The following is a 144179-nucleotide window of genomic DNA, read 5'->3' on the forward strand; positions in this document are numbered from 1 at the left end:
CAATGGGGGACTAGCCACCAAATCTATATCCTGACCTCTCCCCTCAGGTTCATAGTGTTTCCATTTAGTTGTGGGTGATTGGTAATGGGTGAATGGGTAATTTATAAAGATACCACCAATATTCTTTTATTTTAATGTCATGAGACAATTAAATACAATATCAACGTGACAAATCTGTGGATTTCTAATTTGAGGCTAGATTTTTAGAAAGTCGTTGCTTTAAACAGAATGGCAACCAAATATTTATAGAGCAGCATGGCTTCCCGTGAGAAACCAGCTGATGTTTGTTTGTTTGTTTGTTTGTTTAGGAAAGCACTCTAGCCTTTTAGTCGCCTGGCAGCTCTATACACAATCTACCTGTACACTCTTTCTGGAAAACTGTGCCTACCTGACATTTCCTCACACCAAAATCTACAGGACAGACACATCCTGAGAACCTGGCCATTTCATCTTTGGAAATTTTTTTAGCCAGAGGCCAGTGCTAGATGTTCATTAGTGACCCATACAGTCTTCTGTTATATCTATTCCAACAGATTCACAAATATTTTGTATAGATATCCATTTGTCCTGAGACTAAAAAATCCATTAGGGAAAAATCAAATGTCACTCATGGGTGACACTTGGTCCCTCGAGGCCTCATTGCAGAGGCTTTGAAAATCAATGTTTGGAGCTAGGCATGTAGCACACACTGTGAGCCCATGACTTAGAAAGGAGAGGCAGGCGATCTCTGTGAGTTCAAAGTCATTCTCATATATACAGCATGTTCCAGAGAGGCCCAGACTATACAGAAAAAGTGTGGCTCAAAAACAAATGTGTAAATAACAACAACCCTATCAAAAATATGTGGAATGGGTGAATGAATGAGAAGATAAGTGGATGGAGAGCTGCTATGTAGGCTTTCATTTAGAAATAAATCTAGAGTACTATAAAATGTTTCTATCAAATATTTTGTAGTAAATTGGGTTAATTTTTGTTTGTATCAGGAACACATATGCAAAAGAATAGTATGGAAAGAAGAAGAAAGTTTGGGTCTAAATCAGTTTCTGCCACTGACAAGTATGGTGACTTTCAGTAAGTAGCTTAATTAACGCTTATTTCCTCAGTTTTCTAATTGTACAGAAGAAATAATGAAAATAACAACTCAATTCTTTAGGTCTGTGGAGTATAACATGGGCATCCTATATTTTATGGTTAATATCCACTCACAAGTAAGTATATAACATGCATGTTCTTTTGGGACTGTATTACCTCACTCAGGATGATATTCTCAAGTTCCATCCATTTTCCCTCAAAGTTCATGATTCTTTGTTTTTAATGGCTGAATAGTACTCCAGTGTGTAGATTACCACATTTTCTTTATCCATTCTTCAGTTGAGGGACATTTAAGTTGTTTCCAGTCTTTGGCATTAAAAAAAGCTGCTATGAGGTTCCCTATATGTGGAATATTTTCTTCTTGCTGGCTGCCTTGTCTGGCCTCAATGGCAGAAACTTGAAGTACCTGGGTTGGGGGACACTTGGCAGGACTCCCATCTGAGCAGAGGGAAAGGGGAGGGGAATAGGGGAAGGACTGTGGGAGGGGTGAGCTGGAGGGGGACAGGGAGAGGGATGTAAAATGAGTAAGTAAAAATAAACAAAGCTTAATAATTGTTATCTGTTAGAAAGAAAGAAAGGAAGGAAGGAGGAAGGAAGGAAGGAAAGAAAGAAAGAAAGAAAGAAGAAAGAAAGAAAGAAAGAAAGAAAGAAAGAAAGAAAGAAAGAAAAAAAGAAAGAAAAAACAACTCACTCTGTTTCTGAGAAAGTTGTCCTATATGCGAAACTGCTTTCTAGGCTAGGGCTACGACTTAGTGGTCTAATACTCACCTAGCATGCACAATGCTGTGTGTTTAATCCCCAATACTACTAATAAAACAGCAACGACAAACTAATTGCCTTAGCACCTGACATGGAAAGACCACAAGCAAGTTTTTACTCATTGTGTTTATTATTAACGTAAATTCTGTTTTCATTTTCAGTTTGGTACAATATAGTACAATACTTTACTCAGTCTTCTCTCTGGAAGCGTCTGCCATTGACCCACACTCCACACATTTCTTTATATACTGTGATCTCTTCTGGTCCCCTTCCTTCACTGACAATGAGGGCCAGTAATTATTTTTTCTGTTACCATATCAGCTACTATATTTTCTCACCTATGCATTTAAATATTTTTCAGGAGTTTCCTCAGTAGCTTCACTCATATATTATATCTCTCTACATTCTCCACACAGATTCTGGTGCCCCTGTCACCTAATAGAAAAGGCAATGAGAAGTGTCATCTGTGGCCTTGGAACATGTCTGTCTAGGTCCTCCCATCTCCAGTACCTGCCTCTTTGTCATTCAATCACTATTGTCTCTTTACTTCTAAAGCCTTCCTTACCTAGATCATCCTGAAATATCCTCTTCATTACTGGAATCCTCTTACTATATGCAAACTTCCTAGTTCTCCCGTCTTCAAACAGACAAACATGTAAAGAAAAATCATCTGTGCTTTGGCACTTGGCTACTCCTGAATGAGCCCTCAGCCTGTCTTCTCAGTCTGCTTTCCTGTTTTGCTTTCATAATGCTACTCTCCTTTTAACCAAGCTTTATCCTAGATTCTTACTCAATGTTTTACTCTCTCTGTCCTTTGACCACCGTCTCCATACTTGTGGAGTTTGGCAGACCCTGAGACATCTCCTCCAATTCAACACACAAACCATGGAAATGTCTGGCCATCACAGTTACTGCTATGGTCTTGCTGGAGATTTTAGAAGTGCTTTATCTCTTACTGACTTCTGCTCATTTCCTAAAGCTTTCCCTCCTCTGCATTTCCATAGCCTCCTGCTTTCTTTCACATTGCCACCACACCAGCCGCTTCTGCTGACCATCTGATACTGGTCATTACATCACGTTTCTCACATGGCCATTGTTTTCCTTACTGCACACAAGTCCAAGACAATCTCACTTGCCCTCAAGATGTGAGCTTAGTGCCTGGCTCCAAACTGGGTTTTACTACTTTTCTAACCTTAAGCATGTGGCATGTAGCCTTTTCTCTTATCATCTGCCTCAATTGTAACATAGAGACACATATCCTGTAAGAGCTAAAACCAACCACATGCATATCAGAAATATAATAATGTCTGTCAAATCCATCCACAAAGCAACCTTCTTCCGTGCAACCAAGGGCTTTTGTTTGTTCCATCCTTCTGAAATATAAACATCACTTCCCAAAGTGTACACTCTGTCCTTCACTCAGGAAGGATAAATGTTTGTGGGTCTCTATTTGTGTGCTCTCTTGTCTTTACCTCAAAATTTTGTACTCCTGTGCTCTTGCTGAATCTCAAGTCTTACACCAGATATTCAGTAAGCTTCAGGTGATTATATTAAATTAAATGGAACTAATTCTGTCCACAGGTATTAAGTGTATATATTATTAGGGCTTCGTGTGATATTCTTTCCATGCATACAGCAATAACCAGTCAGATATGACATCTCTTTTATCTGCCCTCCTTACTTTCCCTAATCACTTAGTAGCTAATGACACTTTGAAAATTATATAGGAAGAAGATTTTTAAAGTGTACATATACTTGGATTGTGTTTCTCTCAGAATAGCAATTGAGTTTACTGAAAAGAGATCTACACAATTGATTCAGCCAACCTCAGAAATTCCTGCAGGTTCTATCCCCAAAGCCTTGAGGAGTTTGTCAGATCCCGAGATAGCTCCTTCCATTCAACACACAAACCATGGAAATCTCTGAGTGATCAGTTCACCGCTGAGTGCACTTTATTTTATGGAAAGGTAGGTTTGAGTTGCCCTCCAAATTTTCTTGAGGAAAGCTGAAAAAATGGAAACTTCTTAAGTAATTGATTTAGCTTCCCTGAAGGTCCCGGTTCTTGGCAAGACTGAGTAAGAGCAGAAACTGCAATAATATTCTTTTTTTTCTGTTGTGTTTTCAACATTTGTTTCTTAATCCATATAAAAGTACAGTTGCTATGAGGAAATGTTGTTGGGGTCACTCAGAACACAGGAAAGGAATCGAATTATTACACATAACCACACCCTGTAAAAGGAGAGCAGGTCTAATTCAGCTTCTATTTCTCTTCCTAGGAAAGACTTAAAATTAAGAGAAGCAGGACAGGAGCTGTGAGCTGACTTGAGAAGCAGGCAGTGCCCTCAGCAGGGCTAGGTAGAAGTTGAGGGTGCCCATCTTTTTTCCTCCTCCAGTATGTCTTAGAGGGCTCCCACAAGACTGTGTTGAGACCTGCTGTTGATGCTCCCACTGTGCCTACCTTTCCCATATTCTCTTTACCTCACTGAACCTGAGAAGTTAACTCCCTAAAACAGCATTTGGCTAAAAGCCCACAGGAGGATGCTATCTGTCAAAGCTCATTCTATGTTTGAAATTATATGAGGAAAACCGATGATGCACTGAATAGACTAATAGTTATATTTTACTTGCTGTGCACCTTTCTCTGGTAAATACAGGTTTCAGAGGAGAAATAGGTTTCACCAATACCGAGGGATCACCTTTTCATGTGACTGCCTTATAAACCCTGTCTGAACCCCCTGTAAGCTGGGCCTATGTGTAAAAGGAGAAAACATTAATCAAAGGAGGCCAAACCTCTGTCTCTCAGATTGTACTTCATAGTTTCCATATGAGCAAACATTGCTTTTTTCCCCTTCTGTTTATTATTAGAGATGTGACTCTTTTGTGAGAATAAGATCAAGATAGGAAAAAAGGAAAGTCCAAGATAGTGTTGAGTGTGTGTGTGTGTGTGTGTGTGTGTGTGTGTGTGTGTGTGCGCTGTGAGTGTGTACATATGCATGAATATGTGTGCACATGTATTTCAAGTTGAGATGAGAGAATAAGGGGTTTTGGGTGGGTAGGATCAATTTATAACACAAAGATTTCTTGGAAGGTGAGTTCATAGTGGTGACAACAGGGAATATATGTGAAAGAAAGAGGATTTGGAAGGAGTCTTGAGGAAGATAAATCCCTTTTCTGCTTTTTATTGTTGCCTCAGGTAAGCCTACTAGGCCTCAAGAATATGATGAAAGTTGGCCTGTAATCCTTGAGGCAATCTCTATAGTATTTGCAGAGCACTCTTGCCATTTCCCCCCTCATTTTGTTAGTTTTGCCATTATGTCTGGACTTTAAGCACCCTTGAACCTTCCACCATTTTCTTCCAGTGTGACAATATTTTCTTAGCTCCTATTTCTTGTTGATTATATGTATTTTTCAGGGAAGAGGAACTGCTTCATTATCTAGTCTCACGCTCATATTTTGGACTAGAAGAGGTGCTTCATTTGGAATTCTGTGTTTGTGCTCTGGAATTTTCAATTTTCTCTCAATTTTCTGCCACTAAGTTGAAGTGGACAGGAAACTACCTTCCCTAACATCCTGTATCTTCATCCTGTTGATGTGCTGTCTTTGATCTGCTCCTCTTAGCTTCTTGATTTTGAGGATGTAAATATGGAATAACTTACTACCTAGAACATCTCTTTAACAAAGCAATTGGCTGGGACTTGGTATTTCTGGGAAAAGAGGAAGAGGGGACCATGTAGGTCAGTTGACCTTATTTATAAGGGGTGGGTAGCATTCTCAGGTACCTATTAACTACCATCCCCTTAAACTAGAGGAATGTTCTGGTTTTATTTTCTGACTGCTTATAGGCAATTCAGAGTTTAAAGTATTTAGTTTATTTTGGGGGCTTGAATAACTTTCAATATTTATATTCTTTAAAATGCAAAAATCTTTAAATAGTTATACTGACATCCAGAGATAACAACTGAAAGTCTCATGCTTCCTAATTTTACTTACCATAAAGCTAATAAAATAGTGTGATACTCAAATAAAGACAGATAAGTAGACCAGTTAAGTGTAATAGAAAATACAGAAATAAACTCTTACATATATGATTAAATAATTTTAAGCAAAGGCACAAAGGTCATTTATTGAGGAATGATTCTGGGAAAACTAGATATCCACATATTAAAAACAGAAGCTGAGGGGCTGGGGATTTAGCTCAGTGGTAGAGCGCTTACCTAAAGCGCAAGGCCCTGGCTGGGTTCGGTCCCCAGCTCCGAAAAAAATGAACCAAAAAAAAAAAAAAACAAAAAAAAAAAAAAAAAAACAGAAGCTGAACCATTAACATGCATAATTATATATTTTAAGTCAAAATATATAAAAGGCCTCAATGTAAGAGCTAAATCTGTAAAACTCTTAGAAGAAAACATGGGAGGTATCTTAGTTAAGATTTTATTGCCATGGAGAGACATCCTGTCTAATGGAACTCTTATAAAGGAAAACATTTATTTGGGGCTTACTTACAGTTTCAGAGGTTTACTCCATTATCATCACAGCAGGAAACATAGGGGCATGCAGGCAGTCATGGTACTAGAGAAGGTGTTGAAAGTTCAAGATCTTAATCTGCAGGCAGCAGAAGGAGAGGGCCACACTAGGCTTAGCTTGAACAAATAAAACCTCAAGGCTCAAGTCAATAGTGACGCACTTTCTCCAAGAAGGCCACAGCTTCTAATAGTGTCACTCATGCTGGGCCAAGCATTTAAATACGAGTCCATGGGGACCATTCTAACTTAAGCTGCTATTGGAAATCTGAATGACATTGGACTCGGCAGTGATTTCTTATATATAGTATCAAAATTTCAGAAGACTATGGAAAATTATTTAAATGGGCTGCATATTAACCACATCAGAAATAATCTGATTGAATAATAGACCAAAATCTGTACTGTTTCACCAAAGAATATATGAGTTCACTACTCGGCATATGATACATACTTAATAGTATGGATTTGAAAAGATATGAGGCATGCACTAAAGGTTCCTAAGTTGAATATTTGGTCTTTAGTACAATAATGTTGAGAATTTGAGCTTTAGGAAGTAATTGGATCATAAGATCTCTAACTCCTCTGTGGTTTGGTCAACTGATAGATTTATAATTTGATAGATAATGAAATTTATGAGAAAACTAGTTGAAGGGAAAGATCGTTTGTCTCCCTCAGTGAGGACTGCTTCTGAAGGCTATATTTTGGTCTTGTTCATGATCTCTCTCTCTCTCTCTCTCTCTCTCTCTCTCTCTCTCTCTCTCTCTCTCTCTCTCTCCCTCTCTCTCTCTCTCTGTCTTTCTGTTTTTCGTTCTGTCTCTCTCTGTGTCTCTGTCTCTCTCTGTCTCTCTCTGTCTCTCTCTGTGTCTCTGTCTCTCTCTCAAACACACACACACACACACACACACACACACACACACACACACACACTTTCCTTCTAGTCTGTCAGGAGGTGGACAACATGGTTATCATCCATTTTCTCCACTATAACGTTCTGCCTTATAAGACCACAAATCCTTAAAATGGAGCCAAAGAACCATTGGCAGAAGTCTGTAAAACTGTGAGCCAAAATAAATCCTTCCTTGCTTAAAACCGTCCAGGCATTTTGTCACAGTAATGAGGCACAAACTAGCACGATACCAAAATCTAGAGAAATGCAAGCCCAAACCACACTCCTTATTATAATGGATACTGTAATTTAAGAAAAAAGAAAAAGAATAAAGGAAGAAGCAAAGAAGAAACAGGAAGTGTTGGTGACAATATGTTGATGCCAATAATAACATCATATGGTAAGACAATACCATACTTTTTAAAAACATTAAAATCCAAAGCAGCATATTGTGCATGTTCACAGAACTCAGCTTCAGGAACACTGAAATTACATGCTCAAAAATTTATCTTCATACTCATATTTGTGGCACCATTATTCATAATGGTTATAACATGGACTAAGATGTAGTATCTTTCCATCAATAGATAAACAAAATAAAAACCATGATATATGCACAGAATTGGAACAGTATCAGGCGTTTGAATGGTGAGATTTCTCACCTATACTATCATGTCAATGACCTTAAGTCATGAGGCTACATGAAATAAGCCAAAGAAAAAATAGTACTATATGATTCCACTTATAAGAATTATCTGGATTAAACATATTCATATAAAGTAAACTAATTTTTAGGGAATGGGTAAAAGAAAGTGAGCATTTCATATTTTTCATTTTTCAAGATTAAAATGTTCCTGCTCAACAATATGAGTATACTTTTAATGCTTCCTATTGGTCGACTTAGTAGTGCTTCTCATTGGCCTTGGGAGGTGGCTTAGCCACTGTAGTTCTTATCTGGCAAATATGAAGACCTAAATTTGATGTCTAGATCCAATGTTAAAGCCAGGTATGACTGAATATGCTTATAATCCTACAGTTTATAAAAACAGAGACACAAGGACCCCCAGGGGTTCCTGGCCAGCTGCCTGGCCTTCTCTATGAACTCCAGCATAATGAGACACCCTGCATCAAAACATAAGATGTAACAAATAGCATTCAGTGGTCCAGAGAAACCACACCACACTCATGTTTATCCTTTTCCTTCACACGTAAACATGTGTATGTGCATGTATGAACACATATACGCACAGACATATATATGTTTGTTCTTATAAGCATAGTTGTAATGGTCTATTGTCATGTGTATTTTATCACAGGAAGATAAATGGCCCAGATCTTCTGATGATAGTGAGAACTACATTCTGTTCTTTCTCAAACAAACCTGTTTTCTAATCCTGCTTTTATCACTAGCATTAAATAAATCTCTCTCCTTTGATAAAGGCCACATTTATTCATTATTCATTAGTTAATGTAGCCCTATTTATGTATTTGTTGTGGGGATTAAATCAAAAGCAACATTATTTTTATGTACCTTGTACAAAATTTAGTTCATAAAACACTCAACAAATTTTGGTTTCGTTTATTTACATATTCATGAACACACACTAGATTATAACAGAAATATGGTTTATGTGGAGACTTTCTTGCCTAAAATCAACCACGCATGCCCTGTGGTTTCTTCCTTACCATTTAAAAGGTCAGTATGAAGATGACCTGAGATTTGACTGGCCAGTGACATTCTGTAGCCACTTTTATTTCCTTGAACATCTCCTAGTGAACTTCGAATCTGTGTTAGCAAAAGAAGCAAAAACAAAAAAAACAAACAAACAAAAGCCCCATCTTTTTTTCCTACACAGGGTTTTCTGACAATATCAATCTTTTTATTTTCATTATGGGTAGGAAGTAGGTTAGATTTATTTACATGTACTGCTAATACACTGCCATTTCTTTCTATTTGCTATTTTTTTTGATTCATTTCTAAAGCTTCCACTATGCTGTCTTTTGCTGGAAAATGGGTCATTATCAGAAAAACCTGATCTCTTTCTCAGTCCTCACCCAGCACTCTCAGGATGCTCAAGCTGCAGACCTGGGAGTTGACTCCAAAGTTGGCACACTGTGCGACCTATTACCATGGTGACATCTCATCTATGCTTATGCCTACTGTATTAGTATCAGACACAGCACACAGTGTGACTGTGTGCTATTCAGTGAAGGCAAATCAGAGGAGGAAAGAAGAAAAGGGGATAAAAATGAAAGTGGATTTCTGTGATATCTGTCGGCCAACTGAGAGGCAGAAGCCTTGTATAAAGCAACATAAAAGCGTTGGCTTATTAGCCACAGAAAGCAACATGATTCCAAAATCATCTTCAAGTTCTCCTGAGTACTTCCCTCTTTGTGACTCAGGTGCTGAGCCAGTTTCTACCATTCAACTTCTGGAGTATATGAACTAGTATGCTGTAAGTTGGGATGATGGAAACTTTTCTATGGGTGAGTTTATAAGTTCTATGTCGGTAATTGCTAGAGGATCTCAAAAGGAACAGGCAAAGACTCAGAATCGTATGTCAAGTGATACAGCAGAGAAAGGCAGTGTGGCCCTGTGCTCAAGCTTCACAAGGCCAGCAGCATCGCACGAGGACACAGAGCTCAGGTCCTCCTTGGACTCTCAGAGATTGTTGTACGATGGAAAAGGAGTAGAAGCTTTTCCTAAGCCCTAATCTGCATTACTCTCATGCATCCTCATGAAGTAAGTGTGCTTTCTTACCCCAACCCATGTTCTTCATACTGTGTTCTTTTAGCTCTATTAGTGTGTACTAAGTATAAATTGTGGAGTGTTTCATTAGGGCATTTCTGTTTATGAATACCATACTCTCTGGTCGCATTAATCATTTATCATCACCCTTAATGCACTCTGCATCCTTTCCTCTTTGACCTTTATTTCATTAGGTTCTCAACATTCACATTAGTTAATTAATTAATTAATTAATTCACTTTACATTCCAATTATAGCCCTTCTCCTCCCAATCCCATATCCTCCCTTCAGATGGCCCCCCTCTACCTTCTCTGAGAAAGGGGAGCTCTCCATCCCTGAGTATCACCCCAGGCTAGCATATTAAGTCACTGCAGACTAGGTGTATCCTCTCCCATTGAGGCCAGACAAAGCAGCCCAGTTAGGAAAACAGCATCCACAGGCAGGCAACAGAGTCAGGACAGGAACCTACACCAGTTGTTGGGGGAGCTGCATGAAGATAAAGCTGCACGTCTGCTAAATTTGTGCAGAGGGGCCGAGTCCAGCCCATGCATTCTCTTAGGTTGGCGGTTCAGTCGTTGGAAACCCTCAAAAATCCAGGTTAGTTGACTCTGTTGGTCTTCTTATGAAGTCTGTTTCCCTTCCAGGTCCCCAAATCCTTCTCTCACCTCTTCCACAAGACTCCCTCTGTTTTGGTCTCAGAGGTTCTTATTTTCTATCAGTTGATATGACAACTATTTGAGCTTGGTGATATTATTTATACTAATTTGCAAATGATAAGAAGAAAGATTAGAGAAATCCCATAAATATTTCTAGAGGATTAATGGTGCTTTATTTCTCAGAACCAAGAAGCCTTGCTGACTACTTTTCCTACAAGAGGTGGAAGGACAAAAAAAAAAAAAAAAACCACACTGAAGAAATGGTTCAGCATTTCCTTCTAGGCCCGAATACACTTGATGAATGACTCCTGAGTGCCATACTCTTTGTTTCCTAATTATGTCACATAAGGTCCCAAAGAATGACAACATATGCAATCTACCTGTGTGACATTTGTTCCTATTGTCAGCATATCTGATTCAGAAAGGACTCAGCTGATGGTCATGACTCCCTTTTTATACTCATGACCTCTAAGTATATTCTCAGTCTTTATAAAGAAGACAATCTCCTCTCTTAGTTTCCAGGTACTGATTTATGCTACTCTCATCATCAAGTTCCTCATACCAAAATCTACAAGCACACATATATTTTATTTTGTTGCTGGGAAACAGTCAGGAGGGCTGTAGATATCAAACAAGTGAAGAAGCTTGAGGGAAGTAAGCCACTCAGGTGATGGTCTCACTTCCTCCTCTGAAACCTTTTCCACTTGTCTTTTACTTACTCCATTGGCCCCATCTTTTCTTTACTAATCACTGTGAATTTGTTGAAAACTTCCTCGATGGGAATTTTTATTTTCTTAAAGTGCCAGATGTTTCCTTAATGGCTACAAGGTCAAAAGGTGTAAGGAAAACTCAGAGACTCTCTTATTGCTTTAGAGAGCTATCTGCCTCAGGAGCCTCCCCTCTGCCTGCAGGTGGCACTGACCATCTGTATTATGTCCCTGCACCATAACCTTCGATGCATACCTCAGTGCTACATTATTGTCATTGCTTGCCCCTACTCCCTCCTATTTCCTGGCCAGTCACTAAGGAGTTAGGGATGTCTGTCTGCCTCCTGCCATCCACTTTGGAGTGGATGGATAGATATTAAATAGAAGAAAGTTCTGGTCAATGAAAGACAAGGTTGTCAATATTATCTCCCAGTTTCCCTTTGAAAATAATGGATCTGAAGGTGGTGAAGAGGAGAGATTTGTATTGAAGATTAATTTGCTGAGCCTTTTTATTTCTATGACTGATCTTGCAATGGTTTTTATAGGAAAGTCAGGGTCTGGGGAAAATGTTTTTGTGAACTTTCTAGTGATATGAGAATGGTCCAGTACATAGGCATGGATCATTAGGAAATGGTATTCTGAAACGTAGAAGGCAACGTGGCTTTTGGAGTCAAGGCTTGGATTTCATGTGTCAGTTGAGTCTCAATGATTGTCCTCAGCCTTCTGAATGGGAGAGGGAGCTTTAACATAATAACAGAGAGCCATGGGCCCAGGGAGTGACTCACTTCCTCCTGCTAGCTCCTTGTGTGGTTGGGCTGAGGCAGGATTTGGAATGTATTTGGAGTGACCCCTGATGTGTTCTCACCCCCCACAAAGTAACTTTAAAAATATCTTTGTGTCTAACCGGACATGAGTTAAAGTCAAAATGACTTTGTCCTAGCCAATAACATAGGTCACACTGTGTGTAGGGGCAGGGATGCAGCTGGAGAATGATGTTTGTATTGCCTCACTTACCAAAAGTGCCTCTTGGGAAGAAGAGAAATGTCAAAGAGGCCATCCCAGGAGGGACAAGCTTAGCCTTGGACCAGAGTTTCTTAGCACAGCTACTGAATGAAGTCATGCCATTCCAGTGATTGCTAGTGGGGCCCATGGGAAATGTGGAACCATGTGTTGAAGGGGAGCTACACACACACACACACACACATACACACACACACACACACCAGAGAAAGAGCTGGAGGAGGGGCACACACATGAACACCCCAAGTGTATGCAAAGGTAGAGAGATTCCTTTCCTCTCACCACCTGACAAGTGCTAGAGCTGCAGATTAGTGGGGCCAGCATGGCTGCGGAAATTTCTGTGGATGAAGGGGACTGGATGGAAAAGCACCTGCTCCATAATTTCTGTGCTGACAACAGGCCTTGGTGACAATGCACAGGCTTCAGTCAGTTGCTGAGTGTGTCTGTGGAATAAGCACTGAGAGTATCCTGGAGAAAAAGAAGCCAGAGGAAGAGAGAGCCAGCTCTGTTTTGCTAAAAGAGAGATTAAATTTCAACCCCTGGAGGACAACAAAGAGTGAAAATGAAAAATGAAAAAGAGAAAAAAAAAAACTAAGCCCGGAGCTCATTTCTGGTGCTTTTCAATACCATTTTCAATGTATACCTGTCCTTCAAAAAGTTAAAGAATGACAGATGTGTGTGTTTCAACACCAACTGTCTTGGATGATGCCAGGGGCAGCTGGGCATCTCCCTGACCTTTCTTTCTGGATAGAGTTGTGATGGGGAAAGAAAGCATCACCCTCCACCTTCTGTCTGATCCAGCACAGCTGTGTTTGCTCATTCCTGAGAACCGGATGAGTTTCCTTAGCCCTTGGTTGATATACCGTACCATCTTCAGTGCAGCTGTAATTTTAACAAGGGGGAAGCCGACTTGAACCTTTCTAATCCTTACTGCAGACACCTTGAGCTCCTGATTCTGCCGTATGTATGCACGTGTGTTTAAGGGCTTCTACTAGCTGTTGTTCTGAAAATGTGGCTCATTCCAAAGATAAAGAAGGAAAGAAAGGAAAGAAGGAAGAAAGGAAGGAAGGAAGGAAGGAAGGGAGGGAGGAAGGAAGGGAGGGAGGGAGGAAGGAAGGAAGGAAGGGAGGAAGGAAGGGCGAGCTTCAAAAACACATCTGCCTTATTCTAACCAAGAGATTTGTTACTTTAACATTTAGAAAACAAAGTCAGTGTTGTTATCCTATGTTTACTATACCATTTCTGTTTCCTTTTTTGGGGTCAAGTGGTGGATGCTATTTCCCCTCTTCTCCTTGAACCATAGAGAAACTAATCCAAAATTAAAACTATGAGAGGCGTGGGGGTGAAGGCTTGAAAATCAATTGCAGATAGTCTCAGAATTGCACAACCAACTTGAGGGTTTTTTTTTAAGACTTGTATGTTGGGAGGGAACTGTTTTATGAATGGACATAAGCCTGATACTCAGAATGCGTGGGATTGGTCTGAGAGCCTTGTCTGGGTCAACTGTCACATCTGGCTCTTATGAATCTGGCACAATGTGACTCATGGATACACAAATAGTAATCCTTGATAGTGACCACTTGTGACTTGACAAACAATGTCAAATGCCAGAGAACTGTTGTGGCTACTTGGCTGGGTTAATCATGCTCTCATGTTAGGTGGGCAGTTAGGAAAGGTCTTTTCTCTTGTCAGGAAGTGACCAAGTTCTAGGTATTCTCTCTTCACTCTAGGACCTCAAGTAGCCCTGTCTGACATTTTTCAGCTCTAGAATCTCCCTGCACTGTCCCCTTAGAAGTGCCAGTAGAGGGCATGAGGCTATATTGGCAGCAAGGCTGCGTTTTAACCCCATCCTGATGACATACTCCATAATGTGGTGAGTTATTTAACTTCCCTGTGTGTCTATCCCCTCATCTCATGAAAAGGAAGTATAATTTAATGAAATTAAAATATACCAAGCATGTATTAAAAACTTTCTAAGTGTTTGGCCCTCTCCTAACCAGGATATTAGAACAGTTTCTGTTAAATTTTTAACAATATGACTTGGATAGTTTCTTTGCCTGTCAGGAAATCGACACACAGCACATTGGTAGTAAGGTCTGGAATCAGGAGTTCTCAATCCCTTTCTCCAGAGCATCAGTTGCCAGCTAAGTGCACTGCTGTTTCTAAAGAGACACCCATTGCTGCTTTCTCACGTAGGTAAGAGAACAGTGCTACTAGTCTTTCAGAGGCTGAGGACAAAGGTGTTGATTCACACTACAGAACAAGACCATCCCACAGATTGTAATTACTCAGCTCCAGATATCCACAGTGCTAAAGCAGAGAAAGGGCAGCTCAGAGACTCTTCTGACTACAGAACTAACCAGACAACAGCACCAAAGATGAGGGTAGAGAACATAAAATTTAGTGACTCATGGATGGGCCAAAGAACAATGCAAAGCAGAGCAGATGTACGAGGCCAGGAGAATCAGTTTGCTATTGTTCCTATCAGTTTCTCCCCTCCGTCTCACTTGTCTCTTTTTAGTAGTGTTTTAAGGGTTTCACACACTTTTCTCAGAAAGGCTTCTGAGCATGGTGGGAAAAGGTGCCTCCTCCCAGCTAGTTGTCCTGTACACCATCAGTGTTTGTTTTCCTGTGTGAGTTCTATGGCTCAGATCTGCATTGGGGTCTATCCCTAGCGGCCTCCTGAGCTGCAGCGCAGTTGTGTGTTGGGAAGATAGCTTTCTTTTTCTGTGTACCACCTGAAGATGTTTGGGTAGGCGGGGCTTGATTAGCAGCACTCCCAGGTCCAAAAGACAGAAGAATGAGAATGGTTTGTGCCCGTTGTCCAAAGGTTAGAAAATGGATCTCATAAATGAGCAGTTTAAGGAGGTTATGCCATCTGTTATAGACCTTATTTTTGTGGGATCCTAAAATATCTCAAAAATTATCCTCTTCTCTAGCAATTGAATGGGCAAGAGGCCATACAAACAGTAAAACTTTGAAGGCGGGACAAGCAGATACTAAAAGCTAAAGGGAAACTGGAGAGATCAGGGTCTGGTTTTGCTCTCTTCTGTCATTCTTCTCAGTTGTAAGAGCAGCCTTGAGACTTGAGTATATTTGTAATTTCGCAGAACTGCCCAGGGGCCAGGTTGTGTTCTGTGGGCGAAGGCAACTGCTAGGCCAGCCTCACAGATTCCAGGTTCCTCGGGGCCACTGGATCTTGTGGGAGTGTGGGAAGCTGTTACTTACGAAAGCAGGCACTAACAAGCCAGCCACATACTCACCATGCATTTTTGATCGTTAACTGTGCTTGGCACTGTTCCATCTACATTACACATATTAATTATCATAATAACCAGTCTGGAGAAGTACCATTTCATTCCCATTTTGGATATGGGGAAACACATAGTAGTAGATGTCAAGCCCTGTAAGTGAACTCAGAAGTGTAATCCAGAGGCTGTATTGACCACTGTGATGATCTACCTCCGTGTATAGAAGGTCACAGGTCACATGAAATAAAAGTTCTGATGTTTATCAAATCAAGAACAAGAAATGGTGGCAGTAAGTGGGACACTGACCTAAGGCTCCTGGGTTTGTTGTGAACTTTGTTGGTGTCTAGATTCAAACCATGGATGAAGGGATTTATGTCCACCTGACAAGAACTAACAAGCCACTCTGACATTAAATAAAACATGGGGATTTATAAATGTTTGAAGGATTAATCAATGCCTGAGAACTAGCAAACAATTCTAGTTCGGCATTTGCAGGCAACGCTTTCCACAGACTGCCCATTGTAACATTTCAGTACTATGAGAATGAGAGGCACAAATTTAGGCACATTGGGGCAGAAATACCATAGTTTCTAAAGGAAAAACTTATTGTACATTCCTTCAAAGCATGAGTGAATTCTTCATACAAATGTCTTCAAACCACGAGTGACTGTCTAATTCTGTGACTGGTTAAAATTGTTTCATTTACTTAAACAGTTCATGGACTGGATTTGGGCTCAGAAACTGAGAATTTACTCTATGATGAATCCATCACACACAGGTAAAGCCCCAGGGACCATCTCTGACACTCCTAATAGAGTTTTTATACTTACTAAACTCTAATTAACACATATGCAGCCACCAATTTGTATCTCTGCCAGATGGAAATGTTGATCAGCCAAGTGGTCAAGAAGGAGTAGTGAAGAGACTACACACACATGCGTATCTGACCATTAAGTGTAAAAGTGCATCAAACTATCCTTGGTGTTTGATAATCCTTAAAATCCTTCATTTCACACACTGAAATGGATCCCAAGGGTTTTTTTTTTTCCTTTTCTTGGGACACACATTTGGGGGCTAAGTACTTTTTGTCTGACTCGATGAAGCTAGAGACTGTGCCATGACTGTGTTCCTCTGCACACTTGCTAGAACAATGCACACATTTGTGGTAATTCAACCTTGGCTGCTGCACTAATTTTATTCATAATAATGTCCCTATTATTGTAAAACAATACCACAAGAGTCACATATCACACAACTTCTGCTGGAAGCCCTCCAGTAAGTCTCAAGACTTGTCATTTTTAATTTGCCAGCCATGTCACTGAGGAGGTCTCTGGAAAGTCCTCCTACTTTGTCTTGCACCTTTCCAGACACTTGCACTGTCTGCCATGGCTCTGCACTGGCTTCTAAGTCTGTGTACCTTGACTACACAGCTTTGCTTTTATCTGCTTCACTGCCTGGTCAGCCTGCTGCATTCTGTATGCATCTTGATACATTCTAGCAGTGCTACCTCCTCTCAAATTCAGATTTGTCTATTTACCTAATTGTTAGCTGGACATAGACATCTGGGATTCGCAGACAGACCTCACAGTTAATATGTTCCTAACTTAGTCCACTGTGTTCGTACTTCATAGGGAGTTGAGCAGATATGAGGGAGTAACTTGACAGTGAAAACTCTCCATATCTCCTTAAATCCAGTATACAACTGAGTCTTACAAAACTATGTTTGAAAATGTCTAGACCCTGTTATCGTCCTCATCATGGTCTCATATAGGTTGCTGTCTCTCACCCTCACCAGACTGCAGTCCTTTTTGCTGCCTCATCTTGTCACTGTCTTCTCTACTGTGACCTTCCTTATACCGCTCAGTCTCATATGAAACACATATAATCTTTAGGCCAAAGACCATTTGTCCAAGATTTCCTAAAGTTTTATACTATTTACATGACACAGTAAGCCTGAATGACTTAGTGTAGATGCCTTTGTGTCTATTGTGTGTTGTTCTGTAGGCATGCGTGTAAGGCAGACACACATGACTTCAACTATATGGGATTTATGGTGTTGATTTGCAAGTTTTGAAAGCATGTATTTGGGAGTGGGGAGTATACTCTACAGTAGAAATTGAGGAAATCAGACAGGCAGTTACATGGAAATTAAATTAAAATTAAATTACATTAAATTAAAATGTAAGCTCCTTTAAGTCAGCTGCTCACAGTCTCTTTTTATGCCTCACAAGACTGTACAAAGTTCCTCGTTTCATTCATGTGATTGAGTTCAGTCCCAGGAAAGACGGAGCTTGCATTAATCAAAAGCAGATGGCAGTAACTGAGGCTTTACAGGTTCACTTCTATGCCAGTCTTTGAGGAGAAATGGAGTGGATTTCAGAAGCAAAATATTTGTATTTGATGAGTTGTAGTTGGGGAAGGTTTTATTTTTGAATGGAAAAAAAGCCCCAAAGAGCCAAGAAGACACTAATGGATAAAATGCTTTGCACATATGGGATGGAAAATTGTTGTCTCTTAAGTCAAAATGCAGCTTCTGGAGATCACAGTGGCTTCGACTCACAGGTGCCTGACCCACAGGCCACAGCCCTGCCCCATGTGTTTGGCCTCAAGCCTCTCCTCCAGCCGGCCATGGGAGAAGATCAGGTTCAGTAATGGAGAAACTTCTAGAACTGCTTGAAAATACTACTCATGCCAAAGAAGATTCCCCTCCTTTTCCTTCTCACCCTTTTATCCACACACAGGAGCACTAAACAACTAAATAGCGCTCTTCCCAGCTTCCTCCTGGCTTGGGTTTTTGGCTCCTGCTCCTCAGAGCAGCAGCTGGTTTTCAGCTGATGTGGGGTTCACACACTCCATGCTAAGTCACTCAGATTCTTCATAAAGAAAAGATGTCCTTTGATTTGTTTGTTTTCATTACTTTTAGATGTTGTTCCTACAGCGCTGCCTTGCTTTATACAAGCTTAACCCTTTTTCCAGAACACACCATTTATACATGCAGAGTAAATCAGGATTGGGATGCACCTGGAAGGAAGAATATAAGGGGAAGATCTGAGGAAATTTAATTTTTAAAACACATTTTTCTTTCGTTTTGCATGGAATCTTATGATAATACAAATGATTGCTTCCCCTCATTCTTTCTCCCAAAGGTTCTACTTCTTCTTCACTAGCTTATTTTGATTGATAGGCATAGAAGAGTCTCAATATGGGACTCATACTAGGTCCCAGGCAGCAGTTTCTACCAAGCAGTAGCCCTAGTGTTGTGTGTCTCTCATCTGCTTTATGCAGTGTGCATCACCAACATATTATTAAACAAAGGTGTTAAAGTTGGTATGTTCAAATCAACACCAGGTCTCGTAAGTCATACTGTTGGGACAACTTAGAACATTCTGCATATGTGCTCTGGATGCTGAATTGTTTGAGAATGGTGCTGGGATAACCTGGGAAACTCGTGATGGCAGCACGGCTAGTTTGTGGACAGCCACGGTCCTGTGACATGTTTGGAGCCTTGTTAGCAGATAACTTTCTCTTTAGCATCTTCAGGCCTCAGTTGGTCGCCCTTAATTTCACAGTGTCACCCTCTTTCCTCGGCTTCTTGTCTCCATATCTCCTATATTTTAGTAGCACTGGCAATTACATTTCAACAATGCCATTATAAGCCACTCAGGTCTCTCACTCCTTTGAAGATGCCCAGCTCACTTTGTGTGTCTGGTCCTCAGTTTCATTTGATAGAAAAGCACGAGGAGGTGCTGGCCATGCAGTGGCAGAACTGCATGTGGAGGCTTAACCTTTATTCACATCATACAGTGTAGACTGAGGGAGGAAATAATGCCTGATTTCTCACATGACCTTGCTTTATGAAATATCTTGGCATCTATAGATATTCTTTCAACAGTAGCTGCTCACATTTAGTTGTGCTTAGTGGATCTGAATGATGTTTTACTCCAGCCTTCTAGTCCTCCTTACACTATTTTTAACTAACACCATTTGTGAGGATAGGTTAGGTTCATAACTCATACAAGATCATGGACTCTAGTTGGTGAGGAAGGAGTTTGATCACAAATGTCTACATCATGGTGTAGATAATCATGCTAAACAGAAAATAAAAAAATGATTTGTTCTTCATGAAATCAGTTTCAGGATGATGAGATGAAGAAGAAATTTTTAAGAACAGGGGTAAAAGTTGGTGAGATTTTTACTATATGAATGTGAGCCATTTTACTGGATCTACTTCCTACCCCAACACACACATACATGTACCAGAGCACATAGAAGTCTATGTATATAGACTATAAAAATGCTGCTTAAGGAGTTGGGGGAGGGGGGCATTGAGGGCTCCAAAGAAGATAGGAACTCCATAGTAAGACCAACAGAGTCAAATAACCTGGAGACTTGGGGGCTCTCAGAGACTGCGCCACCAACCAAAGAGCATACACAGGCTGGATATAGGTCTGCTGCACATATGTACCAGATGTGTAGCTCAGTCTTCATGTGGGTCCTGAACAACTGGAACAGGGGCAATCCCTAAAGCTGTTGACTGAATGTGGGATGTGTTCTTCTAGCTGGGCTGCCTTGCCTGGCCTTAGTGGGAGAGTCTCTCGGAGACTTAATGCACCAGGATGAGGGATATCCAGAGGGACCCTCCACCCTCTCAGAAAAGAGGAGGATGGGTGAGGGGAAGGAACTTAGTAGGGCGGACTGAGCAGACAGCAGTTGGGAAGTAAAATGAAGGAATAAATAAATAAATAAATAAATAAATAAATAATGCTGCTTCAGATAACAAGATGTATTTTTAATTAAGTGCCATAATCCAAGAGTGAAAGTTAAAGAAACTGAACAAGTGCTACAATTCCCCCTGCCCCAAATAAATGTTCTTTAAAACACTTCCACACAGATGTATTTTGCTAACATTGCTATTCAGAAACCACTCAAATCAACCTCCTATGGTCTTTTCCTAGAATTTTCTGTATAGATTTATGTCTTACAGACTTTCCAAAGCTTTTCATACCTTGTAAGAACACACTCCCAATTTCTTAGTTTGTCACATGTACCATCTTGTTCTTTTTTTTTTTTCTTTTTTTTTTTTTTTGGTTCTTTTTTTCGGAGCTGGGGACCGAACCCAGGGCCTTGCGCTTCCTAGGCAAGCGCTCTACCACGGAGCTAAATCCCCAACCCCACCATCTTGTTCTTGATGTCTCCCTTTGCTCACACCAGGCACTCAGCACTCATGATGATTCAGATGTAGAAAAAAAGAAACCCTTGGATCCTCTACCCTGTATTCTGGCTATTCCTCTGGCTTCCATCATCTCTGGGGATATTATGCTCCTGTTCTTTTAGGCAGGGCTTGGCTTGTAAGTGCAGAACTACAAGGACTTCCCCAATCTTTCATTTAGACTATCATGTGCAGACCCTTTAAAGTAGAGAGTTACACAGCAATAAGCATGGCATATTTTACATTGTCTGTCACATAGCTTTCTTTTTTTCATTTTTGACCTATCAACTTTCTTAGTTAAAGTTTCTGATGCTGTAATAAAACACCACAACTGAAAGCAATCTAGGGGAGAAAGGGTTCATTTGTCTTACAACTCTCAGCTCACTGAGCAGGAACATGGAGGCAGGAACTGAAGTAGAAGCCATGGAGGAATGCTACTTCTTGGCTGACATTTTATGGTTTGCTCAGCCTGCCTTTCTGTATGACTCAAGAGTACTTACCCAAAGGTAGAATCCTCTGCTACCTCCCCTCCTCCCCCTCCAAAAAAACCCACCACAGGCTTGGCCTGATCAAAAAAAAAAAAAGTACCTTGCATACTCACCTGCAGGCAATCTGAGGGAGGCATTATTTCAATTGAGGTTTGTCTTCCAAATAATTGTAGCTCGAGTCAAGTTGACAAAACAGTGGCCAAAGCTTCAATGTTTTCAGTTCTATCAATGACCCTATCTTTATTCTTCAGATAAAGAAGCTGACACAGACAAGAAGTGGAACATGTTCAAGACTATGAACTTGGTAATGGGCAGAGCCCAGACTGCAGGAATGCTGAGCTGTCCCTCCGGCCCCCTTCTTTTCCTAAATGTCCACTCAACAGAGAGGAGGTCATGGAGTGTTCCAGGTTGCCTTGCAATGCCTCATAACTTGACTTGCTATATATTCATGACTCGAGAAAGCTGAACTGATGTTTAGCATAAATTTATTAAATAATTGAGTTACTTTTTTTTTTTTTGGTTCTTTTTTTTTTTTTTTTTCCGGAGCTGGGGACCGAACCCAGGGCCTTGTGCTTCCTAGGTAAGCGCTCTACCACTGAGCTAAATCCCCAGCCCCTTATTAAATAATTGAAGAAAGATCTTTCCGGTTTCTCCTGCCCTGGTCGGTAAAGTAAAACAAAACAAAACTGGAGTTTCTGTATGGCATTTACCTTAAATGAAAGACATTTCTAGGTATATAGGAATCTATATTAGATATACCATTAGAATGTATCTAAGCGTTATTGTGGTCAAACTAGGGCTGATGCAAATATTAATATTTCTCTCTCTCCCTCCCTCCCTCCCTTTGTCCCTCCTTCCCTCCCCATCCCGTCTCTTCTCTACTATCTTTGAGGTAAAGTTCAGCTATGTTAACCAGGCTTCCTTCAAACTCCTTTCTAGCCCAGGCTGCCCTGGAATTACAATCCTCTATCACAACCATTCCAAGTGCTAGGGTAACTCCTATGTGTTCCAATATTCAGCTCAGACATTGCTCTTTAATTTCAGTTTTGACTTCTCAAAGCTCCATAGGACCCAAGCGTGCTGTTAATTTTTCTCACACACATGATGCTCATCTTTGCAATTATAGCGGGCCCGAGTCATAGTCCAGGCTGTAGGAGTCACCTGAGCTTTCTTGGGAGGCGTGGACTAACCTGGACTGCATAGGAGCACAGTGTGCAGGACTGAGGTGACAGTGGGAAAAGAGAATCCATCAGGCTTCATTTTATTACACAGGCATAATCAAGTCAGAATATTAATGTGGTAATTGCTTCCTCCTTTGCATTTACAGAGAGAGAGAGAAAAACAGCTGGGGTGGTTGACATCTGAAACAGGAGCCACTGATCAATCGTTACTTGCACAGCAGATGGGCTTGGTTTATGAATAAGCAACAAATGTGAAAAAGAGATTGATGGGTTGAGCCAGGCTTGCTTCATGCAGGGACATTTAACCTTTCCTGATTGCCACTGGCCCAAGGTTCATACAGCGCGATTGCTTTTATTACGGTCAGAGAACTATAGTCACTGAATGTGGTAAAGAACAGAACAAAACTCTGCTGAGAAAATACACAAGCAGAACTGAAGGATGTCTAATGATTCTTAGAGCAAAGCATGATCCTGACTGTATTGTGATCCATGACAGTGGAGTCCCCCTACCTGTGTTCGTACTCTTAGCAGGTACAGAAATCAATTTCTCAGAAAAGTAATTCCTTATGAGGAATAGGGACACCATATGAGGGGATCCTGGACACATGTAGTTTGAAAGCTGTTCATAAACAAAAACCATGTATCCTCAGTATCTTTGGAACACACCCTCCGTTATTGCTTACAGCTGTGTATTTAGGAGTGCATTTCTTCAAGTCACATAACCGACGGAAGCGCATTAAAACACAGTGTCCCAGAGAGGGGTGACCTGTTGCCTGCTGAAATATTAGTTTGTAGGATTCTTTCTAGACTTCAGTTTCCAAACTAGCAGAAAACAAAAACAACTCTCAGAGATTTTGACCAAATGATAGAGGAGAGTTTAAGGTGTGGAGAGCTGTGGGCAAGCTTAGGCCACAGGCTCTGTCTTTCCTTGGCTCTGCTCTATATGGTCTTGAGAATCTTGGCCTTGCAGCATGCCATCTTGTCTGGGTGGTAGGGTCTCAGTTATTTGAAAGATGCCTTTCGGGAAAAATCATGTAATAGTTTGTCACTATTGCCATGGTTGGTGGTAGTGTTTTTTGTGAAGTTTTTGTTTTTTGTTTTGAACTCCAGATTATTGGCTTTTTATTTTAGTTTCTTTTTGTCAGAGGAAAAATGAATTAACATCCATCTCACAGGCTTGCTCGGCTGTTTAGTTCCAAAGTCCTGTTCAGTTTTTGTTTCTTGTCTTGCTTCTGTTTTGGCTTGATTTCTTCATGATAATGCTGGACGTGGAGCTGAGAATCATTTACTCCAAGCAAGCGCTGTAACTGAAGCCCGAGCCCAGCCCTCCGTACCACCACAGACTTCTGAAGCTGGGAAAGCTTTAGAAGCTGGGAGTTTTCTGATTCTCTCATCATTATGTTTCTCCTCAGTCTTTAGATAGAGGTAAGTGTGGGTTTGGAGAAAAGCAAAGGAAAGCATGTAATGGACAACTATTCTGAATTATGCAAAGTAGCTCTTACTCAGGGTCAACTAAATTATATCAACTTGCCCTTTAGTTTACCCTTATTTTGCAAAAGGAGAAAAAAGAAGGAAAACTAAATAGGACTGTGTGATTTGGGAAGCCAAATTGATAATCTGATATAAAAGTTGCTCTGCTAAATATAAATTATTAAGTGTAGATTTTTTCCCTAGGATATTGTATTCATTTTTTGATATTACCTAGAATGATGTATTGGATAAAAATCAATTTTGTAAGTATATAAATATGTCATAAATAAATACTTTGACTTATTTCTCACAAAAAAGAAAGAAAAATGCCAAAGCAATATCAGGTATAGTGATGAGTTTATAGGTTATAGACAGGTACGTGAATTCAACACAACAAAGATTATGGAAGCATTTTAACAATTTTAAGACAATAACAAGCATAAGGTAGCAGTGATATCATGATGTCAGGTGGAGAAATGGAGAACCAAAGTAGTTCTTTGATTGCAGTGGGAGGCATGTAACTTTCAAAACGTTCGCGAAGTAATTACTGAAGAGAGAGGAAGTAGGAATGGGAGTCTCTGTATAGGTAAGGAATCCAGAGCTTCACTATAAGAGACATAGACCAAGCAACCCTGGCTTGTTATAGAGGGGAGTCCTATCAATGTTACAAAGGAAAGTCCATCAAATTTGTATTGCTGCATAATATTCTGGAGTATTTTGACTTCATCCTAGGGCCAGCATTTGCTGTGTTCCACGGCTACTGCAGGTAGAGAATGTTAAAAAGCCTGCCAGAGTTCAAATGGAACAAAACACAAGAGGGAAAGCTGAAGAAAAATGGAAAGTCGTGCTAAGTCCCAGAATAGACAGTATTTCTAGGTGGGCAGAAGAGGAGCCAACCTCTTCAAAACTCACATTGTAATTTGATTGTCATTATGGTAATCCCTGCGGGCGGGGCCATTAAGGGCGATTGTGCCATTTATTTAGAAGGGTCCATGTGTTTTAGGAGTATGTTCTCCCCTTTCATGTGAGATAGATTGTTTATAAATCAAAGCTGTTGCTCATAATACACTTTTACATCTTCTTACCTGCCTTTCTGCTTCCTGCTGTGAGGTGAAGCAGTGTGAGGACTCTCTCTCTAGAAGTGAAGAAATATTGAAGCCATGGTCGTGGCTTTCATAGCATCCCAAGCCATGGTCTAGCCAAAACCTCTGTACTTCATTGGTCATAGTCTTGGGTATTCTGTTAACACCAATAGAAATGGGTCTAAGACAAGATTTCAAATTCCTTACTTAATGTCACCTTAGAATTAACGTCTGATTTCTATGAATGCCTAAGCTGGATTTTTCTCTTCTATTTATTTTTCCTTCTTTCCATCTTTACTTTTGGCATTTTCTTTTTTATCACAGTACATATCTTTGTGTTTCTTCTTTTGCTTGCCAATATAGTGCCAAAAATCCTTTCAATCAAGCCTTTATATTATCCCAGGGTGTTCATGTAACCTATAGCCAAGGCTTACTAGCCTCTATTCACCTAGTATCATCCCTCTCTTGTTGCGGCCACTCTAGTGTCACTGCTGTCCTTAGTGATGATGTGTCACAAGAGCCAATTTTACTTCTAAGTACTAGAAGCTTTGGAGTTCTAGATATGTAGCAAGAATTAGATATCTGGAAGGGGTTAATAATAGTCTTCTCATCTTATTTGTGAACTAAAGTAAAATGATCGAGGCCAATGGCACACATTTGGTTATTTAAATTACTTAGCAAAGCCTGCATTGGAAAGTGCCTCTTCAGAATATAACAAAGCTTGATTCCTGGAAAGCCAGCCCTATAGTCCCCAAATGAAACTACGATACTCAGAAGTCCCTACCTCATGAAGCAAAAGGGTCACAACATGTGGTTATACTAGCAGCCCAAGGATGTTTTGGGAAACCAAGAGAGTTCTCCAAGAGTCAAATAATAGGAAGACTGAAGCAAAGATTTGATTAACAAAAATAATCTTTACTAGATAGTAACTAACTCAGCTATCACATTTTTCTTTGAAAAGTTTAAATTGAGATACCTAATCTCAGGCTCCAGAAATAGAGAGGGGATACAATATCACAATTGTAAGGTACTCTATATACTCCTGCCATCCCCCAAATCAGAAGAATCAGGTGTTCCAGGACAGACTGTTTCTACAAACACACAAACAAATCAATGAACTAGACCTTTGAGCAGAGATAATCAAATCCTTGACTTGGGGAATGTCAAGTCTAAGTCACCAAGCTCTGGTTTTTCACATGTACAGTGATGTTTCAACTCTGGTATAATAATACTCTCTTTACTTTGTATATTTAAAGCAACCACACCAAATAAGGCCTGTAAAGTACCACCTGGGTCTTGTCATTTGAGAAACCCTGACTTTAGTTAGATTCCAGTATCAGTGGAAGAGAGTGGCTCACCTTCGCCCTCATGAATGAACGGCAAGATTAGGAGGTTGGCAAATAGGTTGTCCTAGAAACGAGTCCCTTGTTTCCTTTTTGATATTTGGAAATAAGGTTCACAGAGGAAAGTAACTACTTCTGCTGGACTGAATGCAAAGTAAGAGCTGGCTAAATGCTGCCCTAGCTGCAGTATGGAGACAAAACTCACACCAGTACAAGGAAAACAGAAAGATTCCCTGAGAATTCTGGGAAAGGGATGGCTAAAGAATTTTTCCTTAGCTGAGGATGCCAAAGTCTTTGCATATCTACCCAGGTGAAGTGAACAGTAGGCCCAGGGCTACCTAAGATACAAACTCTGAACCGTCTCTTGTTGGGAACGCCTTGACAAGCAGCCAGAAAGCATCCCTTCTGTGCCCCTCCTCATCCCCACAAAGGACAAAGTACAGGCTGTTGCTTCAGGTGAGTACTGTTCTGGGAAAACAAGGAAAGCAAACAAATACTGCTGTGTGGTTGACTGGTTCCCAGGCTCCATTTCAAAGGCAGTCCCCTATGGCATTGTTTGCTCCTGTTTTTCCCAGCATAGGTGTTTGGTATCGACCAGACCTATTCTGAGACCTCCAAGTAAAGAAGCATTTTTTACAACGTGAAGCAGAGAATGTCCTTTTTTTTTTTTTAAGTTCTACCACATGTAAGAGTCCCCAGTTGTGCTAGTATCAAGACACTGAGGGTGAGAAAAATTCACATTTTAATGGCTTTTCTGAGGTAACTTAGGGGCAATTTTGTCCTTGATTTGAGCATAGCAGCCTTTATGGGGCAACAGTTCTCTTTCCACAGTGAGAATATGGAAGGAAAAGGCCAGATTATTAGGGAATTGCTTATTAGGGTAGACTTAAGAAAATAAAATGAATTTTAGAGCAAATAAATATTACACTATTATACTGTCTGGCATCATTAACAGGCATGCTGGAAGTCTCAAAACTTCTCCTCACTTTTTCTCGATCATGAGCATGGTCAGTTGGTCAGAAGGGCCTCTCTTCCAGCTTGGGTGACTGGCAAATTAAGTGAGCTTACTCCATTGTGAAGGAAAGAAGAAAATATGCCTTTAACTGTGAGGTAGAAAACGAAGATAGAAAATTTGAACATGGGTAAAAAACACATTAAGAAATAAAATTCAAAGGATACCTTCCAAGATGGGAAAGAGCATGGAAGGAATCATGTTCTGAGATTTGGCCCAGACTGGATTGGGCATCATAAGCTCAGTCTTGGTGTTCATGAAAGAGAACTTCTCCTGCCTTGCCTCCATTGTTGTAACTATTACTTCACATTAGGAAGCATAGCTCAGAAATCATAGCCAGAAAGATTAGAGCAAGATACAGAGCACAATACACATCTCCACCACCCAGAGGTATTTGAATTTTAACAGAACAAACACTGGTATAACCTGAGATCTTAAACAGGCCCCATAGGAAAAGTCAACTCCATAAGCATTGGTACCTGTCTGATGATTAGCTAACCATAGATGTGCAACCCATGGATTCTGCAATGGCATCACTAGAAAAAGTTCCTATTTAAAAAATATAATCCATGTAAATATAGTAAAATTCTTTCTTCTGTTTAATAGTTCCTTCTCTTAAGTAACCCAACATGCTGTATAAGACCTAAGCAATAGTACACAAGTTAGCCTCAGAAATGTATCAGCAGCTTAGCAGAGCAGAACAGTATTTGATATATGACTAGGAAGAACCACTAGGACAAGACTTCTCTTTATATGAACAGGATTTGTATTTTACCTGTGCATTCAGCATGGAAATTCTTCATCTTCTGTTGCTAGCAACAGATTCCCAACCACAAAGGAATATGTCGGTAATTTTATGGCCAGCCATAGAGTAGCTTGGATGGAAGCCTCTGACCTGGGTGAATTCTGATAATTTTTTCCTGGAATGAATTGCAACCTAGGAAGAAGAAGGCAATCATCTGGATCATGGGTGCAGTCATAGTGTTTGTAACATGTGTCTTCTATACCTGTGGCCCACAGGGGACTCTGGATTTAAAGAATTCAAGGAAAATCAACAGAGCATATGTCTAGAGTGTTTGTGATATGCTGGGCTCTGTCTCAAGAGACTTCTGAGGATGTTTTTTATAATAGCATCTTTCAGGCATCAAACCAAAGGTTAGGAAGTATTTCTGATGTTTTCACATCTACATGTAATGGCTGGATACCCTACAGGTTACTTCCTACCATGCCAAGTACCATAAGAGAGGTAAAATGAAAAGAATGGATTTTTGTTGTTGTTGTTGTTGTTGTTTTTGCAAAGTCACATACTTTAATTTTCCCCCTACAAGTTTGCTAAGAAAAGTTGTCAAAAGGCCCATGGAAAAAAAGGAATAACCTATCCTTTCTCCTTCACATAGCTAAGAGTACAAATGAAACATTCTAAATCCCATATACAATTATGGCAGGTGGTGGTCCTGTTCCAAAATATATCTAAAAATGTCCTCTGAATGTATGTGCTAATTTAGATACTACATGTGAATTTAAAGGTGCAGATACATATAAGTTAGTATAATTTGTTTAAAGAAAAGTGGAATAATAACAACTAATATATTTATATGTATTCAATGTATTGTTTGAAGATTTCAAAAGCCTTGGCAATTTTAGCTGTTCTATCAATAGCCAAAGGTTCAAATGGCTAGCTACAAGCTTGCCTTCCACTTTTCTTTGACTCTTCATTAACACACACACACACACACACACACACTCACACTCACACACACACACTCTCAAAGAAAAATTAATTCCTAAAATAGCAAAGAGAACTTATAATTCTATTGCCTATTTTTAAAAATAATTCTTAAAATTTATAATTTTAAATTTCATCAGAAAATATTTCTGTGATTTTTAAAATAAAAACTGATTCATAATTATTTATTCATATATATGAAGTCTTTGTCAGCAGAGAGTTATGCATACCACATGAGTACTGTGTCTGCGGAACCCAGAAGAGGGAGCTGAAATTTTTGGAGATGCAGTTACAAATAGTTGTCAGCTGTTTTGTGGGTGTAGAAAATCAAACCAGGTCCTTTGCAAGAACAGCCAATGTTCTTAGTCATAGAGTTATCTTTCTAGTCCCTCACTGGTTAATTGATATACCAGTGTTAAATCATTTGTATTTTTGCTGTTAAATACATATTAAGATTTTTAATAATAAGTCTTTGCTGTTTGCATGTGTAATTTTGTCCATTTAGAACAAACTTTAGAACTATTTCCCCAAATTCCTATAACAAAAGAAAAGTGGTCATGTCAGAATTTAAGCATGTATCAAAGCATCAAATCTATAAAGTTTCTACTTAACTGCTTATTGAGTTTTGTGGCTTACATTAATTAGAATTCCTGAAATGTTCCATCACCAAATACAACCGCTGACAAAGATGCTTCTGATTGCGTTAAGAAAGCAGCCATCTATTTTTGCTTAGGTCTCTGTGTTGGAGTCTGTCCAGTGCATTTTCAACATCCATTGAGATAATTGTATGGTTTTCTCATTATTTTCTTATGTGATCTCTCACTCCAGTTAAATTAAACTGTTTGCTCATTTCAAAAATTTATGCCTTGTATAAATCACTCTCTTTTTACTGCATAGCATCCTGCATCAGGCAGGATTTCTGTGGGAAAATGAAAGAAATACCAAAGTGCAACCTCTGAAACAAGAGGAAAAACCACAGTCCATTTTATTGAGAAACTTAGCAGCATCAGTCCAGGTCTCCAGTGGCTATCACGGGAAACAGTCTGCTCTCCTTCCTTCTGAAAACTTGCCATTTGTCTCTATAGAAGACATTCTCCCTGATCATCTCTGACATCCTGCTGGCACCAGACTTCATCCAGGGTCAACTTCTATGTGGTCAGCATATGCTAGCACACATGATCTCTGCATCTCTGTTAGAGTTGCTCTTGTAGACCACAGCACGTGTTTCTCAGAAGATCAGGGTTCAGCTGTTGATCCTAGCATGCACGTGAGGACAATAGGGTCAGGTGGAAGTTACAATGCTTCCAGGTCTTCTGATGTCACGGACAGTGTAGCTCCTGACTGTTTATGGAGCACTGGTTTTCTATCATAGATAATTGGGTGCAGCCCTCCTTTTCTTTCTGAGCCTTGACAATCCCCCAGAGAACTCCTTTCTTCTGCCACTATTTCTCCACCTCCACCATTTCTCATGGTGGTCCCTCTTTCTTAATCAAATTCCAAACACTTAGTAAGTTGAGAGTGAAGAGCCTTACAGCTCAAAGCAATATTATATGAATTGATAGGATTCTCTGTCTGAGACATGCTCTTTAAAGTGTAACCATCCTGGAAGGAGTGACAATAGTCTAAGGAGACATAGAGCTTCCCCTTTACTATTGGACTATTAAAGCAACAGTATCTAGGAAAGTAAAGATTCCCCAGGAACCCACCATGGCTCCACCCAGAGCTGGAACTTGTTTCCCATTTCACATAGTTTTACTTGTTAAAACAAACTGAAGACCAAAAATATTTTTAAAATAATTTAAATTAAAAAAATAAAATAAGGAGAGAGAGAGAGAGAGAGAGAGAGAGAGAGAGAGAGAGAGAGAGAGAGAGAGAATATAAAAGCTGGACCATTTCTTGACAGAAATGCAGACTCCTTGCCTTCTATTAATGTAAACATCTATTATGATCACTCCCCCCCAATAGGTTTGGGTAGTCACTGGGCCTCTTTGTTCATCTTTCCAGTGTGACCACATTACATACACATGTTTTCTGTACTTTTCACTTTTCTGTGTTTCTTTAGTTTGTCTATTAGGATAGGTGGCCAAGCTGAGGCATTTTAGAGGGCCACTCCAATATTAATTTCATAGAGTCATGGCCAGCAGAGATCCATCTTTGTATGTCTGCCACAGAGAAGTTGGTTGAGCCTGGATGAAGCCTGGTGCCATGTGTCTGTTGGAATCATTTCATTCTCTGGGCTTTTTCTTACCTTTCCCATTTCAGCCCCCATCAGCTGTTTTGTTTTTTTTTTTTTTTTTTTTTCCCCTGTCTGGTGAAGCAGATAAAGGAGCATTTGGATTTGGTTTGGACTCTCACAAAATTTCTTGTTCATCATTTGTGAAGGTTAAGGTAGGGGGCCCATGTCCATTTCGCCACAGGGCTCCAGCTCAGGGAGACAGGACGAGGGAAGTTTGATTGTGCTGTCTGACAGGTGTCTGGCTGTGGGAAGCCACAGGACACTACTCCCGAGGTGGAGAAGCACAGTCTGAGGTACAGGACACAGCCAGAGCTGGCTCAGGGGTCCCCGAGCCTGCGAGGAGGTTGGGGGTGACAGATTCTCAGGTTCTTGGGCGTCCAGGTGCGGCTGAGATGCTGCAAAAGAGCTGAGAATGGAGTGGGGCTGGTGGGGCTGGATCTAGCCTGGCACCAATGGGGAAAGGAGGTGAGGGTGCTCCTGCTGTTCCCATGGGGATAGTTTTTGGCTGGGTGGCAGGGTGGGCTTAAGCTTGGTGGTTGGGAGCACAGGGCCTTCTTCTGTAGTTGAAGGCCTTCTCTCTGGCTCCCCACGGCAGATCCTGATAAAAGAGGCAGTCCATGGGTTTCAAGGTGTTTATTGTCATGGTGGAAAGTGGATGAGTAAAGCCATACCCAACTTCTCAGATGAGCTTGAGATTAACTTTGGCAGTGAGGGGTGTCTGGGAAGGAAAGTTCCATTGGCTAAGCCTCCAGGCCTTTAGGTACCTCATTATAATCGAGATCTGTTTTGAGCCTACATGACCTGTGGTCACATGCTCTACCTGTGAAGGGGCTTGGGGCATTGCCCTTACGTGTCTGATGGTCACAAATCTATGGAGGGCTATGGGCTAGTGACTGGCCTGGTTCCCTAGGAGTCAGGTGAAGTGCCTACCATCCCTCAGCAGGGATTCAAATCTCCTCAGCCGGGAGCCAGGGTCTTGCCCTGTCCCACACATTTGTCTACCTTAGGCTTTACAGTTCTTTTGGTTTAGAGGCTTCTTTGAGTTTTAGAATTCTTTTTGAAGCATTTCAGCAACTGTCATTCAGTGAGCAGCTTTGTTTAAGAATCTTCAGAGCCCTTTTGGTTCTGCTAAGCTGTGCTGATGATCTCAGCAGGCATTTTAGGTTGAGAAGCTCTTTGTAGCAAATCTAATCCTGTTGAACTGTTTGGCCACTCACCATGTGTCAGAGAAGAGTGTAATGTGTTGGTCTTTTAGGATTCTGTGGAAGCTGTCAGGGTTCTATGGGATTATGGGTTGTTGATATCACTATTGTGATTGCGTAGACATTAAAATATTAAGTCTGTCTATAATGGTGCCCTCTAGGGGGAACTGCACTGAGGAGACCTTTTGTTAACTTATATTCTTCAAAGTAGCACAGGAGGACAGTGATCCTCCATGATGATGGCTAGAAAGCTAGTGCAAACCTCTGGCCACTTCCTTGTTTTATTGTGCTTTTGAACTTATTGATCTTTGACACTCCTATTCTTGGCATGAAGAACTGACAGTGTGTGTTAATGTGTGAGTGTGTCTGGGTGGGGGGGGAGTAACTTTAAGACTCCATTAATATACAAGAGGTATTGTTTCTGTGTCTTTTTTGCTCTAAAGAAAAAAGCAGTTAAGAGAAAATATAGGGCTGGGGATTTAGCTCAGTGGTAGAGCGCTTACCTAGGAAGCACAAGGCCCTGGGTTCGGTCCCCAGCTCCGAAAAAAAGAACCAAAAAAAAAAAAAAGAGAGAAAATATAGGGATGTTATGGTTAATAGTAACAATTGAGACTGAAAAAAACAAAGTCATGCAGGCTTACCTGAACCTTACCAGACCTGACTGCTGAGCTTCCTTTCAGGACAAATGTTTTCGCTCTGGAACTTACAAATATTAATTCTGTAAACTAGGCTTTAAAGAAAGAAAAGAAAAAAGAAGGAAAATAAAACAACAAAAGCTTGTTAAATGATTTAGGAGTGATACTTGATCATCTAAATCAAGTATTTTAAAGGACAAGCATCTTAAAGACTGACCTGAAAGTACAGTTTATTAAACAACATTCATTGTAGACATAAGACAAAAGTTTTCCTAAATTACAAAGTTTTGAGTTTCCTATAAATTTTGACCATTTTCAACCAAAATAAGTTTGAGAAAATTTTAAATTATATTTATCTTTAGTCGTCAACTATAACAGAAAATGAAGACCCAAATGTGATTTTGTTAATGCTCAAAAATTTCTAAACTAGGAGTGGCAAGATGGCTCAGTGAGTATGGATGCCACCAAGGCCAGAACCTGAATTCAATCCCAAGGGTCCCCCTGATGTAAATATTAGTCAAATCCTTAACACCGCACTCAAAGCAATATCTCAGACTATAAAAACATACTTAATATTTCTCATCTAAACAGTATATCCATAAATAAATACTTAACTATTTTCTTTAATGATTTGCTATTGTTGGTATTATTGTATACAACTTCATAAGTGTTGTCTGTTAACATTATGTAGACTCATCACTTCTGACATAAGAACTAGAGTCAAAACATTATGGACAAATGGCTCTCAGACATGGTTCTTGACAAAGGTTGTCATTTACCCTTAGCTTCTACTTACATTTAGGTTATGACATTTGCATCAAAACAAAGAGTGTGACAATGGAAGCATGCTGGGAGGAATGAAAATATTTTAAGAGACACTTGTGCCCCCTCTCCGAGGCTATTCAGACTATTGAAACAGTCTCTAAGAAATTAAAATTTCCCAAAGAATCTTATGGTAGGAAAAGGCAAGGGCTAAAACATTACAACAATCAGAGAGGGTACTGATCTCCCAAAAAGAGACTTCATACAGTTCCCAAGATGTGTCTGGCCACCCTCAAAGACAGACTGAAATAAAAATTAAGTTCATCGCAGCCTTATTTATAATAGCCAGAAGCTGGAAAGAACCCAGATGCCCTTCAACAGAGGAATGGATACAGAAAATGTGGTACATCTACACAATGGAATATTACTCAGCTATCAAAAACAATGACTTTATGAAATTCGTAGGCAAATGGTTGGAACTGGAAAATATCATCCTGAGTGAGCTAACCCAATCACAGAAAGACATACATGGTATGCACTCATTGATAAGTGGCTATTAGCCCAAATGCTTGAATTACCCTAGATGCCTAGAACAAATGAAACTCAAGACAGATGATCAAAATGTGAATGCTTCACTCCTTCTTTAAAAGGGGAACAAGAATACCCTTGGCAGGGAAGAGAGAGGCAAAGATTAAAACAGAGACTGAAGGAACACCCATTCAGAGCCTGCCCCACATGTGGCCCATACATATACAGCCACCCAATTAGACAAGATGGATGAAGCAAAGAAGTGCAGACCGACAGGAGCTGGATGTAGATCGCTCCTGAGAGACACAGCCAGAATACAGCAAATACAGAGGCAAATGCCAGCAGCAAACCACTGAACTGAGAATAGGACCCCCGTTGAAGGAATCAGAGAAAGAACTGGAAGAGCTTGAAGGGGCTCGAGACCCCAAAAGTACAACAATGCCAAGCAATCAGAGCTTCCAGGGACTAAGCCACTACCTAAAGACTATACATGGACTGACCCTGGACTCTGACCTCATAGGTAGCAATGAATATCCTAGTAAGAGCACCAGTGGAAGGGGAAGCCCTGGGTCCTGCTAAGACTGAACCCCCAGTGAACTAGACTGTTGGGGGGAGGGCGGCAATGGGGGGAGGGTTGGGAGGGGAACACCCATAAGGCAGGGGAGGGGGAGGGGGATGTTTGCCCGGAAACCGGGAAAGGGAATAACACTCGAAATGTATATAAGAAATACTCAAGTTAATAAAAAAAAAAAAAGAATCAGGGATGGAATAATGCCGTGAGCAGGATTGTTTACTTCTGCACACTCCTTCAATTTAATCCTAAACTTCGTATCAGCACCCCAGAGATGGACTTGCAAAGATAACTTGTCCTCTTCACTCTTCTTTCTGACATGACATTCTTGTGTCTTTTCTCTTCTCCCTGCCACTCTCTTTAATTGGCTTGGGGAGGATAAGAACCTGAACCCAGCTTGTTAATGCTGCCATGGCCCAGGCTTGTTTCCTAATACAACAGATAACAAAAGGGCCTCTTTTGTGTTGAGTCATTCCCTTTAGGGCATCTCTGAGGATTGTAAATGAAACCCACCCAAGGGTGACTGGAACCATTTTCAGCCACCTGTAGAATAAGGAAAGTAAATCAGTGGTAATGATGTTAGAGCCTCTTGCAGAAGTTTTGTAAAAATTAAGGACTAGGGTACATCCAGGCAGGAGCAGTTTTAATAGGTAAGTAAGCAAAACAGCTCAATAAGCCAAGAGAAGAAGGCCATGTATATAGTGAGGCTGAAATGACCCTTTGAAGGGACTGAGTTTGTCATGGGCAACTGTGACGCCCCAGGAAGGGCTTCCCAGTGAAATGTGGATGGTGAGAAAGTCAGACTTCTGTGGCTTTCGGCGGGGTTGAGGCTACCCATTCAGAAGCAGTTTGATGCCTAGAGGCTGTGAATAAGGAACAAGGGCAGGGCAGTGAGATTTACCCAGGTATGTTTGTCATGGTTTCCAGCAGAGTTTGGCTGCTCAGGCTAAAACTGCCTCAGTCTGGTGCTTTTCAAATTAACTCATGTAAGAACCAGAAGGACCTTTTCTTCCTTGTTTGCCTTGCACTGAAATCAGGAGAGGGATTTAGTGGCTTCCACAATCAAGGAAACCAGCAAATATTCTGAACTCACTCGGTTCTCTTCATCTTTTGCCTGCCTTCCTTTCCTGACACCTCCAAAGATCATCTCACCCAGCAGCAAGAACATAGGCTTGCAGGTCCTATGTACTTACCAAATTTGGTCCTTTGTCTTCCCAATAGTGAAAGTGCAGAGTAAAGGACAGTGAGCATCCTCTCCACATGCTTTGTCACTTTAAAAGGAGAGCTAATACTAATTCTATAGTGTTTTGAAACTGTCTTTCTGCTTTACAACTGTACATTATCCTTTCCTATAGAAGAGGAGAATAAAATGTAATTTTTCCTCATTAGTAAAAAATAAGTGATCTTTTAAACTAGAACAGCATGCATTTAAAAAAGACAATTCTGCATTTTATTATCAACTTGACTGATTAATTGTCACCCCTCACATTTGTTGATGAGTAGATAACAATTGTTATTTAATTCTTTGGGTAAGAGGTAGTAGGAGACTATCCATGCCATTGTATTTCTTATGGGCTACCCTCCTCCCCACCTGCAAACTGCTATCTCTGCCTATCAATAATTATGAATCGAGTATGTGCAGATGCTTGAATCTCATATGAATATGATGAATCATTGTTCATTCCTCCTCTCTCATCATTCTCTCCCTCTCTCTTGTGTAATATGATCATAATGTCTGAGATGTGTTTGTTAATTAGATTCCCACAGGTACTTTGAGGTATCAGGTGCCATTGGCAAAAAAATTTTCAGATGATGTGAAAATGGACAGTGGATTTCCTCTACTTCAGTTAGGAAGGCTCCAAGACACAGTATTAAAAACACATATTGCACTGAAAGATGGTGTTTGATTAACAATATATAGAGTCTCTTTTTAAAATCAATAAATTTATGTTCTGTTTCCATTGAGATAACTATATTAGTACAATTCCAAGTGGAGAACACTAGGATTCACAGCCGTCAGAGCATAGCTCTCAAGGATAACAAACAAATTTTGGATGTTTCACTTCTTAAAACGGGGAACAAAATTATTCATAGGAGGGGATATGGAGGCAAAGTCTGCAGCAGAGACTGAAAGAATGGGCATTCAGAGTCTGACCCACATGTGGCCCATATATATATATACAGTCACCAAAACTAGATAAGATGGATGAAGCTAAGAAGTGCATGCTGACAGGAGCCTGATATAGCTGTCTCCTGAGAGGCACAGCCAGAGCAAGTCAAATACAGAGGTGAATGCTGGCAGCAAACCATTGAACTGACAATGGAACCCCCATTGGAAGAATTAGAGAAAGGCTTGAAAGAGCTGAAGGAGCTTGCAACCCCATAAGAACAATAATGCCTACCAACCAGAGCTCCCAGGGACTAAACTACTACCCAAAGACCCATGGCTCTAGCTGCATATGTAGCCCAGGATGGGCACCAATGGAAGCAGAAGCCCTTGGTCCTACCAAGGGTGGATGCCCAGTGTAAGGGAATGTTAGAGGGCAGGAAGGGGTGGATTGGGAGGGGAACGCCCTTATAGAAGAAGGGGAAGGGATAGGGGGCTTATGCACAGAAAACCAGGAAAGGGAATAACATTTGAAATGTAAATAAAAAATCCAATAAAAAAAGAAGAAAATAACAAAAAGCTAAGAAAGATGAAGAAAATGCCATATATATATATATATATATATATATATATATATATATATCATGTTTAATATCATTCTTATCACTGTAGTGATGAGAAGAAAAATTGCAATAAGACTAAGCAAACAATTTACAATGTTAAAATAAACAGTACCTTCCAACCCCCCTGACCTCAACACAAAAAAATCTCAGGTGTGCCTTTTTTAAAAAAAAAATCTTACTTGACAATACAGTATTATTATAATATGCAAAAGGTCATTTTAGCAATGCAAACTTGGTTCAGTTAGTCCAAGTTATCCTATGGATCAGTGGTACCCAGAAGGCACATGGATTCCCAGCCTGTGACTTAGCAGACTCCATGGTTATCAGGTATAAATTAAAAGATACACAGAAAGGAGCAGAGAGAGCTTATACAGATTTTTCAAATATGGAACAAAGTAGCTGGTTGTATTTCCTTCTTAGAATTGTTACCTTACCTGGAGCTGGCAGCAGGAAAGACCGTGTGTTATGATTTTTTACTGTTACAAGACATGTATGAAGGTTTGTGCATCTGTGTGCCATGAACAGTTTGCAAGTGGTTTGTTTTGCTATGACAGCATTATAGAGTAAATTACTGCTAACGGATTATTTACAGGCAGTAGTTGGCCCTGAGGGCTTCTCTTCCTCGTCTAGGTGATGGACTCATGGATATGAAATTTCCTGTCTGTACTGTTGTCCCATGAAACTGCTTGATTCTAGTAAATGCAGGGCTTGGCAGTCCTTGATGAAGTATATTTATGAGTTAGGTCCAAATGAATCCCAAACATATGGCTAAAATTTCCCTTGGAATATCTAAATTAAAGGTGGAAAGCATTTCAAAAAATGTGCTGGGGCCTTGCGACTCCTCAGGCCAACATTAAAGTTAGAGTGATTTTCTCCAAATCAGAACTCCAAACTTACCTGTACTGTATCGTACTTGAAGGTCACCATTTTGACTTTCATGGTTTCTGTACCCCTAGGAAGGTCACCTTGAATTCTAGAAGTGGACTAACTCAACCTTAGGCAGCCACAGATCAAGTTACACTTTATGTGTAACACCCTCATTGTCTCCTCCAAGTTCCTGCCTTCTCCAAACCTCAAGCACAATTAGTGCCAAATGCATAGGAATAAATGAGACCTAGGAAGCCATCCAAACAGAAGCCTTTCTCAGGCAGAATAACATGACATTGGCTTTCACTCCCACAATGCAGAGCCATAATGGATTTATTGACATAATTTCTAAAAGGAAAAACAAACATGGAAAACTATCTGTCACTACAGTGTCTTCATTTTAGAGATAAACAAATCTGCAATGATCATATGATCTTGACATTATTTTTGTACATACTATGTTGACATTCTCAGAGAAATGATTTCAAAGTGACTCCTGAAGTTATACATTCTTCTTTATTTCTGTCCTCTTCCTTCTTTAGATGAGGTATATATCTTTTAAAGCCTCTTAAAAAGTTATGGATGTGAATAAGATCACTTTCTAAATCACCGTATAGTAGTTTGCCTTCTCCCTCCCAAAAGTGTTACAGCAATTTTCCCTTTAACTTTGACCTTAGTATTTAAGTGAATCTCGGACCTCCACACCAGGGAGTTAAAATCTGGGGACTGGTATCTGGTAACACACTGTGTATATCACCGAAGAGACTAGTTGTGTCCCCACCAGTAAGAGTGGTTTTCTTCCACCCAGTGCTTCCTGCATTCAGTCTGCTATGTCATCACTAGCTAATATTTTTGGGGTCTGATCATGCATATACTTATGAGAATTCAAACCTGTTACAGGTCACTGGAGTCAAAATGTTCTTTCTTGTTAATGCTTTGATTAAGGACTGCAAATGGCACAGGATGATGAGCCAGTGTCATTACAACAATCCTGAAGCTATAAACTGTTTCCTCTCACTTAAATGAGCTGGGAACATTTTTACTTAGTGGAGTTTTCAATACAGTCCCAAAGGACATTGACTTTCCTTCTTTTATAATGGCATATATCACACAGAAATATCTTTCTTCATCCAGAAAATTTTCACCAGACTTTGTGGGTTGTCACATGGCTATAATCCTAGCATTGATGGTAGAGGCAGCAAGACTGAGTTCGAGGCCAACCTCAGCTCACAGTGAGATTTTGTTTCAGAAACAAAAACAAACTAGAGAGAAGTCAGAGCTTCTGAGAGACTGAAAGAACTCCAGCCAAATCAAACTCACTTGTCCAGCATTATGAACTGGCATTCTTTACTTTTTTGTTGTTGGTTTAGTTTTTTAAACTCTAATCTTGACACTTTAAAGCCTTTGTAATTCTACAAACATGAGTTTGGATAAGCATGTTTTCAATAGACTGAAAATGGAAAAAAATTAAAAATTGAGATCAAACAGCATCTCATTGTTCCCTTCTGTGTCCCCATTACTTCTGTCTAGATTTTATCCTGGCCAACCCTGCATGGAGGGAGCTAGGAACGTTGGAACAGATGATGTCTTTGTGGTGTGTTCTCAAAGATCCTCAAGTAACAGTTCAGACTTCAGTCTGGAACAAAGCAATACCTCTTCCAAGTCAGTGAGATTCCCCAGAGACTGGGTTAGCAGGAAGAAGTCCATTTAAATAGAGATGCTAAATGAATGGTGCCTGTTTCAGGCATATCTGTTCTGTGCAGCTATCTCCTCCCTCTGTCTCTAGCCTCCCTGTGTCTTGAATCCCTGGCTCACTCCCCTAGGCCTTAAATCGGGTCTGATCTTGCTCTCTGACTGGAAGGAAAAGTGCACTTCACCATTGTGTATTAAATGTACCAGCTCAAGTTGCCCATCCATGTCTCCCCATTAGTCAGTGGACGCCAACTGTTAGTGGCAACCTGTTCTCAAAGGTGTTTCTGCTTTTCCCACAGTGTTTTCCCTTGAAAGGAAGCAAAATAAAAGTAAGTTTTCTTAAAATAGGATTATTTTCCTATTTTTTAGCATAAAATGGTACTGCAGTCTCATTGAAGTATGAATTATACTTCATTTTTTCCAAGAACATACTATGTATGTGTCCATGTATAACACGTTTGAATAGTCCAAAATTGCCTTAATTTTTGCAGCATGTGAATGATTATTAATCACATTTCTGTGTTTGTTTGTGATTACTAATTCTTGTGTGCTCACACACAAAGTATGCCAAATGTCAAGTCAGCATCTTCCATAATTGTTCACCTCCTTACTTTGAAAGACATGGCCTCTCACTGAACCTAGAACTCACCAACTGGCCTAGACAGGCTTGGCAGTGATCTCCAGGGATCTTCTTTCCACATGCCCATAGCTGTGGCTCCAGCTGCATGCCACTGCCTTTGGTTTGTACACATGTGCTGGGTTTCAAACTCAGGTCCTCATGTTTGTACTCAAGGCACTGTCCTGCTGTTATCATCTCCCTTGCCTCTGATTCATTTTATTTAAAGAAGTAAGTCTCATGAACAAAATCAAATATATCAGATTCAGGGGAGTCATACACAGGCAAAAAAAAAATCCAATAGAATAAAAGATTGGTATTCTTTTCCTTTATTTCATACATATTTCTGAAGGATACTATGATTCAGGAAATGCACATGAACTATCATGACACTAAATTCATATATGTATATTTCAGACATTAGTAAAAACTGTAAAATTCCTATCTGGTCAGTTTGACTGACTTAGATTTACTTAGAGTTTGTTGTATTGGAGTGATGAAGTTTATCGCTTTTGTCCCTTGTTGGTCAACTTAACTACTTAACCACCAACAATTACCCAATTAAAAAAGTCAAACCAATTGCAGTGGTCTTCATTCTAATTCATTGAGGTCACATAACTAGAAATTAAGAAATTTATGCATGTGTGTGTGCATATATGTGTGTGTACACCAGTATGGGAGTGCATGAGTATATGTGTATGTATACATGTGGGGTCAATGGGTTGACATGAGGTTTTGGTTTTCAAGAGTCATTTTGATGATGATAGTGATTTCTGAGACAGAGTCTCTTACAGGGATCCAGTGGCCATTGTTTGAAGCTGTGAAAGTGAAGCTTGTATTGTGTTGGAGACATCAAGACGTTGGAGATAACAGAGCAATGACAGGATATCTGTCAATACTAGCTGCAAACAGGAAGCAGCTCAAGAAAGAGAAGTATGTTGCGCTCAGAGAAGCTAGATGGAAACAGCCATCTAAGATTGGACACAGAGCCAAATTGGAGTTTTCTTTACTGGGTTTTGGTTTTGCTTTGGTCTAGCATTTTCTCTTTATGCACCAATCCCTCCCCTTTGCAGGAGTAATATATATTCTGGGCCATTGTACATTGGAGATACATAATTTACTCTTTTATTTTATAGAGGCTTAGAATTAAGAGATTACCTTCCATATCAGAAGACTTTGGACTTCTTTTAAACAGTCCTGAGACTCAAAGGCTGTGGGACTTTGGAAGTTGAACTAAATGCATATAACATTATGAAATAGCTAGATGGCCTAGAGAGTGAAATGCAATGGTTTACATAAATGGCCCTCATAGGCTCATATATTTGAATGCTTAGTCCCCAGATGGTGAAACAGTTTAAGAACTGTATCACTTGGGGTGGGCTTTGAGTAATTAGAAGCCCATATCATTTTCAGTTAGTTCTTTTTCTACCTCATATTTGTGGAAAAATTGGAACTGCTGATTTAGCACCAGGCCTGCCTTCTTGTTACCATGTGTCATATTATAACAGCATGAACTCACCTTTTGAAACTGTTAGAGCCAATAAACTATTCTAGAAGTTGTTTTGGATGGTCTTACCACAGCAATAGAAATGTAGCTAAGATAGTATTTATCACCTCTTGCTTTCCATGGTTTTAGAGTTTCTCTTGCAGGGCTTGATGTTATTCTTGGATGTTGGTCTTGCAAAGTGATCAACTTGGTTCTTTTAGTTTTCATCTCCTGTAAGACACAGCTATACCACTTCTAGGCATATGCCCAAAGGCCTCAACACCCTCCTCCACAGATACTTGCACAGCCGTATTCATTGTTGCCATGAAATAGAAGCAACCTAAATGTCTTTCAACAGATTAATGGATAATGAACATGTGATGTCTATAGAAAATGGAGTAGTACTCACCTAGAAACAAAGATGAAAACATGAAATTTGCAAAAAAAATGGATAGACTGAGAAAATATATTGTGTGAGGTAACCCAGACCAAGAAAGACAAATACTTCATGTTCTCTATAAACTTTAGTTCCTAGCTCCAAATGCCCAGATGTGAGTATACAAGAGGATGTGTCCCAGAAACTAGAAATATATAAAGGAACCAAGGGTAGATGGGGCATTGGAGTGAAATGGCAGGACACTGGAGATATGAAGTAGGAATTAGAATAATGGGGAGAGGGTTTCTATTAGATAAGAATGTGGGTAGTCAATACATAAGTGGGAGGTAGGAAAAAGGACAAATAACATTGAGATTATTTAATAAAACATCAAAATAATTTTACTTTATATTCATTTAAGTTATAAACATATATAACACATAAAAATAAATGTGCACATATGTGTATATCTTAAAGAATTTAAGCCACTTGGACTGATCATGTTTTTCCATAGGAATCATAGACTATAAAATTCTAGTATTGGGTATGACAATTTTCCATTTGAATGGTTGGTCATGGTAGTCCAAGTGACTACCAAAATCATGTAGGTTACTAATTGGACTCTTTGTGGTCTCTAGGGTGTTAAGGAGAGGACCCTATTGCTAAAGACACTTTAGAAATAAGATACAGTGACTAGAGATAAATTTAACCTGAATGTCTCCTCCTTGTGGTAGTTTCCATGGTACCAGAAAATACTATGCAAGCTTCCAAAGGAGAAAAGCAATTAAGCAGGTCTTTACAGGCACAATACCTATGAGCCATGAGAATTACAAGCATCACAAGATATGCGTAAAAGTGTAATAGGTAGCACTCACATGTTGATGGCAACCAACAGTTATCTAATTAGACTCATTCAACAAAAGGAAAATCATGCCTGATACGGGAAATCTAGGCAGAGTCCTAGGCTAGTGAGGTCATGAAATCTACTGCCTCTTTGCTAGACCAGCATAATTCAGTACTACATTCTAAATTGCATCCTTATACCTAATTGTATCCAGAGACAAGAGTAGCTATCACCTCCTCATCAAAGAGACCCCTCTGAACAGCAAATTGACACCATCACAGAAAACCATGAGTGACACAAAACAAAACAGAGATAGCCTCAAGGGATATATCTATGTCACAATTCCTGCATCTATGGTTTAGAAAACCTTGTGGAAGAGGGGATAAAAGATTTTAAGACTCAGAATACCATAAAGTCCCCTGTGAAATAGTCTTCACTTACAAATGGCTATGTATATATGAAAATGATGTTATTTAGTCAATAGTAACATCGTTAAAATAAAGACTCAATAACCCTTTTTATGTTCAACCAACCAATTACCAGTTAAAGATGAGTCTGAAGAATCACTTTCTTTTATAATAGAAAAATAAGATTATGTATTATAAACTACCTACGAAGGACTTGAAGGAAAATTACATTGTAAACAACATTGTATTTTAGACAGAAAAAATAATTTTGAAGAAGTTTTCATACTAAGAAATCCCAAGCTTGCTTATCTGTGATGTTAGCTCTTAAGTCAAAAAATAGCAAGCTTTGATACATATAAATACAGAGGTTATTTATAGATAAAGAGATTACTGGAATGGATAGGTCTCTTGGGAAGGGAAAATAGAATAGATAGTTACAGTTATTGATGATGAGGTGTGGGTAAGGGCAAGAACTAGAGGCTCAAACAAGGAGGGGGAAAGAAGTGGAGACAATGAGGGATATCAGTTATATGGATATATATATATATATATGGAGGGACATCTAAAACTAAGGCCACTCGAGGGATTATATAGAAGTCTAGTATAATACAGTAGAAACTTGTGTGTGTGTGTGTGTGTGTGTCTATGTGTGTGCACGCGCGCATATGTGTGTGCAAGAATGGGTCTGTATTAGGTAAATTAAATCACTCTCCAGTACCAGAACTCTAGCTAGTAAAAGTTGTCAAATAACAAAGGAAAGGGTTGGGGATTTAGCTCAGTGGTAGAGCGCTTGCCTAGCAAGTGCAAGGCCCTGGGTTCGGTCCCCAGCCCCGAAAAAAAGAAAAGAAAAGAAAAAACAAAACAAAACAAAGGAAACCTAGCCCCAACTAGACATCTCTCAGCACCAATGAAACTTTAAGTTCCAGAAATGGTTACATGCACTCGAGTTGTTGTCCATAGAGACCCATGGGAATTCCAAAACAACCGGGCTATGCTAAGGTTATTGGTTGCTTTCCACACCCTGACTGTAAGGCTGAAGAGAGACCTACTCAACTCATTGAATATGACGAAGTTGAGTCGGTGCCTACCTAACACCTTCACCCTTACTTACTAGAGTTCATGGTTCTGGAAGGTACTCTGCACACTACCAAAGAAGAAAGGTACATATTAACTGAGCTTCAAACCCTTGTATTACAGCAGTGACCAGCCTGCAAATACACTGCTACAATCGTGACACAAAGCTTGTAAAGGCAACCAACCAGTATAGTATCTGAATTGAGTTAAGTCCCTCTCCATGAGATGGAACCCATACCCAATGCTTCTTGAGTGGCCAAGAATCTGAGGCTTGATAGGTCACAAACTAAGAAGAAATCTAAATACTACCAGTTTGTAGCAAGAAAATTAATCTTAATGCCATTTTCTACACTCTGTGATGTGTTGAGTCATCATCAGACGCTTCTTCCTGCAACAGATGTAGACAAATACTGAGACCCACAGCCAGACAATATGCTGAAGACATCTCTACATCTCACTGAACCTAGGAAAGTCAACTTGATGCTTACTTAGTGCTTTCAACCCTCAGACTAGTTTAGTGTTCGTGGTACAGAAAGGTACTCTGGCTGCTACCTTACAAACACCAACCCAGTTACAAAGCATCAAGTCTCTCCTCCCAAGGATCAGGAGAGTCTTTGTAGAAGGAAATAAAGATCGTAAGAGCCAGAGAGGATGGAGGGCCCCAAGGAAACAAGGCCTAATTAGAGCAAGAGAGATACACATGTGAACTTATAGAGATGGTGGCAGCATATGACAGGGCCTGCATGGGGCTGTGGCAGATGGTACCAGAGATGATAGAGCTGAAGACACACTAACATCTACAACCATTTTGATAACCATTTACAAATCAGAAAACAGTTGTCTCCAACTGGGTCTCACTGGGGATACAAACCAATCTCAAGGGAAGGTCCTATACCCAGAAGTAAATGGTTAACACACAAAGAAATGAGAATGACATATTTAGAGGTCTTTTGTTTCATAATGATTTGCCAAGGCACATGATATATACATATATACATAACATATACATATACATACATACATACATACATACATACATACATATCATGGCTTCCAGCTTTGTAGTTTTGTGTTTTTTTTATGTGATTGATTCCTTTGTGTACCAATGTGAAATGTGTGTTTCTGTACATTTCTCTTGTGCATTTTCTTTTGTTCTTTCTCTTCTGGTTTTGTTGTATTTGCTTTTATTTTATCTCTATTTTATTATCAGTATTTAGATGTCTGTTTTCTAAGAGAGATAGAAAGGGTTTGGAATTAATTGGGATGGTGATGGGGAGTTCTCAGAGAAGGTGGCAGAAGGAAAACTTGAATCAAATATAGTGTATGAAAAAATCTATTTTCAATAAAGGAAAGATTGAGGGAAAAAAGAATTCCTAGGTTTATCTGACTGGGCAGAAGGAGGAGAGATTAGACACTACAGAGTAAATAACACATTATACTGTGATGGTGTGCAATGCTGTGGAGAACTTGATAATAGGAAAGGGATCTGCAGGGTGTATTAAGCAGCACAGCTTGGATGCTGGCAAGGTCACTAACAAGTGGCATTTGAAACTCAGGTCATGTGTCTATCACAGGGAAAATGTTTCTAGATGGGGAAGAGGAAGTAAAAGGTTCTCAAAGTAGGAGAAATGTCTCAGGCAACAGAGTTGGTATGAAAAGAGTCAAAGTTAGGGCTGGCTCATGCCATGCAATAGCCCTTGGCTCTCTGACACATGCAGTGACCCTTGGTCATCATAGGTCCAAGACTTCCAGTTGAAGGAGATGCAGCAAGGAACTGGAGATACATACTGACTACACTCACCCAATTAATCATTTCAATACTCAAAACATGAACTTTGATTTATTTATAGTATAGTCTCACAATTTTTTCTGCTATAAAAAATTGGGAAAATTATACTAGATTTCACTTATTAATATTCAGCTTTCAAAATCATTTTTTAAAGGAAAGAAGTAGTATCAGTCAAATTAGACATCATCCACATCAGAGTTATTAGCTAGTGCATTCTGATAAAGGAATAGATCTGTACATTTTAGTATCTGATGATTTTTTCCTATTCTAAATCAAGGTTGAAAAGACAAACTACTCAGTAAATACTATTGGATAGATAGCTAGAATACTTCAAAATAGGTTTTAAGTCTTAAAATTTTTTCCTGATCTTTAAAATATCTATACATAAAAAATAAATTTCCCAAAGATATAGAAATCAATAAAGAGGAAATGTACATCTGCATGTGTGTATCCACATAAGTGTGATAATTTGGTAGCTTAAGTGTCCAAACCCTAATGTGTAAAGACTTGGCATTCAGTGTGATTAGGTTGAAATGGTGGAAACTTTCAAAGGTGGAGCCTAGTAAAGGCCTTCAGGTCATTGTGGGCATGTCGGTGAAAGGATCCAGCTTCAGTTCCTTCTATCACTCCTGGTGTATGTCTGTAAGAAGGCTGGTCTCCTCTGTTATGCTTTCTTTTCATGATGTGTTGACACAGGTACAAATCTGTGTGGCTAACCAATCACAGACTAAACTATAAAACTCTATGTCAAAATAGCTAGTGCTGTCTACGCTGACTTTTCATATGACGAAATACCAACAAGAGCACAGTGTGTCTATTCACTGTAGCGCAAAAGTCTACGAAAACATACACCCTGGTCACAACTCTCTCAAGGGAAATGGTAAACACTGAGTCAATTGCAGTGTACGAATATAAGACGATCAATTAAAGGTAAAATTTGAAATAAATCCCACATTAAATAGGATTAGTAGTTAGAAGTTAATTTACTTGAAAGAAAAACTATTGTTAAAATTACGAAAAGCTAACTTGATAGAAAACCAGAATCTAAAGGAAATATTCATGCAAAAGCTTATCTAATTATATGGATGAATTAAAATATATGAAGGAAAAGACAATAATATTGCTTTTCCAAATAACAAAGTGACAAAATAAGTGAAAATATTTAAAGCTGGCAGATTAAGGGAGTAAAAGGGTTATTTATTTATCCAGCATTTCGATAGCTTGTATTTCTCAGACACTTCTACAAAGATTTTAAATCTCTTTTTACTTGGTGCATTTGAGAGATGATCCAACTGGTAAGCAGGAATAAAAATGGATTCATTGGAGTAGAATAAAGTAAAAAGAGACTCAGAACTTACTATTTGGAAACTAGTCTTTTAATTCAATGAGTTAAAATATATTTCATTCAATTTTTAATGTTTGCAAAATATCAAAAAAAATCTTAGTTCCACAACATATCAAAATTAAATTCTAAATAGATTTGTTTAAATAATTATTAGTCATTTAAAATATTTTCTTTGATCCTTTGGTGGATAGTTTACTGTTTGAGTATTTTGCCAAAATTTTTCAAGCAATATCTAAAGTAGGAAAAAAATAGAAACTCCAAATGAAAGTCAATATGAGTTTAGTTGAAATTTTAAGTGTATATCAATAAAATAGAATTCATGTGACTATTAAAGAGATGGAGGCACGTCTGGAGGTACGTGGGAGACTACCCCATTCTCACACACCAGAAGGGAGAGGGAAAGTTAAATTTAATGGAGGATGTTGTGCATTTTTGTTCTTTTCAAGACAAAGCATACAAAAATAATAATTACATTAATTATAGTAATTACAAAAGTCGTTATTTGTTACTATGAGTCAGGTAGTATTTTATGTGCCTTACCTCTCAACAACCCCAACAGTTTCCCAGTCTATGGGGCCGCTGTGTTGGAAAGTCTCAATTGCCTGTAGTAAATGGAGGAGCTACATTCAAATCAGACAGTCTGGCCTCAAACTCTGTACCAACGACTTCTGTAGGCTGTGGATTCTCATAACATACGCTTTTAAATATTTTCTGGGTACAAAACAAAATAAAAATTTGTAGTTACCCATAGTAGATGAATAAGAATTATATCTTGGAATATATGGCCCATATTGTCACTTTATATCAAACTTACAAATTCATTTGAATTTACTTTTTTTTGTGCATGTTCTCGCTTTTTTTACACGATTAATCAAAAACAAAGAAAGTTTTCTCTTTTAAAATTTATTTACTTGTTCTTTAACCCTTTTTTACAGTCTAGACTTCATCCCCCTCCCAGTCTGCCCCACCACCATTCCTCATACCTCCCCCTACCTATATATAAAAGGATGCCCCCACCCCAACCCCAACCTCACCAGATCTTCCCACTCCCTGATATCTCAAGTCTCCAGGGTTAGGTGCATCTTTTCTCACTGAGGCCAGACCAGGCAGTCCTCAGCTGTATATTTGTTAGGGTCCTCATATCAGCTGGTGTATGCTGCCTGAGTGGTGGCCCAGTGTCTGAGAGATCCCGGGGGTCCAGGTTACTTGAGACTGCTGGTCTTCCCAAGTGGCCTAAAGGAAAAGAGACCCCCTCTGATCTAAGTACCTCTCTAGGGCACACAGATCAATGAAAGTGGAAGCTGCTGAACCTGAGAGCAAACAGCAGGCCGTTTGCCACCGCACTCCTTTCTTGAGCCAAGGGATGGGATTAGCCTGCCGGGCAGAACTTGGGTGCCAATCTCTTCCCTATCAGCAGAGATCAGAGTGGGTTACTGTCCTTCCTATTACCTCTTCCATCTATTGATCATGTCCTCTTTTTTCTGTGTGTCTGACACCACGATACCCAGGAGCTCAGAAAGCTGCTGGACTCAGGCTGCTCATTTACCCTCCCCTGGGAAGGGAGGTCTGGGACTGAGCACTGATTGGCTCAGTCCCTGGCAGAGGGCTTGGTTTCTTTGGCAAGGAAGAAGTCACTATAAGTCTCTAGATAGGGGCAAGTTTGCCACCTTCAAAGGAAAGTTAACCATGCCCTTCTCGGGAGAACTCAGGTGTCAAGCATGCCACAAGCCCTTGACTGCTACCTGAAACCTCCAGAATGCTGCATTGTTCTTCCTAGGCTTCTGAGGGTGAAATAGATCTAACCATTATTATGTGGACACAGAACTAAAATCGGTCCTTTTGTGATCTATATGGTAGGAACTGATAAAGTTCCTGGGGGTGAAAAAAAAGTCAGACTTGACAAAGTTCCAAGTCATCTCACCCATGTCCAGCTGAGGAGATTTCTTGGTGTTTTGTCTCAATTTCTCTAGATAGTGTAAGGAATGGGTACAAATCCAGATTATCAGTGCATCTGCTACTTGAACCCTCAACGTCAGGGAAAAGCTACGAAGAGAACTTTTTCCACAATGTTTATAAATTGTGTTAATACAAAGAGGTTCTCCTAGTATCTTCTAACAGTGAGTTATCAGGGTGAAAATGTTTATTTACAAGATCAGGTTATGAGAATAAAGTTCAAAGCCAGATGACATGAATTTAAGAAGAAATGTTTTGAAAAAAGTAATAGATAAAGCATTTGTATGTCATTTTTCTCTGGTTGTTTCATAAATTGTGTTTCTCTTTTGGAAGTCAAGGTTAATCTCTTGATATGACTTTGATAAGAAACTATTGACATTTGTCTAGGGCATTGGTGCTAAACTGTTTAGTCTCAGAACTTCTTTGCATGATTAAAAATTACTGAAGACCTTGAAGGGTCTTTGCTTATATGAGTCTGTTGTCTAAACTTAATCACAACCAAAATGTAGTTTAAATGAAGAATTAATTAAAAACCACTAATAACACTATCACACTCAGTTAAATACTACTAATGCTCACTTCAGCAAGACTGACAGCACGATGCCTTCATGTACAAGCTCACAAAAGAAGGTAGGGGACCTCATGTGCACCTCGCCTACGTATGATGGACAGAAAGATGAAGGGCACAGTCATATGCAGGTGTGTTCTATGGTGCTACGCAGCCTAAGGAAAATCCACTACAAACTCTTATAAAAATGACATTTTAAAATAGTAGTGCCTTCTTATTGTTAGTCTGTTCATGGATCCGACTGTAAAGATATGCCTCCCCCTGAGAGTTTCAGGTACCCACAAGTATCTTCAGGCCACATGGTGAGAAACTGTCGTCTAAGCAAACCAGCCAGTAAATGAGGTGAGATCAGGGAAAAAAAACTGGAGTTCTTGATCAAATATGATAACAATAATGTATAATTTCCATGAAAAAGTTACTCACTAGAAGATGCGTAGTACCTTGATTTAAGTGAGGTAAATTATGATTTTGAGACTCAAACCATGTAAAGGTCTGTTTTGAGAAAATCATGGGGGAAAAACATACATCAATATCATTAACGGCCAGATGCCTTCACGCACAGGCTCACAGTTAATGTTGAGGCAATCTGGGAACTTCTGGTCAATTAGATAATTGAGAGTTTATGAGCTGTTCAAAATTAGAAGTCTAATGAATTTTTTCTTAGAATACGTGCTGTATTAGGAGCAATTGTGTCAAGGTTATTTGCATAAACAACACTTTAGGTTTAATTCATCTACAGGTTGAATGGGACAGATCAGGTCTTTGGGGATAAGCTTATTTTTATCTCTCCAGGATTTATGGAGAATGACAGGAAAATAGATAGAATGGGCCACTGTGAGATTAGTGCAATTAAATGCTAGATTTATTTGCTTATTTCTGGGATTCGTTCATTTTTGGAAGTATCTTTGTGGGATAACTGTAATGTTAATGTCCAAGATCTGACCTTCAGGGGATATATGGACCACACAGGGATCCAATCTTCAGGGATTCTATGTACCACACAGAGAGTTGAAATAGGAGTAAGCAGTAAGATCCAACAATTTTTCACAAGGCGATACATCTGAAACACAAATTGGCATATGGCAAGCGAGCCCCAATAAACTTTATAAAACATTAGATTATTAATAATAGCAATTTTTCTCCTGGAAACTTGAGAGCAGTGAGTTAGCTGCACAATCATCTCAAATAATAAGAACATACACATGCAGACCCATGTGTACATATATGAACACTTACACACACATGGAAATGCACATATTCAGCTACATATATATTTATATATGCATACAAAATTGATACACATGCAAATGAATGTGCTTGTACAAATATACTTACACAAACTAAGAAGAGTGTTGTAGATAAGAGAGTGGTAAGTTTTCAGCACAATAATCCTAAATAATAAAATATACACATACACTTATACATGGATAAATGGGCATTCTACAGCATAACAATCTCAAACAATAACACTTACATAAGTACATAATATTAATAGACACACATATATATGTATACATGCATATATGCGTATATATAGTGGCTATTCCTAGTTGTCAACCTGACTCTATCTGGAATGAACAACAATCCAGAATTGGAAGGCTCACCTTTGATCCTGATCTTGAAGCTGGGAGATATAAGTTTCTGACCTGGATCTTGGTTTGGAGATCTTGAGGCAAAGTGGCTATGAATCCCAGGAGCTTAAGGCAAGAAGATCTTTGAGTTCAAGGTCACCTGGGACAAAGCAAGTCCCAGACCCAGGCTGGGTGGTACACACCTTTAATCTGGGACACACCTTCTGCTGGAGATTTACATAAGGACATTGGAAGAGTCCCTCTTCTCTTGCCTGCCTGCCTGCCTGGTGGGACTGGGCCACCACTAGATCCTTGGACTTCCATTCACAGCTGCTGATGACCACTGTTGGGGAGTTGGACTACAGACTGTAAGTCATCGACCAATTCTCTTACTATATAGAGACTACCCATAAGTTCTGTGACTCTAGAGAACCCTGACTTAGACAATATACAAACACATACACATTCACATATACACATACACACTCATACATACACATACACATATATGCATATGACTACGCACACACATATACACATACACACATACACACACAAACACAAACACACACATGAACCAAAACCTTACATATAGTTCTTAAAGGAATTTGTGTTTGTCCAGTACCAGACTTATTAAAGCTTCTAAATCCTATAAAGTCTTTATGTTGACATAATGCCAAAAATATTTCTGATCTTTACGAATAAATATATACTCATTACTTACAAAACTTTTACAAAGTTTAGTAACCCAAAAGCATAAATTATAAACATATATAATGATTTTTTTTTGCAGAGTTTGGAGTGTTTAATGTGACCACATGGCTGAAATTCAAGCTCATTGTTTGATGCTTAGAAATACTCCAGGAATCCACTCCATCTCCACCCTCCCATCTGCTCCAAAGAACAGAACATTCTTCAGTCCTGAGGACCTGAGGATTCTGACTCCTGACTCCATCAAAACAAAAAGATGATACCGACAAAAGTTCTCTGACATGTGGGATTTGGGTTTGAAAGGTAGAAGAGGAGGTATACTTTTAGGATTGCAAGTGGAAAAACTGCAAGAGAAATCTCTCAGAGAAATACAGAACCATTGTTCAGCTAACGATGCCAAGGTGCTGTAAAAGGACATAACTGCACTATTTTCTTTGCTACAAAAAAAACCAAAAAAACAAAAAAACAAAAACAAAATAAAACAACAACAACAACAACAAAAACCAAAAAACAAAAAACCTCAGGTGAGAGGTGAGGTCAAGACTGTGGTAGCAAGCCAGACTTAACAGAGATAACTGATGTTTCTCTCTCTCTCTCTCTCTCTCTCTCTCTCTCTCTCTCTCTCTCTCTCTCATACACACACACACACACACACACACACACACACACACACACACACACAGATTCCTAAATATTTCCTGTTAGTGCAAGAAGAGACCTTAAAGATGGACATTGCTTTAGAAAAGGATTCTGACCCAGGCAGTCTGGGCTTGCAGTGACTTTCTGGCTCTGGGATAACCACTCCAGAGAACTGCTTGTGACACTGAGGACAGAAATATGAATGTCTTGCAGTTGTAGAACATTCCCCCAAATCACAATGAGCTTTAGCAATGTGCATAGATTATCTTATTTCTCAGTATCTTGAGAGCTGCTCAGGGAACTAGGACTTGTATCTCTGGCTTTTGTGTCTCTGTGCTTCCTCTAATAAATCTTGATAATCTTAATTAAAACATGCTTAGAATTTGGTGAATGAGATTAATGCTTATCCCAGTAAGCATACAACATTTTCTAGTTTTTAAAATACAGTGAGCTATTAATCATTTTCAAAGGAAGGAAGTTAACTGGCCTGTTTCTGTGTCAGGAGCTCTGTAGCTCTTGTCTATGTTCACATTTCAACTCAAGGTTTGCTTTGACTCTCCAGGTTATGCAACAGGGACCTATTATCTTAAAACCACAAGAATGAAAAACTAAGGGCCGAGACAATGTTTCTGTGTTACACATAAGCCTCTTGTTTTATACAACACACACTATTATCTGTAATTTTGCTAGGTCTATTTGAATATAATAAGAAAAGTTTGCAATATTTTGTGCATCTCAGCTCTGGTTAAAATAGCTGTTACAATTCAAACTACTCAGTTCTTCAAAATTCTGCATTTCTGGGTTTTACCATACAAAAAAATCAGTTAGAAAACACAAGGACATAATTATCTCAAGTGAATAAAGTTTGGGGGTTATCAAAACTTCTAGATTAAACAACATAGCTCTTATTCCCTGAAATCAAGCAGGATAGAATTACGGTCAGGTTGGCCAGGAGGGTGCAGGGTAGGCAGTCTCTAAGGTCTGTCAGCAAACTGTATTCCACAGGCTCAGCATTGTACCTAGGATTGACAATGAATAATTCTAGGTTCTTTAACTGCCAGTCAGAAATGAATATTTTATTCCTGGGAATACAAAGAAATAGATTGCATATCATAAAGCAATAGATTGGCAACGTTCTTTTTTCTGTATGAGCTTAGTTAAACCACATCAAACACTTATCTCCCACTAGCTGTAGCAGGATTTCATATTTTCACTTTTGATTTTCAATGTACTTTCTTTCCCAAGGTTAAGAGAAACGGCAGCCATTTAAATAAAAGTTCCATAAATGTTGGATAGGAAAGCTGTAGATGGAAAACCAAAAGTAACCTCTAGACTTGCTTTTACTAACATGGTCCGTTCTGTCCATTATGGGTAAGGAAGTCTTCATGAAAGCTAAAATGTTGTTTATGTGGTTTGATATTGGTCACTGGAGAGCTTTAGGTTAAGGAATAGAGGATTGACAGTTGTGTTTCTTAACACACGTTAATAGACATTCTATGTAGCTGTGCTAGTCTGCTTTCTGCTGCTGTGATAAATACCATGACCAAAAGCAATATCTGAGGAAAGAATTTGTTTCAGCTTACAGATTAGAGTCCGTCATCAATGGAAGTCAAGATAAGAGCTTGAAGCAGAAACCACAGAGGCAGTTGCTTTTTTGGCCTTTTGTTGCATGAACTCTCAGAGCATTCTGCATGGAGACATGCAGGTGTCATGGAGACATAGGTGTCAGTTGATCAGCTCAACATATTAAATGAAGATGTATTCACTGAAGATGTATACAATCTGATTGTATAATGGATAACTGTGTGGTAATACAGGGTTTTATTTTGTTCCCTTTCCTCTAGGAGTACAGAAGACAACTTCATGAATATTTCCCAGAAATGCCCAAGTTAATATGTTCTTGTGTGCTGGAGGCTCTAACCACTAGTGAGTCATCATAGGAAGAGTGGCCACACAAATTCAGACCACACAAGACTTCAACCTGGGCCCTGAGTAGGTCAAAGACTCACCACACATTTAAATTTCCTCAAGAATAAATTGATTGTTGAACTGTACTTTAGAATTGTAATTGGAAAATTGATAAAGCTCACTTCATAGTATTTTCCATCATGTGCTTCAGCTAGTAGAAATGTAGAAATGCACAATTAAATGATGGCTAGCAAATACTTGCAGCCCAGTTGGTTTTTTTTTTTTTTATTAACTTGAGTGTTTCTTATTTACATTTCGAGTGTTCCCTTTCCCGGTTTCCGGGCAAACATCCCCCTAGTCCCTCCCCCTCCCCTCCTTTATGGGTGTTCCTCTCCCCATCCTCCCCCCATTGCCGCCCTCCCCCCACGTGGCCCATACATATACAGCCATCCAATTAGACAAGATGGATGAAGCAAAGAAGTGCAGGCCGACAGGAGCCGGATGTAGATCGCTCCTGACAGACACAGCCAGAATACAGCAAATACAGAGGCGAATGCCAGCAGCAAACCACTGAACTGAGAACGGGATCCCCGTTGAAGGAATCAGAGAAAGAACTCGAAGAGCTTGAAGGAGCTCGAGACCCCTTATGAACAACAATGCCAAGCAACCAGAGCTTCCAGGGACTAAGCCACTACCTAAGGACTATACATGGACTGACCCTGGACTCTGACCTTATAGGTAGCAATGAATATTCTAGTAAGATCACCAGTGGAAGGGGAAGCCCTTGGTCCTGCTAAGACTGAACCCCCAGCCCAGTTGTTTTAAAAACAATTTTTAATGTTTTCCTTTTTATTAAAAAGTTAAGTATTAAAGTTTAAACTTTGTTGTATTTCATTTTTTCATTAAAAATTATTTCAAGACTGGATATTTTAAAAAAATTGGTACAGTACAATATATGCAGTATTATAGCACTTATGGCTTTCTTTTTTTATTGGATTTTTTTTTATTTATATTTCAAATGCTATCCCCTTTCCTGGTTTCCCATCCTTAAACCTCCTATTCTGCTCCCTTCCCCCTTCTTCTATGAGGGTGTTCCTCTACCCAAACACCCACCCTTTCCTGCCTCCCTGCTCTGACATCCCCCTACACTAAGAGCTGGGGTGGTCTAGCCTTGGAATGACCAAGGGCTTCTCCTCCCATTGGTACCCAAGAAGGCTACATATGCAGCTGGAGCCATGGGTCTGTCCATGCATACTCTTTGGATAGTGTTTAGTCCCTGGGAGCTCTGGTTGCTTGGTATTGTTGTTCATATGGGGTTGCAAACCCCTCCAGCTCCTTCAATCCTTTCTCTAACTCCTCCAAAGGGGACCCCATTCTCAGTTCAGTGGTTGGTTGTGAACATTTGCCTCTGAATTTGTTATGCACTAGCAGAGTCTCTCAGGAGGCTCCTGTCAGCATGCACTTCTTAGCATCAGCAGTATTGTCTGAGTTTGTTGGCTGTATGTATATGGGCTAGATCCTCAGGTAGGGCAGGCTCTGAATGGCCATTCCTTCAGGCTCTGCTCCAAACTTTGTCTCCATATCTCCTCCTATTAATACTTTTGTTTCCCCTTCTAAGAAAGACTGAAGCATCCCCACTTTGGTCATTCTTCTTCTTGAGCTAAAGGTGGTCTGTTGAATATATTTTGAGTAATCCAAGTTTTGGGCTAATATTCACTTATCAGTGAGTACATACCATGTGTGTTTTTCTGTAATTGGGTTGCCTGACTCAGGATGATATTTTCTTTTCCCAACTTGGTTGCTATTTTGTCCTAATGACAGTGAGCTTTGCAGTTTTATGAGGTCCCATTTGTTGATTCTTGATCTTAAAGCATAAGCCACTGGTGTTCTATTCAGGAAATTTTCTCCAGTTCCCATGTGTTTGAGATTCTTCCCCACTTTTTCTTCTATTAGTTTGAGTGAATCTGGTTTGATGTGGAGGTCCTTGATCCACTTGGACTTGAGCTTTGTACATGGTGATAAGAATGAATTGATTTGCATTCTTCTACATGCTGACTTCCAGTTCAACCAGCACCATTTGCTGAAAATGCTATCTTTTTTCCAGTGTATGGTTTTAGCTCCTTTGTCAAAGATCAAGTGACCATAGGTGTGTGGGTTCATTTCTGGTTCTTCAATTTTATTCCGTTGATCTACCCGCCTGTCTCTGTACCAATGCCATACAGTTTTTAATCACTATTGCTCTGTAATACAGCTTGAGGTTAGGGATGGTGATTCCTCCAGGTTTCTTACATGAGGAACTGAGCTGCTAAGATGTCAGGGATTGTGTGCCGGGAAATGTAAAGGCTATTCCTACTACTTGGAGTGTGTGTGCCCTCTCTAGAAGACACCGTTTACGAAATGGTATGCTAAAAGTATTGAGATGAATTTACATCTTAATTAAGGGCTTATGAATAAGGTAAATAATTGCAATAAATCATACAGCTTGACTCTACTTGTCCTTTGGTCTAATCACGGCTTATTACTGCATGTTCACTGTTGTTTTTCCATGCTGCCTTTCTTCGGGGAACTGTGCTTCTAATTTCCCAATAGAGCTTAGTGTACACTGTGTGGCACTTTAACTGCTGGATATTCATGTGATTTCTTTATTGTAGTATTGTATAGAGTTGCTGTAATTCTTCCAATGTCTCCAGCATTCTGTTAACTCTGCTCTCCATTTTCAATCTCTAGGATCCTCTAGAATCCATTACTCTTTTCACCACATAGATAGTGTGGTGTTTTGAATAAAAATGCCCCCTTTAGGCTCATTTATTTGCATGTTAATTCCCAGTTGACTATTAAGATGCTTGAGAGGATTAGAAGGAGTGGCCTTGTAGGAGTAGCTATGTAATTGTTGGAGGTGAATTTCTGGAGGTAGTTTTTGAGGTTTCAAAACCTCAGGCTAAGCTCAGTGTATTTCTCTCTGCTTGCTACCTGTAGATGAGGATGTAAAGCTCCCAAGTACTTCTCTAGTGTCTGTCACTTTCTCACCATGATGATACTGGACTAACCCTTTGAAACTACATGCCCCAAATTAAATACTTATAAGTTGCCTTGCTTATAATGACTTCTTACAGAAGTAGAACAGTAACTAGAACACATAGTTTATATTATGTTTTCCACAAAGTTATATTTCAGTGAGGAACTTGATAACCTTTTTAGATTGACTTCTTTCATGTAACCATGAACACTTAAGATTTGTCTATAGTTTTCTGGCTTTGTAAGCTCATTTCTCTTTAATGCTGACAGATATTCCATTGCCTGGATGTACCACAGTTGATCGATTTATTCAACTAACTAAAGATTTCTTGGTTTTGTTTTAATTATTCTAAAAAAATTAGAAAAGAACTATTCTCCCCATTATGCCTTCTTCCTCACTAGCTAAGTACAGTGCTAGCTATAAGATCTATGTGTGGCCAAAACCAGCACTATTGTACGTTTTTGCTTGTGCTTTTCGTTTTGTTTTGGCATTTTTTGGTCTAATTTTTATTGTTTTTTATTTGTTTTGATTTTCATTTATTTTTATTTTGGGCAAAACATGTGTGAGCAAGAAAAAAAAGAGATATAGAAAGAAAGATATAAAGAGATAGTATATAGATAAGACAAACTAGCTAGACAAATGGAGGATAAAGTTGGGAGATCGAGATGATATGGAAGGAGTCAGGAGAAGGAGAAAATTATTGAAACATATTGTATAAAAACACATTTTTTTAAAAAGATTTGTGTGTGTGGAGGGGTGGAGTTCTCCATAAAAATCATGATATTATCAACTACTTCTAGTTTTCTGAAAGTTTTTTTTATATAAATAGGTACTATATTTTGCAATTGTGTGTTCTGTTTCATTTGAGGTGATGTGTGGTATGGCTTCTCTTTAACTAGTTGTATGTGATAATTAAATAATCTTTCAGAGCATTAAATGTTACATTGGTATGTTATTAATTATCCTAATTTAAGTTTTATGATGTTTACATTAATTTTCAGCCTCCCCTTAAACTTCTTATCAATGTATAGTAATTATATTAATAATAGGTTTCACTGTGATGTTCTTATGCATTTACATAACAGATTTTGATCATATTCACCACCTGTTACCTGCTCTTGTCTATCTTCATCTTCAATTAAATTTCTTCTTCATAACTAACCTCCTGATTTCTTCATGTCTTTTGTGCCTGTATGCGACCCAGTGCATTTCCTGGTTTAGACATTCTATACAAATCAGTGTTCTTAGGAAGAACAGAATTAATTGATTGAACAGAATGAATAGGTATATTTATAAAAGAGATTTATTCAAGCACTTACAGGGTGGTCCAGCTAGCCCAACAATGGTTGTCTACTAACAGAAAGGTAAAAAATATGGTAGCTGTTTGGTCTATGAAACTGCATGTTCAGCTGGTCTTTAGTCTATATTAGAATTATGAACCTAATACCAAAGAAAAGCAGAATAGACAAACTTGCCACAAGAGCTAGGGCCTGCACACAAAGAGCAAAACCTTCCCTTTCTCATGTCCTTTTTTTTCTAGGCTACTGAATGAATGACAGCATGTGTATAGGATGATGTATACTTTTCCAGTGGCTAATCATTGTATAAAATCCTTCTTCCCCATCAACTTTATTTGCGTATAAATCTTCAGAGATGTATAGGGTTCCATAACCCTCTACTACCTCTACAACAGTCTCAATTTTGAGAAGCTCTTGTACAAGAATCATGGATGCTATGGATTCAATAGTGCATCAGCTATGGTATGCCTGGAAGTTAGTGTTTGACTCACATCCTTTCCTCTGGCTCTTAAATTCCCCCATACTTTCTTTTATGATGCTGCATAAGCCATGGAAGGAGTATTTATTATCAATGTCTAATTTATGGACAAGCCCACCACACTATGCCCATTTAGTGTGCCCAAATAGCTTCCATTTTGACCTGATTTACAGCATAAAACATGAATTGTTCCTTAAGAAGTCTTCATCAAATCCAAGCAGGAAATGGTTGGTTACCACAGTAACTAAGTTATCATTCATTATTGCATCAATGGGCTCATCTTCTCAGGCTAATTCGGATGTTTGTACATAGAATCCATAGCTGAGTAAGACTAGTAGTGACTGATATCACTCAACAGTATACACAATACCTTTGGCACTATAAGCACTGGGTTAGCAAGAAGTCAGGCAGTTTCCAGTCTAATTCTAGCTTGATCTCCTAATAAACTGTTGGGACCTCAGAGATCTCCCTAGTCAGCATATAGACTGATAGTTTACTCTTGGCACTGGTGTTTTTATTTAATAGCCTATGGTTTCTGTATTATTTTTGGAAGAGGCCAAATATAATTTATATCTTTGTAAGTAGGCAAGATGACTTTTTTTATGCTGGAAGCTTTCAAGCATTTACACTAGTTCTCCATCAAGTCTTCAGTTAGAGTTCATATTTCCATACTCTAGCACTGGTTCATGTGGAGAATAGTGTTAATAAATTTCTCCTGTGGTAACTTGAGAGTCTCAGTATCTTCATGCTTCTCTCTTCAGTTTCAGAGGTTTTTCTCCATGAAATCTGACATTGGAATAATCTAAGAACTGATGTGTTAGAAGTTTTCTGTTTCTATGCCAAATGGCTTGATGGCTTCCAACACTTTCTGTGATGGGACAGAGACCAGAAGCCTCAGGCCTAGGGAAGATGTTTGCTTTATCCTGTAATGGGGAAGAAGTATCTACATCTCATTGAAATGATGACAGGATCTGGAAATTAGACTAGTTTAACCACTTAGGCTTACGGACTTATACTACTGGGTTTTGTTTTACCCTTCTGATATTCGTTCTTTACCCTTCCCTATTGTGGTGTCTCATGCTATGGACTATATCAGTTCTTGAACTGTTGGTAAAATTTGGGAAATGGAACACTCTAGCAAGGCATCAGAAGATAGAGAGTTTATATGTGAGAAAATCTCTTGGGTTCGTGTGGGATAACTCTTCAATTTTTCTCTGCTTTGATGTTTGAATTCTATATTTAAGTGGCTCTGATTTCAAATGCTGGTCCAAGAACTAGCATTTTTTTTTTTGGTATGTTGTATCAGTTAATGCGGTGTAATGGCTTTCTTTAGTGGCAGTCCATGGATAACTCAACATTCTGGCTTCCTTTACTCATTCCGAAAACAGTTTCTTCCTGATCTTCTGTATGATAATGGAGTGCACATCAAATTACTTACAAGTTAGAACTATCTATGTGTGGCATGTCTGTTCTCTAGAGCTTCAGTGTGTACTAAATAGTTCCTTGTTATTTTATCAGAGTAACTCATACATGTGGTGTTACACATCAGTATATTCAAATATTAATTGAAAAGATATTCACTTACAGATGGTGTTTAAAGTTATCATGTCAGATGAAATTACTATGAAAAACACTGTCAATAGAAAATAAGAGGGTTGGAGAGAGGACGCAAAATTTAGGAGTACTTGCTGCTTTGGGAAAAAGGACCCAAATTCAGTTCTGAGCACCCACATCACTTAGCAATGTCCTATAACTTCAGCTCTAGGGAATTTAATGCTGTCTTTCAACTTTTGCAGGCACACCCACACACACACACACACACACACACACACACACACACACACACACACACACACACCACACACACACACACATACAGTCCCCATACCCCTCCCTCCCCACATAAGAAAAAGTGTCAGTATAGTAATGCTGAGATCTAACCTCAAAGTCCATCATTGAAATCATGAAGAAAAGTAATCAACAAAGAAATTAAGAAAGAATAACTAGCAGAATCCAGCAAGTCTCAAGGGGTATGGTGTTAAGGAAGACACAGTCAAAGGACAACTAAGGGAAACACTGCCAGGAGGTAGGTGCGAGAAGATAGAGATAGGAAGTGTTAGAGCTTTGCCCAGTACAATCACTACATTTACTTTGATGCAAAATTAAGGCCACTAGAGAACTATACTATTAAAATGATGGTCATCCTACAACATGTGTGGGAGGAGACATTGGTGTTGAACTTTATAAAAATGGCATTAACATTCCTTTGAATCTTGCCCTCTCAAAGAATTCTGCCTGAAGTTTGTAGGCACATTGAAGGAGAGACCTGCACATTGCCAACTGAGTATACATGGAGTGCTCTCCTGTCTTTGGAAAGAGTTAAATTATCTCTTGAGTTGTTCTAATTATAGATGGAAGATGACTGCTGGGAGGAAACGAGCATTTAAAACTGGATTCTTTCGGAATCCTTTTACCCAATGAAGGACATTTGAGGAAGGTGATGAAAGTGCAGAATTAATTCTCCACATAAAAGACCAGCAATGAAATTTAGGATGCTATGAAAATACAAGTGGAAATGTACCCTGATCACTAGTTAATTAAATCCCCTGTGAAGAAATGTCAAATCATGATGGGGTTAAACTTCTAGAAGAAGAAACTGTAGAAAGCCTAGCTATATTATGACTGGAAAAATAAATCCCCTAGTCTCCAGCACAGATTGAGAATAAACAGTTTAAAGAAAAAAATGGGGAAACAGAAAAAGTCTAAATGAACATAAATAGAAGGAAATCATTGCAGGTATGTATAAGAATTGATGAAGTTCATATAAATTGTGGTCTGTGTTTCTTGTCACAATTTGATAAAAAAGTGTGCAGAGTTGGCAAGGAGTGAAAAATGGGCCTGAGGTCTGGGAAGGATTCAGAAAGGTCAGAAAGAGTCCAGCATCCCCTTGCTGTGAACGCTGCCAAAGAATGATGTCATCCACAGCACACGGCACGTGGAAGTGGGAAGGGGGTCAGAGGACCATGTAATTACAATGCCTGAGGTGAAAGGCTGGGGTGATTGGTTTTAATTGGGATTGCCTGATCTTTTGAGAACTTCTGTGGCATCTTGTTTCATGGCCCCTGTCACCCTCCCCCTGTCCCCATCTCCGGACTAGAGCTTATTATCTGGGTTTTGTTTCTGTGATTATCCATGACGTATTTACACTGCTCACTGACTAGTTCCATGAGCATAAGAAGCCTGTATTAGTCATCGTAATGTCCACCACGTCATTCCCCAGGCTCTTAAATGTGGAAGAAAATCAGTAGACACTCAAGTCTAATCCTTCACCAAAATATAAGTAGCTTTTCACCCAAACAGGGTTTTGGACAGCCTGGAAAAAGCCACTTGAGGTTTGGAGTGTGCTGAATCTACATTCTTTGGATGCCAAAAAGGTGCAAGATCAGACTATTTTAGTCACTGCTCAACATGTAATCATTATTATAAGACATCCATTTATAAAGATACTTTCTAAATTTTCATTTTGACTATCTGCTTTAGAGGTGTGTGTCATTGTGGTTAACCGGTATTCCTATGACTGATGACTACTGCTATTCTGTGTGTGTCTTTGTGTGACTGTGGAGACCAACCCACAGACTGCCTCTTGGGTGCATTTAAAAAGTAATTCCTCTGAAGACAAGAGAGAACTTGTTCAAAATTGCAATGAAATGATATCCTAATGCAAACACACGTCTTGTGTTTTAAAGCTCTTTAAAAATACCCACAAAGAAATCATTTATTGTACTCTCTACACAGCTACCAGAATTGCTGACATATAATACTCCAGAGAATCTTGAGTTTGTCTCAGACAACATGAAAAACTATTAAATTCATAGAAGTTAAGTTTCTTGGTACAAAACTAAGTTAGACAAAGGAGAGCTGGCAAAGCAAAGTTTTATGATTTCCAACTATCTACTGTATTCATCCATTTATAACAATGTTTATAGTAAACATTTGATAAAGTATCATTGAAATAAATTCAGTTATCCAAATGAATGTCAATATGTGAAAACTATGACCAAAAATGAGACAAAATACAAATGTTTTGTCTTCTTCCTTTTCAAGATATGTAGTGTTAGTAGATTGATTTTCTCATTATCAACACTTTTCTACTCAACCTTACATCACAGATAGGCAGCTCTAAGAACAAGTTAAAATGTAAACCTGCAATTGATAAAGTAGCAGTCCAAAAGCAGATTATATATATATATATATATATATATGGTTTAAATTTTCATTTTAAGGGTAGATTACTCCATTCCTTCTTAGTCAAGGCCTATTTTGGGAAGGCACCCACCATCTGGGAAGAGGTATGTTTAGCATTTCTCCTTCTCCCCAAGTTTTTATTTCACTAGTGTGCTATAGCCAGCTGGCCCGTTCCCACTTACTGTTCTCAGATGGTCTTTTCCATGTCCAGTTTCTTTTGATGGATTCCCTTTCTTTTATGTACCCTCTTTCTTGAGATAGACTTAAATAGCTCTAGATTTTTTTCTTCTATATGATCCATGGGAAAGGACCCCCTTCCCTATGCTTTGTAATAGATGAAAGAATAATTACTTCTTAATGCAGTTCTGTAGTATCTGTCCTGCCACAGACCACATCAAACCTTCTATGACATGAATAAGCCTCTGATCCAAGATAAGCCCACATTCCACGAGCAAACTTGAGCTGTCCATATGGCTCCATACTTGAAAGCAGAGTAGATAGCAACAACCCACACTATCCTTCCACCCAACATATCCTCTAAAGTTTGGGAGTGACTCACCGACATGGCAGAGACCTGCAATTCTTTTCAAAGACTGTAACTCCTTCTTGCATATTGTGATCTGAGTATGACTTTTATTTGAAGAAGGTGTGAAGATATTGGTCTTTTGCTACTTTCTTTGTTAATTCTGTCCACGTTTTGATAAGTGGATCAAGTGTTGTAGATTGGAGATGGGATAAAATGTTGCCATTTGCTTCCCAATGATATGCTTGAGTTCCATGTCTCTAGTTATTTTTCTGGGGTGGTAGTTTATTGACATTTCTGAAGGACCCTTTTATGTTCTAGGAAACAAGACCAAATATAAAATTAGTGTGAGGTTTATTTTTGATGAAGCCTGTTAGTTGGTAATTTCCTACTTAGGAATATATTGCTATAGTAAGATTCTATTTATGCCTCCAACACTTATTCCACTCTGAAACGCATGGTAAGAAAATGACTGGTTTTCACATATGAGTAAGATGAATGGGAAATTCCCAAAATCTGTAAGTATTTTTCAAACTTTTTGCAATATCTGTCTCATGTCAAGGAAGAAAATAGGCTATGCCTGCTGCAAGTCCACTTTCCCTCCTTTAATATAGTACAGAAGTCCTTTGCTGAGTAAGACTGAGTAAAAGCTACTGTCTGGGTGAATGATAGCCAGCAGTGACTGGTGTGGACAACAAAAACCAAATTCATAAAATACAAGAATCCAAGGAACAGAGTTACTTTCTTTAATTTGAAGGGTTAGTAACTTAGTGGTATTTGGCTACTTAGAGGAGCAAAATTCTTTATCTCCTAATAGTCCAAAGATCTCCTTAAATGTACTACTCAATGGCAAAAAAAGAGACAAATTATTAAAGAAATAGGACAAAATATGAGAACATTGTGAAGTTTATATTGGCAGGGTAAAGGGATTGGTTTAGTAAAGGTAAAGGAGGTAAAGAATAAATAAAAATAGTTGGCAGTACATTTAACCCAGATAACTTTAATATTGGGAGAGTGATTACATGGGGAAATTATATGACCTTGTATATGTATCAGTGGAGACTTTAAGTTGGGATATGATGGATGACAGGAAATACAGAGATGAAAATTAAATGCTGAAAAAATAGAAGGAAGTATAAATTTGAGAGTCCCAGTGCAAAAGCAAACTTGAAGCCACTTCTTGAGTTGCTGATGAAATATAGATTAAGAAACCAAAGGAAGATACCCAGAAACTCAGTGAATGAATAAAAGAAGAGGACTGAGGGAAGAGGGCATCTAAGAAGACAACAGCTGGCACCTTCCAGAATTACAATGCACAGTAATGATCCCTTTGTGTCTGAGTAACAGTAATTGTAAACTTCTACATAACCAAATTTTCAGCAGTACAAAGGTTTTTTTGACAACTATAATTGGATTTATAAACACCATTCAGTTAAATTGGTTTCTATACAAGATGACTTACTGACAATCATTCATGTTTGTATAGTTTTATTAATACTTTTGGTCATGGTATGACTCACCATTGATTTATTTATATTTTTACACACAGAATCCATAGCTGAGCAAGATTAGTGAGGAAAGCTATTGCCCAGCAGGATACACTCTACCTTTGGCACTTTGAGGACTGGGTTAGCAGGAAGCTAGGCAGTTTCCAGACTAATTCTAACTTGGTCTCTTGATAACCTGCTGTGACCTCAGAGACCTCCCTAGCCAGCATATAGACTGATAGTTTACTCTTGGCACTGGTGTTTTTATTTGATAGACTATGGTTTCTGTAATATTTTTGTCACTGTGTTTGTACTACTGTGGTTTGTGAAGAGGCCAAATATAATTTATATCTTTGTAAATAGGCATGGTGACTTTTTTATGCTGGAAAACTTTCAATCATTTACATTAGTTCTCCATCAAGGCTTCAGTTAAGGTTCATATTTTCATACACTAGCTCTGGTTCATGTGGTGAATGGTGTTCATAGATTTCTCCTGGGATAATTTGAGAGTCTTAGTATCTTCTTTCTTCAGTTTTGGGGGTTTTGATATATATATATATATATATATATATATATATATATATATATATATATATAACTGAGAAAGGAATTAAAATCCCATAATAGCTTCAAAAATAGAATTATTTGAAATTAATGCACATAAAGGTGAAAAAAGCAAATAAAAATCTCTACTCCAAAAAATTCAAAACAGAAGAGTAAAATTTATAATACTAGACAGTGAAAACAAGTCCATGGTTATTCATTAGTAAAGATATTATTGTAAAGATGGCCATTCATAAAGTTCAATGTACAGATTCATTGCAATTACAATGAAAGTTCTAGTGCATATTCTTCATGGTAGTTAAAATGGGAGCTTCCCAAGACCTTGGATAAAGAAAGCAATCCGGAACACAGTGGCTGCTACTGAAATTATCACATTCCTACTTTTATAAGGCAGAACTCCTCAGTAAATGATGCTGGCAAGACTGTATAGCTACATGTAGAACATTGAAACTGGATACTTCTCTCCCACCTGACACAAAAATCAACTCCAAATGGATCCAGGATCTCAACTTAAGACCTGAAACTCTGAAACTGTTAGATAGACAAGTAAGGAATTCATTTCAAAATACAGGCAACAATAAAATCTTTCTGAATATGACCCTGGTCAAGTGTGAAATAAGACCAAGAATGGAAAACATAGGACCTAATTAAATTTAAAGGCTCTGTTTAGTAAAGAAAACTATTAAGTAAATAATGGTATAGAGCACAGAATGGTAGGCAATTCTTTCAGCTAATCTGAAAGAGGATTGAAAATTTAAAATAGAAATCTATACACCAAGAAAACAAAACACCTCAATAGAAATGTATGGTGTTGAACAAATACAAATATATAAAGAATATTTTAAAATGGTCAATTTACTCAGCCATTAGAGAAATACAAATTAAAGCTACTTTGTAATTCTATTTAACCTTAGTTTAAATAGCTGATACCAAGAAAATGACAGTAAGTTCTGGTGAGGTAGTGGGGAAGGGAAACATTTATTCATCCTATTGGTAAAACTAAGAATTGGCAGAACCACATGGCAATCATTGTGGAGGCTTCACCAAAAGCTAAAAATGTATCTGGCATATGACTCAGGTATACCACTCCTATATATTTCCAAAGGTCTCTATATCCTACTCCAAGACACAAGCACAGTCATGTCCACTGCTACCTTGTTTACAATAGGCAGGAAATGTAACCAGCCTTGATGTTCATCAAATGATGAATGAATAATGAAATTATATGCATGCACCAAAGAACTTTATTCATTTATTAAAACCAGACATTATGAAATTTACAGGAAAATAGATGAAACTAGAAAAATTAGACCTTAAGGGAACCCAGACCTAGTTAGATATTGCTGCATATTCATTATCATATATAGATTCTAGCTATGATTTGTTAAAATGGGTTTGCAACTTGTAGTGCTTGTAGGACATGGATCTAGAAAGGGAGCATTAGATGGGAAGGAAATATGAGCTCTATTGGAGGGAGAAAGCAGAACATTTGGAATATGAACATGCAGGGTTGGAAAGGCTAAAATTAAAAATGTTTAGGATAGAATGGGACAGAGGGATGGAGAGGAAAAGGAGGCATTATCTAAATATAAAGACTAGTGAAGAGTCCTATAGAGGTCTCTAGTTTGTCAGTCTATTGAAATACCATTATCACAACAATGACTACCACCACCACTTCACCACCTCCATCATCATCAAGTGTTTAAAGGTATGATGCATGGTGAATGTTGCTATTCCCAGAAGCCAGTCTATGAAACAAAAATTCCTGGACTAGGTGTGGAATACCTTTCAACTGAGGCCACAGAAGACCCAAATCAACACTTATCATTGCCAGTGCTCTTGGCTTCCACCAGAAAGAGACTTTGAGGATTTAATGCTGAAGATATCAAAGAGATAAAATTTCTGACAAGAATCTTGGATTGCCTCCCTAGCTTTCACAGTGCTGAGACATTCTATGCAAAGTGTTGGTAGACAAAAACCATCAAAATCCTGCCCAGCTGTGAACTCCACAGTTTATAATAATGACTTGGCTGCCAAGATATGCCCACTTGTCCAATAGTGGCATGACTATTATAAAGGCAAAAAATAACGTTTCTTTCTTTAAAAAATATGTATTTATTTTAATAAAACTGTTTAAATTTTTAGAAATTCATTGTCTATTGTAATCACACCCTAATTTATAATCAAGATAATAATTCTGTAATTAAAATGCATATATATTTTTTCTTTGCAAAATGTATATGAGAGTCAGAAAACTTGGGAATATTAACCATGTGATTAAATGTTGAAAATACAATAACTTCAAAGTCAGTGAACCTTAAAGCAATGTGAGTCTATTCACACACTAAGAACATATTCAGTATCTTAGATTTTTCTTTTGTTTTATTGTGAATAAAACTATAAAGTTATCAGAAAATGGCTGACAACCCTTAACATATATAACAGAAATCTACAAAGATTGGAAGAAACAAATTATTGAAGAAGAAAACTATAATACACACACACACACACACACACACACACACATTGGTTTCATACAGTTTCTTATGACACTGACGACATTTTAATCAACTTATTGATATATAGTCATCAAATCCTATCCTCAAGACTCTGGCAAACAATCCACGAATAGATCACTAAAATGACAGTTTACTATTGTGAGTGCTGAAACAAGAAGGCATGCATTATTCGAATTTCACAGTAGGTGTCTGTAGAAGATGATGCAAAGTTTTGATCGTTCTATGAATGATTATTAGTCTTCAGTAGAGAATCCATGGAAAAGAAAGATTAATTGCGCACGCGCGCGCGCGCCCACACACACAAACACACACACACACACACACACACACACACACACACACACACACACACACACACACCAAGAGAAAGAAGTGGGTTTTTCCTTATTTTTAAATGTTTTTAAGTATGATTTACTCTCCAGATTATAAAAGTGATTGAAATAAGAAGACAGTATTCATGACAAAACAGTGTGATATATGAACAAATTTTTTGACACATAAGGGGAAATCCATCCCCCCTTTAACCACCCAAAGGAAATAACCAGTTTTTTGAAGTTTAAATATTATACATAACACAAAAAGGAAATTTTGGTTTTGAAAGAAAATGAAGCAAAATAACTGTTTTAGGAAAAAGAAGTAAGAAGAGATGGAAAGTGAGATAAAATGATTTAAGAGGGCAGAGGAGGAGAACCAGAGGCCCTGTAGCCAAATCATTTTCATCTCCAAGGGGGGAAAAGGTAAAGTTGATTGATAAAAATAATGAAAAATTATTTTAGTATAAATGCTTGCATCTTGAAATTCTTCCAGAGTACAGAATATGAGAAAAAAATTAGACCCATACAAAGAAACACCACTGGGAGATTTCAGAATGAAAAAGTTGGCAAAATAATTGTAAAATTTTCCACATAGAAGAAAATTATACATAGATATTAGTCCTGGTTCTTCCTTTTAGCCCTATGCTCCCAGAAGTAAGACTCTGACTGAAGTACCATATAGGCTGGCTATTCTCTGACTAGATCTTAACATATCATGACCCAGTTACTCTAATCTACATACTGCAACATGGCGACTTACCTATGCTCAGCTGCCTCTGTCTAGCCATGTCTTCCCGGGTGCATCTCTGTGCCTGACTCTATCCCAGAATTCTTTCTGCCTGCCAGGCATTCCACCTTCTATTCTATTTTTCCCTATAGGTCATAGGCTTTTTTAATTGATAGGTAATGCATCTATACAATACAAAAGTTATTCTCTCTACAAGTAAATATACATGACCAACTAAATACATACTAATCCATAAATACATATATTTATGCAGATTAATATATATGTACATTTCTGAGTTTTAAATATCAGGATAAAGTCCAAATTTTCAAAATCAGACTCAAAGGAGGAAGCCAATGGATCAATGTCTTTTTTTTCTTTGAGCAAGAAACTTTTATGATGCAATTTCTTATCTAAGATAAAAATGAGAATAATTTCAAACATGCAATATCTCAACTATTGTGGCTCCCCTACACATCTGGGGAAGCCATTAACTGCTCTTAACAAACAGAATAGATTCCAGTTTACAAAGTGGAAGAACAGAGGATTAAGAAAAAGTACATCAAGTATGAAATGAACAATGATGAGCAAGGGGATTTCCAGGCAAAGGCATTCCATACGAAAACCGTGTGAATCAAAAAAAAAAAAAGGCATGTTTGGGTATGCTATTACCATAATTTTTTCAATGACATACAATGGCATATTTTAAATCTTTCTTAATGGGTAATGAGTCGGCGATTCAAAAAAAGTAGTACGTTATTAAGGGAAAAGTCATAATGCAAGGGGAATCCAAACACGGAGTAAACAAAGGGAATTTTTAGGATGATGAACTGAGGAAAACCCCAAGATTACAGTTTTAGAACAAGATCTACCAAAACCAAACCAAACCAAACAGAACAAACAGGAACCATGGAATTGAAGGATCAAGGATTTATCTTCTGAAAATTAAGCCAATAAACTTTCGGAAGAAACGTAAATATGTAAGAATGGCTAAAAAAATAACCAAAAAGTGGCATTATTAACCTTAGTAAAATGCAAGAAACACAGGAAACAGAATCATAGCATGTATTATCCTAAACTCTGAATAATATTTTAATTGGCAAAATAATGTTACCTATTAACATTGATTCAGCTTCAAGATATTACACTATGTGAGTACAGGAGAGAACACATGGAGGACAATTACTATTGGAGAGCCAAAACACAGTCTACCAGTGTAGGAAGTCATCAGATAGTGGTCTGAAATGTGAGAAACATGAAGATGTACCAAAACTGAAAGCAAACAACATTAAGAGTCCAAAGAGGTTGCAAGGGCCTCCACCAGGGCATAGCAGAGCAAACTTTCTGGATCCATCTGCAGCAATCCAGACCTCCAAAGATTCTGGCTAACAATACCCTTCATTTAAGAAGAATTATGATTTGCAAAATATTTCTATTCTAGTCTTTTAGTGTAATTTACCTTTAAAACTTTGCTATAGTTATTAAGTGAAACAATTAACAGTGAACTTGAAAATATTGACCGGTACACACTCTTCCAGAAAAGACATCACTTTTGACTCCTGGGCAAGCAACCATGGAGGTCTGTGTCAGTGTGCTCATCTGATCCATTGGTTCCAACCACGTGGATTGCTTACTTTCCAGGTACTGCAGTTGTGCCTCCACCAGGGTATTACAAAGCAAGCTTTCTGGAACTGGACTGCAGCTACCCAGACCTCCCAGGATTCTGGCTAAGAATATCCTCCATTTAACAAAGAATTATGACTAGGATTGTATTGCAATAAGTTAACCTTTCATTTAATTTAATTCTCAATGTTGGATTGGTACTGAAATCTATTTATGGACTTTTTCCTTCTTCTCCTCTTCCAGGAACATTATCTGGCATTCTAAACTTGGGGAAAGTCTGTATAAGGAACCTCTAAATCTTGGCAGAAAGTATAAATTTTTAGAGATCTCATGAGTAAGACCAAACTGTGGGATGTCTCAGAATTGACCTTCATGATCATCTTTTCCAACCCCCTCGTTTTATATGCTACAGGAAAATGCAGCCAAAAAAGGCTGAGTGATTTATCCAAGGCTGTACAGCTTATTAATGGCATAGAAAGGACAAGAATTCAATCGTCCTGACTTCTAGCTCAATAGTCTTTTTTTCTGCATTACACTAGACTGCATTGAAGCAAAGTGAGTGCAACCCGGAGCATAGCGGAAACTGTCCTCATAGCCCCATGCCCCACTATCTACTAGCACCACATACCCTATTCTACACTACAGTAAACTTAACTGGCCCGTATACTGCACACTGCTCTGTACTGCAGTACTCTTCACTGGGCCACATCACAGTATCAGATACCACTGCGCTCCAGACTGTGTGGCATAAATACCATAATATTACCAAATAAAGAACATGGGAGGACTTTTAGTTTCTAATCTGGGCTCAATCACCAGGATTCCACTAATCTCTTCCCTATGATCCCAGCTATAACTTGTAATCAGGAGTTGTTTCTGTTCTTGCCCACATTCCCTACGATTCCTGTAGCCTCTCAGTTATTTTGAGATTCAGTCTCCTTGCCTGTAGCATGGAGCCAGGTTTTCCTCATTTTCAAGATCGAGCAGAATAAAAATTCAGCATCACTGACCAAGATCTGATTCTGGGACCCTCCACTGTTATCTTCCAATTTATAAGGTGTTTTGTTTTGAAGTCAGAGTTCCATGGAAGGTTCTGCTCTCAGTTTTGTCTGGGCTCTGGTCTACAGGAATGATCAATTTTAGTGCCCTTTCTAACACACCAAGGAGACCATCAGCTGAGCCTTAAAACTGAGAAGACCTTAACCTTTCTCTCTGTCCTTTAAGAATCAAGGTTGTCATCAATAATCAGGGCTTAAGGACATCATTCTCACCCCTTACTAGCAATGGTAACTACTTCCTCAGCAGCCCCAAACATGGCAGCATCATTATTTAGGAAATAGTTGGAGTTTTCAAAGTCATTAGTATGTAGCTACAATGTAGGCCCATAAAGTCAGATCTGGATTTATCATCACCAGTTGGTGGCCTGAGAATCAATTTCCCCATATATGAAATGCAGATAGAAAGATGAAATCTATCCTGTTGGACTCAGAAGCATTGGTTAGCATGTAGTGAGTACTGAAAGTGTCAGAGTTTATTCTTATTTCAAGCCATCTTTATGTCTTAATAACATCTGTTTGAATAACTTGTCACAGTGTCACAGTTAAACTGAGTAGGCATCAGACCAGAAGCCAATGGCCTTCCATTTGCATATTCTGCCTTTTAGATAAGCAAGTTCCCTAGACAGACTGATTTTGTGAGCAATTCTCTTCCCACCTGTTGGGTGGATCCAACTTGGATTCCCCGTAGTGCCAGGCGGCTGCCTGAATCGTGACGAGAACATGTTGATCACTGTTGGACCTGTGCCTAGCCCACCCAGCAGAAACTTCCCCGCCAGCCTCTGCTGCAAGGACAGCTCTCTGTTCTGTTCCAACCTATAGAGCAAGGCTGGTGTCAGCTTTATTCCCTGGGCCAGGCCTGTCTGGCTTCAGGTAGGATGTTATGACTCAGAAGAGAATTCAGAGTTTCCGTAATTTTTTATCTCATGTCTGTTGCAGGGTCAACATTATAATCACACAAAGTTGGGGATAAGGGAATAAAGAAAGGAGGAAAGGAAAGCATGTATTTACCATCAACTTTCTGAAGTCATCAGGAAATGGCTCAGGGTATATTAACTGCCATCCTACCCTGAGGAAGAGGGAGTGATGACCTACCTCCTTGAGTGACTAAAGAGTTAATCATGCCCCAGGTGAGTGTTTATTGACTAGTTTCATATTGGGGTTTTGCAGAAGTCCCTTTGTTTCACTGCAGCACAGCCATTTCTGTGCTGTGTCTATTTTAAATATCCCGAAATGCAAGGCTTTACCTATTATTCTCTTTAACTATGGGTTTTTCTAACCCTCGGGGTAGAGTTATACTTCTATCTGAATGATTACTCAGTGAGTCTTCACTGAAGGATATTCTGTTCCAAGAATGACACATTTCGTTGGGGATGATTTTCTACCCAACAGAGGTGGGTGGGAGGTCAGGGGAAGCCCCTACCCAGGAGAAAATAGCTTCTTTGTGTGCTTGAAGAAAAAACAGTCAGATGATGAACAGCCTGATTTGGGGGCTGTGTGTGGGTGCACCACTCCAGTGAAGTTGTCCTCAACGCTCCCTCATAAGAGATGATGAATTTAATGAGCAGTATTGTGACAAGCCTTAAAGCCAAAGACAATAAGAAAAAGAATAACTTAAAATCTGACTAGTTATAAAATCAATTTCATTTGAAGGAAATTATACATGCACATACCTTTGCAGTATATTTTATTTAGATCTCTATCATCTATGTAACCTCCCTGCAATTTGGGTTTCCTAAGAGATGCTGCCTGAAGGCAGAAGGCCATGGACATAACCTGCAGCAGCAAATATCCTCTTCTAGAGTACCACCGATGTTCTTCACAAAGGCTACCACATGGTACTTCACTGGAGTACTTAGGACTAAGAAATCCTACAATGAGAATGTTTGCACCTTCACTGATCTCAGTAGTCCAAATGCAAACATGACCCCCCTCTTCGACCCGATCACTTACAGAAATCCCCCGTTTTCAGTGCTCCATCGATCTTTGGTGATATGTTCAAATGTAGTGGCTCTTTGGGATACCGATGCCTAAATGCTTTGCTATTACTTAAGAAGTGCACTAAGTATTCTGTGGTGCTCTTTCTAGTACCCTAAAGGACACTACAACTGTGATTTCAAAGGAGCTTCTTTGAGAAGTGCCTTCACTAAAACCTGTGTCTGTTGAATGTGGTAAATGACAGGTTTCATCAAGTCATTATTGAGTCAACAGCAAAATAGCCTTGGCTGCCTGGGGAAAATGAATTTTAAAGATGTTTTTAACTTTCTAACAAGAGTGCTATGCCAAGCTCTGTCTGCATCCCCCAGCTCTCCACTTTCTCTGCTGCCTTCCACATTGCTATGTAACTCCTTTTCTAATTTCCACAATGAAGGGTCTCCATCCTTCCAATCTCATTTTCTTCTACTTCTTAATGCACTGTATTTACCATTACACAAGATTCTTAGACTCTTCTTGTCCCGTGGCAACTGCTGGGAGTATTCAACTTTCTCCCTGATATTAATGTACAATATTCCAAGACCCTAAATACTTATCTATATTTATATAAATAAGTGAAAATACACATCATCAATAACAGGAAAATATTGTAAGGATTTCCAGTCCCGGCAGTGATCTATTTTTCAATCCCACATTAAATGGTTTATTCTTGTGAGTAATTCACAGAACATCCTGAATACTATCAGATATCATTTTATGTGGCACAATTTAACAATAATATTTTACCCCCTCGGTCTGATGAGAGAATGGCTCTGTACTAGTAAATCTCAGTAACATTCAAGTTTCATCAGAGACAGGCAGGCAGTTTGTCTCCTTCCGACTCCCTCATCCACAGAACACAAGTAGGTCCCTTACATTTTTTTCTATAATGAAAATGAATTAAAGTTAAATTGCCACTCATTTCTAACAGTGTATTAGGTGTCTAACATTTTGGAGTGACACTAGGTATCATAGATTTAAACAGTTTCTACTTAGATTGTTCTTCCTGTTTTTCCCCTCCAATATTCTATCATGAAATAAAACTCTGCCTCCATTTGTGTCATCCATGACAGAGGAACAAAGAATGCTTTAGGTAACGTAGAACTCCACTGAACGGTACTTTCCAGAATAATGATAAACCAGATGATCTAAAGACACAGGAATGTATATTCTGAGCCCCAGTGAGTTTCCATGAGAGCATTCTATACATTCACAGTAGTTTTCTGAAGGTGTGAACTCGGAGTCCTTTCTGGAAAAAAAAGATACCATTACGTGATGTGTGATTGAGCCTTTGATAAAGCATGCAGATGTGAGATTGGTCCTACCCTGCAGGGATGAAGGTGAAGCAGCTGTATTGCACCAGAAAATAAAACACTGTGGAGCATGGAATGACAGTCCTGGCCTCACTTTTGTCTACATTACACCATTAATCAGCTAATTACTTAGTAATAATTATTATAAAAGCCTGGGGGACTGATTTGTTACCATTATTACCTTATATATACAGAACATTTCAAAGTAGGAATATATTTATTTAAAAACAGTCTTCATGAGTCCCATAATTTCCATTGAGGTTGGAAAGATACAGAATGTGGTTGACTTCACTGAGTAAAAAGAAATTCAGGTGTTCATACCTTATAAAAAGTCTACATATATGTTAAGAATAGAAAACACACTTTTAAAAATATAATATTTAATATTTAAAATATTTAGTAACACTTTTGTTATTGTAAACTGTTACGGTGTCTACAATATCCAGGTAAGTTTCAGTGATCTAAACATGTATTATGGTAAGGATTTCTCCAGTGTCTTCTCAGTCTTCACTCAGGATTCAGAAGCCTAGACACAGAGTTGAAAGTGAGGTAGGTGAAGAACGACCACTGTCCTAATCACCTCAGCCACCTCTAAGATGCAAGCAACTGAAGGCCAGAAAGCAAAAGCCATGATGTTTGTCTCTAATGGGGAGGAAAGGGATCATAGCTCTCTGGTCTCCCAAGAGCATCACCAAACTAGTTAGGTCAATTTATACGGAAAGCATTCCAGAAAGAAAAATGATACCTAATATTTTTAGCCAGAAATTTGAGTGTACTTTGGATCACTAACTACCTTACTTTCAAATGAGTCTGATGTTAAGAAAGTGTGCTGCTCATATATAATGCTGGAAGGATATAAAGACAGTGTTTAAGTTGTAATTTGGGGGGTAGCTTATATAGATAGATATTTTGAGGGCACTTAAAAGGAAGCCTGGGATACAGCAAGATGTGCAAAAATAAAATGAAGAATATATCCTTAGAAGGATTTATCAGTATCATATATTAAAAATTACCACTTTCCCTTGAACTGCAGCCAGGCTTGAGAAAGATAGCCCAGTGAGAAGTCTGCGCTGTACATACGACTAAAGCAGCCTGGTTCTTCTCACATGTGATACAGGGAGAGCCTGACTTTGCTTCCACAAGGCCTTTTCTCTCCTCCCCAACTGTGATTAGTCACTCGCTGTTTAAAACTGAAACGTTCATTTTAAATACTACAAAAATGTGGCACAGAGCACAGGCAAGGCATCTGTTCCAGCAAAATGTTATGTTTTGATCATTTTCAAAAATGATTTTTCTGTTTTTAAAGAAAGTGTGTGGACATGGGGATGAGTCAGTCAATGTGAGGGGTACTGTATGCTGGGTTATTTTGAAAGCTGCAAAATTTAAAAATACATGGAAAAAAATAATTTTCCTTAAATATTATTTCAAATTTATTCTTTGACTTAGTATTTTTTCTTTTTTAATCTATCCATAGCATCACACTCATTGCCAGAGTAAAAATGTACCCTCCCTGAAGGCTTCTGTTGACTCTTCATCATATGGAACCCACGATATGGGCCTCCAATAGTATTTGTGGACTTCAGTAGTCTACAAGGGAAAGAACTGTATACGAAGTGGGTTTATTGAGACAAATATTTGTGTTTCTTCTTAAAACAGTATCAGAACCACTTAATATTTCCAAAAAGCAGTCTCTTTCGTCAGTAGTGCTTTCCTTCCACTGATTAAAACTATATCTCTTACTGAAGTGAAATTTTACAAAAAGTAAGAGAAAAGGAAAAAAAGGGAAAGAAAACAAAAAAAGTATCCGAATGTCAATATCTCATACTCTGCTTATCAGTCCTTTCACTTTCTAAAATAAAGTGCAATTGGTTCCTTAACATTGGATGACATCCTTCCCAATATCTGGGTTTTCTCTAGAATTGGAATACTTGTAAGCTTGCTGTCATGCATAGTAAGGCTAGATTTTGGTAGCGTTTCTCTTAATTTCTCTTCTGTTTTTATTTAATCTACCTCTCCTTTGGTCTTGCAGTATTCTCTTTGTGTGGATTCTCAAAAAAGTAAATTTAGTTGTTACTCTCTGTAAATACAATGGGTAATTTTTTTCTCACTTGCTCATTTTGGTGTACCACTTAACAAGGAACCCCAAATTTCTGTAGAAAATAGACACGAACTTGCTGGGATTTCCATAGCAAATCACCTGGATTGGGTTGCTGTCTTTATCTGAAGAGAGAAGAATGAAAATCACCTACTCCCCTCATGGTTTACTGAATTCTGTGAGGTAAGAAATCATCTGCCTTGTACTACGTGCATGAGTTAGAGCTTATAATTCCACCATTTTGATCAAAAGAAATCAGAACAGTCACTCTACCAACTATTTTTATTTGATCTGTTCGTTTTGGCCATTCAAAGCAGCACAATCAATTGGGCTAACAATTCGAGATACAATTTGGCTAGTCAGAAAGCCAAAACACCAGATTGGCTTCTTTTTTTAATTGGTGTTTTTCATGATATGAAAATATTGGGTGAAAATGGAAAAACTGAGTCAAAGATCCAGATGTTTGATCTGCCTGTTGCCAAATAGCCACACATTTTGTAGCATTCACATTTGCAACTGAATTTCTCAGTTTTCACCAGAAAGGCTGTCATATATAGATATAGTCTAAGAGGAACTGTAAACATGTAACGGATATGGTCCCAAGAAAAGGATCTCTTTTACCCAAGATGACAGTTGCTTGTGCATCTGCTGTTTTCTTCTCACTAGGCAGCTTTCTGGACAGAAAGGGGACAGCGTCCATTGTTCAAAATTCTATAACATTTTCTTTATCTAGAGTCAGTTCTACCTTGAAAGAGGTCAAATAATAGTCATAACAAGGACTGCTTCTTCTCTGAACTGGTCCACGAAGTAACTCAGATAAAGATTCAAAAGCTGTCCCTTCCAAAATGACAAGGTAGGATCCAGAACCATGTCTTCTGCATTGGCTGTTTCATTATACTCTAACCAGGGCTTCTTCTAGGTATTGGAATAGTGTGTAATGCTCTTATGGATACCCTAAATCCAGCTGTTAATAAACAGTACATTTCAAATGAGCTTACCAAAAACAAAACAAAAAAAAAAGAATGTCACTTTTGGGAGAGATGCTGAGAGTAAAATCTTTAAATTAGAAATGCTATTCTCTATCCTAGTAAGAGCACCAGTGGAAGGGGAAGCCCTGGGTCCTGCTAAGACTGAACCCCCAGTGAACTAGATTGTTGGGGGGAGGGCGGCAATGGGGGAGGATGGGGAGGGGAACAAAAGAAAAGAAATGCTATTCTCCTACTTTTGATGGCCAATATTTGTTTACTTAGCCTCTTCTGCATCTAGGCACACATCAGCTCAAAGCCACAGCCTTGGAGTGTATTTGCTGTGATTTTTCTTTTTTTCTGCTTGGATTCGCTCCTCTTGAAATTTCACATCTTAACTATGCATAGCAATGACTTCATTGCTTCTTAACTGAGCAGCCAACTCATTTCCCCCAACGGTACGATGACCTGTCCTGTGGGAGAAACCCATCTGTTTAGATTCTTTAAGCCTTATCTACACCAGGAACAGGTTTTATGTTCTGAAACCATCTTTCCTCATTTCATTGCTTGCTACTTGCCTAGAAAGGCAAAATGAGGGAAGCCAAAAGAAATGTCTGCGTGCAATAGGCATTTGTATCAAGATCGACAAACACATGCCCTAGTAATAAAGAGCATTGCCTAATATTTGCCAAAGGTCATACATTTTATTACAGTAATTATTAGTTCTCATTCAAAATACATTTATATACTAATGCATCACATGGATTCATATAAACATGTAAAATTTAGTAGAAGCTTCAGCATATGACATAAATATAGTTGTATTTTCTATAGGGTTATATATGAAAAGAAAAAGAAATGAACTATTTGGCTCTTGATAATGTGTGAATATGAAGGAAAGCCATTCCTATAGACTAGTTTTCTGTCTGATGCTTATAATAGGTTAGACAGGGAAGTGATCCTACCTGTCTGGCATAAATTCCTGCAGTAAACATTGGTTGAAATGTGCTTAATGTCTTTTTAAAAAGTCCTGTACTGTCAACTTGTACAAGTAATCAGGGGAGATCCTTATCACCTGTCATCATTTCCTCCTAAGAGGAAAATTTGTTCCAGAAAGTATGTAATATTCAACTTCAAGATGTTTTCCTCATCCACATAGTTTTCTTTCTTTTTTCTTTCTTTCTTCCCTCCTTCCTTCCTTTCTTTCTTTCCTTCCTTCCTTCCTTCCTTCCTTCCGTCTGTCTGTCTGTCTGTGTCTGTCTGTCTTTCTGTCTTTTTTTTTTTTTGCAAATTTTTAACTGGGTATTTTTTATTTACATTTTAAATGTTATTACCTTTCCCGGTTTCCTAGACATAACCCTCTATTCAATTCCCCCTCACCCTTCTTCTTTAAGGGTGTTCCCCTCCCCAGCCATCCCCACTTCCTGCCGCCCCAACATCCCCCTACCCTGGGGAGTCCAGCCATAGCAGGACCAAAGGCTTCTCTTTCCATTGATGCCCAACAAGGCCATCCTTTGCTACATGGGTCAGTCCCTGTACAGTCTTTGAGTAGTGGTTTAGTCCCTGTAAGCTCTGGTTGGTTGGCATTGTTGTTCTTATGGAGTTGGAAGCTCCTTCAGCTCTTTCAATCCTTTCTCTAATTCCTCCAGCGGGGATCCTGTTCTCAGTTCAATGGTTTGCTGCTAGCATTCACCTCTGTATCTGACATGCTCTGGCTGCGCCTCTCAGGAGACAGCTATATCAAGCTCCTGTCAGCATGCGTTTCTTAGCTTCATCAATCTTATCTAGTTTTGGTATATATATATATATATATATATATATATATATATATATATATATATATATATGCTATGTACCCATGTGCAGCAGGCTCAGAATGGCCATTCCTTCAGTCTCTGCTCCAAACTTTGCCTCTATATCCCCTCCTATGAATATTTTTGTTCCTCCTTTTAAGAAGGAGTGAAGCATCCCCACTTTAGTCATCCTTATTATTGAGCTTCACATGGTCTGTGGATTGTATCTTGTGTAATTCGAGCTTTTGAGCTAAAATGCACTTATCAGTGAGTGCATACCATGTGTTTCTCTGTGATTGGATTACCTCACTCAGGATGATATTTTCTACTTCAATTCATTTGCCTATGAATTTTATGAAGTCATTGTTTTTGATAGCTGAGTAGTACATTATTACAGAGAAGTACCACATATTCTGTATCCATTCCTCTGTTGAAGGGCATCTGGGTCATTTCCGGCTTCTGGCTATTATAAATAAGGCTGCTATGAACATAGTGGAGCATGTGTCTTTGTTGTGTGTTGGAACATCATTTGGATATATACCAAGGAGAGGTATAGCTGGGTCCTCAGGTAGTGTAGTCCAATTTTCTGAGGAACCTCCAGACTGATTCCAGAGTGGTTGTACCAGTTTACAATCCCACCAACAATGGAGGAGTGTTCTTCTTTGTCCACATCCTCACCAGCATCTGTGGTAACCTGAGTTTTTGATCTTAGAGATTTTGACTGGGGTGAGGTGGAATCTCAGGATTGTTTTGATTTGCATTTTCCTGATGACTAAGGATGGTGGACATTTTTGTAAGTACTTCTCAGATATTTGATATTCCTCAGTGAGAATTCTTTGTTTAGCTCTGTACCCCATTTATTAATAGGGTTATTTGGCTCTCTGGAGTTTAACTTCTTTAATTCTTTGTATATTTTGGATATTAGACCGTTATCAGATGTGGGATTGGTAAAGATCTTTTCCCCATCTGTTGGTTGCCATTTTGTCCTAATGAGAGTGTCCTTTGCCTTATAGAAGCTTTGCAGTTTTATGAGGTCCCATTTGTTGATTCTTGATCTTAGAGTATAAGACATTGGTGTTTTGTTCAGGAAATTTTCCCCAGTGTGCATGTGATCAAGACTCTTCCCCAGTTTTTCTTCTATTACTTTGAGTGTATCTGGTTTGATGTGGAGGTCATTGATCCCCTTGGACTTAAGCTTTGTACAGGGTGATAAGCATGGATAGATCTGCATTCTTCTACATGTTGACCTCCAGTTGAACCAGCACCATTTGTTGAAAATGCTATCTTTTTACAATTTGATGGTTTAGATCCTTTGTCAAAGATCAAATGACCATAGATGTATGGGTTCATTTCTGGGATCTTCAATTCTATTTCACTATCTACCTGCCTGTCTCTGTACCAATATCATACAGTTTTTACAGCTTGAGGTCAAGGATGGTGATTCCTCCAGAAGTTCTTTTATTTTTGAGGATAGTTTTCCCTCTCCTGGGTTTTTTGTTATTCCAAATGACTTTGCAAATTGTTCTTTCTAACTCTATGAGTAATTGAGTTGGAATTTTGATGGGGATTGCATTGAATCTGTAGATTACTTTTGGCAAGGTGGCCATTTTTACTATATTAATCCTGCCCATCCATGAGCATGGGAGAGCCTTTCCATTTTCTGAGATCTTCTTCAATTTCCTTCTTCAGAGACCTGAAGTTCTTATCAGGCATACCTTTCTCTTGCTTGGTAAGAGTCACACTGAGATATTTTATGTTATTTGAGACTATTGTGAAGGGTGCCATTTCCCTAATTTCTTTTTCAACCTGTTTATCCTTTGAGTAGAGGAAGGCTACTAAATTGTTTGAGTCATTTTTATACCCAGCCACTTTGCTGAACTTGTTTATCAGGCTTAGTAGTTCTCTGGTGGAACTTTTGGGGTCACTTAAATATTCTATCATATCTTCTGCAAATAGTGATATTTTGACTTCTTCCTTTCAAATTGTATCCCTTTGTCCTCCTTTCATTGTCTGATTGCTCTGTTTAGGACTTCAAATACTATATTGAATAAGTAGCAGAAAGTGGGCAGCCTTATCTAGTCCCTGATTTTAGTGGGATTGCTTTGAGTTTCTCTCCATTTAGTTTAATGTTGGTTTTTGGATTGCTGTACATTGCTTTTACTATGTTTAGGTATGGGCCTTGAATTCCTGATCTTTCTAGGACTTTTATCATGAAGGGTGTTGATTTTTGCCAAATGCTTTCTCAACATCTAATGAAATGATCATGTGGCTTTTTCTTTGAGTTTGTTTATATAGTGGATTACGATGATGGATTTCTGTATATTGAACCATCACTGCATCCCTGGGATGAAGCCTACTTGATCATGATGGATGATCTTTTTAATGTGTTCCTGGATTTTGTTGGCAAGAATTTTATTGAGTATTTTTACATTGATATTCATAAGGAAAATTGTTCTGAAGTTCTCTTTTTTGTTGGGTCTTTTTGTAGTGTAGGTGTACACGTAATTTTGGCTTCATCGAATGAATTGAGAAGTACTTCCTATGTTTCTATTTTGTAGAATTGTTTGGACAGTATTTGTATGAGGTCTCCAATGAAGGTCTGAATTCTGCACTAAACCCATCTGGTCCTGGGTTCTTTTTGGTTGGGAGACTTTTAATAACTGCTTCTATTTCTTTAGGAGTTATGGGATCATTTAGATTCTTTAACTGATCCTGATTTAACTTTAGTACCTGGCATTTTATAGAAAATTGTCCATTTCCTCCAGATTTTCCAGTGTCATTGAATATAGGCTTTGTGGTAGGATCTGATGATTTTTTGAATTTCCTCAGATTCTGTTGTTATGTCTCCCTTTTCATTTCTGATTTTGTTAATCTGGATACACTGTCCATGCCCTGTGGTTAGTCTGTCTAAGGGTTTATCTATTCTTGTTGATTTTCTCAAAGAACCAGCTCCTGGTTTTTCTGATTCTTTGAATAGTCCATTTTGCTTCTATTTGGTTGATTTTAATCCCTGAGTTTTATTGTTTCCTGCCTGCTACTCCTCTGGGTGTATTTGCTTCTTTTTGTTCTAGAGCTTTTAAGTCTGCTGTCAAACTGCTAATACATGCTCCCTCTTGTTTCTTTTTATAGGCAGTCATAGCTATTCATTGTCCTCTTAGCACTACTTTCCCATAAGTTTGGATATTAGACATCTGTCAGGTGCCTTCATTTTCATTAAATTCTAAAAAGTCTTTAATTTCATTCTTTATTTCTTCCTTGACCAAGTAATCATCGAGTAGATCATTTTCAACTTCCATGTATATGTGGGCTTTCTTTCATTTTTGTTATTATTGAAGACCAGCCTTGGTCCATGGTGATCTGATCAGATGCATGGGGTTATTTTAATCTTTTATCCTTTAATGCCTGTTTTGTGGCTGATAATGGGTAATTTTGGAGAAAGTACCACGAGGTGCTGAGAAGAAGATATATTCTTTTGTTTTAGGATGAAATGTTCTATAAATATTTGTCGATGTTTTCTATGGTATCTTCTGCCCCTGAGATTCTCTCTTCTATCTCTTGTATTCTGTTGGTAATGATTGCATCTATGACTCCTGATCTCTTTCCTAGGTTTTCCATCTTCAGGGTTGTCTCCCTTTGTGCCTTCTTTATTGTTTCTATTTCAATTTTTCAATCCTGGATATTTTTGTTCAACTCCTTCACATGTTTGGTTGTGTTTTCCTGTAATTCTTTAAGGGATTTTTGTGTTTTCTCTTTAAAGGCTTCTACTGTTTACTTGTGTTTTCCTGTATTTCTTTAAGGGAGTTATTTATGTACTTCTTAAAGTTGTCTATCATCATCATAAGATGTGATTTTACATCCAAATCTTGCTTTTCCAGTGTGTTTGGATATCCAGATTTGCTTTGGTGGGAGAACTGGGCTCTGATTTGCCAAGTAGTCATGATTTTTGTTGCTTAGGTTCTTGTGCTTGCCTCTTGCCATCAGGTGGTCTCTGGTGTTAGCTTGCCTTGCTGTGTCTGACTGTGGTTTGACCCTCCTGTAGGCCTATGTGTCAACACTCCTGTAGACCTGTTTTCTTTCAGCTGGATCTGGGAACAGAGAACTGTTCCTAGGTTTGTGTAACCTGAAGCCTTCAGTTGGGCTGTTTGGTGCAGAAGAGTTGGTTTTATCTCTGCTCTCAGATGTGTAGGTCCTCTTGGCAACTGGCTTTCTTCTCTTGGCTCAGGCAGAAACCCAAAGCATCCTGCCCCTGACTGCTCCTAGGTCCCTGTGCCCAGAGGGCACAGATGGCAGTAGGCAGTTTCCACTTGGATTAGGAATGTGGGCAGAAAGTAGTTGTCTCCTCTGAGTTCTCAGTATTGTCCTCACTTCCGAGGGTCCATCTCTCTCCTCCACTGGATTTGGGTACAGCGAGTTGTGGGACCAGTTCAGTTCCCACATAGTTTCTAGAATGTTCTATCACCTGTCTGGGTTTCATTGGTGATATCCCCTTTAACTGGGGAGCAGAGAATGGTGTAACATTTCTGATTTGTATCCCGAGAAAATATAAATTTTGAGCCTAGAATACAGCAGGCAAAGGCCTAAAAAAGGGTTCTTAATCTACAGGGGAGGTACATTTTCACAACGACAATGGCAAGAATTGATCTACAAACAGTAGCTTACTAAACAACTAGGTAGAGATCCAATCAGATGAAAAGTGTTGACTCTTAAGTATTGTCTAATAAACAACCCCACCCCCACCCCTCAGTATGCTGGCTTATTGTTTAAAATTTACCATGAGAAAGAGCAAGGTTTGGATTTTTCTTTCTGGTCCAAAGCTCAAAATTCCCAGGAAAGGGCTTTGTTAGTAGAATTTTGAGAAGAACCCTTTGCTGTTCCACTCAAGCATGACTAATTATGGGGAAAAATATAGACAGTATCTCAAGTTAGATTAAAGCTTTCTTCCAAGACCACTGATGGCAGGTATGGGGAATCTGAATCCTGAAGTTAAAGTGGAGAAAAAATTTCCTAGCAGAAGCTTGTATGCCAGTCTATCCTTGTCCACATGATAACACCTTGCTATATACTGGGCCTACAGTACACCACAGTAAGACGAATGCCCACAGTTTTATACAAATGTGTCACCAATCGTAGTAACATGAATGAATTATTTGGGTAAGTGATTAGTCCTATGAACAGTGGATTTTGTAATAGCTTCTTTTTACTGTATTATTGGGTAAATTATCTTATACTAGTTAAGAAGTATCAAGAATCAATATTTGTTGAGTCTGAAACACTAATGGTCTTTTAGTCACTATTTCTGGGTCAACTGTGACATGCTATAGGGCAGACAGGTTTATTTTAAAATAAATGAGTATTAAACATGTGTCTGAAGAACTGGCTTTTAAGTTTGGAAAATATTATATATAATGTACACAATGACTCTGAACTGGACACAATCATTATTTGTAGAGGAGGAAATTAAGGCTAAGTGAGAATAGCAATTTATAAAAACTGATGAAATTAATGTGATAGTTTTAGGACTATGAACTCAACCCCATTTTATTTTAAGTATATCACATCACTGAACTCTGTCAATTGCTGTGCTTGGTTGATTCTCAAGGGCCATTGGTTGTTGCCTCCACCTTGTTCCCTGCTTCTACATCAGAAGTAACCTTGTTCTCATGTTGATGCCCACTCAGGACTCCCCGTTGATGACTTCTTTAAAATAAATGACATCATTTAAGCATCTCTATTTTGCTATCAGACCTATCTCAAGCAGTGCATATGTCCCCTAGATGGAAATTTTTCCTTCAGTTGAAAATACTACAACTCACCTCACACTTCATACAAAAGTCAATGGTTCTGGTAGCCATTTTTACATATTTTAAGTGGCTTTTCTTTTTAGAAGTAGTATCAAAGTGTCATTATTTTACAGAAACTTTTCTTAGGTCACACATTTTTCCCAGCTTTAAAGTGTAATACCAAACCTGAGCAGTCATCTCAAGAAATAAGACATTTACTTTTGCCTGTGGCACTTGCTATAGACCAGTACCTATACTCGTTTTGAGAATCTAAGTAGATTATGAATGTAGCAAGTGTGACAGGGTGATTGACAGACTAGCACAACTTGCCCACAAATCATAATTCAAATCATTTGATCCAGTAAGATGGTTCAGTCTGAGAGAAAACTTGCTGCCTACCTTAAAAACATGAGTTGGATCCTTGGAGCCAATTGTTCAGACCTTCACATACACACCCATACCAAGGTATATGTACACATACACAGACACGCACACACAGAGAGAGAGAGAGAGAGAGAGAGAGAGAGAGAGAGAGAGAGAGAGAGAGAGAGAGAGAGGGGGGGGGGGGAGAGAGAGAGAGAGAGAGAGAGAGAGAGAGAGAGAGAGAGGAATAAGTTTTGAGATCAGGGAATTATGGTGTTAGCACTGCATTCTAGCCCTTGAAAGTATATAATAGGCATACATGCTATGCTTAGGAAAATGCCTCCAGACCCACCTTTGCTTTTGTAAGTATATATGTAGGTAAGTACAGAACTCATATTTAGTGTGCCATGTGTTTACTTGAATAGCTTGCAGGCTCATTACCATATGCTGAGAATAGCTATAACCTAAAATGTAAGTATTATGCCTATGTATTCTGACTTTATTTAATGATGCCACTGATTATTGGTCTTGGAAATGGTTGAACATCAATTTCATACATCTGTTTAAACTTGGTTGGGGATGTGCATGGAGTTGACAAGAGTATGAGCTGGAAGATTCCCTTTAACTCCTGTCAGTGTTTCTATCATCTTGTGATTATGTCCTATTTTCTTCTCTTGAGGGAATTTTGTGTTCCCTTGAGGTGAATTTGAGAGTGATTGAATTACTGCCAATAAGAAAACTTGTGTGTGTGTGTGTGTGTGTGTGTGTGTGTGTGTGTGTGTGTGTGTGTGTAAATAATATATGGAATAAGAGTGAAAGGGTTTTTGGAGACTAAATTGTTATGATTGTATGATTGCACAGTATTAAGTCATGAGAATTCAATAAAATACTGTTTAGGGAGTTTGCCTAGGTGACACTAGTGGCTCTGCTGGGTTGCTGTTCTCCTTAATCTATCTGTCATTGTCACGATTCTTGATGTGCATACCAAAGTGCTTTCTTTCTTATATTCCATCCAGCTTTGCCTTTTTCCAGCCCATGTTCTTCTGTAGCTTATATTCTTTCTTCACTGTAAATTAGTTTAGATTTCTCATGCTGAGACAGTGTCCTTCATGATGCCAAATGTTCCCTTAGGATTCGTCGGCAGCACCCAAATCACTGTGCGCACTCTTACCATTCATTCACCTTTGGGATACTGACTGTCTTGGACTCTCTTGGAAACATTCTCTCATGGTTTTATCTTTTATAAACTACACACTCATAATTTATTCAACAAATACCCATGCAATTTGTGTCAGTTCTGAGAGCTAGGCTGTATTAGTAAATATCATTGACAAAACACCCTATCCTAGAGCTTGACATACACAATTTATAGAGTAGTAGTAGGTGCTGGATGCTAAGAATAATATTAACACCATGCAGACCTGTGAAGAGTTCCCTTTTGAGAAGAGAGATAGGGAAGACTTTTATGTCTAATGTTAGGAACATGCCTTGCATCATTTGAGGACTAGCAAGGGAGGCCCCTGTGATGAAGAAGGTAGCATTAGGGGATCTAACATGAGGGATAAGAAAGGAAATCTGGAACTTACTAGGATTTCTTATATATTTGCCTTTTTAAAAAGGTACGAATCTTAGAAAACATCAGAGCATATGTGTGAGAAAATCTAACATCAAAAAAGATTTATGCTGGTTAAAATGAGGAAACTTCTTGGACTACAATCATATGAGAAAGAAGCTGGATGATGTTATCAGTCATTGATAGAGGATAGCCATGGCAAATATGTTCAGGAGCATGTAGATTGTGAAACTGCATGGAGCGCAGATGACAGCATTTGTTGGATAGGGAATGAAGACAGAGAGTCTGATTCTAGGATTGTAACGGTACAAAGGATGGACCCGTGTTAACTGAGATGGAGCCAAATCAGTAGAGGCTGATGAGAGTTTGGTTATAGAGATGTTGTAATAGTATAATTGAATATTTAAACTTGAGAAGAGCCTGCAAACACAAATATCTATTTTAAAGAAATGAGTGTATGAATGGTTGATTAAGAAGGCCATGTAACTGGATACATCTATCAAAAACAGAGTTCAGAAAGTAAGAGAACTTTAAGCCAAAGTCTAGCAATCAACCCGAAGGAAAGAATATTACAGGAACAACTGGCACTGTCAAGGGAATAAAATCAGATGTGGCTTCATAAAGGTCAAGCAGGGAAGGCCTACGACCTGTGCCTAATAATGACACAGATGGCAGGCCCTCATTTTCTCAGGATAGTGTTCAATCTTACTAATTGTTTCAATAGTTATTAATAGTACCATTCTTCATTCTCATGAGTGATGTAGCAAAGCTACTGATAGGTTCATTTCATGTAAACTGGCTATCATGCTTAGAAACACTTAATTGCTTTTGGGCACATACTTGTGGTGGTAAAACCCCGAGTAGAGGGATGGCTAAGAAAGGTATTGGTGGCTGTATCTACAGACACCTCAACCAGAAACCCTGCTAAAAGGGGAGCCAGAGTGAAAGTGATAACTGGAAAGCAAATTACTATTATTCAAGAGTGGCAAGTTTTGTTGAAATATTTAATTTGGGGGTGGTAGTGGTCTCTTCATTTTTCTTTCAATCTCCCCTTTTTTGTCTGCTAAAGGTTGAACTTGGTTAGAGTATGATATTCAGATTCCTATCAATCACTGTGACATTCTTGAGAACCATGACATTTAAAATAGGAAAATTATTGATTAATATTTTCAGAGGCTTCAGGGTGGATGGGCCCCATAGCACTTGGACCTATGTACACCATGGCAGAAATATGCAGTGGAGCAACATATTAATATCATAGTAGATGAGAAACAAGCAGACAGAGGGGAAGGCTGATGGCTTTTAAGATCACTTTTCATGTGCAATTTCCTTTAGTAAACCTCATCTTTTAAAGATTGCAGCATGCCCCAAACTGTTGTCTCTGGGACACTTACAATCAAAGTAGACGTGGGAGGTGCTTTCCTGACCCCGCCACTTAATGAGGAACTACTGATACGGGACAGCTGCTGAGGAAGAATAATCATTCTTATTTTGAGCAGGTTCCCCCTGGTAGGTTTTCCAACCTCCAGTGGATGGTCTCATATGCATGTACATATTGATAACACTAACTTAGTGGGCTAACAAGAAAAGAAAAAAGTTAGTAGGCATATATTTGGGGAGATATAGGCTAAATTAGATGAGGAAAAGGGGGTAGTAGATATGATATTTCATTGTAAAGCCACAAAACTAAAGAAAAACTATAATGAAACAAAAGGATCCAGACTATAATAGGGATGAGACTTAAGAATTATATTCATTTCAATTTCCCCTACTTGGCAACTTCAGGGGTCCTTGTGATTGCAAATAAAATTGACTTCAGAAACTACTAAGTGAAAGGATTTGTTTTTGAACCAAAGGCAAAGGAAGCAGATTCAGATAGTTACCAGAATACATACATAAGCAAGGCCTTACACTTAACACTGCCCAAACTCAATCTGTGAATTCTTCCTTACCAAATTTATTTTAGTTCACTGTCCTCTCTTCTAAATATGATACTGATCTATGACTCTTCAAGCCAGAACCTTAGAGATAGCTCTTTTTTTCTCAATTCTCCCCATTCCCCTTGTTACTAAGAGAATACCAAAGCTACTGTAAAACTCAAGTGTCTATACCCCTGCTCTGTTTTTATAAGATGTACCTTGTACCTTATCATCTTGTACCTTCTCTGAATGCTCTAGTTCCAGGCTCCCATGTCAGTTATTTTCTGTTGTTTTACATATGGAAGACAAGGCCAAAATACTGGGGGAGCAGGAAGCAGGAACTGGGTGTTTTAAGCTCTAGGTCATTTCTCTTTCTATCTGCCTCTTAGCTCTTTCCCTGACTAGTAACTGCATAGAACAAACCTCTTTTCCTCCATTTTAAGGAGAATGTTTCCTCATCATTCTTTAGCAAACTGGATTCCCAGAAACAGGCACACTCATCTGACTCTGCCCTCTTTATGATCATGTGAGAAAGCACTGTTTCTTCCTTGGGACATGTGAGGCCTTTAAATCTTTTATCTTTCTTTCCTCTGACCCATTCACACAATAGCCAAAGTCATCTTTAAAAGCCTTAAATCATTCCATTTAGTGGCTTTCAATCTGTGAAAAAAGACAGACTTAACCATCACTTTGACCCCAAAACAATACGTACTGTGGCCTTTGTTTTTCTAATATTGTCCCACTCAGGCTACACTATATTTTCTCCCTGATCTTCTGCAGACTCCGACCTTCCCCTGAGACTGCTGTGCAATATCACATAAAAAGTGTTCCATTCCCTCTATCCTTGTTTTTTCTATTTTGGCTCTCTGGTCTTTTATTTGATATAATAAAATTTCTAGTTATGATTTATTTACATGCTTACTATTTTTCCTTTTTTATCAAGAGCTTTAGTAGGTCAGGGGAAAAGACTGTAATGTCTGTCATCATTTCACAGAGGCAGCTTGACTTACAAGTTGTACTCCCAGAGGCTAGCAGAGAAGTGTTTGGAAACAATGAATGAATGCACAATAATTACTCACACGGTTCAGTTACAATGACATTTTTCAGAGATGTAACTACCAACCAAATCAGCTGTCCACATCTGGAGTTATATCTGGCCTCCGCATATAGGCCAGTTTCCAAAAACAGAGAAGACCTCATTTGAGGAGCTAGAGTTGTAACAGCTAGAGATCCTACATCCACTTGCCCTCCATTACTCATATTACTCCTTCTTCTCAATGCTTTCCATTGTGCTGTTTTCCAAAGGAAAACCCAAAGGTCTTAGCATGGCATGAAAGGCAGTGTTTAATCTCTGCTGACAGTGGGTAAACAGTTTCTGCCCCACAGGCTGTTCTCAATCAGTCTGGGTGATTCAGAAATACTATGGTCATACGTGCAGGCAGGCTTTTCCATACAGCTGTCTTCACTGAGCTGCTGACACCTCACAAACTGTAGCCAAGTTTTTGATGTGACAGAAGCCACTCCTCCTCTTAGGAGCATCCCTAACTCCCACCAATCAGCCCCACTGCGTTGCACCCTCCTCCAGTATTTCTCCAGTAGGTGAATTGTCGCACACTGCCTGTGCTCCTCTAAGAAAGCTTACTGTGTACTAGAGTACGAACAGGAAGCTCCTCTTGTTCCCATTTGTATTCCAGAACATGTGCAAGTCTGAAAGGTACTTTGCAAGCTTGAGCTAAATGAATTGCTGAAGCGTCGTTTGCACACTTTTATTATCTCAAGAAATGAATTTGCCACAATAAACTCCTATTTGTTTCCTTTCTGCTTGTAGTTGCCAAATTGCATTTCTTAGTGGGTTGTTCCCCATTCCTTCAAGTCTTCCTTTTGTAGCTTTGGGCTCAGCCAAGGCCCATCTGTTCCCCCTGCCACCTGGCCTACTGATTCTGCCTCCTGTTCCTTTTCCTTCCCTCCTTCTTCAGTGACAAATTGATCCCTAGAGCTGCTTTTCTGCAGGGACAGAGGTTCTCTTTTGACTCTGATCTTTCTGGAAGTTGGGGAGGGACAGGATGGCCCTACCACTCTCACCTAAATTCCCACAGTGCTAATAGCAGCTTCAAGCCTAGTGAGCTAATCCATGCTACATCAACTCTGGGGGTGTAGTGGGAGGAGACATTCTCTAAATCAAGAAATAATCAGAGACTCATTTGCATGCACTATTAGTTTTGGCTCTAGGAAATGTTAATAGCAGAGGAGCCTACATGCCTCTTTATGCTTAAATGCTACTCTATGCTTTTTGCGTACCAATAGGGCAACTAGAGAAGGAATTACACTTGATTAGTGAGAATAGGTCAGTCTGAACTCCCCTTTGAGGAGGAATGATGATACACTCTTAACTGTTCCTGATGAAACAGCCTCATAGCTTCTTCAAAACTATCTGTCTTACAAGACACAAAGCAAAGCTATTCTGTGTGTGAGTATTATACTCTTTCTATGACTAGCACCAAAAACTACCTGGCTTTCCCTTCCACAGCACTCTTCCTTGGTTGAAAGGACTAGGAGAAAGCCCTGCAACCCCACGAGTCCGCCTGTTTGTTGAAATCAGTTCAAGATCATCTAGGTCTGCAAAATTCGGCTGAAGCAGCTTGTTGCATAATTTACCAGAGAAGAGAGGGCCATCTGGAGAGCCAATCTGGAGAACTCCAGCAAAGGCAGAGTCCCCCCCACCCCCGCCCCCAACACACACACACCCCTCTTAAGTCATCCTGATTGACTCCCTGCCTATATTAGGCCTCCACACTCCTTGGTTTACATACTGAAACATGATGGTTCAGGTCAAAGGCCTTGGCCTTCTGGCATGGAAACCTGGCCAAGTACTACCTGGCCTAAAACCGCCAAGAGTCCCACCTGCTGTAGCTGTTTAAGGTTCTCAGTCAACTCCCACATGTCTTATCCCATGACATTGTGGGGGCCTGTGTCATTCCAAAGGACAGCTGGTTTACACATATGCAGAGGAGGCAGCTACCCACAAAGGGATGTGCGAAAGCTCTGCCAATTGAAAAAATAAATAAATAAAAAATAAAAGAAAAGAACAAATATGCCTTAACCTTTAGTCAAGGAATAAGTCACTGCTTCCTTGGAGATTCAATCCTTTGTGTTAGAAGAATCTAGTTCTTTTGAGTGTAGCACCTGTAAATGGTTCTACGGGAATCTTATCAGAACATAGTGTTTCCTCAAGCATTCATATGATCTTTTAAAGGCATCAAGGAGTTCCTACAGAATTGCTCCTCAATCCATCAAGCCTGGGGAGGAAGCTAAGAAATCAGGGAGGAAGGAGATGTCTTTGAGCCAGCCCCTGCCTGCCTCTTCCAGAGTCTTCCCTGCACCTGGCCTCCCTGGGGCTCCAGGTGCTGCCTCTGTACTAGCTCCAGCTGATTTGTGCGATTTCCTGAAATGTTCAGCCACTTTGTGGGCTGGGAAGGAAACTGTACAGACATCAGTTTCCATCTGCTACAGGTATGGGATGGGAGGATGTGATAGGAATTTCCTAATGCTATGCTAGGTACTGTTCTTAATTTGCATGTTTTGATGGGACCATATATAAATGAAGGCAATGTCTATTGTACAATGAAATCAGTTTAAAAATCAAATGCTTTACAGTCTGACATTGAAACAACATTCTAGGATTAATTTACCAATACAGTACAAATAATACTTATAAGATTAGATCTTTAAAAGCCTGATGTAAATTTAAGTCCTGCTATATAACTCTACATCTAAGTGAAAATAATCTTTTCTTCCTAATATGGGCTAAATGGTTTACTCCAAACCAGCCTTCCTGTTTCAGCAGTGTAGCATTCTTCTGTGTGTTTGTCTCCAGTTCTCCCTGCAAGGGCTCTGCTTCTGGAATGCTAAGACACCTTCAACTTCCTTTCTTGCCAAACCCTGACCTCGGCTGTTCAGAAGGTGAGGGACGCAGTTGACTGTGGGTGTCTACAGTGCTGCCACGAGCAATGTTTGAATTGTGGGTTTTCATTCTGAACTCCATGTCACTGTCACATTGGGTCCCCTCATTCACTGCTTTCTTTTGGAAGCACATCCCCCCTCCCCCCACTAAGTATTGACTCAAAAAGGGCAAACCTCATGGGTTCAGATTAAATCTTTTTCTAATAAAATTGAAGTTTGGGTGTTTCAAGGAAACTCGTTCAAGCTATCTCCATCTTGGTAGTTCCATAAAACCATCAGAAAGTTGTTTTTCTCGCCACTTTCATTAGCTTGTTACCTGCTAACAAACCACACTGCTTCCTTGTCTGGAGGTTTTTAGGTGTAGTTATCTGGTAACGTGCTTTGAGATCCTAGAAAGGTGATTCTGAGAACATAAGAAATGCAAATAATCAGCTGATAATCTCTGTGTCCGGGGCTCAGCAATCTCCTTTACCCTCTATTCTGTGACAGTGGCAGTCACATGGTTCATGAAACCCCCTTAAGTAAATGCGTGAAACCACAGAAGATTTAAAAACAAAGAGTTTTGTTGAAGTATATTTTTCCCTGTGACAAAATATATTCCTCCTGGAATTCAAAAATAGTAAAAAAGAAATGCTATACTTTTTGTTATTAAAATACATTTCATTTTGGTTAAGGTGTAAAATTTGGAAAGTATAATATAAATATAGGTTTTGAAAGCATTTTTATTCATATATACCAATTGTATGAAATGATAAGTTTCATTAACATTTTTATTATATGCAAAAAACATTTTTAAGTTACCTATAGCTTCAATTTTAAAAGAATCTTTTTGAACATTCACTCATTTGTAATAGGTGGTCAGTTATGCGTTTGCTAAAAAGACAACAAACAAACAAAAAAACCTTAAAGCACAGTGTGTAAAAGGAATCGTGAGCCCAAGCTTCAGAATCTTTATTCACACACAGTCCTGGAGATGTTTCTGGAGACCAGAACCAGGCTAGGTACTCATTTCATCTGGGGCAACCTTTTGGAAAATTTAGATATTTAGGTTTTATTTTAGGCCTCCTGCCCAGGAACCTCAGAGAATCTACACTTTTCAAGGCTCCTTTGGGACTTAGGACTCTCAGTAATCACTGGTAATTCACTCCAATCCTCTACATGCAGAATGCTTTCGAAGGAGATCTCTAACCGTTTCTTTCTTTTCTTTTCTCTTTCTTTTTTTTTAAGAGAAATAAGCCTTTTTTCCATCTTTCTCAAGTTAATCAGGCTGACTTGGTTGTATTGAGGGGGATTAGTCGAAGAGACCAAATCCCATGTCCTCATCTGATCCTTCCACTCTTCCTTTGCTTCCGGCCTTGGCTGGGGCTGCAGCAGCTGCAGGAGCAGCAGTGGTGGCAGCAGTCACAGGGGCAGCAGCCGCAGATGCAGATGGATCCGCCAGGAAGGTCTTGACCTTATCAGCTAGTGGGAAGGTACAGTCTTTCAAGCAATGCTTGAGTTTGCAGATTCACCTCAAATGTCCCAACCCAGACTAACCCATACTGACATCCTCAGGAGCTGTAACCAGAATAGGGTATTTAAAAAAAAAAAAGGAAAAACAAAAACAAAACAAACAAACAAACAAGAAAAACAAAACAGAACAAAAAAAAAGGCACTTAATTTCTGTTTTGTCCTGGTCAGATAGTTTTTCTGTTCCCCTTGCCCATGCGCACAGAATGAGGGCGGGTGATGCAGCCTGTGGCTGGACAAAGCGAGAGCTCTACTGACAGGAGATTGGGTATGTGGGGCGATTCTTGGAGTGACTCTCTGGATCTGGATCGTGGGCTTTTTCATCCTCGTGAAGTCAACGTGCTGTGCCTTATTCATTAGCACCTACAAGGGACTAATTGCCATCAGGCATGTAGGTGGAATTCCTGGCAGGGAGCAAGATATGGAATAGGTTTGATGACAACCAATGATCTGCCAAAGCCCTGTCAGAAGGAGAACAGAGCCTTGCTGTCACTCATCCACCCCTTTAAATTCAAATGAAGATGCTTCAGGGTAGGGAGGGGGAGGGGGCTGGCACGAGTCCAACTTTGCATTGATGGTACTGTACATTTTTTTTTTTTTACTGTATATGTGAAAGTCCCTGCTCTTGGCTGTGCTGTTGCTAAAAATGAGTAAAAGAAACGGAAAGAAATAGAAACCTGAAGCTTTTGTATCAAGCTAGAATTTGCTCCTTTAAATAATGGCCTTTCTATAAGTGGTAAGAGGTGACTAATTCATCGATGATGGGCATCAAGGGGTCTTCTCACTTCCTGTAACTGTCATCACAGTCACATATGAATTATGTACACATTTCCGTGGGACTTCTCAGTCTCTCAAGCAAGCTATGATCTACAAAAGACAAAAGCTGCTAGTGCTGTCATGAGACATTCAGAGGTCAGTCATGCAAACTAGAACAAGATCCCCTGGCAGGAAGCACTTCCAGTTTTGCATGTAATAGTAGTTTCATGTAGTTAGACACACAAGTCACAAACTGCCTCGAATATAGTCACATCCCCACGGACAGTTAGTAGCAGTATCAGTGGACAGCGATGCTCACATATTTAAGTCAGAACTACTCCCCAGTAAATGACAAGCCATCTTGGAACTCATCCAAGGACTAACTGTGTCCAACCTCAGCCTTTTCCATGGGTGACAGAACCAACTTTCCTCCCATTCTTGTGGCCATTCACCTTCTCCCTGCTATTTTCTGTGGCAGGCAGGAAGGAGTGACAAGTTCTAGACTCCGCTGTGCCAGGCCAGTGGTACTCAGCACAGTGAAGGCATGACTCACTGCCTCATGCTGCTTTACTGCAGCATTCCTGGTCTCAGATACACACAGACAATGACAGGAAGTGATCCCTCCTTCTTTCTTTATCTATGGATGAAGAGTTCAGAAAGGTGACCCCATAATAGTATTTGAAGTCAGTACGGTCATAGCTGTTTAAAATCATGATGGCCTATGCAACATTTGTTTTTCTGTAAATGTTTTCAAGAAACTTACCCCACTGAAGTCCTTGCTATTTGTTTCACAAGAACCTTGTTTTTCTATGCTTGGAATGACTACATTTTCTTAAGATGACTACAAATGTTATGCCAGTGACATTTGTAGGTGGAATCAAAACAGCCTTAATTAGTTTTATTGAACAGTTCCCTGACTTTAGCCTGTCTGTTATTAACAAACACACAGTTTATTTTCTTAAGCTGTTGAGTACCAAGACCTTCATAGCTCTTCGTGTTACCTTAAAGCACCTTTACCTTGTCATGTAGGCTTGCATAAATTACACGGATTCTATAGATGTTTTACTGGGAGAATTGGTAGTCAACGATCATGCATATCCATTTCCTGTTGCTTTGATTTAGTGATAAAACAGTGACAAAAATTTCCCTACATTTTTAAGAAAGAAAATTTCATGATCAAATGTTAGTGGACCCAATTATAGAAATGGGTTAGTGCTGCCAGCTCTGAAAGTAAGAGAAAGTAAAGGGTTGTCTCCTTGCCCTTTGTGTCCAAAAAAGGAGCACAGTCTGTGTTTTATCTGTAGAGACACATTCACACATTGTGAAACAGGAGATGGAGTGGAGAAGGGGAGCATAGAGAAGAGAATAGAGGAACAATACAGCAAACAACAAACAAACAAACAAACAAAACCCTCCAAACTGGCTAGAGTTAGGGTTCCTTTGACAGACCTCAGGCTTAAGAATGAACCATCAAAAATTCTCTTCCTAATTTGTGTCTTAACCCTTTCCCACTGAGCTGCATGAACAGTTCTGATGGTATGTAAATTAATAAATCGTAGGCTGGTGTTTGAGCTGAGCCACCCACCGAAGAGTAGAGCATAGTTAAGAAAGAATTTGTCCTGGGACTTAGGTTGAGCTCTCAGATTCTATCAAGAAAAGTAAGCAAACAAACACCTCGAAAGTTTTGATTCATACTAGTATGTGTACAGTACATGAAGATGAATCAAGACTTTTAAGTATGGACAACTCCTGAGGCAAGCTTTTGTACCGAGTGTTCTGGTGTTTGTGAGATGGTCCTTGGATGTCTATCTCTAGATATCTACTGCATAAGGGGTAGGATAAAACATTTTATACAGCACTTAGTGGAAGAAATAGTCTTACAAAAGAACATATACTTTTATAGGTTTGGGTTTGTTTTAAAAATTAGCATCGAATATTTTATTTCAAACATTCTTGTCTGTAAAAAGTATTTTGAAAATTTTTAATATGTACAATATTAATGTTTTCTTGCAAAATTATGCTATGCATCTCAAATTAACATACATAAGATTAGGATTCATTTAGGCATTTTTATACATCTGTGACATTAAACTTTGCTCTGGTGTATCTCCCTTGCCCACTGTCCTCTTGAGGAAGTTTTGAAGCAGTGGGAAGATGAATTTCAGTCAGCCTTTGCTTCATGTGAATCCTGCTTCATTAGAAACTTATCACATGACTAGACTGCCTTGCAAGCCACTATCTGAATTTATGTCATTCTAGTTCATATAAGAGGAAAGGAGCTCAAATAAATCTGTATGTCTAAATTATGTGTCTAGGGCTGTGGCTGGAAATGGAAGCTAAGTTTCATTTAGGAAATTTTCAAACTAATACTATACTAGTTATTAGATTAATAGTATTGTGATAGGATTAGACACATATTTCAAAGGTATCAAACTAGCATTTTCTTGTATATGGTTGGGCATAAAAATCTATGCAATGTGGTTGATTGCATTGAAATTACACAGATAATTCGACCAATAGGTTTCTAGAGGTTGTTATTGCTTTTTCTCCACTAAACATTAGTTTCTTCCCCAATTTCATTGGTCACACACATGCAGTATAATGCCACCCATTGATCATACCCTTAATACAGTTGCAAAGCCCAAGAATGGGAGGGTAGAAATGAAGAGAAAATTCACTTTGAATTTTCAGAAATGCTAGGTAATTTGAAAAACAGTTTGCCTTCAAATTAGGAGGTAAATACAAACTAACTTTCAACTTGCCAATTATGATGCCAAGATAGCCTATAAAGTCTAGTTTTCTAAACTCATTCCTGTTCGATAGTTTCGTTCAGACGCTTCCCTCACCTTGGACTATGTAAGCTGCTGTCATACAAGCTGGCCTCATCCCTAGGTCACTGGGAAAGCCCTCTGCCTCCTCTCCCACCTTCAGTGATGCCTGAAATACTTTAAGTAGGAGACAAATCAATCAATTTTGCCTCCACAATATGAGTAACAGCTAGACCTAAATTCATACAAGATGACAACTGAAATCAGACATTTCCTAAGGCTTCAAGTATGTATGGGACACTCAAAGGGAGAGGTAGAGTGCACAGGTGTTCTCTAGGCCAGAATCATGCCAGCTGCTCCAAGTCTTGAGACGGGAAAAGAAGTTACAAATTTCAAAGCCAAATGTCATCTATGCCAATTTATCCAAGATTTGTGTTAATGGAACTACGTCAATGAGCTCGTGGTACAAAGCAACTTGCATTCTGGCAGTCTGGACAACAGTGAAGGCATTAACATTACAATCAAATGTGAATTTCTCAAACATGCAATGCCCTGCCCTATGTGTGTCAGGTCCTAGGTTTGCCACTAGCTCCCTATGTAGACAGGCATTACCCTGAGCACATGGGCCTTGGTGAGTACGGGGATCATTCTAGTTTCCTGGTTGCTGGTGATCCATCCCAGGGTTCAATGCCTGGAGAACAGGCACTCTACCAAGTGAGCAGCATCCCTGCTCCAAATCTCATAAGAATTCTAAGAAAAAAGAATCAGTGTATTCCTTGTATTTAAATCATTTTCCCAAATCAGTTGTAAAAGTCTAGAAACATCTTTCCACTTGACCCTAAATCCCACAGACAAGACAAAAAAAAAGATAAAACAAAACAAAAAACCCAAAAACAAACCATACAAGAATAAAAATTATAGTAAAAATTATCTTTCAGAGGGCAAAGTGATACCCTAAGGCTGCAGGCAATTGGTGTTCAAATTCAGACAATCTTTGGTATTTTGTCCAAGACTACTAAAAGTGCCAAGGACAAAAAACAAAGCTAACATTCTTATATGCATAAATGTAAATGGTTTGTCTGATGAATCTTATAAAGGAACAAATAAATAATTAATATGTGGAATGCTTCTAACAGCTAAAGTTCAGTAAGAGACAAAAGGTATTTTATATACATATTTTTCATATCTTGAGGAGGAAGAATTTTAAATTTACAAATCAAAAGATTACCATGTTAGCCAATGTTTATTCGTGTTATAAAGGTGAAGAGCAATCCCAAGAAAGATAATGCTATATTGCTACGATATACCTGTGAATAGGCTATGTGGTGGTATGAGTATTGTCAGTACTAAGTCTCAGTGCCTCATTCGCTTGCCTTGCTGCCTTTGAACTTCATCGAGTACTATTTGTGTTAATGCACATCAGTAGGAGTCACAGTCAATACTAGTATTTGTTATAATAGATTTCACAAATGAATATCTGTTGATTGATCAAAAAATGGTCATCACATAATGATTGTGATGATTTTAGCATAAGCATTACATGCAGGAAAGGCAAATCTATAATCAAATTAAGTATATACACCAATCAGGACAAAGGTTGTCCTTTCAATGGAAGAAGTAGTACAATAGAGTCAGCTTGCCACCAGATCCATAGCTGCTGACCACTTGGAATGCTATCATATTTGGGCTCTGTGTTGGCCTCTGCCTTGGCAGACCTAGCACTCAGCAACAACTATATTGGGCCAACCCTGGTGAGTGACTGTCCATATTGACTAGCCCATTTGTAATCTCCCTCTTTGTCACCACAGCCACTTTGTTCATGGGTCCATTGGGTAATAATACGGATGACTGGGAAAAGGAACGTACTATCCTATCCAGAGAGCAGATTATTGAAAATCTGCTTTACTATTAAATTTTTCCTCAGCTTAAGTAAGTCACATTTTGATGGGAATTTACATAGGAAACAAGTATCTTCACATTCTTTGCCCATTTGGAGCGGTCTAGCCACATACTTTTCCTCCTCACCAGTTTTCCAATCATGCTCTATCCAATTTCTTGACCACTCATCCAATCCATTTGCATATGTCCATGAATTAGTTAACAATTGCATATCTGTCCATTTCTAATTTAAAATAAAATGTACGATCATGTTTATTTTCCCAAACTCTGCTGACTGTGAAGAATTCTTTTCTATAGGGTATTTCAGGCTGCCCAGAAATGGGTTGTGATGGTTCAGCTATCCACTTTGGAGCGGTTCATACATAACGTGCAGAATCATCAGTAAACCAGACCCTTTCCTACTCTTCCTCAGTCAACTGATCATGGGATATACCCCATGAGACAACAGATACACAGCAGGGAACATAGGTGTGGCCCAGATTAAAGGTGAATCTTCTCATTTCAAAAGATCTCTATTAAATGTGCATCTTCTCATCTCAAAGATCTGGATTAGAAGTGAGCTTTCCCAATCAAATGATTTAATTTACAAAAATAAATACCACAGAGGAAAACCCATCATTTGGATTTTACTTGATTCTTGGTGTAGTCAAACTGACAATTCCGAATAACCATCACAATAGTTAGATGACTGTCTTAGGGTTTTACTGCTGTGAACAGACACCATGACCGAGGCAAGTCTTATAAAGGACAACATATATTTGGGGCTGGCTTACAGGTTCAGAGGTTCAGTCCATTATCATCAAGGTGGGAGCATGGCACCATCTAGCCAGGGACAGTGCAGGCAGAGCTGAGAGTTCTACATCTTCTTCTTAAGGCTGTGAGTGGAAGACTTCTAGGCAGCTAGTGTAAAGGTCTAAAGCCCAGGTCCACAGTGACACACCTATGCCAACAAGGTCACACACCCCAACACTGCCACTCCCTGGGCTAAGCATATACAAACAATAACAATGACTGAGGCAAAATTTCTGAAATCCTGTTTCAACTGGCAAGTGACTTATTGTTTTTAATACTGCAATACAGTATTCTTCTGCAATATAGGAAGGACAACTTCTTTTTATATTGGTTCCCCTGTTTCTTTCTAAATATCTCCACATTGATACTTTGTTCAAATCTCTCTCTCTCTCTCTCTCTCTCTCTCTCTCTCTCTCTCTCTCTCTCTCTCTGTGTGTGTGTGTGTGTGTGTGTGTGTGTGTGCTTGCTTGTGTGTGCATGCATCAGAAGGTAAGTTGCAGTAATTTGCCATCTGGTCTTGTGGAGCGAGCTGAGGCACTCACACTAGCATATTGTATTAGTCACTTGTCTTATAGCGATGGCAAAACACCTGAAGCCAGCCACAGAAAGGAAGAGTTTACTCTGTCTCAGGGGTCCACAGTGTAGTCCATCATGGGAATTCATGGACGTAGTTGCTTTGGGCACCGGTCCCCTCACATCCTACTGTCAGGAAGCAGAAGAAGGTGGATTCTGGTGCTCAGCTCCTTTTCCTCCCTTTGTTCTATCTGGTGGGTAGGATGGCTCTTCAAACCTCAAGTCTCCTAATGAAGCGAGCTCTTCACAGACAAGACCAGAGCTAACCCCCCACAGGAGAGTCTAGATCTCGACATGGGCAATCAATGTTAACTATCATAAAAGGCACGCCCAGAGCTTACAGACTGAGCTCCCTTTCTAAACCGTTTTGTTTGCTTTTCTCTCAAGCAAGGATAAAGTTCAAAAGGAATAATGAGAAGATCCTCATGACTATACATAAGTCGCAAAATAATGAAGGGAGGGGAGCTAAAAGTCTACCTTCCACTTTTTTTGGGGGAGGGTAACACTGAAAAATAGCTACAATTTTAAATGTATCAAAGACTTTTGCTGAAAGACCCCTGTACGCAGTCCAACTGGAATTTTGTAGAGTCAAACGATCTATGTGACATAGCTCTTGGCCCTTCACTTTCTCTCTGTTGGCAAACACTTGGATGTATATGCTTTCTGGTGCTTATAGGTAAAAACTCCAGGTACAATAACTTTCACTGCAAAGAAGCAGATATTGAATGATTCAAATCTGAAATGTCCCTCAGACTTCATGTACTCAAGGCTTATTCCTCAGCTGCTGGCACTGTTGGTATTTGGTGTAGCATTATGGTAGTGGGGCTTGGTTTACATGTAGATTTTTTCCATCTTTATTAAGGTGGGTATTTCTTGTTTATATTTCAAATGTTATTCCCTTTCCCAGTTTTAAGGGGCAGTATACTATTGAGTTGGGACTTGAAGTCCTAAACCTTTCCTTTCCCTCTTTCCAGGCAGCTCTGTGGTAAGCACGTCTTCTGACTATTCAATTCCACCACAGCACACTTTGCCGCTGCCACTAGCCAAGAGGCAACAGACCAACTGAACACAGACTGAAATCTTTGAAATGTGAGCCAAATAAATCTTTTTTCTCTGTAATTTGATTTACTCGTGTATTTTTGTCACCGTGGTAGAAAACTGATTTCACTTCTAACCCCCAGCAACTAGTAAACCTGTTGTAAACAGGTCAAATCTATTATAAAAACAACACGCTGTATCAGTGAAATGTGCATGGTTACTTAGACCTCAGATACCCAGTCTTTCAAGTCACTCTGTCAGGTGATACTGTGACAGTAGCTGTCTTCTAGCTCTGCTTTCCTAAAATCCATGATTCTAAGAGCATGGGACTAATTATCAGGGTCTTACATTTTGGAATTTGATTTAAAGTACTATTGGAGAAGTGGTCAGTGGGGAGCTAAAGAAAAGCATATAGACACTGCTCTCAGTATTGTCTGCTACTTGGATTCATTTCAGGCTTATAATCATAGAGCAAGGATGTAGCTATTCAACAGACGATCTACACATGAGTGACATGAAAAGAGGCTTCCTCATGATATGGTTATGTACTCAGATTTTTAAAATTAATGTTTCAATCAAGTTTCAGGTGTAAAACATATCCTCACCAGCAATAGTCTGTTGGTATCATGACCAAGTCCTTAAATCCCAAGCATTTACCAGGCGGGCTTCCTACAAAGATGAACCCTATCTGGAAATACAATAGCTTTCAGATGCCGAGTGACGCTAAAGGAAAGAACTATGCTTGAATTTGCTAATGCTATTTATTTTCTCTGTATTGGCATTTCTTCATGATTGCTCAGAGGGGTCATTACAACTTTAAAAAAAAAGCAAAAATAGTATTTAGTTGTAGTGAAAGGGAATAAGAAAATATCTGATACTATCTCTGAGGTTAATATGGTGGGAAGGTTTCCAGCCTCAGGCCACAGACACATAGAGGAAAGAAGATGTGAGACGGTTTCTGACAGAATTGGACTCTGAGAGTAGTCCACTTTCCTATGTTGATGTTGATTGCAAAGTAAGATTGCAGAAACATACATCTGAATGCATATACACACAGGAACACAGGTTCCGGCTACATAATACGTAAAAACCCTATATTTTTATAATTGCTTTTTAAAATCACTGCTGGGAAAAATCTATTTTAATTGCCAGAGGATACTTGATTTATAGACTTAATTTATAAACAAAGCACCAAACTAATTCTAATTTTCAAAGTTTCTATGCATTCATAAAAGAATGATTAAAACAATAACTGTTTATTAGCACTGAATTAGGTAACAACACTTTAAGACACTTTTAATCTCAGCAACTACTAGTTTCTAGAGAGGAGACAGTCAGTCACTTCTACTATATTCTTGATCAGCTTTACTGAGCCAGTGGCCCCCTTAGATTTCCTTATGTTTAACACGTACTTCAGTAGTACTATGTGTAGGAGAGATTAGTCCGAGATCATCATAAGTATAAATTTATCCTATCCTTTAACAACCCTAGATTATATAAGACCAATAACAGGGTGCTCACTTGAAGCATGGATAAATATCTCATGCTAAGTGAGCTTTCTAACCATCATTTAACACATAACTATATATAAACTGTGCATATGAAGATTAATACACGTTATCTAATTAATACACACTTTTTTTATATAGCAAAGCCACTATTGCATAAACTACCTATCATGCTGGCCTCATAGGTAGCAGGAGGCTTCAGGACTCAATCATGTGTTTCGTACATACCAACTTTCCACAGTGAGGTAACTAGGTTCTGGCATTACTCATCTTTCATAATAAAGGTCCTGTTTGTCATTCTTGTTGTTGGGGAAGTCTTTGCACACTCAGAGCAATGATTTTATTTCCTGCCCCTGAATTAGATATTGATCATCCAAAATCACCTACAAAATATTTAGTGGTGTGGAAATTCTAAATGGAGGTAGTGCTAATGTCAATCCATTTATATTTGAAATGTTTCTTGGTCGCTATGTAACTTCAAACCCACTTTTCCCTAGAAACCAGCTCTTATGACAGTGGGATAGAGATGGATACCACTTCTTTTAGGTGTAAAATTTGTAGTACTATATCTGTCCCAAATCAGTGCGCAACAAATTTAGCTCTGATCTTATTTTCAACCTAGAAAGGCCCCTCAAGTGATGCTTTTAACTTAGATTGCACATTAAAAAATTATGTGTAATTTTCAATCAATCAGTGGTATCCATTTCAAAATGAAATTACTAATGTTGCATTTTCTTCAGTTTCCACAGCCATTTGTCACTGGGTCAATAGAAAATAAACACTGAATTTAATCTCAGGGTTAAGAAAACTCACAAAGGTACCATGTGCCTTGGTTGAGATGGTTTTTAGGAACTAATACTGACAATTACAAACAAGGATTTTTGAGCTATTCCCCAAGTCCAGAAGCCAAGGCCTATGCCTCACTTTAGGAGAGATCTGGTTATCAAAGAATATAATGTAGTGTTACAAGAAGAGATGAGACTAGTAGAAATGAAAATTGTTGCACAGAAGAGGTCAGAGCAAAGAGGAATGTGAATATCATTAAGAACATAGAAGTGATCTTAGAAAGCTTTGCTTGTGTCTCTAATTTCTTGTGGAAACATAAGCCAGCATAACACAGCAGGATGCTAAACTGAATTTGATGAAATAGGGAATTATAAGAATGTGTGTATGTCTGAAAAATCACTTTTAAGTATTGTGGGTTTTTATTTTTTTTAATGGAAATGAAAGAAGTAGGCTACATGATACAGAAAGGCATACCTGTTATGCCAATGATAATCCATAAATCCAACAGAAGCAGCATAATTCATGTTTCTTCTGCATGAGGCTAAGAGTTTGAGTTAACTTCATCCTGTGACTCAAAGGACAGATTTTTTGTATTTTAATAGAAAACTGAATGTTGATGTTTAAATGTCACTCAAAGGACAGATTTTTTTTTTTTGCAATAATAGTGCTTCCTGTGTTGGGAGCAGGAGAACAGTGCACTCGTAGCTCAGGCAAGAAGAAAGAAACATACATTCTACCACATCTTCATGGAGTTCTTCTCCCACTATATCTTAGTCTTCTAGTAGAATTTTTGTTTTCCATTTCATGAGGTAGGATTTACACAGTAACTTTTGACTTAAATACATAAAAAAGGGTTACTATATATACAAGTATATAAACAAAGGTTCATTAGTCATTAGACTAATTATAATTTAAATTTCAATGAGAAAGGAAAGAAAGGGAAAGCATAGGAGAAAACTTTGGGCAAGTAGAGATAAAGAATTAGAGTGCCATGCGTAGACCCTGCCAGTGGGAGCTCAGCAACAACTTGGCCCTGTTGGAAGAGTTTGGCAGGTTATTCTGATTGTAAACAAAAGTACACAGCCAGAATTTCATTTTTAAAACTCTCCATATGTAATTGGAAATATTTTAAGTGCATGCATCCATATAGCAACACTTACAACAGATTTATAAAACCAACAACCTGTAACTACTGAATAGCATGTTATGTATGAGGACGACAAGTATTGAGAGAATGATGCAATATGAGGGAATCTCAAACTGAAAGACAGCAGACACAGGTCTATGCACTGTGCCTTCATTTTCTATGGCTTAGAAAGGCAAAAACTGTGGGGCAGAAATCTGGTCAGTAGTTACTAGTGTCTGGGGTGAGAGAAGAGAATTGATAGCTATGAAACACAAGAAAAGTGTCGAGTAATAGAAATATTCTGTATCTTAATTTTAAGGTAGATACATGAGAATTTATAAAATCTAGTACTGTGCTATAAAAAGGATAGATTCTGGTATATGTAAGGTACAGATAATTTTCAAATGTACAACATGATACAATGTTAGAAAGTGGTTTCTTTATATATATTTATTTCAAGAATCCTTTATAATATATATACACCCACACACAGAAAGAGAGAGGGGGGAGGGAAAGAGAGATGGAGAGATAGCTTTGTTTCTAGAGAAGTTTATTTTAATAAAAAGCTGAATGTTGATGTTTAAATGTCTTTGAGCAATTCCTAACAAATCCCACCCACAAGGTACCACAAGATTTTGTAATGTGAGCAAGGATAGCACAAAACAATACGCTAGTAATTTGTTCCATCTCCCATCACCCTGTTACAGATGCAGACAAAGCCTCTGAGTGTGAAAGGATTTGAGCCTATTACCAAGATTAATGGAAACGCAGATGGGGTCTCATGAAGAACTAACAGCTTCATATGAATTGCAGTGGAAACAATTGTCTTAGAGTCATGTGAACTGCTATAAAAACTAAGTTACAATGCAGCCTCACTGCCCTCCAGCATGGCTTGACAGCCTTTGGGGTCTGAGAGCAGAGGACTCAGAACAGAGATTTATGCCATAAATTAAGCTCTCGAAGGCCTCAGTGGAATATCTTGAGAACCCTTTGGCCATATGTAAGTGTACTGCTGTCACTACAAAAGAACATTCTGAAAATGAGGTGTAATGGGGTACAGGACAGAGAGGATTTAATAAAACAAAAAACCTGTAAAAATAAAAATAAAAATTTAAGAGCTGTTTCGAAATCCTAAAACTTGCTTCATGTCCTGGTAGTGTCTGAACATGCTTGGGGCCATTGCTCAAATTTTTTTCAGCCAGAGGGGTGTGCTTTTTAAATTACTGAAGATGTATAAGCATGGTCAAGTTTTTCATCTGTGAAGAATGCAAGGTCTTTTTTCTGAGAATTCCTGCTTACCATACCTATTATTCATTTTATAAGCCAACTGAGACCCTTGAGAAGAAGCAGTATAAATAACACGAATGATGACACTGAGAAATCTTAAAATGAAGAACAGGTCAGGATCAGAAATTCTTTTTCAAATTTGTCTTAACAAACCACATGAGGTATCGAGTATTACCAAACAACTCCTGCGTTTTCAAAGGACTAAGATGTTTTTCTCTGTGCTCACATGTTGTCCACAGTCCTGTGAGTCAGCTAGCAGAAAGATGCATGTGAGACCCTCTAACATTGGAAGATTTGTGCAAAGCCAACAAACAGGTAGAGGCAGGCATGGTTGAGGCTGTGCATTTTAGAGCAATAGGAACAAAGCTTTCTTTCTAATCCCAGAAGCAGAGTTTCAAAATACAGGCTTTGCTGGAATATTTATCTACTTTCTTAACACCTGACTAAAGCCAAGTCCTAACCTCATCAAATAATTGGACCTATAAAAGCTGTAATTCTAGCATTTCGAACAGGTGAACCGTTGAGATATGTGCACACACATTTATGCCCTCTCAGTCACACATATATAAACAAACAAAAAAAAACCCAACCAAACAAACAAAAAACAAAAACAGAGAAAATAGAGTATAAGAAAGGTCTGCAACACTGCCTCTCCTTCCTTGGTACATACAGGCAGCTAAACCCATGCAAACAGCTATACAAAGAGCTTAATGTGTCGGAACCCAACTCCTCTTGGACACTAGCATTTCTTTTGGAGGGTAAGTGACAAATTTCAGAGGAAACTGGGAGAGGTGCTTTTCTTTGAATGGTTTGTTTCCTGAGTTAATTCTACTGTTTATTTTGGCCTTGAAGACAGGTTCAACTTGTAGTGTAATTTAACCTTTCAGTCACTGTAACATCTCCAATTATTCTTGAGTATATCTCATTGTGTGTACTGCATGATTTGTCCAAGAAGCACCAAATTCGTCTCATTCACTTATGCACATGAGCTTTGGGAGGGCTTTCAAAGAGGAAAACAGATATCAGCACATTGTCAGCTGCTGAGTTCAACTGTTGGGTGGTCTTTTCTGTCAACATTGTCCTGTAACTTCCATGATACTTCTGCCCACCTTTTGAATCTCAGATTATCGCAGAGCTTCCTGAGGGACCAGATACAGAGAAAATTATTTCTTCACATCCTCTTGGACCAAAACAGGAACAAGATGGGGACTAGCACCTGTTCTAGGGCTCAGAGCTATTTGCTGTCTGCATTTGCTATCAGAGGCTTCCACAGCCATTCCCAAGAGGCATCACAGAATGTGTGTTCCAGGCTATTAAGACCTGTCATGTCTCTTCCCACTAAGACCTCAGCTGGCAAGATTTGTCTGGAGCCTCAGTGGAACAACTCTCCCTATGGGAACTGAAACCAAGAATTTTCTCCCAGAAAGGCTGGAGACTTGGCCAGAGTGAACCCTGCCTTTTTCAGTACCTGGAGACAAAGAGCAGTAGCCTGGCCCACATGCTTTTCTGATTCCTTGCAAGCCTTGCCTACTAGTCCTGCCTCTTGCTCTGCTTAATCTAAGAAGGAGTGGCTGAGTGTTGCTTGTGGTTTCCAGCTTCTGGTTTCTGGTTTGCAGAGAATGTTTGCCGCCTCTGCGGTGTAGGACTCATTCAATTGTCCTGTAGATAGAGAATGATCCCTTTTGTGGAAGAGGATATAGAGAACATGGGCGCCTTTTTAAAAATGTATCTATTTTTATTTCGTGTGCATTAGTGTTTTGCCAGCATGTAGGTCTGCAGATGTCAGATCTTGTAGCTGTGAACTGTCATGTGAGTACTAAGATTTGAACTCAGGTCCTCTAAAAGAACAATCTGTTCCCTTATCCCTGAGCCATCACTCCAACCCCAAACATCATCTTCTTAAAATTTGAAAAAGTGAAATTGATCTTTCTCCATCTTTGGACATTTGGCTACAGTCTACCCACTTGGCTTTTACAGAATTTTCTTGGTCCCTGTCTTCTTCAGATCCACTTGTAACTCAAAATCTTGACTTTAATAGTGCCAAAGTTAGTGTAATGCCTCAAAATGACAGAACTGGTAATTCCTTATCTGGACCAGAGCAATGATTAGACCTTGCTTTTCTCCCACCACCATAGAAAGGCTGTTTTGCCCAGGGATGAATAAACTATCAGTTCACCAAACCTAATCACCCACTATGTGTGCACAGGGAAGTGCTCCTACTAGTATAAGTGGGAATGTAGGGAGTGGTTCTGATGCTTTAATCAATAATCTGTGTGAATGCTGAAGGTTCTGTTCCCCGATTGGTTTTTGATTGATCAATAAAGATGCTAGCAGCTAATGGCTGGGTGGAAGAGGAAGGACTTCCAGGTTTCCATAGGCCGGAGATACAGGAGGATGAAAGAAATTTTGACATGCTTTGGAGGGAGAGAGAACTACCACCAGCCGTGTGAATCTTGGGTGCGGTGGCCATGGGCTGCTTCCCCTACAGGGCCTGGAGTAGCAGGTGGGAAATTAGAAAAGTAACTGAACTGAGGGTAGATTTAGGTTGCTGAGCAAGGAGAAGGTAACCAGGCAATTACGTTGAGGACAGATTTAGAGGTGTTGAGCTAAAGGTACCTGAGCAACTAAACTGAGGGCAGATATAGAGGTGTTGAGCTGGGAGTGAAGAGAAGGGCGTGCCAGCTGAGGGAGGCTTAGAAGAGCCCAGCTATTGAGCTAAAAACTTATTAAAAATAAGCGTGTGTGCGTGTGCGTGCGTGTGCATCTGTGCGTGCGTGTGTGTGTGTGTGTGTGCGCGTTTCATCCAAGGAACCAAGGGCACCTGGGCAAGACTGGCAGTATGGTCGGCCCAGAGCTTAAAGCAGGGTAGTAGAAGCTATGTGCTACCCGGGAAGACGGCTATAAAATAATGCATTTTATAAAGCAATCACTTTCCTTGTGGGAAGGAAAACAAAAGTTCTGTATCTCTTATGAGTCAAAAGACAAAGATAATGGTAGAAATTAGAAAGGAAATATAGTAAAGGACAGGTTACTGGGAATCAAATGGCTTCTTAGAGCAACATCTGGTTTACCTTGAAGGCATCAGTAGCCTCAGGGAATGATATTGAACTGGACAAAAGTGAGAAAGAAGGCGTGCTAAACCTTGCGAGACATTAGACTTTTTGGATAGAGCAGACACCTGTGTCACCAAGTATTACCAATACATAAATCCCCTAACTCTTGACACATTCATTCATTCATTTACTTTTTTGCCAACTTTCCCTTCTCATATATCACAGAACAAGTCTATTTTTGCCACAAGAAAATATTTCAAGGATGAAGATTATTTGGCATTTCTTCCTTTAGTATCTAATAAAATTTGTGCATGATCCAGAATGTATTTTAGTTGAAAGGTAGTCTTAAGGTCATTTACCACTCTGATATTTTTCTCTTCCTTACAGATTCATAAGAAAAAGAAAAAAGTTTACAAAATCCTTTAGATGAGAATAAGAACTCCAGTTCTACTGCATGGACAATAAATTTATATCAATACAGGAAGTAACTGCCTTTGTGTTCACTTTCTTAACAACTGGGCATACTACCAGCATTAAACCGTGCCACATCACCAGCTCACGTCAATGGGAAAGAAAAGAGCTCTGCGTGGCTGGAGATTTCCCGGATTGATCAAGTGGGTAATAAATTGGAAATTCTTGGAGGAAGGTGAATTATAACTCAGGACATAGAAAGAGACATTTTAGGGCAGTGTACAGAAATGGTAGGGAGAACAATAGCCCCAGACCCATATCTATCACTTCAGTCATGCTGAATCAAGGCTTTGCTTCAAACAAATAGGCTGAGCTGGGAGGAAGTTAGGTGGCTATTTCAGAAAACACCTGATTTGTCTAGTGAGCTCAACTTGTTTTACTTTTTGTGTTTCTCATTTCCTTTAGATTTCACAGTTTGAGGATATTACCAATCCATCCCTATTATCTCTTTTAAGACTTGATGATTTAGCTGTTTAGTCTTCTATTTATATTTAAACATGTGCTCTTTATTCTTTTACCAATACCTGGTCACTTGTCTTAATCTCATCTGATTAAGGCTCATAGGAGAGTAACTGCAAACAATGCAATTCTCTCTCCCTTCCTCCCTCCCTCCTTCCCTTCCCCTTCCTCCTCTTCCTCCTCTTCTTCTCCTCCTTCTGCTTCCTCTCTCTCTCTCTCTCTCTCTCTCTCTCTCTCTCTCTCTGTCTGTCTCCCACACACACACAGAATTTCCACATTCCTTTCTCATTGCATCATCAATGCTAGTAGAGAAGGTCAGCAAAGCAACAGAGTGATAAGTGAAAACAACAACAAAACCCAACAGCGACAGCACCCTAGCCTTGCTGTTCGTTGACCAGAAGACACTGGTCATATTAACTCATTCCCAGAGTAGTGAAGTCTATCAATTGGTATGGGTAGAGATCTTGTGACTTAACACTAAAGGTTCCATCTATCAATAGTGTTGCATTGGGAATTTGTTTCTGTAACATAGATTTGTGAATATATTCAAATATATGTCCACTCATTTTGTATCTTGATCCATGATACCTATTCCATGCTCATTAAATACTTCTTTGCCTCGTTTTTGTAATGCCACATACCTATATGACTTTGTTACATGTTATATAAGTCCCCAGAAGATAAATGGTCATTTTGGGCTCTCAAAGAAAGAAGTAAAATCCTCAGTCCGTCATTAATATATTCTATTTTATATAAGTAAAATTCATCTTAAATATTACTAAGATTTAGTAGGATAAGTTATATTTATGACAACAATGTAAAAATAGTCAAGATCTTTAAAAAAAAGGATCTATAGTATACAAACTGGGCTATGAAATGAAAGTGCCTTGTACAAGAAAAGATGCTGGCAAATGGGAGAGAAAGACAGTGTTGCAGAGAGACACTGGAGACTGCTTGGGGAAAGGGAGAAATAGAAATGATAGTTTATAACTCCACAGCTGTGATTTATATTACAACTCTGGTACCCATGCTTAACGTTTCAAACCTTATAGGCCTCATATTTTAATTTTAGAATAATGACATTTCAATTGAAATTACTCTGCTTTTGGTATTGTCTTTTAAATTCTGAATACTTGACATTGTCTTAATTTACCTTCAAGAATTACTTAAAATTCAAAAGTAAAAGAATCCAAAGGATTCTGGTGCAAAGAGGAATGCCTTGCTTTGGCCTCAACTCTAGTCAGTGAAATGGGATGAAGAAGAAACAGTTGTCAAACTCCCCCAGGCAGTCTATAACTACTTTCTCATTGAGTAATAAAAAAAAAGAAAAAAAAAAGAAAAAGGGAAGAAAAGAAAAAAGAAAGAAATGCAATTATTATTGCTATTTATTTCAAATGAGAAATGTTAAGACTTAGAGTCATAGTTTGTTACATATAATTTTTAAAAAAAATCACTCTTGCTTCTTTGCCTAGGGCCTCACACTCAGCTCAGCTCCAAGATCATGCTTCTGCCAGCTCATGCTCCCTTGGTTTACCACTTTCTCTCTGCTAGCTCCGAGATCATGCTCCCACCAGCCAGTCAAACTGAGCTCTACCAAAGGCCAGCTGGTCATCCCCCTACCCTGCAAGAGTTGCGAGCACTCCTTGAACCCCTTGCGGCTAGCTTTGCCAAGCTGCCAACGACCACCCAGCTGCCCCTTTTCTCCTCCTACCCACCTTATCTCCACGAATAGAAAACACTAGACAATTTTAAAACCAGCCAAATAACTCAATGTCTGGGCAAAGAATTTCCTGCCCTAATTTTTCAGGTAGTCTATTCCAGCCATCCACCACTGGTGGAGGTCACCGCGTTCAGCGCCCCCAAGAAGGCACATGTCTGCTGTGTCCGTCAGCTCCAAAACCTGGTCTGAATTTCTCTTTCTCTCCCTCTTCACTTCCTCCTGGGACCTGGAAGTCCCAGCTTTTTCCCTTCACCCAGCAATTACATTCTGCCTCCATTATTGACACAGTCAAGAACCAATTAGGGAATCGATGCTTCCCTCTACAATAATTGCTTTATAGATTAAATATTAGGGTAGGGAGAAACAGAAATTGACATCCGAGTTTTGCTTTGTTAGATCTTATGCAGTCCTTCAGTGGCCAGTAATGAGAAAGAGAATCTACCTTGAAAAATCCAAACTCGTAACATTCTCCTGAGAAGAACACAGAAAGACTATGGGGAGCGTGAAGTTTCTGGGATTTTTTTTCTCATAATGCAGACATATATGCACACGCAGACAGAGAGACACAGAGACAGACAGATTCAACCAAAGAAGAAAGCTAAAGACTGTTATGCAGTTCTAAAGATGATGCCAGGAAAATCTCAGTATAAACTTCTGTTTATACAACTGAAAACAACAAAATAAATAAGTAAATAAGTAGATAAATAGATTATGCAACACTTGTTGGAGTAGTAAGAAAGTTGGTGGTGTGCTAATACTACTGTTATTTAGAGAAGATTCTATAATTATTAAGAGGTTGTTATTAAGAGTAAAAAAGAGGAAACAACATTTTGAGTTGTAGATATATTTACTGAATTGTTCTCAGCATTCATGAAAATAACATGAACAATGAAAATGATGTTACAGATGATACTGTGAGAGAGAGAGAGAGGTGTAGAGGTAGAGGTAGATAGAGGTAGAGGGACAGAGACAGAAAGACAGAGACAGAGGAAAAGCAATTCTATGCTTGAGGAGCCTCAGATGCACTTGAGAGAGGAGATGGGGACAGAGAATTAGAACTAGGTCTTTCCTTTCATAAAATTACCACAAGACTGGGCATTCTGCCTGGCTCAGAGTAGTATTTAATACATGTCTTTTGTGTCCTAATTGGAAAAATTTCAATTAAAACTATATAAAACATGTACAATATGATGGTGACACAATTTATAGGATGCTTTTGCTTCATCTCAAATTTAAGATATCAATTGAAACACCAACTTTTACTCTCATGATCACAATGAATAATATATTTTCAGTCCATCTAATAGTTCCCAAGGGTACCATTTTCCAGATGCTGTGTAAAGTGGTGGGGATATACAGACAAGTGAACCTGTCTTTGTTCTCAACATACATGCACACACAGATACAGAGAGATTCAACCGATATTCACTGTCTTTTGCTGTGACCTTTACTCCTAGCAAACGTGGCTAAAGTGTACTTAGCAGTAGGTGCTCGACCTCTGGAAGAATGTGAGATTGTTAGGATAAACGCAGACAAGAAAGCAAGAATTTCAGCTGAGAGTCATTTATTGTATGAGGACCATGATTCTTAGAGTAAAAGGGCGGTAGTATTGGCCATAAGTTGCTTTAATAGTTTAGGAGTGCTACTTCATTTAATTTATACAACTTTATGCTACAAATCATGAGATTGAAGTATAGAAATATGAATTATTTTGCTAAAGTCAAGAATGTAATCAATGGTAGAACATGGAGTTTAACATAGGCAGTTTGGCTACGAAGTCCAGACACTAAATCAGCATGTAGTCATATCCTAATTATTGAAATGCAGAGCAAAAATGATAATCTAAGCTCATGCTTTATTTTGCATTTCTCTTTTCTTCTTCTCATCCTTTTCATGGGGTTACTGGCGTTCTGCTGAGTGCTTATTTCCCTAGGACTATAGTTTAAAGTTAAATCATTTTAAATTACTGAGGGTCTAAAATTAAATAGCTCTAAGAACATCTTCAGTTACCACTTCTGCTGGTGAGGCCCTCTTCTCTAAAGTGTCCTAACTTCCATAAACAGCATTACTCTCTAGGTACAAACTGTTCAAACATATCACCCCATGGGATATCTCACACTCAAACCCTGAAAGGTATTTTAAAAGGAGGGCAATGCACAGTGGGACATTAAAAGTGGCTGTTCAATGATGAAAATGTGTAGACATAGGGAAGAATGGACATGCTAAAGAGAATATGGCTTTCTTCCTAGGAATAATGCCAAGTTCCTTTACATAATGCTGAAGGTGACATGAAATATATTTGGGGGAAGATTTAACAGAGACTTCTTAGATTCTAAGTCTCAGGTTTTGAGGAACAGGAAGTTTCACAGTCACAGATAAGAACCAAGGTAATGAGGTAGACGTTTCTAAAACAAATATATCTCTAATAACTCGGGAAATCATGCAATCAAGAAGTCCATTTGTAACATATTTTCATAAGGAAATATGAGTGTATGTAGTTATTTCAATTATTTTACCTGTCAAGATTATCTAACACATCCCGAACAAGTTTTAATTAAGAAAAATTGACCTGAAAAGTTACAGTTTCTGTAATTAGTTTTTTTTAATTCTTAAAATTTTACTTTAGTCCTATTGAGCCATAAGGGAAAGGATAGAATTTATCATTTGCTGGAAAATGAACAAAGTTTGAGAACATTATGTTAAGTGAAACAGGCCAGGCACAGAACAACAAATACATCCTCTAAACAGTTGGGAATATAGAAGTCTAGAGAATAGAGGTATTGGGCCTGGGAAAGCATCCTGAGGATGTATGGAGAGGTTAGAGAACTTGATCAGAAATATAGTTAGATGTAGAAATTAGTTTTGAATGATTTCAAAGTCAGGTAAGTATTCACACCTGGAATGAAACCAACTGGGAGAAACAATGAAGGTTCTCGTAAGCCTGGGAATATTTGATCTGAACATGCTAATTAATCCTATAGTCATGATGACTTACATTCTTTTTGAATTATTATGCTGTACCAAATAGGTAATCACAAATATGTCAAAAAGAATAAAATTTAGAGAAGGCACAAAAGGAACAGCATGATGATGCTACTGATGATTATGAATAACTTATGATAAAAATGAATAAATATAATGCTAAATATATTAAAATAGTACAAAGTTCTTAATACTTATAACAATATGTTGTTTATAATGCCTATGGAACGTCATACAAAGAAATATTATTGTTAGAAACCTCCAACTTTCTTTTGTCTCTGTGTATGTGTATGTACTTGTATAGGAAGGAGTGTTTGTGTATTTTTGAGTGGGTATGTCCATGAGTATACAGGTGCATGTGGACACCAGAGGTCAACGCTGAGTCAATTTCTCTACTGTTCTTATTTTTGAGATGTAGTTTTTCATTTAACCTGGTGCTTCTCCATGCAGCTAGGCTGGCTTGTTACCTGGTTTCAGGGATTCTTCTGTTTTTACCCTGTGAGGGTTGAGGTTAGGGTTATAGATAGAGATCATTGCACCCAGATATGGTGTAGATTGGATGATCCAACTTCGGGTTTTGATGCTGCCAAAACAAGCACTTCTTCCAGCTCAGCCAGCTGTGCAGTCCCAAATCTTGCAATTTCTATTACGTAGCTTCTTGTATAAGACAGAAAAAAAGAGAGAAAAAAGCATTTTGCACATTGACAGAATATAAGTATTACTTTAAGAAGAATATCACAGCCTCACAATAAAAATTACAGTTCACACTTAATTTGAGAAATAAAATGCAAAAAGGTAATTGCACTCAAACACATGCATTGTAGTGTTTTTCCAAATCCTTGATCTAATCTCCATTCTCACAAGAGGGTGAATAGTTTGGTGATTCATTGTTTTTTCCTGCTTTTAATTTTCTGAACTCTACTGTTTAGGTGGTCACGCAAGGAAACATCCACCCAGAAAGTGATCCCAAAAGACTTTCCTATGATTTCTTCGTTCAATACTTCATTTTAGTTTCTTTTCTTATGTACTTGCCTCAAAAGAAAGCCCAAATGACTGTGTGAAGCTATTGTTTGCATAGAACAACTGTCACTTGCAGATTAGGAAACAATGAAATTCTTTGCTTCTAGAATACACAACTAAATATAATTCCAAATATATGTCCTAAATTTGTGAGAGAAATTAAGTATTCTTCTTGTTTAATTAAAGCCATTAACAATACAATATATTTATTCACAACAAGTTCAAATTTGATTAGATCAAAAGTGAGTAACTGTTCACTCTAAGCTTCACATGGATGAAATCATATGAATTTTCCATATTAAGGTCAAAATTATTTAGATATTGAAAATTTCATGTGTAGATATTCAAATGTACAGATAGGCTTATCATTGATTCCTTATATTAATTATTATTAGGGCCTTCTTTTTTTAAACTGGATATTTATTTTACTTACATTTCAAATGTTATTCTCTTTTCCAGTTTTCCTTCTGGAATCACCCTATTCCTTCCCTCCTCCTCTTGCCTCTATAAGGGTGCTCCCCCACCCACCCACTCCCTCCTATCTCCACATCCTGGCATTCCCCTACACGGCGGTGGGGGGATACTGAGCCTTCACAGGGCCAAGGGCCTTTCCTCTCATTGATGCCTGATGAGGCCATCCTCTGCTACATATGTGGCTGAAGCCATGGGTCCCTCCGTGTGTACTCATTGGTTGGTGGTTTAGTCTCTGGGAGGTCAGGGGGTCTGGTTGTTGATATAATTGTTCTTCCTGTTGAAAACACCTTCAGGTCCTTCAGTCCTTTTTCTAATTCCTCCATTGGGGGCTCTGTTTTCGGTCCAGTGGTTGGTTGAGAGCATTATTAGGGCCTTCTGATAAGCAGCCATATCTTCCTTTTATTCTTAAAAGAAAATGTAAAAAGTTTCTAATACTATTCCATATGTACAAACACATAATTAAAGCCTTAAATAAAAATGTTAAGTATTACCATGGATACATACGTATATACATACACAAACAGAAGCAGAGACAGAAATTTCACTGCGTTAAAGAATGGATATGCTGTCAATGTTACTACAGAAGTAAGCTCAAGGTGCTTATGTCTATTAAGATATTTTTTGCAATGTAAGTTTGCAGTTTTATTAGAATTTAAAGAAGCAGATAGGAGGTTAAGAAAATAAAAGAATTATTCCCCATAGTTTAGTAAAATATTCCCACTAACAAAGATATTTAAATATGTCTTGGAGGGGCTGGAACGAAGACTCAGCTAGTAAAGTGCTAACCTTACAAGCATGAATACTTGAGTTTGGATAGCTAGTATACATAAAGCCAGCCATGGCAATGTATGTCTAAACATAGTGTTCTAAGTTGAGTGAAAGACACTGTCTTAACTGATAAACTAAGGAAGTGGTTAGAACGGCTTTGGATGTCAGTCTCTGGCCTCCACATGGATCCACACAGGTGAATGCACCTTTGCATATGCATACTGCACATACACACACACACACACGCACACACACACACACACATACAGAGACATAAACATACACATACCAATGTATATGTAAATAAATAGAGCCATAGAGCCTATCATATATTACCTTATAAAATTACTATTATGGCTTGAAAACTGCATATACATTTTTATACACATTGATTTGTACGAATGATTAGGACAGAAAATTACTTTTGTACTTGTTTTCTGTAAAAGAGACTATTTTTAATAAACTAGTAATCAAAGTTATCTATAATTGAGAATAGCTATCTATAGTTAGGCATAGGATAGCACATGAAAATGGTGAGTTAACATGACACTCTTCTACCTTTTATAGCTAGCAATAGATGCTGTATATGTACATGCCATAGAAACATTACATTGCATGCTGGAAGAACCCTGTAGAAGAGAACGTAAGGTCCAAGGGCATATAGGACTGCAGCCTAGAGGAGAATACTCTGGTTCGAAGAATGAATGAGAGCTCCTGGTGGTAGGTTCTTGTGTTTGAGTTTGAAATTATCTTCTTACCATCTCTTTGAGTGAACTGTTGGCAATATGTTAATGATCAATAAATGATCCAATATGTTTAACTGATATATGGAGAAATGCATATCCAAAAAATAGAAGTCCATAATGTTTGTGTTGTATTTGAACACAGGGCTTCCATAGTTACTCGAACACACCTACCAGGCACCAAAATCCATAGAGGCAAACACACTCAGGTAATTTTCTTACCTGATATGCAGAAATCTACTATCAACAGTAGAATAAAAACAAAGAGCATGTGAGTAACATTTGTGTTGATGAAACTCTAGAAAATAACAGAATTCTTTGAACTGAATAATAAAGCATACCAGAATGTCTAAAGAATAGCTACTAAGGCATATAAATCTGAAACCCCATTTCTTTAAAGGTAAGGAAGTAGAAAACAAATGAGTGCTTCACGATCAGCTGAAAAAAAGGATTCAATGTAATTCCTGACATAAATAACTTTAAAGGGTAATGAAAAAAATTAAACATAATAAGAACAATAGAGGAGATTAATTAAACATTTTTATGGAAAAAAAGAAATGGCACCAACATATTAAAAAGTAGGAAGGGCCAGTGAAATGGCTCAGTGGGAAAAGGCATTAGTTGTGTAGATCTACTGACCTGACTGTGAAGGGCAGGAGGACAGAACTGAGTATGCGAAGTTGTCCTCTGACCAACATAAGTATGACTATGACGTGCCCCCCCACACACACACTACAGCTAAGAAAATACAAATAAAAGAATAAGAAGACATTAAGGCAAATTGATGTAAACGAAATTACTGACATGTATCTGCTTTCTATTGTCAACAGCATAAAGCATGATAGAATATCATAACAAGCCTGTAAAAATAATTGAACCACAGACCACAGAAGATTATACAAATAGATGAAGGGAGACAGAGAGGGCAAGAAAGAGAGGGGGAGGGAGGAAGGGAAGGAGAGAGAGAGAGAGAGAGAGAGAGAGAGAGAGAGAGAGAGAGAGAGTGTGTCTCTACTGACACGAAGAAATAGCACAGCCTCCTGAGTCACAGAAATTTGTATAAAAAGAATCTAAGATGACAAGTTCTGTAAATTACCATGGCTAACTATAGAATCAGAACTAGCTAAATCAACTCAGAAATTGGGGAATAAATAAAAGAAATATGCTTTAGCAAAGAAAGAAAAGTAAAGCTGTGTTAATCTACAATGTAGTTCTGGCACAGGAAGGTTCAATTCAATGAAATAAATCTGGGTATATAGGAAACATTAATATAGATAACCATATAATTTCATTAAAAACAGGTTTATTGGGTAATTTTGGAAAAGCTTATGTTATAGAGAAAAGCAAGGTTGGTTGCTCTCAAAGATGTAAAAGGACAGGGATATTAAAAGATTTAAATTGTGGGCAAAACTGGGAATTTGTTTCCTTGGCTTTATAATAGGGGACCTTCAAAGGCCTCTGTGTCAAAACATCACTTGTAGCAATGAAAATGGATCAGTAAAATAATAGGGGCCTGTGGGAGGGATTCCTGTCAGGGGAGCCACAGCTTGAAGCAGAATATCAGGCCTTTGCCCCTTTTCTTTTCTTTCCTTTCCTTTTCTTTCCTTTCCTTTTCTTTCCTTTCCTTTCCTTTCCTTTCCTTTCCTTTTCTTTTCGTGTGTGTGTGTGTGTGTGTGTGTGTGTGTGTGTGTGTGTGTGTGTGTGTGTGTGTGTGTGTTTTCAGCTCTCTTCTCCACTTACCCCCATAGATCTGAAGCCAGAGAGCCAAACAACCTGGATGACAACATTGGAAAATGAGTCAAACTGAACTTTTTCTCATTAGTTATTGATATCATGTATTTTGGTACAGGACGAGAAAGTTGACTCATAGGACTAGAGTCTGTAGATAAGTGACTTTTTAGGTTTTTGAAAAACTATTAAAGGCATCTAAACACACTCAAAATAAGGAGATCAAAGGATGTATCTGACATAGCCTTCAGAATTACTAATAAAATGATCACAGGCAAAATAAGATGAACTAACATATTATAAACACAGTTTTTGAAACATGGAATCAGCAACTTTAGTCAGATAAAGTGGTTCAGAAAATAAAAACGATGGGAAGTACATACACAAAATGCCCCTGTATAATGAATGATACATGATTTATATTTTTGATTTTTAATTTTTTATTGGATATTGTTTATTTATATTTCAAATGTTATTCCCTTTCCCGGTTTCCCAGCCATAATCCCCTATCCCATTCCCCTCCCTTCTTCTATGAGGGTGTTCCCCTCCCCTACCAGCCCTCTTCCTGCCTCCCTACCCTGACATTCCCCTACATTGAGGGGGGAGGTCCAGCCTAGGCAGGACCAATGGCTTCTCCTCCCATTGGTGCCCAACAAGGCCATCCTCTGCTACATATGCAGCTGGAGCCATAGGTACCCTTTGGGTAGTGGTTTAGTCCTCGGGAGCCCTGGTTGGTTGGTATTGTTGTTCTTATGGTGTTGCAAGCCCCTTCAGCTCCTTCAATCCTTTCTCTAATTCCTTCAACATGGACCCCATTCTCAATTCAATGGTTTGCTGATAACATTCGCCTCTGTGATTCATGATTTATAACAGAGGTATCTTGGGTAACTAGCAGGTGCATGGAGAAGGGCATGGCCTCATTTGGTGGTAGATTTGTATGTGACCCATGCATCCAGTTGAGGTGAAAATCCTATAATTCTGAGTTCATGTAAGTCTGAAAAATTTCCATGACGAAATAGTTCCTCATCAGCACACTTAGTACTTTGGATCATTAATAGTTGGGTACTGAACTAATGAACAGAAAAAAAAAAAACAGTTGCTTCACTGTTTAAAAAAGTGTAATGGAACAAAAACTTTCAGAAATGAATCTATATGATGAAGTTATAAAATTTAAGAGGCTATAGATATGCACATCATGTTCTATAATAGAATACTCAATAATATGGAACTGGGGCCAGGCTTTTTTCCAACAGAAAAGGGAAATTTCAAATCAAGAAGAGACTTTCATAGCTCAATTTTACTGAAAACTTTGGAGTGCCAAACGTTCAGCCTTTTACTTTGAACTCCCTTTTCAAAAGCAATTATCAGAGGAGATTTCTAAAACAGAAGTTGCATTTTTTTTCCTACCCTCATTGGCTTTTGATTAAACTCAGAGATGAACCTAAGAGGTGCATAAAAGTTCTCCAAATGATTCTGGTTAGTGCCCTGGGGCTAGGATGCTGCACAAGGGATTGTGTAGGCTCTGGAGTCACCTGAGGACGAAAGTCCAAGATCTCCAAGATCTATTTGATTTCTTTAAAGGGTTCTCGGGAATCTGAAAATTGAAGAACTCATCACAATGGTCTGACACAGGAGGTTCCTGGATAGCATTGTGCTAAGAACCACCTCAGTACACTGCAAGCTAACTTTCCCAAAAAAGAATACTATCAGCAAATAATAATAATAATAATAATAATAATAATAATAGTAATGATAATAATAATAAAATATTCCTTTTACAGTGTGTGTGTGTGTGTGTGTGTGTGTGTGTGTGTGTGTGTGTGTGTGTTTGAGACAGGATCTCTCGCTGGCCAAGGACTTTGCAAGTATTTTAGGCTAAATGACTAGTGAGCCCCAAAGATCTGCCTATCTACAATTACAAGTGCTTACTATCATATGTGGGTTCAGACACTTGAACTTGGGTCTGCATGAGCAGGGGGAACATGTTTCCACTGGTTCTAATCTCTAGTTGATATTTAAGGTACATTTATTGGTACAATGTGACAATTTAATAATAACATACAATGTGTAATGATAAAATCAAAAAAGCAATTGCTTTTATATCTTTAAGAATTTATTATTCTGTTTGTATTGAAAACTTTGATTTTAATTTTTTCTGTTTTTCATAACAATAATTATGGAAAGAGAAATAATGAAACAGTAAGGATTAAATAGAGTGGGGAATGGGAGTGCAGGGTAGAGAGAGAAGTATGAGGAAAAATAATTAACACTAATGAGCTTTGAAAAATGTCACATGGAAACCTACTGCTATAGAAACTTACCCAAACATACGCATATATAAAAGAGGTCTAAATAGAATTAATCACCTCTTATGGCACAACAATAATACTTTAACACCTTTCCTCAATACCATCCCATAGATGTACCCTCACATGAACACACATAATTGCAAGCTGTTGCTAAGGACACTACTTACTAAAGTCATATCATGTGAAGAAATCAAGCTGGTACTGACCTGGAAATTTCATGCCTACTGGATAGCTTTCAGATTAATAAATGCTACCAGAGGAGAACAATAGATGTCAGGTTTACCCAGCTGTGGACTCTGTGAGCTATAATAACAGGCCTAGCAAGATATGCTCAGTGGGGCACCAGTAATAGGAATATTATGGGAGTAACCAACCATTTTGTGATTGATTTTAAAGCTTGCTTTTCCAGGTAGAACTCATTCCTGGTAACATTGATTGATACCCCCATCCCCCAAAACAAATCAGAACAAAAATGTTTCTGGCTAGGTCATTAGTCCTTGGGGAGAACATAGTAATATTATTTTAATAAATGGAGATAGTAATACGTTTTCCCAACTTACTGTTTTAAACTCATAAATTCACTACATTTCTCAACCCTCCTCAGAGAAGCTTCTTGTATTAGAGGGTAATTCATGCAGAAACCCGTGGTGCATCAACATGCAGAAACAATGCAGAGCCTGTGGAGTGCTTAGCTTTAAATGGGACAGCTAGATAGCACTACTTCCTTTCAACGCTTAGGGATAATCTCATAAAATGGGGCAGAAAGATTGTAGGAGCCAGAGGGAGTAAACACTTTCAGTAAAACAAGAGTTTTGCTAGATATAACAGTGTCTTTTTACACATAATCTCTCAGTGGATGTGACAAAACCTGCCTTCCCAGGTACCAACATTTATTGGGGAGGGGCTCATTAAATCACATGCTCCACTAGGTTGTCCTATATACCCTTGAATGTCCAGGCAACCAGAAATGTGTTAAAAGTATAAATTATATATATATATATATTTGTGTATATATATATACACAAAACAATATACATATAAATACATTATATAGATATACTCATTTACATAAAGAGATGCATAATATATATAAACACATGCACATATACATACATTATAATATGATATAATTTCACTTTTTAAAATTCTCAAAGGACTGATAAAAATTCAAGAGAGCACATGAAGTGGGAAGCAGGCTTTGGAAAGATAGGGAAGAGTTGAAGGGTGGGGGGAAAAGGTGGATTTCATCAGAATGCATTATATTCGTGCAGGAACTTTTCAATCTATACAAATAATTAAACCATCCCAAATGAGAACTCGTTCTTCCTGTTTAACTGTGTTTCTGTGTCTGTTGTCTTTCTGTTCTTCCAGATGCTTATCCTTCCTAACCACCAAGGGCTACTCTTCTGTCTACTATGAAGTCAAATATTTTATTCTCTATAAATATTTGCCATCCCTTTATTTTATTTGACTTAACATGCTACTATTTAGTTTTAACCATGCTGCTACAAACAATAGAACTGTGTTTTTATCAGTAAGTAGCATGTATACAGATATATGTATGTAGACACTGTATTTTCGTCAACCCATCTGTCCTAGAGTGGACATTCCAATAAGCTCTGTGTCAGAAAGATTGGTAAATGGGATGTAATAAATATGGAAGTTCAGATACATTTTTGAGAGGCTGATTTCATTCCCTTTGAATATACTTAGTTATGGTACTAAATGGCAGGCCGACTTTGAGACGGAAGAGTGGTGCCGTGCTGCCTTCCAGAATGCCTCTTCCAGTTTTCAGGCACAGTAGCCTCCAGTGCTCCCCTGTCTTCACTCTCCAGCAGCATTCGTTATTTTTGTTTTATTTCTGATTACATTGACGTACTCCATTTGTTTGCATTCACATTTCCATCATAAATAGAGATGTTGATCCTCTTTTCATACACTTGTTGACTACTTATGTATCTTTTGAGGAATGTCTATTTATATAGAATTTGCATTTTTAATCAGATTATTTTTTCTTTTCCCATTCTATTTTATGCAAATCCCTGATAAATTCTGGATATTATTAGTACCTCCTCTGATGAGCCATTTACAAATATCTTCTCTAGTTTTTCTGCTGCCTCATCCCTGTTGACTTATTACTTTACTGAGCAGAAGCTTCTTATTCTGATATGATTTCATGTCTATTTTTGATTTGTTGCCTATGACTTGGGGAACTTACTAACTATAGTATTGTACTGATATCTTAGATTTTTCTATTATATTTTAACAGCTTAATATGACCAATTTTTATTGATTTTTATATAGCATAAGTTTGAAATATATTTTTACATATGGATTCTCATTTCCCCATTCAGCTTTTAAAAAAAATCTGTCAAATACATTGTTTTATTGCTATTTCTGTATTGTTTTAATTGTTGTAGTAAATCCATAAGTATTTAAACCATGAAAATGAACTCAAACATCAGAAAGAAACAGATAGCATACTATTACTACACTAAAACGTACAAAGAAAAATTTCTGATGGGCTCAGGCTCAGTCTCTTGGGTTGCATCTGGGAAAGAGGTAGTACTGGACATGCACCTCCTGGGGGCATTGTCTATTGCAATATCTAGAGACTTTAAATAAACTATTATATCTCCTAGAAGGCTTCCTACTACAACACATTTGGTGAGAGATTAGTAGTAGAATAGATGTCTGTTTTTATTGGATATTTTATTTATTTACATTTCAAATGTTATCCCGTTTCCTGGTATCCCCTCCATAAACCCTCTAACTCCTCCCCCTCCTCCTACTTCTATGAGGGTGCTCTCCCACCCACCCACCCACTCATACCTCACCAAATCTGGCCTTCCCCTACACTGGGGCATTGAGCTTTCACAGGACCAAGGGCCTCTCAACCCATTGATGCTAGATAAGGCCATCCTCTGCTACATATGCAGCTGGAGCCATGGTTCCCTCCATGTGTACTCTCAGGTTGGTGATTTACTCGCTGTGTACTCTGGGGGGGCCCATATACAGACACCAAACCCAGTCACTATTGCTGATAACAAGAAGTGCTTGCGATAGGAGCCTGATATAGCTGTCTCCTGAGAGGCTCTGCCTCCTGACAAATACAGATGTGGATGCTGGCAGGCAACCATTGGACTGAGCACAGAGATCCCAATAGAGGAGTTAGGGAAAGAACAGAAAGAGCTGAAGGAGTTTGCAATCCCATAGGAAGAACAACATCAACCAACTAGAATAGATGTCTTAATGAGTAAGTACATGGTAGTTGTAATGATTTGAATAAGAATGACTCCATAGAATCACATATTTTTGAAAGTTTAGTCACCATGGAGTGGTGCTACTTGTGAGGGATTAGGAGTGTGTCCTTGAATGCTAGCAGCAAACCACTGAACTGAGAAGAGGACCCCCACTGGAGAAATTAGAGAAAGGATTGAAAGAGTTTATGCCACCCCAAAAGAACAACTATGTCAACAACCAGAGCTCCCAGGGACTAAACCACTACCCAAAGAGTACACATGGACAGATCCACAGCTCCAGCTGCATATGTAGCAGAGGATGACCTTGTGGGGCATCATAGGAAGGAGAAGCCATTGGTCCTGCCAAGGTTGGACCCCCAGTATAAGGGAATGTTGGGGGTGGGGTGGAAGGTGAGGTAGATGGGGAGGGAAACATCCTTTTAGAAGAAGGGGATGGGGGCTTATGGACAGGAAGCTGGGAAAGACCAGGAAAAAGAATAACATTTAAAATTAAAACAAAAATATTATCCAATAAGAAAAAAAAAGGAGTGTATTCTTGTTGGAAGAAGTGTGTCACTGGGAAGTCTGTTTTGAGAATTCAAAAGCTCAAGCCAGGCCCAGTGTCTTTCTCTTTCTGCTGTCTGGGGATCCAGTGTAGAACTATGCTACTTGTCCAGCAACATGTCTGCCTGCATATCATTATGGTCCCTGCTATGAGGAAAAGGAACTAAACCTCTTGAACTGTATATAGGTTAGCTCCATAGTTGCTTTCTTTTAATAAGAGTTTCCATGATCATGGTGTCTCTTCACAGCAATAGAACAGTGACTAAGACAGAAGTATGATAGCTCCCAGTTAAAATTATTCATCTATTTCCAAGCATTGTTTATGATATAGTAACATTCTTAGAAGGTGGGTCAAGGGGCTGGTGTGATGATTCAGTTGTCAAAATCATGTGTTGATTTTACAGGCCAGAATTCAAACTGGATGGAACATAGATGTCTGCATCTCTAGTTTTGGGGTCTGATGCCTTTTCTTAGCCTCTGTAGGCACTGAACATGGTGCATATACATATAGTTAGATATTTAGGCAAATAAACACATACATAAAATACCAAACACTAGGGGTTTTCATTTTTATTTTTTGTTTTTATTTTTTTGTTTTTGTTTCATTTTGTTTTGTTTTTACAGATGACCAGAACCACCTATGGTACCTATTAAAATTAGATTGAAGCCTGACCCTACATATGAAAAGTCATAATTGCTTTAACTAACAGGTTAATAAATATATTTATTCAATTATTATTTGTATACTGTTATGATGGAAAAACTAACATTTAGGGATCAACTACTCAATGGAAAATATGCAGTGCAATGGAAAAATCAAAAATCAGACAATTAAAAATAAATGTGAGACTGTAGTGGGGAGTCAGGGAGATTCCCTAGAAATGTAGCAGTCCCATATTATTATCTATACACAGAGTAAAATTTATAAAATTTATTAGCTTTGGGTTAATGGTAGTTATTTTGTGGAGCAATATTTTATAGACAAATCATGGGTTGGTGATTTACTTATTTAAGAATGGATGTATTGTTAGTTTGTATTTATGGCTGTTATTTGCTTGCATGGCAAGAAATAATTCCTGGAGAAATGTGGGTAGATAGTGTTAAAAAGAACTATTTCACAGTACAACTGTGATACTTCAGGCTTAAAATGTTGTTACATTGACTACTTGATGTCAAAGATGATTCCAAATATTAACTAAAAAAGAATCTTATTTTCTCTGGAGCTTGGCTTTGGTATTTCACTAGGTGATAACACCTTAGACCACCACCCATAGGTATTCTGTGGGAGGCATTGCAAGACATGGTTAGGCAAAGCCGGGTGGCCATGTGAGGATACTATTCTTAGTCTAGTTAAATATTTCAACAATGTGAATAAACAGTTACAACTGAAGGCATTCCTGCCAGGAGTCATTAGAAAACTAAGAAAAACTTATTCTCCTGTTTATATTGATGGTTCCAAGTATTCAGGTACCATTGATAGCAAATGGTATATGTCTTTCTGGTATCGTGTGTTACAAGGTAACGGTGCATGGGGAGGAGTAAGTGCTGCTCTTCTTTCATACAACAGAATGGATATAGTCAGTAACTGGGTACATACACTAAAAGAGTACATTTTAAATGTTCTTATCACAAAGACCTTACAAATAGCATGCCAGATGTTTTCATTAGCCAAATTTTATTATTTCACATGACAAAATAGACACACACACACACACACACACACACACACAGAGAGAGTGAGAGAGAGACAGAGACAGAGACACAGAGAGACAGACAGAGATAGAGACAGAGACAGAGAGATTTTATTATACCCATAAATATAAAGAATTATTTTTTTCAAAAAATGAAACAAAATATAAAAAATGAGTAGAAGGAAAGTTTACTGAAAGCAAAATCATAATTAAAGAAATAAAGGACATAGATTATCCTATAATAGGCAGTTTAGCTCTTTCTGTTCCTACAAGGACAGGATTTGATTCTTAGCACTCACACTGGGTAGCTTACAGTTGATAAAAAATGCCAGAAAAGAGAGCCAGTGAGATTGTAGAGGTGTTTAGTAAAGATCCAGGATATGAGTGTACTCATGGGAGGATGATAGGTGTTACAACTGAGGGTCAGATAAGTGGATTAGATAAATTATGATAAGTCAGCATATATGCTGCAGCGTTTACATCACTCATGATGATAGAAAGGACAGAAGAAAAGACTGTGATTCAGGCATAGAAATTGTAGAGGATAGAAATGATGAAATGTGGAAGATGATGCCCAGTGAAGAATCTAATGGAAATAAAAAGAAATTAAATAATGTGAAGTACTACATTTCTAAATTTCTAAAAAGAAATTAAATAATGTGAAATTAATAATGTCTAATTGTCACCAATATTTAGAAACAAGACCTGAGAGGAAAAGTCCAGATGTTTAGTATATCAAGTAGGGGAATGTAAAAATCCATAATGGGAGTGGAGGATAGGTTTCACTGTGTAGGTGATAATTTGAAGAGAGGCAATCTCAATATATTTATAGATACATTGCTTTCTCACAAATAAGCATTTCCCTCAAGAAATTTGATGAAAGGAACTAAAAGTTGAAGTAATAAGAGAAAGGAGTTAGTATCTGCTATTGAACTTGTTTGGAATGGTGGTAAAGTGTGTTTGACTGTTGGTTAGAAGATGGTTGGTGGTAAGACAGAACCGTGACCTGACCTCAAGAGGAGGAGAAGGAAACTAAGGTCTCAGGAAGCAGGCAGTAGAATGCCTAGAGAGCTGATAAAAGAGGTGGTGTGTGGCATCTTCTAAAGTGTAAAATTGGGTCCTTATTCCAAAGAAAAGGTTTTAAACTGCATCAATCCTCAAATGCCATGTCTCTTCTAGACATCAATCATTCTCTCTATATTTTTTTTTAAATTAAGATATTGTTAAATCATTTCTCCCTTCCATGTCTTTCCACCAATTACTCCCATGTCTCTCTTCCCAATTCCATCTCAAGTTAATGGCCCATTATTCTTTAAATTACATATATATATATATATATATATATATATCTTTGTGTGTACATGTTTTGGGGAATACCACTTGCTATTGCATAATAAGATAAAGGCTTACCTCTGGGGAAAACTAATTTTCCCTCCCTCAGACATTAAGTGCCTATGTTTTCCAGATATTCCAGGGAAGCCACACCCATGAAATTGAACAACATGGCTGCCTAAAGAAAATCTGAACAATTACAAAATCAATTAGGATGCCGATATGGATGGGCAAAATTTCAAGTGGTTGCAACCCCAGATGAAAACTGAATGAGTTTTTTCTTCTTGTTAATGTCAACTGTATACTTATTCATGGAAAATGTTTGCCTTCCTAGCTTTAAAAATCCTGTGAAAATTGAAAGAAAATCAGAATTCTTAAAAATCATAACAGATACTTCCCGTTTCTGCCTGCACTGGGAGCTGACTTGGGCCCACAGTTCTCTGTACTCAAACTCCATGGGGGAGAGAGGTGGACTTTCAGAAGTGCAAACAGTCCTGAGAGCTCAGGGGAGACCACTACTTCTGCTCACATTCCTGGACCAAGAGAAGCAGCCTACAGTCCTCAGGACACACAAACTCAGGAGCAGTGTGGGACAGGACTGTTCTGGTTTCTGCCTACACCTGGAGTCCACAGCTCTCTGTGGATGGAACTGGAAAATATCATCCCAATCACAGAAAAACACACATGGTATGCACTCATTGATAAGTGGCTATTAGCCCAAATGCTCGAATTACCCTAGATGCACAGAACACATGAAACTCAAGAACGATGACCAAAATGCAAATGCTTCACTCCTTCTTTAAAAGGGGAACAAGAATACCCTTGGGAGGGGATAGAGAGGCAAAGTTTAGAATAGAGGCTGAAGGAACACCCAGTCAGACCCTGCCCCACATGTGGCTCATACATATACAGCCACCAAACTAGATAAGATGGATGAAGCAAAGAAGTGCAGGCTGACAGGAACCGGATGTAGATCTCTCCTGAGAGACACAGCCAGAATACAGCAAATACAGAGGCGAATGCCAGCAGCAAACCACTGAACTGAGAATAGGTCCCCTGTTGAAGGAATCGGAGAAAGGACTGAAAGCTTGAAGGGGCTTGAGACCCCATATGAACAACAATGCCAACCACCCAGAGCTTTCAGGGACAAAGCCACTACCCAAAGACTATATATACATACATGGACTGACCCTGGACTCTGACCTCATAGGTAGCAATGAATAGCCTACCTAGTAAGGGCACCAGTGGAAGGGGAAGTCCTTGGTCCTGCCAAGGCTAGACCCCCAGCAAACAGGATTCTTTCGCGAGGGCAGTAATTAGGGGAGGATGGGGAGAGAAACACACACATAGAAAGGGAAGGGGATGGTTAGGGGGATGTTTGCCTGGAAACCGGGAAAAGGAACAACATTTGAAATGTAAATAAGAAATACCCAATTTAATAAAGATGAACAAAAAGAAAAAAAAAGAAATATTCCACATTCTTAGTCATCAGGGAAATGTAAATCAGAACAACCTTGAGATTCCTCTCACACCAGTCAGAATGGTCAAGATCAAAAACTCAGGTGACAACAGATGCTGAAGAGTATGTGGAGAGGGAGGAACACTCCTCCATTGTTGGTGGGATTGCAAACTGATACAACCACTCTAAAAATTAGGCTGATGGTTCCTCAGAAAATTTGACTACCTGAGGATCCAGCTGTACCACTCCTGGGCATATACCCAAAAAATGCTCCAAAATAGAACAAGGACACATGCTAAACTATGTGTATACCAGCCTTATTTATAATAGCCAGAAGCTGGAAAGAACCTAGATGACCTTTACCAGAGGAATAGATACAGAAAATGTGGTACATCTACACAATGGAGTACTACTCAGCTATCAAAAACAATGACTACTTGAAATTCATAGGCAAATGGATGGAACTAGAAAATATCATCCTGAGTGAGGTATCCCAATCTCTCTCTCTCTCTCACACACACACACACACACACACACACACACACACACACACACACACACACACACACACGGTATGCACTCACTGATAAGTGGATATTAGCCGAAAAGTTTGAATTTCTCAAGATGTAATCCAGAGATTACATGAAGCTTAAGATGTAGTATTTGTTTCAAATAAACTGCAGATGGAAACAGGAGATGCAGCTTAATGGAGAGGCCGAACTCGGGGATCCATACTTAAAGGAGAGGTCTTGGCCCCACATCGAAAAATTGACACTCATGTGTTCTGAAATAAAATGCAAAAGGTGCGTACGTTTCATTTTTACAACTTCTCACTTTAATATTTTCATCATCAAAGTAACTACTGTTTCCAATTGTGCTGGAAGTGGTCACCAAAGATGACTTTTAGTGAACTACTTTAGAACAGTTAATAAATCTGGAGGCAGTCTTCACTTCTGAAGGCAGGAAAGGCTGGACTTTGGAAGAATGTAAGACACGCATTGGATGATGGGAACAATGGTCTCTGTGGAGGAGAAAAAAATAGCTCTATCTTAAATGGGACATGATGAAACCATCTCAGATAATTTCTTAGCAAGAAAATTGTAATAACACTATAATCAATGAACTATGCAATATCCATGGGCTTTCACCACTGTTGCCCGAGCTGAGGACACAGGTGCCCTTGCTGTTCTCTACCTTTCTTCATACCCCTCCACCTCCGTTTACGTCGACGCTTCCCTATCTTGAAAAGTCAAGTATAAAGCCACACAAGTATACAGCCAAAGAGCTATTCCAATAGCTGAAGATGGACAGAATTTCAGACTATATGAACGCGACTCGCTGCAGCGTAGAGGTTCCGTAGTCGGCAAACGAAGCTGAAGCTACTCCGCTAAATTCAGAGTTCAGAGGAACACCAAACGATCCCGACGTGTGCATTCTTCAGGAGGTGTCTGGACAGTGCCTACAGTAAAAGACTGTCATTAACCTGAAATTCAAGTTTTACTCGGTACAGGGTTTTTGTTTTGCTTTGTTTTCTGGCGAACACAGCCTATGAAACAATGAGTTGTATAGGGAATATATTTTCTTAGAAGATCTAACACCATGTTCCTTGCTTTGAAGGAAATATTTTTAGGCTCAGAGTCAAACAGATACTCTTTTCTCAAACACATTAATGATTTAAGCCGTGTAGACTAATTTTAAGTCAACCCAAGCAGGGTTAGAAGTTTAGTTGAAAAATCTGCATTTCTGTTGCTACTCTGGACACTGAAGTCAGGTTTCATGATTGTCTTATAAACCAAAGAAGTGGATGGAAACATAAGGGCAAAAGTTCCTAAACAAGTACTGAGAACGTGACAATTGATACACTGCCTCTCTTTGGCCTTCATTCCAAGGGAGAAATAGTTCAGCAGCCCGAAAGTAGTCTCAGATGTGGCGTGACCCCACCTTTTCCTCTTTTTCCATCTTCTTGATGATAATTTCATTTTGTTCAGCTTCCTTGTATATTTTTATTTTGTTTTTTTTTTTTTTACTGGATGGAGCGAAACGCCAAGTTTATTTTTCCTCTTAGATGGTTTGATACCATCTGAGTGAAAGTTCTCTATATAGGAAGAAAATTACCTCATAGCCATTAGTTATGTATTCTTTAAAAACAATCACCACGAAAAAAACATATTCCTCAAAAACAGAATAAAATCATTACACAAAAGGAAATTACAACAGGAAAAAAAAGATGTAGGATGTCCAAAGTGGGAATGCTTCAGTCCTTATTAGAAGGGGGAACAAAAATATTCATAGGAGGAGATATGGAGACAAAGTTTGGAGCAGAGACTGAAAGAATAGCTACTCACAGCCTACCCAACTTGGGGTTCCAGTCCATATATATACAGTCACCAAACCCAGACAATATTGCTGATGCCAAGAAGTGCAGGCTGATAGGAGCCTGATATAGCTGTCTCCCAAGAGACTCTGCCAGAGCATGAAAAATACAGAGGAGAATGCTAGCAGCCAACCATTAGACTGCGAATGGGGTTTCCATTAAAGGAGTTAGAGGAAAGATTGAAGGAGCCAAAGGGGCTTGCAACTCCATAAGAACAATACCAACCAAGCAGAGCTCCCAGGGACTAAACTACCATACAAAGAGTACACAAGGACAGACCCATAGTTCCAGCTACATATGTAACAGAGGATGGCACCAATGGGAGGGAGAAGCCCTTGTTCCTGCAAAGGCTGAACTACCCCCCAACCCCCCAGTGTAGGGGAATGTCAGGGCGGGTAGGTGGGAAGAAGAGGGTTGTTGGGAAGAGGGAGTACCCTCAGAAAAAGGGGGAAGTGGAATGGAATAGGGGGTTTATGGACGGAAAACCGAGAAAGGGGATAACATTTGAAATGTAAATAAAGAAACATCCCATAAAAAACTCGAAAAGTTAAAATAAGAAATATTAATAACAATTGGATTTTTACATAGAAAATGACTGAGGAGTGATTTCACAGGAGCTGACATTTGTCAATTTATGCTGATTTAGAAGAAAACTGTTAGAGAGTTACCTATTTATTCCTCTTATTTTCCATTTGTTTCTCATAGATTGATGCAGTCAATAGATCTTTACTGAATACGTACTTAATTTCTGTTTGACAATACCTCATTAGGTAATGCTGGCGGACTTCACACTCACCATGTAGAACAAGCTGGCCTTAAGTCAGAGAGCTATGTTTACCTCTACATTCCAAGTCCTGGAATTAAGTGGGCGTGCCTCCATGTCCTGCCTAAGTATCTGTTCTATAACAGGACCCATGCTAGTAAGCTCTCATGAAGGAAATAGATTGTTGATTTTAATTGGCTAAGCATAGACATTGAATAAAAGACTAAAAATCTGTTACAAACATGTATCTCATGTCAAGTGCTTTAATACAGCAAAAGAAATATATAAGCATATCTGTAAAAGTATGTATAAATGAACCCACATACATATAATACATATACATATATGCGCACTTACTATATATTCATAAACTCTCTAAAATACTATCTAAACAAAATATTATGCTGTGATGTAGAATTTACATTAAGGATTAATAACAGACAATCTAATACAGAGTACCTCAGAAAAAACTGGAAATTAAGAATGATCAGTGAAAGTTAACACAAAGAGTGTTCTAGACACAGGTGATTCTTCCAGGCATGGAAATACCTAGTGAATTTAAGGAACATATACAATACAAGTCTAATTTCAGTTCAAAAGAAGTGAGAGAAGTGTGAAAATCCAAACTATAAAGAACCTTATTGATATGTGATTCTCAAGGCAAGATTTAGAAAGTGCACCCACACAGCCTACATTAACACATATCATGCACATTTCTCTTTCTCTCTGTGATACACACAAATACATACACATACAGGCAAACACTCCATAACCAATAGACACTCATACACTCAGTTTTTCATTCACATGTCTCTCTCTGTCACTGTTACATACTGTACTGGCTAGTTTTGAGGGTCAACTTGACATGAGTTGAAGTTATCACAGAGAAAGGAGACTCAGTTGAAGAAATGCCTCTATGAGTCCCAGCTGTAAGGCATTTTCTCAACTAATGATCAAGGGTGGAGGACCCAGCCCATTGTGGGTGGTGCCGTCCCTGGGTTCTTTGTCTTGGGTTCCAAAAGAGGGCAAGCTGAGCAAGCCAGGGTAAGCAAGCCAATAAGGAACATCCCTCCATGGCCTCTGCTTTCTGACCTGCCTGAGTTCCCAGTCCTGACTTTCCTTGGTGATGAGCAGCAATGTGGAAAATATAAGCTGAATAAACCCTTTCCTTCCCAACTTGCTTCTTGGTCATGATGTTTGTGTAGGAATAGAAACTCTGACTAAGACACATCAAGATACACACACACACACACACACACACACACACACACACACACAAACATGCACTAGGCCAGTGAAAATTCACTGCTTCCCTGCAAGCTGATACCTACTTTCTAGTGGCCCTGGGTTATTTTTCTAGCCAATATACTATGTGCATGCTTGTGTACATGCCATGATTTTTTCCTACATATAAAACATGCATTTCAAAGGGACTTGTTATCACTAATAACAGCTCATGTAGGTTGGGGAATATAATGCTCTTCTAGTTTAGCACAGATGGGAAAAGTATTTTAAGAAGCTGAGCTATTTCGTTAAATGTTTATGACTTGTAAATTCCCAGCCTTTTAGGATTCTCCAAATGTGTTGACATTGATGGTGAATTTAAAGGGAAATTAGCCAAATATGTTTTTGTCTAATTAACCCAGAGCATCTAATAATAACTGTGAGGATTGACATGCAAAGTAGGGATACTTATTTGCTGCATAGAGAAATGCTCCTACGATCTTCCTTTGAAGTTTAGATTTTCCCATCCCTCCCCCCACACACACATAGACCTCATTCCCTGAACATTCACTGAATGAGATGTCAGAACACAAATCTGAAATCTTCCTTTTTAAAAGAAAACAAACAAAGAAAAAAATGTAGTCTTCTAATCAGTTGCATTTTTCTAGAAGTTCAAAGTCTGGGTCTTCTAATCTTGTTTCTCATAAGGTGCAAAAGGGAGACTCAGTCACGTCTCTTTTATATCTCTTGGTCATAAGGGATGATAAAATGCTATAATTTTACATGTAGTTCTTAATCTCTTGTGCTAATGATTTTATAATTGAGCAGTTATTTATCATCCTTGTTTAAGTAAGGGTAGTAATTAGAATCAAAGCTGTAAGGATTCTGTCAGACAACAGTGCTAGTAGTACTTGGCAGTTTCCTATAGGACATCCTACAGACATTAAGAGGCAAGGACAGGCAGCAACATCACTGTCTGGCTATTACTTTAGATGTTGACCTTGAATGTGAGCAAATGTGAGTCATCCCATCCCACCTCAGTTTTCTGAGGGTTGGAATTACAGGCTTGAGTCCCCAGTCCTGGGTAGATGCTTTTTAAGTTTTTAATTTTGATACATACATTTTTAACAGGGAAATTTGTTCAGTGGATGGTTATTAATGCTAACAAGAGTATATCAGGTTGGCCTCAGGATAGTAATTAACAACCCAGTCAGAGGTTGCTAGAAGTTTTCCACTTACTTTCAGAGATTTTATTAAATAGAATAGAATCACATATGTTACCTGGAAAAGAATTTAGAAATGTATTTTCATGATATTAATATGAAAAAAAGTTGAGTAAATGCAACTAAAATCATGGGTAAATAAAATGTGCAAGCATTTTCAACAGTAGGTAGTGTTTGCAGAGTAGGAGAAGCCATGCGCCTGTTGCTCACGTGTTTTGCTTTGGATAGTTCTATGAACCATCATAAATTTTAACTCAATTTCTAATAGTGCTGTAGCAAAGTCACTTCCAATTAGAACATGGATGTGATACAGTCTAGACACACTTACTGTTAACTTCTCAACTCATTTGTGAAAGCGTCTTATGTTTGGGTTAGACAAACCTGTGATAGCAGAACAAAATTTTAAGAAATCTACAAAACTCGCTAAGAACAGTTGCCTATCTTTAAAGATTGCAGGATTCTTACATTGACCTTTAAACTTTACGTTGATTTCATAGCAAATAAAATGCTTATTCCAGGATAAAGCTTGGTTAAGGTGCCCCATTATTCCTTGAATACTTGCAATCTTTCAAAATTCAAAGGTTGAAACTTGATCCCCAGTGTGATAGCATTTGAAGAGAGACAACATTTTGCTAATGAGCTTCCTGAGAATCCCCTCTCTGCTTCCCCAAGTGAGCACACCACAAACAGACATGCTTCTGTGCACCAGAGGCCTTTGCCAGTTCTGATGGTACTGTCACCAGTACCATTCTGGTACTGTTTCCAGTATCCAGAATTGTTCAGAATTACTGTCATTTGCAGGCCATACAGCATGCAGACAGAATTTACTAAGAGTAGCAAAACACCGTAGCCACAGTAAATCACCACAGTTCACAATACATGCTTCTGAGACATAAACTGATCTATTTCGGCAAGTGTTCTTTGGATGTGAGTGGCATGCGACATGAGCTATGGAGAGTTCTCATGTGGTATGTTGAAACCAAATCTTCAGGGAAATTATGTAATACAATGCAGGCAAACATTTCAAGAAACATCTGAGATTCAACATACTTGATTATAAATTACTTTTTGGTAGTTGAGCATTCACACACCATTTTCTCGTGTAAATGTTTTTGTGACCTCTACATTCAGTTGTATGACACCGTGGGTAACCAGCTTGTGATCTAGGGAATTTTCAATTCTGATTGATTTCAGAAATATACTAACAAACTTTAAGCAAACCAATACCATGTCATTATTATCCTTCCAGAAGTGTACAAAAATAAAAAGAGTAACAGAAGCAAAGAATTTGGGATAAAAAATATCTCTCTACAAAGTAATTCTTTCATTTGTTTTCCTGTTATTAAGATGGCAAAAGAGCTATATAAGCTGAGAAAAAAATAAAGTACTAAAAGTTAAAAGAGGATGACCTCTCCATGTCAAATTCTTAAAGGGACTTTTATTAGACAACTAACTATGTCTAAGAGAGCCAGAGCTGGTCAGTTCACAAATATACAGGAATCACAGAAAAGTTTGCCTGGGCGAAAATAGTTTTACTGACAGAATTGTCACAGTCTTCAGGGACTTTACAATAGTTGATGGGGACAAAGGTCATCCATAGAGAAAATGATGCACAGAGTTGACATCTCTGAGAAATTACAGTGCTATTGTCCATGATGAAAGTATGTCAACTCCCAGGAGATGTGTGACATTGATGTCATGCTTCTTCCAATATTTGGAGAACACATTTATAACAGAAAAAGATGTCATTGTAGGTCCAGGGGACACTGCTAGTATCTCACATTCTTCTTGTGAACCTCACTATTGAATGGACACGACACCATCCACAGTTGAAACTACTATCCCACAATAAAAAGAGAATGAAGACTGATGACGAATGACAAATCTAGGAAGTCAAAGATGCAAAGAGGAAAACCTGCAAATGCGGTGAAAGCCATCACCAAAACCTAACAGGGAAAGGCTGCCTTGACAGATGGTGGTTAGAGAAGATGTAATGGAACCCAAATCCAAACGAACCTTCTCCAAAATCATGATGAAGATGAAGATAATCAAGCCCTAAAGCTACTGAAACATCAAAGTTCCAGGAAAAACTGTTTTCAAGTGCAAGAAATTCAAGTTGATAGCCAGCTTTCCATATAGGAAAAATGCAGAAAAGAAATGAAAACAAGGTTTTTGAGAGAAATATAATGGAACTCAAATAAGTACAAGACAGTCTGCTATTCCCATTTGAGAGCATCAGAGCAATAGAAATAAGTAAAAGGAGTTTAAGTGTGTTTACTAAGTTTCTTCTTATAAAAAATAAAAAATTTGAAAAGTATTCCAGATGAATGAAGAACAGATCAAATTTAAAAGATATTGAAAACTGTGGATGATTTTAAAAGATTTTATTCATTTCTGTTTGTGCCTGTAGGAGTAATATGCACAAGTGTTAGCATGTAAAGGGCCCAGGAGATGGTGGCTTCCTCAGCGCTGAAGGTAAAGTCCTCTGTGAGACACCATACTTGCTACATTGATGTTAGAATCCACGTTCATTCTTCATGATAGTACAGCAAGCCCATTTAACCTTTGACACGTCTGTGTAACCCCTGGCTATGTGTAATTTTAAAGTATGGTGAGAAATTAAAACGAATTAGGATTAGATTGTATTATTAGTGGAAGGTTAGTGTCTATTTAACACCAGTCAAAGATAAAATATTTTAACATTTTTAAACTCTGTGTGTGTGTGTGTGTGTGTGTGTGTGTGTGTGTGTGTGTGTGTGTTGGTTGGAGGCAAGAAGGGGGCATAGAGCAGGATTTATAGGTGGTTGTGTGCCCCCCAAGAGTGTTGGGAATCTTCTGAAAAAGCAGTAAGCACTCTTACTCTGGTGAAGTTTCTCTCTAGCTCCTAAAATTAATGCTTTTAAAACAGTTAGAACTTTAAATCAGTGGAGTTTTAAATAGTCTGATTTTCCAAAAAGAAAAGGCTTAAAATGTTTAAAAATGATAATATTCTGGATATAAAACTCACTTATTCCAGAAAAAAATCATGTTTTGGAAAATGAATAATTGCTTGCGATATCTCTAATTTTATATATTATGGAATTCTCAAGTTCATATATTTAAACAGAATTAAGTAGATATCTAAGGATCTTTTAATATGAACTAAGAATTAGTAAGGAAAAAGGATATATACTTTTCAAATTTTAAGAAAACTTGGTTTGGAGTGAGGAAATTTGAACAGAAATCACTTAAATAAGATCAACATGCCTAAAATATAGTGTAATTTCTTAAGCTCCAATGCCTTTACCAAAATTAAATGTAATTATTTGATATTTTAATTACTTATCAGCTATTATGTCTATTTCAAATTTGATATTTTTCATCCACTTTCTTTTGAGAAGCTTGTCTAAGGAACAGGGCTACATTGTCTTTCTGTCTTCCATAAATCTGGTGTCACCACCCTCCTTATTACCACTGTCAGTCAAAAGGCCCTATGGTAGGAATATTTTTCTGGCTTTAATTTCTTTTTGAAATTTGAAATTTAGAAGAATCATTTAGTTAGTGGCTTAATGGCACCTTGTAATATGCCTCTCCTATTTATTTCTGAAGGGCACAAAATGTAGGATGGTAAATATATTTTTAAATACAACTGCCATTTATTAAATTTTGCCAGCAAGATGGCTTAGTGAATTAAGACACTCACCAACATGCCTGACAATTTGATAATTAGATCAAGTTGGTGGAAGGAGAAACAATTCCCACAAGTGATCCTCTGACTTTTTCACACACACACACACACACACACACACACACACACACACACACACACACACACACATCGACAGACATACAGACACAAACACACACATACACACACCATACACACACACACCACACACACACACACACAGAATAAATAAATGAATGAATAAATAAAATTTGATTGGAATCTGGAGTGAAATATATACTTTAAGTAATATATTTATACACTGCTTAAAGTAATGCACCAGGATGTTGCCTCTGGCCCACAAACCTGTACTTCTCTCTGAATCCTGGCTACAACATCATAGTTGATTTTACAACCTGAGAAAGTTTTCAAGTTCTGCTAAACTATTCTTTACTCCCTTTGGTTTGTTTTTCATTTGATCCGTTTGTTTTGCCTGATTTTTACCTCCATATTGGACAAGTTTTTATTGTTGTTTTTATTGGTATTATTGTGTTTAATTTTGTTGTGAGAGTATATGTGCATGTGTGTGTGTGTGTGTGTGTGTGTGTGTGTATTGCAGTTCTAAAATCAAACAGTCACATCTTCGAACACAGATATCATGGCTGATCTATGATAATATATGATAGTCCCCAAACCATGATGATTGACATGCCATTTAGCTCTAAGGTATCTGGAATAAGCATTTGATTTAGAAAACTAAATTATTTTTCTCCCAGTTTACCAAACAAGGTGAGTGAGTGAGTAAGTGGGCAGGGAGAAAGTTTCCTTTAGACTGAGCATCTGATTCTCATCCTTTCAGATTTGCAATGTTCATAAGCACTGCTGCTTATGAGCACAGATGTCTTTCTGTGAATGCTTTAAATATATATGTTTGGGCATATGTGTATAGATATGGAACATTACAAATACATTTGTTGTTTTTTAAATGCCTCAAAGTCTTTGTATTTTTAGTGTGGAAGATGTGTTTGAGTTAGTTTGTACATTTCATGTGTTCCTTAGACTTCAAAGTTTTTCACGTAAGAGATGGCAAATGACTTAAAACCTCCTTGGCCTGTGTTTACCTGTATTTCCAGCTGTCTTATCCATCATTATAGAAAATGTTCTGTGACTCAAAAGCTTTGGATATCCCTGGGGCAAATGCTAGTTGTTTGAGAACCTAAAGCCCGACTGTTTGACCGTGCTAGAAGACCTGGAGAGGCTTGTTTCTACCTAGACTTTAAAGGCCAGAATCTATATTTTCCTAGGGTAACAAGAAAACAGATTGCAAGTTCAACTTTAAACAACATAGTTGTGGAGGGTGTAGGAGTGCCCTCCCAGACTCCTAGTTCTTAGGCTGAAAGGAAACGACAGTCTAGCCTAGTTACATAATAAAACCCTGGGTCAAAATACCAAATAGACAAATGAAAGCATACTGTACAGTTGACTCTGGATTTATTTTACACACACACACACACACACACACACACACACACACACACACACACACACACACTTTCTTCAGAAAACAAGAAATCTATCAAAGACATAGAGCATAGAGATATTTTTATTGGAATATAGATCAAATTATTTGGACTGAATTAGATTCCA

The 144179-nt window shown here is 38.6% G+C and overlaps 2 long non-coding RNA genes across 5 annotated transcripts; one reads left to right on the top strand and one right to left on the bottom strand.

Annotated features, from left to right (window-relative positions):
• Positions 1-23741: 23741 nt before the first annotated feature.
• LOC120097772 (uncharacterized) lies at positions 23742-56540 on the top strand. Of its 4 annotated transcripts, none has more exons than XR_015641289.1 (5): positions 23742-23943; positions 40674-40703; positions 41785-41923; positions 53197-53638; positions 55598-56537. It is a non-coding gene; the product is annotated as an uncharacterized LOC120097772 (long non-coding RNA). The 4 variants fall into 4 exon arrangements; XR_015641288.1 differs by having other exon boundaries at positions 23797-23943; positions 53197-53515; positions 55598-56540; XR_015641290.1 differs by lacking the exon at positions 40674-40703 and having other exon boundaries at positions 23763-23943; positions 53197-53515; positions 55598-56540.
• On the bottom strand, positions 24330-50022 carry LOC102549623 (uncharacterized). Its single transcript, XR_015641292.1, has 7 exons — positions 49761-50022; positions 48852-49022; positions 33231-33319; positions 28201-28362; positions 27400-27516; positions 25074-25227; positions 24330-24535 (listed from the first exon to the last, which is right to left on the bottom strand). It is a non-coding gene; the product is annotated as an uncharacterized LOC102549623 (long non-coding RNA).
• Positions 56541-144179: the final 87639 nt, after the last annotated feature.

The sequence above is a fragment of the Rattus norvegicus genome, chromosome 17 (assembly GCF_021556685.1).
Source record: "Rattus norvegicus strain SHRSP/BbbUtx chromosome 17, alternate assembly SHRSP_T2T, whole genome shotgun sequence".
In the NCBI taxonomy this organism is placed as follows: Eukaryota; Metazoa; Chordata; class Mammalia; order Rodentia; family Muridae; genus Rattus; species Rattus norvegicus.